Source organism: Aphelocoma coerulescens, chromosome 23 (assembly GCF_041296385.1).
Source record: "Aphelocoma coerulescens isolate FSJ_1873_10779 chromosome 23, UR_Acoe_1.0, whole genome shotgun sequence".
NCBI lineage: Eukaryota > Metazoa > Chordata > Aves > Passeriformes > Corvidae > Aphelocoma > Aphelocoma coerulescens.
The window spans coordinates 4,942,128-5,056,420 of record NC_091036.1 but is presented as its reverse complement, the minus strand read 5'-3'; the positions used below and the strand labels follow the sequence as shown (position 1 = coordinate 5,056,420).

The 114,293-nt window shown below is 49.6% G+C and overlaps 4 protein-coding genes across 6 annotated transcripts; 2 read left to right on the top strand and 2 right to left on the bottom strand.

Moving 5' to 3' along the window:
- Positions 1-7,930: 7,930 nt before the first annotated feature.
- KIAA0319L (KIAA0319 like) lies at positions 7,931-41,375 on the bottom strand. 2 transcript variants are annotated; one of them, XM_068994468.1, is made up of 21 exons: positions 41,066-41,375; positions 39,866-40,032; positions 35,314-35,966; positions 30,078-30,363; positions 27,935-28,036; positions 27,017-27,114; positions 25,783-25,870; positions 24,675-24,767; positions 23,984-24,116; positions 22,871-23,099; positions 22,003-22,126; positions 21,331-21,463; positions 20,332-20,480; positions 19,877-20,028; positions 19,564-19,702; positions 19,078-19,237; positions 16,983-17,125; positions 15,905-16,027; positions 15,309-15,399; positions 11,582-11,673; positions 7,931-9,641 (listed from the first exon to the last, which is right to left on the bottom strand). In XM_068994468.1, exons 2-21 carry the CDS (start codon positions 40,005-40,007, stop codon positions 9,454-9,456), a joined length of 3,318 nt encoding a protein of 1,105 aa, XP_068850569.1. In that variant the 5' UTR covers positions 40,008-40,032; positions 41,066-41,375; the 3' UTR covers positions 7,931-9,453. The 2 variants fall into 2 exon arrangements, with proteins under 2 accessions (XP_068850569.1, XP_068850570.1); XM_068994469.1 differs by lacking the exon at positions 41,066-41,375 and adding an exon at positions 40,679-41,031.
- Positions 41,376-41,729: 354 nt separating this feature from the next.
- On the top strand, positions 41,730-46,145 carry NCDN (neurochondrin). Its single transcript, XM_068994360.1, has 6 exons — positions 41,730-41,888; positions 42,262-43,248; positions 43,393-43,619; positions 43,794-44,018; positions 44,239-44,381; positions 44,679-46,145. Exons 1-6 carry the CDS (start codon positions 41,787-41,789, stop codon positions 45,143-45,145), a joined length of 2,151 nt encoding a protein of 716 aa, XP_068850461.1. The 5' UTR covers positions 41,730-41,786; the 3' UTR covers positions 45,146-46,145.
- A 5,208-nt stretch (positions 46,146-51,353) lies between these two features.
- TFAP2E (transcription factor AP-2 epsilon) lies at positions 51,354-72,621 on the top strand. 2 transcript variants are annotated; one of them, XM_069035974.1, is made up of 8 exons: positions 51,354-51,473; positions 51,582-52,028; positions 52,338-52,389; positions 65,386-65,604; positions 68,060-68,288; positions 68,507-68,625; positions 71,632-71,773; positions 72,332-72,621. In XM_069035974.1, the coding sequence occupies exons 1-8, from the start codon at positions 51,447-51,449 to the stop codon at positions 72,618-72,620; spliced, it is 1,524 nt and encodes a 507-aa protein (XP_068892075.1). In that variant the 5' UTR covers positions 51,354-51,446; the 3' UTR covers position 72,621. The 2 variants fall into 2 exon arrangements, with proteins under 2 accessions (XP_068892075.1, XP_068892076.1); XM_069035975.1 differs by lacking the exon at positions 65,386-65,604.
- A 12,496-nt stretch (positions 72,622-85,117) lies between these two features.
- On the bottom strand, positions 85,118-96,722 carry PSMB2 (proteasome 20S subunit beta 2). The gene is made up of 6 exons (XM_069036080.1): positions 96,584-96,722; positions 93,526-93,648; positions 92,963-93,033; positions 87,904-88,066; positions 86,216-86,265; positions 85,118-85,351 (listed from the first exon to the last, which is right to left on the bottom strand). Exons 1-6 carry the CDS (start codon positions 96,672-96,674, stop codon positions 85,244-85,246), a joined length of 606 nt encoding a protein of 201 aa, XP_068892181.1. The 5' UTR covers positions 96,675-96,722; the 3' UTR covers positions 85,118-85,243.
- Between the last annotated feature and the right edge of the window lie 17,571 nt (positions 96,723-114,293).

Here is a 114,293-nt window from a genome sequence, read left to right as displayed (position 1 = left end):
GGAGGCGCCGTCTGGACCGTGCTGGTGATGGAGGCTCCCGGTGTGGGGGTCCCAGCCCAAAAATACATACTTCTTAACATTCCATAAGGCCGGCCGGCTCCATATGGGCATATGAAGAAGTATGTAGGGTTGGGAGGGAGAGGCGGGCGGCGCGGGGCTGGGGGCGTGGGGCACGGGGCTGTCCCTCTCCCGGCCGTGTCCCCCAGCTCCAGTGAGATCCTGGAAGGAGCCGTGGTGAAACCCGAGACCGGGCAGGGGCTGTGGGGAGCATCTCCTACCCAACCCCAGTCCCATCTTCGGCCTCTGCCTGGCGCAGCGCAGGTGGAGGCACTGCCCATCTGGCCCCCTGTGCCCGCAGCCACCCCGTGTTTGGAGGACAAGACAGAGCCGTGGCCAGCCTGTGTGCCCTGGACCCAGAGTCCCCAGGCAGCTGGAGGGTGCTCAGGCTGGTGTTTGGGTGGTGGCTGCCCTGTGTGGGTGATGGGATGCTCCAGGATGCAGCCAAAGCTCAGCGGTTTGGGCTGTGGGGGCACCTGGGGAGCTGCACCTGCAAGGAGATGGGGGCAGAGCCAAGGGCCCACATGGGCCAGCACGGATGGATGGCAGAGGTGGGCACCTGTGCTTGGAGCCACTTCCACAGGAGGAATCCCCCTCGGCCCTGGCTCTCGGCTTGGCAGGAGAACCCCCCCACTCCTCCTGCTGCTGCTGCTGCACTGGGTCAGGATGCACCAACTCACTCCCCTGCCACCCTCCCACCCCCAGGACATTCCACACCCCAAATCCCCCTGTCTGTGGGCCTGAGCAGTGGGTCCTGGTCAATGCAGCTGGGCCAGCTCGGGGGGCACCAATCTCCCACACTCCCATGCCTCTGCTCACCTCGTTTGCAGGGCCAGGAGAAGGACACAGGGCTCTGGGCCCTTCCCAACCCCTCCCCACACAGCAGCTGTGGACAGGGAAGGCTGGAGATGCCTTTGCCCATGGGAGGGGTGGTTAAGCTGAGAGCTCTAGGGCTTCAGACCCCAACAGGGCTGCAGGGGGCTCCCCGGCCCCAGCACAGCTTGGCCATGGCAGGGTGACAGAGGGGATGAGTGTCACCACAACCCAAATATGCCTTAACCCCAGTGACCTTCCCACCCCTAAATCTGCAGCTGGAGTGGGACAATGGCAGGTACAGGGAGTGTCCCTGAGTTCCCAGGGCTGCTCCCTCCCGGACAGGGGAGTGAGGGGTGCGTGGGGGGCCTGGCTGTGGGCAAGAGGGACATGGGGCTGGCTGGACATGGTGTGGCCGTGACTCAGCGCCGGGAGCCGTGGCCACACACGCTGCAGCTCCCTGCAAGGAGCCACTGGGTGCCAAGTACAGCCTCATGTCACCAGCCCTGCTCGTAGCACCCACAGGCAGCAGAGTCGCTGCTCGGTTGGCCCCTGAGACACCAAAGCTTTCCATGGGGCACAGCATGACACAGCCATGGTCCCCCCAGGATGCTCTGCCAGCACCCCAGGAGCTCCTTCATGGGTGGTCCCGATGATCTGGCCCTGAGGATCCCAGACACGGCTCCCAGGACCCAAGACAAGTCCCCAGCACAGCAGCAGTGGTGGGGCAGAGCATGTCTGGCTGGACCAGCACCCCTGTCCCACCCCAAATCAAACTGAGTGCGTGTCCTGAGGCCAGACGCTGCAGGGATGCACCCACTTAAGCCCTGGCGCTCTGCCGGTCCTGCAGTGCCGTGTGATGATGCTGCCGGGAGGATTTGCTGTAGCACTGCCGGTGTCCCAGGGTCTGGCAGGGCTGCCAGGGTTCAGTGGGAGTCAAAAGCTCGTGGCTGCACCCACCCTGAAACCACAAAGCCAGGGCACAGCGTCAGGGCTCTCACATCGCAGCCGAGTTCATCTCCAGTCACCTCGGCTGACCTTGGACAGCCTCCCAGGACTGGGTGTTAGAGATACCCCAGCCCGAGGGGCCCATCCAGCCCCATCCCATGGCATGGTTCCCACAGCTCTCAGCCGGGCTCCCCCAGTGACCTTGGAGGGCTGCACCCAGCTCCACGGGATGCTCCCTGCATCCGGGGCACCTCGTGTCCCCCAACTCCAGCCCAGGCCACCCCTGCCTCCTCCCACCACCCCTCCTTGCCCCCGCCGTGTTCCACAGACCGGCTCTACCCCACCGCTCTCTCTGTGCCCAGACATTCCCAGTCATCACCACCAACCCCTCTGCAGCCCTGGGCGTGCCCCCACCACTGCAGGCATCCCTGAGTCCTCCCCAGCCCCAGCGCTGCCTTTGGCAGCTGCAGACCCCGAGCTGAAACCCACCAGGGAGCTGTGGCCTGGGGCAGCCCCTCTTCCACGAATTCTCCGTGCCCGCAGATCGGCTGTGAGTCCCCGGCCAGGGCAGCCCCCCGTGTTCTCCGCCTGCCCCGAGAGCAGCTCCCTGCCCGAGCAGGGTCGTTTGTGGGCACCAGGGGCAGACGACTTTGCAGGAGGAGGTGGAGGAGTCGGGGGGCTGCCGGGGCCGGCCGAAGTGGCACCCACAGGCACCCAACAACCCCAGCCTGGCTATAAAAGGAAGAGCCTTTTTCTTCCCGGCTCCGCCAGCGCCGCGTCCCCGGCCGAGCTCTGCAGCCGCTGCCCCGCAGGGACCTTTCCAAGTTTTCCCACCCAGCGCTGCCCCCCCAGCCGGCTTCCCCCGGCTCATCCATCCCCGGCAAACCCAATGCAGCAGCTGCCGAGTGGCTTATAAAATACCAAGAGGCCCAGCAAGGAGGAGGGAGGTGGATGCAAGGGGAGGGCTGGCACACGAAGCCTGGGGGAGCCCCCCGGCTCCCATTCTGCCGCTCCTTCGCCCGCGGCATTGCCCATGTCTGGGCTGTGGGCGCATTGCCCTGGTGCACCCGGCCATGGTGATCAGCACTTCCCTCCGTGCAAGTCCAAAATGCGATGCCGAGGTGCCCAGGAGTTGGGTTTCCTTTCCCACCCCATCCCACAGGCATGGGTGTCCTCACTTTGCGTGGCCGAGGGCACCTCGGCTCCCTGGAGAGGGGGTGACCGGCCCCGGTGCAGGGGGACACCCGCAGGCAGAAGGGCCGGGTGCTGCCCGCAGAGCCGGACACTCACCCCCAGGGCCCCCCTGCCGCCGGGACCTGCGGGGGGGCCCCATTGTCCCCCCAGACACACAGAGAGTTGCTGCTGCCCCCCACTCCTCCGTCTCCACCCGGGCTGGCCCCAAGCAGGGGGGGCTGCGGTGACCCCCACCCCAGGGTGTCCCCTCCCTGCCCACGCCGAGCCGGAGCCCAGCAGCAGCAGCAGCAGCAGCAGCAGCAGCAGCAGCATCCCCGGCCCCGGAGGGCTCAGCACCGGCCGGGCTCGCTGAAGGTTAAACGTGGGCGGCGGGGAAAGCCCCGCTGCCCCCCGCAGATCCCGCACCTCCCGCCCGCAAGGCCACTCACGGTCCTGGAGGTGACACCGGCCGCAGCAGGCTGGGCTGGCGGCAGCGAGCTGCGCTGACAGCCGGCACGAGCACGCTGCTTCCCCGCTCGCCTTGACTTTGCCACAGGACTCCTCCGGCTCGTCCGCAGGAGCTTGCAGCATCCTCCGGTTCAGCGGGAGAAGTTCCTCGCCAGGGAGGGAGGGAGGAGGGAGGGATTTAAGGCAGACCCTGGGATGCAACATCTCCGGGTGCAGTTGAAGACCCCTCGCTCTCTGGGCACCCCGAAGCTCCTTCCGAGCTCGCCCCATCCCGAGCTCGGTGTCCCGGCACATGTGCCCAGTTCTGGGGATGCTGCGTGGGTGATCTCTGCTGAGAAACCCTCTCCCTCCCGGACCGAGGCAGCCAGGGCTGCCACCAGCACGCAGACGGCCGGCCAGCTCTGCCACCTGCCCCACGTCCCCCAGGTGCCCGGCGGGGGTCTCAGAGCCATGTCGTGGGGGGAGCCGGCACGCACCGCCGGGCCCAGCAGCAGCCCGAGGCAGATCGAGGGCAAAGCAGAGCTCGTGGAGTGTACAGAAGGGTAAAACCTGTACAGAAGGGTGAAACCTGTAAAAACTCCTTCAGCCGCAGGAGATCCCCATGGCCAGGGGGACCCCGTGGGGATGGGGATCCCTGGGTTGCCCCAGGCCACCCGGTTGGGGTGTCCCCAACACCCACAGGGCAGTTGTTTCAGCATCCCCAGCCGCCAAGTCCGGGGGTACAGGGCTGCTCTGCCCACCCGGAGCCCCGCCGGTCCTACCTGCAGAGAGCTGGCGGGGCGTGGGGAACCCCCTACGCGGGGCGTGGAGGACCCCCTACCCGGGGCAGGATGCTGGGAGACACCTTAGCGTGGTTCCCAAAGGGAAAAGCCAGGACCAGCAGCGTGGCATCCCTCCCGCGGCGGTCCCGGCGGCTCCCTGCCTGCCACGACACCCTCCCCACCCCGGGTGCTCTCTGTTTGCCTGCTATTTTTGGCAGCCTCCTAAGAGCTCCTCTCAGGCTATTAATAATGAGAGTGAGAAATTCGTTTGGCCTCTCCTATATAAGGAAAGGTAGAGGCTCAGAGGCAGCTAAATATACTGGCGCGTGCGGGAGCGAGCGGGGAGCCCTTGGCACCGCATGTGGAAAAGAGATTGTTTGAACAATGGAAAGACGGACTCACTCGGTGCCTGGGGCCCCGCGTGGACCGACGGGCGGACGGAGGGATGGACGGAGGGTGACGGTGCCCGCGGGCCTCCACCGCAGCACCCGCATTGCCCCCGATGCCCCTCGGGGCTCTGCCTCAGCAGAAGGAGCGGCGGGAGAGGGGAGGCAGGAGCAGGGATGCTCCGCAAACTCCCGTCCCGAGCCAGCCACGCTCACCCCAAAATGCCTGTAACAACCCCCACCGGGCCAGCAGCGACGCGGGAAGTGACGCTGCGTCTGCGCCCGGTCAGGAGGGTCGTGCGGGGTGCTGGTGGCGGGGAGCAGGTGGGCTGTGGTGGCGTGACCAGTTCCCAGTGGGACATGGCCAGCACAGGGTCAGTCCTCCAGCTGAGCCCCCTGCAAGTCCCGGCCTCTCTCAGAGCAGCGACCAACGCTCCTGCCCGGCTCTGGAACAGCCCCAGGGGCAGCTCCCGCAGCCGGGGGCACTGCAGGGTGCCAGCGGTGCCCAGCTCGCAAGGAGCCACCAGCAGTGTGCCCACACCCTCGGCGCAGGGATGGTTCAAGGAGCACATCGCCACTGTAACTGTGTCCCCCCGTGGCTACGGGGGACCCGGGCGAGGTGCGGGAGCTCCTGTCAGTGCCGTGGACAAGGGAGAGCCCGGCTGGAAGAAGGAAAGCAGCAGCAATCCAGGGAATCCTAATGACAGGAAGGCGCTGGGGAGCAGCGCCAAATCCACACGGTCGGAGCAAGGACAGCACATGCAGCAGAATGAGTACAAAGAGAGGAAAAACCGTGCTCCCCTGGCTCCAGGAAGAGCCTTTTGTTTTTTTAACTCCTCCTAGTCCCGGGTGCTGCTTAGGGAGGCACAAGTGGTGTAGCTGCGACTCCAACCCCGATCTCCCCGGCTCCGTCACGGTCCGACAGGCGCCTGGTCTTGGCCTCGGCCGCGGTGCCTGCGGCCAAATCCCTGCACCCCCTTCCCCCAGGGACCGCGGGGCTTCCCCAGGCTGCTGAACCACCAAAACACCGCGACAGCCGCGTGGGCAGAGTCCTCGAGCTGCTGCCTTGGCCACTGTCACAGCTGCCTCAGTTTCTTGCGAGCCTGGAGCTGCTCTGAGGCTCCAGCCCAGGCCGTGATCCCCCCCGGGGATGTGACACAGACCAAAAGGTGCTGGAGGCAGGAGCAGCTCTTTGCCCTCAGGGCAGTGAGAAGCCCCCATCTCCTCTTCCGGTGCTGCCCCGGGGCTGGTGCAAGTTCTCCCCACCCACCAAGCCGAGCCCGCAGCTGGGGAGCTCAGGAGATTCGGCTTCCTTTGTCCTTAGGTGACATTGAAGGAAGTGAACTCAGAGGGCTCTAGCAAGTTCTCCCCACCCACCACGTGAGCTGTTCACGGACAGAAGGGCAGCTCTGAAGGTGAATCTCCTCCCTTCTCTGAAAAATCTGTGTCCCAAAGTGCCATCGGGTCCCTCCTGGCTGCCGTGGTGCTAAAGTGTGTTCTCTACACAACCAGCCCCAGCAAGAGCTCCGTGGCCACAGTCATCTCCTTCAAGGACTCCACTAATCAATACACGTTCTGCTGCTGCACGAGGAGGTGCTGCTATCCAGGTGTGGGGCAGCTCGAGCCCTGACACTGCTGCTATTTTGCTTTCCTGTGAAATCAAGTCTTTGATGAGAACTGTCCCACAGCTGAGACTGGAGAAAGAAGCAATTGGGCAGCAACAAAACATCTTCCCTGTTTATTTGAAAGAAACATTTTGTTTTTAAAAAATAACTTTTAGTCTTGACCCAAGTAACACTGGAATTCATCAAACATCATTAACCAAAGTGCAGACAGGTTGAGCAGCCCCAGCTATGCAGCAGGATGAGGAAAAGAGTCAAGAGCAAACTATTTCAAAAGTAGAATTTGCCTCAAACATCTTCACCAGCACTTGAATATGTTAAAGAAAACAAAACTGAGTGAAGGTGCTGTTTCATCTGACAGATGTCTCAGCCTTTAACTTCCACACGTGGGCAACTTGTAGCCAGTGCCTCTAATTGTGAAATCATAAAGCATAGCAATGCAGAAACCTTCCCGAGCAAGGTCACGCTCAAGGCGCTTGGGTAACAAACCAGCAGTGAAATTAGTGACCCTGGGGGAGGAGGAGAGTGGGGAAAGGGCTTCCAAAATCCCAGGGAGGCGCTGTGCACACACCTGGGGAGGGCTGTGCTCCTGGGGCACTACAGCAGACAGTCCACCCTGCTCCTGCGTCGGGCCAGAAGTTCCCACCTTCAGCCTTGGAGGTGTCCTCGCCTCCATCAGCCTCACACATCCTTGTGCCCCCCAAAGCTGGGGTGCAGGGCTGTCTGTCCCCATTCCTGAAGGCTTGGTGGCACTGAGGGTTAACACGTGGAGGGGGAAGAGGCTGCACAGCCAGGGAATATTAATGGGAGCTAGGAATCTAACGGGAGCTTGTGCTGTGCTGTCCAAACCTGCACTCAGTGATAGCAAGGGACTATGAGCCACGGGGCACAGGGGGAAGGCCACAGCCCTCCCCAAAGCCCAGCCTTGGGTTGGGGTGCAGCCCCTCAATACAGCACCCCCACTCGAAGGGCTGTGACCCCACAGTGAAACACAGGGATGAAGGAAACAACCGCAGCTGAACAAAGGTGTTGGAGGTAACAGCTGCAGAGATTTTCATTCCCTCTCCCGTAACAATCAGCCAGGCTTGCTGGAAAGCCCACCCTGTGGCTGCTGAGAGGGGCACTGACCAATGCCCAATGGCTGAGCCCCCATCTGCTGCTGGGGGCCCTCCCTGGGATGCGCAGGAGCAAGGGGCTCAAAAAGCACATGCCCCAAGGACCAGAATCAGGGAGAGCTCCACAGCTCCCCTCTCCCAGCATGAAATACTCCCAGGTGCAGCCTCAGGACCACACCTGGTCAATTCCTGCAGCTCCAAACCCTCCTATTCCCAGAGTTTGTTCACTTAGATCCAAATGAAGGGACATGCAGAGGGTGGTGTCACCCAAGAGTTAAGTGTGTGGCCATGGGACAGCCAGCGCTGGGCTGTGCCCTCTGAGGAGCATCCCGGGGTCAGCCCTCCCTGTGTGTGGCCCTGGGCGGGTTTGGAGGGAAGAAGCCATGGGGAGAGCGGGTGCAGGAGCCTCCAGGAATGGGAAGCCTGAGCCAAGCCCCAGCTCTGTGCCAGACAGCCCAGGCAGAGGGTGGCCCGTGCTGTGACGCCAGCAAATGCCGTGGCCTCAGCACTGGGAGAGCTGCAGGCTCCAGTGCTGGGCCTGAGGAACAGCTGATTGCCCAAAAAATAAACTCAGCAGCAGCCAGGACTACATTCAGTGAGGGAATGTCCCCTCACTTTCAATAGTGTTTAATCTTCATCTAGCTCAACACAAATCAGTAGTGCAGCAATATAAATACAACTGAGGAACTTAAAGCCTTTTGGCTTTCATAGCTCAAAAAGAAGAAAAAAATAGCCAATGAAACAAGTTTCCAGTTTTTAAATTAAACACAAAGAAAGGCAATGAACTGCCCACCCATCCCCAGAGGAGCAGTGGCATCCTTCATGCCAGCACGAGGCTGAATCTGCCCGAGGACAGGGTGCAACTCACACAGCAGCACAGTGAGATAAGGGAGTGGGAATCGGAAAGGACCCCTGTGCCTGCCCTTGGGCTCAGGCAGCAGGGACAGTGACACGCTGTGCCACATGCTGCTAGCACTGCCCATTGCCCTTGGGTACCCAGAGTTCCCTTTTCCACCACGTGTGCTCCTCACACTGCAATAGGAGCACACAGGGCTCTGCAGCCACAACAGCACAAGGCCAGTGAGCTGCCAGCCTGAGGGAGCAGTCAGCTGGGGACTGCAGAGACCGATCCCCATCGCCTGGGATGTGCAAATTTTAAGGGGAAAAAAACCCAAACCAAAAAACCACAGTACATAGTGTTCCATAACTGAGATATGGTTAATGTCCAGCCTCACGGACGGCCTAGTGACCAACAGAAGGTGCTGGGGCCACAGAACATGTCACAGCTTTGGAATGAAGCCAGACGTTGGACACAGGTACCAAAGGTGGGTGTGTGTCCCCAGCTCTGGTACCCAGCAGGACTTTGCTGCAGGAGGGGGTCTCCCAGCCTGGGCAGTAACCAGAGGTCAGCTTTTCACATGTGAACAGGCACCAAGTCCCCAACACTCCCCATGAGAGCGGCCTGACAGCGATTTAGAACAGCCACAAACCCCTCTCCTACCTGCAAACTGGGGGAGTGTGATCAGAGTGTTTACATTCCCCCTCCTCTACACTCCAACAGCAGCCAAGTGCATGTGAAAGGACAAGTCTACATTAAAATAGTGCTTAAATCATTAGGGAAGGTGGGAGTAAAGGAGAAGAAAGTTGTTGGACAGCACAAGTAGCCTGTGGTAGGCTACAGGAGCCTGAAGGGAGCTCAGAGCACAGTTCAAGGACTTGACCTTCCTTCTCCAAGGAGCTCCAAGGCAAGTGAGCTGGCAGTCCACAGGTGTTCCCTCCACTGCAGTCTGAGGTGGCTTAGGAGGGTCCTGCACATTCACAGTTGCTCCAAGTGGTTCTGTCCTGCCCTCTTCAGATGCCAGCTCTGTCCTTTTCCGACTCTTCTCCCGGGGTTCACAGTTGCCTTCTCCTCCCTTTGATTTCCCTTGAAGTTCAAATTCAAGTACAACCAGTTTTAACCGAATGAAAAGAAACCCACAAAACCAAAGTTATTTTCTGTGAAACTAGTTAGCAGCGTTGTCCTAGTCAAAGTGGCCTCCAAAGGCCCTGGTATGACAGGGACGGGAGTGGCCTTCCCTGCTGAGCTCCAGTCAAGGCTGCCTGAGGGGAGCTATAGGATTTCCTCCCTCTGGTTCTTGGGTTTGAGTGTCACTTGTCCGTTGCGCAAGGAGCCGTTCTGGCTGCGGAGCAGTTTCCCTTTTTCCCGGTCAGGCCACGTGAAGATGGCTTCATCACTGTCCAGCTCGGACTCGGAGTGCATCAGGCTCGTGTTGAGGACCTGGGTTTTCTGCCTGCCACCTTGAAGGAGAAACATTCCCAGGTTAGAAATGCTTTTAACACCAATGAACCACCTCACCTTACTCCATCCCCTCTAAGTCTCCTTTTCTGATCACGTCTAAGAGGCAGCAGAATCTGACTTTCCTCTGTGTGTTTCTTATTCCCTCTGATGCTGAAGCTAAAGTCATCCTGTCTCAGACACTCTGGCATGTCACAGGTCACCACAACACTCCAAGACAGCACAAAGCACAACAAGCAGGCAGGAAGGCAATGATGTGACCAGAAGGGGCTGTGAGTACACATGGGAGCTGTGTCTCCCTGACCTTGCTCGGGGCATTGCCTAGAAAACGCTCCGAGGGCTCACGACCAGAGCAAGAGAGTATGCAGGTGTGTGAGGGAAGATCTCTGCCATCTCACTACCCTCTCTGCTGCTCCTGCCTGCAAGGGGAGAGAGATAAATTAGCAGGATGATTTTAGATTAATGCACAAGGACAGGAGAAAGACATTTACTGATATTGTCAGCAGAGGAAATATTTAAATTTAGCTTTTCCTTAATGGAGAAATGCAACATTTCCTCTGTTAGCAGAAAGCTCCCTGGACATAGCTAGCAGGGAAAAAGCCTTTAGTCAGCAGCCAGCCTTGGAAGCAGCAAGATGAGTTTAGTTACCAGAGAGCAAATGGTGAGGCACATTTAGTACATCTATTGCACAGTGGGCTCGGAGGTGACAGATGGTCAGATTAAAGAAGAGTTGGGTGCTGAGGGAGGGAAACACACCCGGGTTTCCTTCAAGAGTATCTGTGTTTGAGCAGTTGGGACAGCCTGCTCCTCGGAGGAACAGCTGATCAGTCTGTCACTACAATGCCCTCCATGCTGCTCTTGGGCACTGCTCACTTTGCTGGAACACCATTAAATGGGATAACACTGGGATGAGCAGTTATTTTCCGCTAGCAAACAAGGATCAGGGGCTCTTTTCCACGCACAGTTAGCATATCCCCTTCTCTGAACAAAACCAGAACACACTCTGATATGAAACACACATTTCAGCAGCTGTAGAGCTCCCTGGCACTCAGCAGAGTCATATTTGGCACATTCTTTCCAACATTTCCCTCTTTTCCTGGTCAGTCAGCAGGTGACCACAGCTTGGTTCAGGTATCAGATAAAAACATTCCAGCCTGAAATAACTCCCTGATCTTCACAAAGCACCTGACAAGAACTCTCAGGACGGCAATGCAGGCAGGAAAATCCTGGCTAAGAACACTGAAGACAAATCCTGCCTTTCTGGAATGGGCCAACGGACCTGTAGTCACATGGAGCACTGAGGAATTCATGGATCTCCCTCCTAAATGCACTTGCTTACTGGAAAACTAGAGGATGAGGTAAATGTGAAATTTTCACAGCCTGATGCTCACAAGAGCAAGAATAAGTAAGTTGATGAACCAGTTGTTTGTGGTGGGTGAGTAGCAGAGCAGAAATAAACCTCCATCTCTCCAGTATACAAGTATTTTCAGGTTATTTTCAGGTGTCCATTGGCTTAGTATAACATTTATTGCCACTGAATTACTGCTTTGCTGTAGAGAATGACAAAAGAATTGCATATTGGCAAGAAAGGAACTACCAGAACCAGGGGAAAACTTTAGAGCAGGAGAAGTTACAGTCAAGACCCAATTTTGGGCTTCCTGGGTCAGGCTGCTCTGCACAGCTTGAGGCATCCACTTCCTACTTCTGTGATACCAAGTGGAGACATCAGGACCAGGCCAGTTTCAGCCCCAATTTCCAAATCTAAGACTTAGATGACTTCACTAAATACCTCATATACAGATCTAAGACAAGCTCTTAGATCTTCTGAGACCCCTGTGTCAGCCCCTACATGACATTTGTTTCACTGGGATTTTAAGTCCACAGTGGAAGAGTCCTCAGTCAGCACTCTGGAAGTGCTGAGCTCTTCCCTCTCTTGTTTTACCTGCTTTGGGATTTGGTTTTAACTCCAGGCTTTCTTGATCCGTTGCATCCAAAATCTTGTATTTGCTTTTTCTTTTGGATTTTCCTTTCCGTCTAAAGGGGAAGAAAAGGAATTAAGAGACAGTCTGCCAACTTTTGGGTGAGGGAAGCTATGCAGACAATCAATGTGATGGATAAGCAAGCTTCGTTTATTAGCAATACAGAGGCACTTATATAGCATTGAATACAAGCTTATCAATTCTTTAATTAGTTTAAGTTTATAAAGGTGCATTCTTACTTCTACATAATTGGGTTAGATAAAAACTACATTTGGCAAGCTTTATGTTTTGTCTTGAGAGATCATAGTCTTTCCTCCCTTCTCATGGTCAGCACATCTTATCAGAACAGCACTGTACCTCCTAAAAAACTCCCTTTTTGTTCCCAGGCTTGTTTCTCACACAGGCACTTTCTCATGGAGGTTTTTTCTCATGCAGGCCTTTGCTTGCAGGCTTTTGCTTGTACAGTTATTGATTTGTTCCCTTTATCAGTGATCCATGTCCCTGATCCTCTAACCATTCTCCAACAATTCCCCCTTTTTCTTTTTGTACAAGCAATACTTGATTGGCTACAGATGTAGTAACTTTGTATATCATCTTTTGCAAGCATTGGCACAGGCAAGGTAAGCACACTATTGTTAATAATATTACTAGTCCCACAGTAATCAAATGCTGCACGAGTGAAACCAGCCATGGTCCCAAACCTAGTGACTTCAACCATCCTTCCAAGCCGAGACCATTTCCTTTCTGTAATTGTGTGGTTAATTGATGTAACTCATTTATCTGCTTGTGAATCAGGACAGAAAGATTCATACAGCACATACCTTAGAACTCTTCACAGCTGTGGCTGTGAGCTAATAGTAAAAAATCAATGGCTACTTAATTTTGTAATATTGTATGTCTAACACTAGTAACATCTACACTTAACTAATCAAGCATTTGTGAAGTTATGTTTAACTTATCCCTTTCTCAGCAAGCAAGTTTATGCCAAATAGCATAAGCCCTGGCTGCTAAAGCACCAGGTAAAAACATAGATGCTAGCCAAATTGACTGCCTTGACTTGATCTAAATGGGCAGACAGCTGATTGAAAATGTCCACTAATTCTCCTGTCTCAAGACAGTCAAAAAACAATTTTTCACTCTACTTCTGTGTTTGGTGTTATACCCAAAAATTTATGCAATTCTCCTTCTTAGTTTTGTCTTTGGAGAGGGTTCCCTGACACCCACCCCAAGTCACTAGCAACCACCCAGGGCAGCTGTTACATTCGCCCCAGAGTCTCGCTATTTCTCCTGCTACGGAGAGTGGTGGATCTGGCAAGTCCTCAGCTCCTTCACTCAGCCACGTCTGCAGCCTCTCCCAAGGCTTCTCGGGACAGAGGTCCCAGAGTCCACCTGTTATGGTAGTGGCATCACTTTCCTCAGGAGCTGATGCTGACTGTGCCTTCTCACTTCGGGGTCCTGTAGTACGGCACCACTTGCTGGGCACCCCTCTGGTCAGTGCTGCAGCAATGACTTGTCCCTGTTGTTGCAGGACATTCTGCAGTGTTGCAGTAAAAGCAGCTGTTTGAGATGACTGTTTTGCACAGGTAGCATGTACAAGCATCTCATCTACACCTGCTCCTTGGGGCAGCATGGCAAGAATTGTCTTAGTTTGCCTATTAGCATTTTCAAATGCAAGTATTTGGAACATTTGCTCTTGGAGCTCTTCAGAGAGCTCAGTTGCATCCTTTAAGGCTGCTGACAACAAGGCTTTGTGGGCAAAAGTCTGTGACAACTGATGAATGACTACGGGCATGGTCAGCTGTGTTACTGTCGCCCTGTAAGCTCTGCTCCCAGTTAGCATGTCAGCTTGGAGTGCATACAGTGGGTCTTATGTGTCACTTTGATGTTTGCTAGCTTCTTCTTGTGCTAGCTGCTTCCACGTTCGTTCCCAGAGCAGGAACTGTGAAGGGGTTAACAACAACTGTGCGATGGTGATGCAATCATTCGGACACAGAACATCTGCTGTAAAGATAGACTGCAAAATGCTTCGTGTAGGTAAGTTAGCAAGCTTTTTGATTACTTCTTGTATCATTTCTTGGTGCTTCTCCCTCTCCCGGGGCCGACTCCCGGTAGCCCTGGCTGGCTCTGGCTTTGCAGGCGACGAAACCGCAGAAGCCGCTTTGCAGCCGGACGTTCTGCTGTTCGGCGGGGGGGGGTTGCTCTCTGCCACTTTTGGCTGGGAGTTAGGACCTCTGGGCTGATCTGCCGCTTTCAGCCGGGCACCAGGACTGCCTGTGTCTCCTTGGCCTGCCCGCGCCCCGCCCCCTGGGTCGGGCGGCTCTGTTTCTGCGTTTGTGGCCATTCCTCCCTCAGACATTGGAAGGATAACATCCTGCCCTGCTGAGTTCAGCAGCTCCTGCGGTGCTGCTGTGCTTTTAATCGGTTTTCTCGTGGCCAGCCTGAAGAACCGTGCTACCCTGGACTCCGCTCCGGTCTCTGGCCGCCGCTCCGTAAGACCCCTGTCTGTTCCTTTCTCGGAGCTGCTACAGCCAGCGCTGCCACTCTCTGTTTTCATCTCTGCGAGAGTGCCAGTTACTGCTCTCCAGATTAAACCGACAGCTTTTGCTTCTTTAGCTTTCTTTTTGAATGATCTTGGATCAGCTAGTTCCTTATAAAGGTTTACTTCTTAACTCCCCGCTTTTCTAAAAAGCGTAAAAATAAATCAAGGGCCACCTCTGTTTCCATATCTGCGTCCTACCGCATCTGCGTCTTACCGCAATCCCTGTCGACAGGATTTGTGCAGCCTTTTCCCAGGTTTGCCCTTATCAGCTGATATGGCAGACCCCTCTGTAGGTCAGTCCAGGCACGGATCAGATGCTTGCCTGCAGCTGCTGATCTTTTGCCCCCCGATTGCTGCTATATTGGTGCCATGTCGGTCTCCTACCTTAGTCAGAAAACGAAGTCCCAGTCCCTGTTCGGGCGCCAAATGCCAACTTTCGGGTGGGGGAAGCTATGCAGACAATCAATGTGATGGATAAGCATTGAATACAAGCTTATCAATTCTTTAATTAGTTTAAGCTTGCAAAGGCGCATTCTTACTTCTACATAATTGGGTTAGATAAAAACTACATTTGGCAAGCTTTATGTTTTGTCTTGAGAGATCAAAGTTTTCCTCCCTTCTCATGGTCAGCACATTTTTATCAGAACAGCACTGTACCTCCTAAAAAACTCCCTTTTTGTTCCCAGGCTTGTTTCTCACACAGGTACTTTCTCATGGAGGTTTTTTCTCATGCAGGCCTTTGCTTGCAGGCTTTTGCTTGTACAGTTATTGATTTGTTCCCTTTATCAATGATCCATGTCCCTGATCCTCTAACCATTCTCCAACAACAGTCCATTTCCAAAAGAGCCAGAAGAAAAACAACTCTGATCTTCAAAGCTAAAGCACTTGCTATTTAGGATTATGTTCATGTTACAAAGTGAAACATTAAAATGTTGCTAAGTTGCACATTTATAGGTTAATTCAAATTTTGCTTCTTAACATAACCCAGAGTTCCATGACTTCAACATTTCACTTGAAACACTTAAGTGAGAAAACCCAACATCCCAGGGCTCAGCAGATGACCTGCTGGGATGATGGGTTTGAATCTTTAACCTCCTACTGCACTTGGCTGTGAAGCCTGGATACAGTGGGGGTTGTGGTCTCAGTCCCACCTCTTGCAGCAGCAGATCACCATCCACGACAAGAATCCGAGGGCAACCACGATGATGAAAGATGCAATGATCACATACAGCACACTCCACTCTGCAAGCAAAACCCCAGAGATAAACACGTTTTGGCACCTCATACGGTTGTCAGTGCACATTTTAGGGGACTGTTCTTGGGAAAGAAAAGGCAAGGCCTGGCCCTTTGCAGAATTAAGGCTGGCATTCCCCACTGGCAGCACCACCAGAACCCCTTGGGAAGCTCGAGATCCAGTGTGTGGATTCACTGGGCAGTTTTCACTGTGTGCTGGTTTACAAAATTGGCTTTCATGTGGCAGGAAAGCCTCTGTACGGACATGACAGAAGAGAGCTGTGATTTATACACCCAGAATGGACTCAACTCTTAATGGGCGTTCACTGGGAGGGTCTGGAGTCGCTCCCCTATCAAACATCACCTGCCCAGAAGGTGAGACAAAGAATTGTGTCCTTGTGTCAGCATCTCATCAGAGCACCTGGCAGACAGCAGGTGCCTGGCACTGTGCCCACCCTGGGTTTCAAACACGGGTTTCTCTGCAAAAGTGCCCACCCCAGGGGGGTTCACATACCGCAGTTGCTTTCGCCATCCCCCATCTGGACCCTGAGGAAGTTCTCCATCCAGAACGGGTCACACACACAGCGCTTGGTGAAGGAGTCACAGCGCCCGTGCTCAGAGCAGTTCAGCTGACAGGCTGGGGGCCAAAACCAGCAAGGTGAACTAAATGACTCACAGGTGAGGCAAAAATGGGACAAAATAGTTCAATACAGCCAACCCCTCCTGCAGGCTCTGACCTGAATGTGGCCCTTCTGTAGCTACTCATGGCTCAGCTGTAATCACAAGAGGTGAGAAGTGCAAACGTAAGCACCCGGGCCTCATGCCAAACTGAAACATCCCACTTCACCAGCAACATACATTTTGCCTAATAAATCCTCATTTTGATCTACAAGTTATGGAATTTGTATATTTGTCAAGTAAATGTGTTTAAACAAAGTTTTGATTTTCAAATTCAAACCCTGCCTGTGAGATAGACAAAGAAACAAACAGATCCTTTGGAGGGACCAAACAGAACTGAAAAACAGCTTCTGAAGGCCACAAAATGGTAAAATCAGGAAGTAATGAAAAGAATGACTTTACACAATTCTAGTTTCAAATCTCTAACTGATCAGCAAATGATCCTCAAAGGATGGATCTCATAAAAGAAAAACAGTGCTAATGCAAAGTTGTAGAATAATGATAGAAGGGAAACATTTCCTGCAGACTGATGTTTGTGCTGCACAGGAAACCAGTGGGCTCACAGCTACCAAGACATGCAGTTTATTGTTTTCAGGATGACACTCATTTCAGGGGCTGTAGTCCATTAACACTGTACTTTAGTTTCATAAGTATCAATCTGCTTTTGGTTTTGTGAACTCTTCACAGCAACACTGCAAGTAATTATTTATAAGAAGTTAAATAGTGAATAGACAGAATTAATTGGTAAATAAGTGATTAGTGACTTAATTTTCTGTTTCCCATTTATTAACATGAAAGCTCCTGCAGTGAGTGTAAGTGTGTGGGCATGTGGGTGTTCTTAGTACCCTTATTCCATCAGGCACCTGAAAAGAAGGGAAAAGATGTTAAATCTGTCCCAAGAGACTCTCACTTACTGACTGTGTTAATCTCCAGTGCCCGGAAGATGAGGAAGTCCGACTGTTGTTTCCGCAGTTCGTTCTTCAGTGTCCAGGCCACCTCTCGTCCTTTGAATATCTGATGGGGAGGCTGGTTCTGGACAAAGAACACCATCTTTGTGCTGGAAGAAAGACAAGAATTATTATCTGCTGCTTCTCCAAACATCAGGTAGAGAGCCACACTCTCCAGTCTGTCATTAGAGGGATTTACTCAGAATCCCAAATTTATTTGAAGACCAGACTTCTGGCTCTGTTCGGAAGCAAAAAAATATCTGCTGTAGGGCAGATCTGGCCCTACAGCAGAAAACCCTTCAGGATATCTGATCCATTCATGTTTTCCAAGCTAGGGCTGCACTGTTCTTGAGTTTGCACATCAAGCAGATCTTTGAATGTTCATGCTAAGCATCAAATCCCCAAACATTAAGGTCCTGCTGTTTTCATATTCTCCTCCCTTCTTCCCTGTGGGATCCTCAGACTTTACTACACCTGGAACTTGGGGGTCCATTTAGCTGCTCAGCACAGAGCTCCAGCATCAGACAGCGGAGGTTTCCAGTCTTTTGCAGAGTTTAGTTGGAATGCACCAAGTGCTATAGCCAGAAAACAGCCCAGGTGTGAAGGATTCTGTATTCTGCAGCTTTTACTGCATTAACTTTATGACAATAGAACTTGTTCCTCATGGCTTGCTCACCTTGCAGAGCCCTGTGGATCCTTTAGACTCACAAGAGGATGCATGAATGTTTGGGATTTATTATCACTAGCGAATTTATCAGTCAATGGGATATTAGTGAAACCCTCAGAGTATGTGAAAAAGAACAAACCAGCAGGCAGAGGAAAAAGCTCTTTTTTAAACAGCACAAGTTACTTTGATAGTGGAGGCAAAAACGGGATCTTAAAGCCATCTGTCAGGGAACAATCTCTGCTCCTTTATAACACTTCCCACTCTTTTGTCTGCTTGAACATATAAACAGATGAAGCATTAATGACAAGAATCCCTTACTTGCCTTACTCAGGGGCGACTGGCTTGCTCACGGCAGAGACAGAGAGCTAATGTTACAACAGAAAGTGCTGGCTCCTCTGTTCTCAGCTCTCCAGGTCTGCATGGACAATGAATTCTGATTTTCCTGCTACAGCAGGCCATGTGGACATGAAGGAATCGATACATCACAGCACCCAGGGAAGTGTAAAGTAACAGCAGATTTATTGCTGACTTGCTGCAGGACTTTAAGCATGTCCCTTAAATATTCTTCAGTGCTTTAGGTACTTTGAAACTACTCCCCTTTTAATAAAAACTAAGTGCAATATTGCACTTATTTCAAGAGATGGCCACTCATGGCTTGTTGCCACTCTCCAGGCAGGCAACACCACCCTGACCTACAGCCCTGCTCAGCAGCCAACTTCCATGTGGTTAGGAGAAATGCAGTTTTCTGTAAGCCAACTAGCAATCAAAATTAAGCTCTTCTATCTCTTCAAAGAGAAATCACATTGTCTTTCAACATTTTTTGCACATTAAGCTGAAGCAGTTGTGTAGGCAATAAAGCTAATGCAGAACTAATGGAAGGTGTCCCTGCCTGTGGCTGTGTGGTTGGAATTGGATGATCCTTAAGGTCCCTTCCAACCCAAACCAGTCAGTGATTCTATAAACTAACAATTTGTCATGAAGGTGAGGAGGATTGTTACACACCACCTCTGGTGTGTCACAAGTGTTTCACCAAACTCCTGCACCAAGCCCCATTATTTCTCCAGTTACAAATCACAGAACATCCCTTCAGATAGTCTCCCCAATTTTCAAAAAACAAACCAAGCTTTGTTCTTATTTTACAGGTTTGAGGTGAAAAGACATTAGCAGCAGCACTTTTCAAGGACAATGCACCATCTCCAGAGGTAAAAGATACTCAAGACCTGCCGGAAAGATACTCAAGACCTGCTTGGCAACTCTGATCAGAGCAGGAATATCAATGTTAAGCAACAACTCCACATGTTCTGATGGTCCAATCTGCTTTCCAAGAGAAAAGAGGCCTTGATTTTCCAAACCCTCAAGCAATTCCCCCCGTGTACCCTCCCAGATTAATCCCACCTTTGTTCAGTGTATGGCTGGATCTTTTGCACGGTGATGTCTGAATCGAGGACCCCCAGCAGCACCCCTATCTGCCGGATGAACATCCCCTTCTGCCGCTCCGTCAGCTGGCTCACATTCACATCCAGAATTATCTCCACCAGGTTATTTTTCCTAGGATCTAGGGAGAATGTAGATAGTACAGATCTTTAGAGTTTCTATTTAGCAGCCTGGGTACAAGGCAGGTTTTTAGTATCTCTCCAGGATGCTTCTGATTTGAACACAGCACCAGAGAATGGCACTGAAGGAAGGGATGCAAGAATGACTTTCAGCGGTAACAGAAGCAATGAGAGTCAGCCCTCAAAAACCACAGGAAAACACAACCACATCCCCCAAAACTTTCAATGTTTACAGCTCTAAACTGGACTAGATGACACATTTTAATCCCAGTATACTGTATCTAGAGGGCTGTAGGCAAATGTGGTACAGCACAAAGCCCAGACTCACCAGGTTTGACCTCCACTGTGGTCCTTTCCACATCACTCTCTCCTTTGGCATCTGTTACTCTGAGGTGAAATGTGTAGGTCCCTTCTACCAGATTGGACAGGAGGAGGACAGGATGATGGTCTGAATTATTTAAGACTTCCTGGAAGGCAGAACAAAGTAAGTATCGGGAAACAAAGAATCAAAGTAGCACAATGTATCATCATATTCCATGATATGACAAGGTAACAGCCCAACAAGGAGCTTTGTATTTCCTCAGGAGCTGTCAACACTACCTTGCACTGATTTTTGTGATGCTTTACAAAAGAAAGCTCACCCCAGCTGCAGGGCTCCCCTCGTCTCGGGTCCACAAGTAGCTGACAATCCCCTTATCATCAGAGGATTTTGATCCGTCCAACTCCGCTGTGTTTGTGGGCAAGGTGATGACAACGTTACCAGCAATCTTTGCAACGGGCGGCTTGTTTATCTCTAAATAAACAGAGAGGAAGCACTTGGAGAAAGATCTTGTGTTGCCCAATCAAAAATCACTGCATTAGATCTCCAGTGTACTCCAGAAATCCCTGTGTAACCCCAGGGAAGAGAAGGGAAATACTGCAGGATTAAGCTGAAGATACTGCTCTTCCAGAAAAGGGCAAACCGCAAGGCTGCTTCAGTGCTCCCCACATTGTATCCCTGTGTTCCTTACTTTTACTGTGTCTCTGAACACAGGTTTTGCTGAACTGCTCAGAGATAACCTGTGACTTGAGCAGCTCTGCTCATGGCTGGATGTACCTTCCTTGACGATGACGTTGACGGAGCTTTGGCTCTGCAGGTTCCTCTCATCTTTCACTGTCAGAGTGAACTCGTATGTCCCAACCTGGAGGCCTGTGACAGTGGCAGTGCTGCTGTTGGCATTCTCCAGCTTCACACCATCTGGACCCCTAACCAAGACACAAGGAATTTGTTCAGTTTTTGATCTTTTTCAGGGGTTCTGATCAGTTTAAACTTTGCATAGAGCACTGGAGGCAGCCTCACTCCAAACAGGAGCCTGGAAATAAGAGTCCATGACAAAAAGCAAAATCAGGTTCTCCAGTTACAGCAAGATAATCTAAAGGGTAAGTGCAGCATCCAGAACAAAAAGCATTATTTCTGGCTGTTTAATGTTTTGGTTAATTTCAAACCAGAGGAACACTGATAACGGCATTTAGGTGGTGTTTACAAATAGTGGTTCTTTCAGCAAATTGGCTTGTGAACTGCACAATGAGCCAATTTTGTAAGAAAAAGGTGCAAGGCAAAAACAGTCCTTCATTTCTAGGGCTTTGCACAGACTTTGCATTAGCAAACAGAAAAAAGCTAGTGCAAGTTGCTCATAGGCTTTTTCCTGAATTCCCTAAAGCATTTCAGGGAATTCAGAGTCGGAAGAGAACTCTGCCTCATTTAAACAAACTGCAAAAGCATGGAGTTAGGAGGCCCTGCTGTTGTTTGATTACAAGGGTCAGTCTCTCCATGAGACTGAGACCAAGACCAAGCTCCACTGCTGTGAACGGAAACACTGCTGAGCCACACCATGCTCAGAGTGGGAGTCAGGCCTAGAGATGAAGGTAAAGCTATTTCGCATGCTCAAACAAAACTCCACCTCTCTCCAATCAAACATAAATCCTTGTCTTATTCAGGTCATTGAAAGCTTGTCAGGCCCAATGTGACCATGCCTGAACACAAGGGAGGTGTGGGGGTGTGACTTGTTTAAAATGAAAGATTTGGTACCACAAGAATGTGGAAGGTGATACACACCGTGTTTTCTCCCAAAGAAAGAAGACTATCTTCTGGTCATCCGAGCTCTTGCTGCCATCTAGAGTGGTGCTGTCCACAGGAAGAGTCAATTCTTTATCTGGACCAGCATCTGCTTTTGGGGGCTTGTTGTTCTCTGGAAAAGAATGTAGGACTTTGCATACACATGCCATAAAGGTGGGAAACCCCACCATTAAGATTTTCTCCATGATCCCCAGTATATCTCCTGCCCTCTACCTTGTACTCAGATAAAGTGAGGTTAAAAGCAGTTAAGAATTCCAACGAGCATTTCATTCACACATCTGCACTAAAATGAGACTGTAAACCAGGAGTTCTGATTTTTGCTCTCATTTTCTAAGTACTGCTCCACTTTTCCTGCTCCTGTCCCAGGACCCAGCACTGTGGGCAGACACAGATGTTTGGAAATACAATCCTGCCTTTATTGTAGGAAAACATTGATTAGGTTACATTGTGTAAAGTACGAGAACGGCCTAGAAAGCCAATATTCCTACAAGCTTTCTTTTGCTCATTTATCAGTAATATACCAGCCCAGAATGGTCCTGAATCAGAGCAGCTTTTCTGAAAGTCACCATAAGATCTAGAGGCTGCTGGCAGATTGCTGCTCACCTCCAACCCCTGGAAGGGAAGCAGCAATAGCAGGTAAAGGCAGCTTACCTGGCTGGACTATCACAGTGACCTCTGCAGTGGACTGGTGCCCAGCAGAATCAGTCACTATGAGCTGGTAGGTGTAATCACCTTCCTGCATTGCAGAAAGCTGCAAGACTGGTGTCCTCACGCCCTGTGAGAAAAGATATTCATGGATTAAAAACAATCCTCATGCAGATGATGATGGACCAGAAGACTCTGATTCTAAAGTAACTACTACCAGCACATTCTAGGGGGTTATTACGAACTCCAGCTACAGAAGCACGAGTCTGTGCCACTTCAGCATGCAAAGCTCTTGCAGCTAAATTTATGCACACTACAAGGACATTGTTGTGGGACATAACAAGAGTAATGCCATACAAGCAGACCTTTTGGGATTCAGTAGTTCCCAGCTCCAGCAAAACCTCTGGGGAGCCCTGTGCAAATCCCACACATAGTGAACCTGATTCATGGACTTTCTTATTCTATAAATTTGACAGTAGTAATAATCTTTAAAAGAAAAATGATGACACAGAAACAAGTTCCAATATTTACTGTTTAGGACTGAGGAGAGTCTGGCCAGTATTGGCAAAATTTAGACTCCAGGATTCAACTCAAAAATTCCCACCTCTCTCAATCCCCCTTCTTCATCAGGATTTAAAACTGCATTGCTCAAGAAAGGAACAGGATGCCAGTGGCAAGGCTGGTGCACCTGCTCAGCCACTAAACAAATACCAGCTTCACAAGCATTTAATTTTGAGCACGTACTTAATCACCACACGTTTGCTCTGTAGGATTCTAGGAGACATTTGCTAACAGTCCATTAAAACTGGTTTGATTACAGATAAAAACCCAGCTAGTAAGCAATCCAGGTGGAACACTGGAGACATGCACTGACCTGCATCTCCATCACCTTCCCTTTGCTGTTAGGGCTGAGCAGCCACTCATAGCTGACGATGCTGTGGTCGTCCGTGCTCTGGTTGCCGTAGAGCGTGATGGAGTTCTGGGGTAGGGTGATCACCTGGTTTGGGCCAGCATTGGCCACTGGAGGATAATCCACTGCCTTGTTCACAGTCAGGTTGGCAGTGGTAGAGTTGCTGGCACCATCTGAGTCCACGACTGTTAGACTGAAGAGGGAAAAAATAAGTGAAAGCAGTGAAGAGTGACGGTGATCAGAGCTGAATACAGCCTTTTCTGAATAGAAACTTCCCCCAAATGTCCAATTATCAGCCTCAAAGTGATGCAAGAAATTCAACAGTCACATCCATCTCCCACTTGAAATCTAACAAGCAGTTCCAAGGTGAAACACAGAAGTACATGACTAACCCACAAGTGGCATGGACACAGCACATCTCCTCAGGTAGGCTGGTACCACAAAACACATCTGCTTTTTGCTAAACCTGGATCTGAATACGGATCTGAGTAGTTCAGATGCCAACTGCTTAACAAGAAAGCAGTGTTCAGTTAGAGGTACTCCAGTTTGTTTTACTTTAAATAGATCTGCTGATGCAATGATGGACATCACACCAAAATACAGGCCAAAGGAAAAACACAGGACAAATACAAAAGTAAAATCAGCTCCTGCCTATTGCCCAGGTTGTGCATCAAACCATTACGCCTCATTCACTTATCTGGGACAAACACATTGCATTTAAGAGCTGGATTTGAAGACTGCATTTCTTCTCAGCTTTTACCCAAAGAGTTTTAGATGTGACATTTTGAGAGACATTTTGTAGCACTGACAGACCATTTGTTCCCTTCAGCCATCCTCTTAACCAGGGCTACAAGTCAAGAATAAGAAGCAGCTGGATAGCTTATCTCTCCTGAAGTGCAAAGCTACAAAAAGTGTAGCTTTGAAAGTGTAGGAGTGGAGAGAGAGAGAGAACATCACAAAATGGAGTTCTCTCCATGTTTTGTGCTGTTTTTTTTAAACCAGATTAACATTTCAGGAATCCCATACATTTCACTCTTAAGGGATGAGAACTGATGGGCTCCCCTAGGTGTGACCTACCTGAATGTGTAATTCCCAGGTACCAGGTTGGTCAGTGTCAGTATGGCAGTATCACTGGAAACCTTCTCCTCTCGCAGGGGACCCTTCAGCTCCTCCCAGTGGTAACTGATAATTTTATCATCATCAGTGCTTTCTGTTTCAGTAACAGGGGAAAAAACACACATACAAGGAGCTGGAAAATGCTGCTTCACAGATTTCCGATGGTCAGTCCCTATTTCTGCCCTGGGCTTAGCAGGCAAAGGTATTTTTGGTCCAAGACCAGAGTCTCTCTTATGCTCAGACACCCAAAATGTAACAAATCAGTGCTAGTTGGGGCTAAGACAACCTGAATTTATTTAAAGGAACTCCTGAAAAGCTCTAGTGCAGGCCAGGGTCACTGAAGGTGACACATTCGAAGTTTAACAAAGAGCCCAGTACTTTTGACTGACAGTAATTATTTTTTGATTCTAAGCAGCAACCTCCAGAGCTTTTCCTTTTTTAGGAGATTGGCTCAGGCCAGTGCCCTTCAAAAGGGAACACAGAGAGGTGCTGTTGTGTGTGTTCCCCTCTCCTGGCCAGAGAGACTAATTCTTTTCACTGAATTGTGTTTGACAGTGTCACTGTTTCTCTTAAACTTTATGCAAAGGGCCAGTCCAGGACCAAACACAAACCAGCCCTGCTGGATGCTGCACTTAAACCTGCAGGTACTTACGGCTGCCGTCGATAAGAGTGGAAATGGTTGGCAGGGAGATTTCCTGGAACTGTGGGGACACGATGGCAACAGGAGGCTGATTCACCCGGGGCTCTGCAACAACAACCCAGCTGTTACCATGACACTACAGGCAGGCCACGACAGAAAGCTCTGGCCAAGGAACTGCAAAACTATCAGCAACAGTGATTTGTGTCTGCAGCACGTTCTACACCAGCTTGGGGAATCAAGGCTACCAAAAGGGGGTTCAAACAGTGTGGAGGTGAAATGCCAGCACACCAGTGCTCTGGGAAGGCTGCACTGCATCAGTTTTCCCCTACTGGGTCCAGCACCTACAGCTTCTTGCCACAGTGTGGCTGCTGCTCTGAAAAGTGAAGGATTTTGGTGCATGCTGCCAGCTGCAAAGTCACTGCTTATAAGGAAATGATCAGCCACGGCACCCAGAAGACCAGCCACACTCTTGCTAATTTAGGGAGTTTGAGAGCCCTTCTTTGCCCACAAAGGCTGTACAAGAAGTCTTACTGAAAACTGCAAAATGAAGGGATTTTATTGAAACCTGTGGTTGCCTCTTTACACAGGCCATCTAAAAAGTGAGGCAGTCAGCACAAGCTGCTGTATCTCCACCAGCTCATCTGCAAACCACGTTTTACAATAAGGAATGAGATTTGACTCAACCTGCCTGTGGTTGGGAATGATATTCCTTACTGGACAGGGAAGAAACGAACCTCCAAAGGAGCTTCAAAGCTCTGTCTTCTCTTCAGTTTTTGCTCCTGCTGCTATAAGCTTTTTGTCAGACTGCAGCTAGTTTTTATGGAAGCAGTGGCCTTTCAGGGTGAGGTGTTTGCTGAGCACTTCTCTATCAGGATTCCAGCTCTTTTATCAAGTGGTTGGCTTGATACAGTACAGCAAAAATAGCTGTGTGTTAGCAATAGCTTCCTATCTCAGGAAATTATTTAATACATACATATATATGTGTATATATACACACACACTGCAAGTTCACAGCACAATGAATTAGCACCACACTAAACCAGGGTCTAGTCAAATAACCAAACCCCATGCTTTGTCAGAGATGGGTGAAGTCAAGGAAAGATCCAATCCCACCACTCACTTGGATTCACTGTTACATTCACATATCCCTCTCCGTGCGCGTTTTCCCCATCAACGATGACTTTGAACTCATACAGGCCAACAGTAAGCTGGAAACAAACACAAAGGATTATTTGCCTACAGGTTGGTGGCACCTTGTCAGGACCTATTGGAAGGTCAAGTTCCTGTGCTTTGGCACAGGAGCACTCAAGCAATTGTGCTTCAGCCCCTGCATACACAGCAAAGGATGGTTTCCAGGCCAAAATGGTATTATACATATTTTAGTTTACAATGGCTATACAGAAACCAAAGACTCGTATTTCTCTCTGCCACGGGATTGTCAGTCAAGCTTTATTTTCCAGCAACAAAAGGCAAACAGAAGAGAGATAACAGAGATTAGTTCAGGTTGTCTGGCCACAGGAATCTGTACTAGCAGATTGCATTTGAGGTGAGAAAGGCGACATGTAAGAAGAAAATCTCTTCTTGCATGTTTTTATACATGAAAGTGTTTCTTCTCTTCCTTCTAGGTGACATGAGCCAGGCAGTCACCCCTTGACCATTCACTGTTGAGCCAAAATGAGAGGGTGAAGGATCAGGTGCTGGATAACAATCTTGATACCCAAAAGACTGAAACCCTCACAGAGAACTGCACACTCCTTTCAAAAGGCTTGGCTCTGCATGATATCCTTACTTAAGCCTGTAGATTTTTTCTGAGTGCAGTAGAATCCAGAATGCTCAGAGGAATGTCTCAAGTACAGAACTGTATATTCACAGTACTTAGAGTCATTTCCTTGTTAAGAATCCCCATGTGCAGGAACTGGCAACCCTTGCCCTGTTAGAGCTTGTCTAAGAGCAGCAGCCAGGGACATGATGTATTGCAGGGCTCTCATTAATGGATGCAGCAAGTCCCTCTTCCAGTGGGCAGTACAGGGCTCAGACCTAACCAGACCACCACACTGTTCCAGCACTATTCCCACCCCTTGTTACTGTTAAATTGTGCCACTTGTGTGCCTTGTCACACTGCTTGTAGGCAGCTTGTACCTCCTGAAATCAATTTCTTGTTTCCCTCGTGCCAGATCAATCTCCTTTTTCTAAGAGCCTCAGAAGTGGGCTCACAGTCAAATGTTGGCTGCCTGCCCATCATGCAATTTCCTATTCATCCTGAAATCCCATACAAGTGTTTCCTGGCTGCCAGAGTCCCCATCTTCTCCACTTGGCATTTAACACAACAGGATAAGAAGCAGCAAAAGCTTTACCTTAGACAACTTCAGGGTCTGGGAGTGCTTCCCTGCCATTTCTCCACTGTAGTCTTTTGGATGAGTAATCAATTCCCACTCATAGGAATATGTGGTTCCTTAAAAAAAAAGAAAATGTCCAGATGTTTGTTTTCAAAGCCTGTCTTTCTCCCATGCTAAAGAACTGCAAAGGTATTAAACATTTACAAGGCACATTCTGCTGCACTGTGAAAAAAGGAGACAGCTTGGGCTGCGGCTTTTTGGGAATATACCCAGGAAAAGAGACAATCTGTGCTTCTAAACTCATTTAGTCTGAAATCAAAACCCATCTTTCAGCCTCTAAGGCAATAAAGAGCTCTGGAACAATCACAGCTCCAGGACAATAAGAGAGAAAAGCCTTATCCTCAGATCCTGCAGACACAGGAATGCCAACTTTTGAACAGGAATGAATCAATCCCTGCTGCTGCACAACATGGAACACACCTGCCTCTGCAGCTCCCACTGCCACAGTGGACAGAGTTAACATAAGAACTTTAAAAATACCTGCCAACAATTAGCATGATGAAATGAGGAGTGTGTAGCATCTGTCCCTCAGCAGGCAAATACCCCAATTCAGATTTCGATCACTTGCTAATACAGCTCAGTACCTATCAGCAAGTATCAAGAATAGATGCTGAAAATCCACTTCTTCCTCACACACCACCCTGAGAATGCACCACCTCCCAAATCCACTGGCTTTGTACCATTTTCCATTTTTTTGTGTCTCATTATTTTCTCTAAGAGGCAGCATGAGGTAATAGCTGAGTATGAAAAATTTCCACAGGAAAGCGCTCTCTAACAAAAGACATTTTCAAGACTGCCCTTATTTCATGCCATACATAATGACTGTTTGCCTTTTCACATCCCAAGCCCTTAGCAGAATTCCCAGGGAAGCCTTACGAGGTGGTGGTTCAGGAAGCACAAATGCGTTCAGCTGAACTTCGTTCTTCGGCAGGGTCACTTCAACGCTGTCTCCAGCAGAAACCACCAGCTCCTTCATAGCTGAAAGGGACAAACACAGAATTGGAAGAGGAACAGGAAAAAAAAATTATGTACATAAATCCACCTTGGTTTCAGTTTATGGAATAAACCCCAGCTACAAATGATGTATTTTGTAAACATCTTGTCCCTCAACAGACCTTCTGTTTCAGGTTTCGCTCTCCTTGTTAATGCAGAAGCACTAATGGGGTTTACAAAATTTAGACAAGGCCAGAATTGCTCAGTCACCTCTCTCTTTGCAGATACTGTGTTGAAATGTGGCCCTTTCACACAGCATAGGGGAGTCTCTTCACCCAGGCCCAGCAGGATGGGAAGGGTTCTACTTGACAGCTTTTTGGCAGAGAGCTCAGCTGCAGGCTCATGGCACAGCAAGACAAACACTGCTACTTCCAAACTGCAATTCCAGAGCTTCACAAATACATAAAGAATCCACTGAATTTCTTTTTTGAAAAACTGCTTGAGGGCTAAGAGAATTTTTTTAAACCTGCATAGCTGCCACACTGGGTATGGAAGCTCAAAATACAAATCTGGTCCTTTTATTTATATTTTCTTTTCCACCCCCACTCAAGAATTTTCTTGCCATTCCATTTCAAATAAACTGACAGGTTTTAAAGATTGCAGGGTAACCTTGAAAACTATGGCCAGGGACACATTTTCTTCTGCTTTTTATTAGCATTAAGATAACCAGAAAGCTGAACATATTTCTTAAGAACACCTCTCAGCCTCCTCATCCCCCTCTTCCCATTTACTTTATGTTTGTCTTTTTATTATTGGACCTGGGAATTATGCATAGAAAATATGCTTTCTTTAGTTTGACCCTGTCAAAGACAATGTTTCAGAGGCATGCACAAAAAATCCAAGTTAAAAATGATGGGAAAAAAGGACCTTAAACATTTAGCTATTTTTCCACCTTTATTATCTATTATTTATCTATCTTCCAATTTTAATAGCTACTGGAATTAACCACCTTTTTTCCCCTCTCAAATACTCCATCAGTCTTTCACCTGCAAAGAATTCCAAGGCAAAAAGTAATCAGATCTCATTAGGAAATAATAAAAACAAAACCCAGCCAAACAGACCAAGACCTTGGAAAAACTCGGTAACTTGGAAAAACTACCCTTTACATCATCTTTGCATTGGTTAGCAAAACCAGGAGGCCCTGGCTATGTCAGTCTTCCCAGACAAGCCAATGAAGATGTTTAAAGTATATTTTCCAGTTTTAGCTGTGGTAAGCCCTTAAAAAAAAAAAAAAACAACCCACATTAACTTGTCAGCACAAGCAGCCAATGAGCTTCCTGCCAAAAACATCTCTGGATGCAGTGCTTCCCTTACACTTTCCATTTGTTCCCTTGTAAGGGAAAGCAACCCTAAATTCAGAAGAAATTCAGCTGTGAATACTTCAGCACACTGGATTAACTGAATTCTGAGACACCACACGAGCAGTACACACCATTCCCTGTGCGTAGCCACCCCTGCAGGGAGAGCTGCCAGCCTGGGTGAGGGAACAAAGCTGCCAAAGGGCATTTTGGCCTTTATGCATTTTCAACAGTCTGTTTTAGGAAATACCAGTGTGAACAGAAACATCACCATGCTGCAAAGCAAAGCATGGGCTAACAGCCAAGTACACTGTTCTCCACGGCTGAACTGTGCAGCGACACTTCAGGGACAGAAAATAATCAGTTACACCCTCTTTTGAGCAGACATTAAGATTTCTGCTCAATTTGATAGATAGCAGCGTGCCAAGGCTACTGGAAAAATGCTTCCCGGGCCTCTGCCCCGCATCACATCTCAGCCCTCACTTTGGGAATTAACATATCCCCATTACTTTCCAGCTGTCCTCAGATGCAACAGTCACATGCAGATTTATGATGCCCAAGTCCCATTCCCAAGACCTCAGGAGTCACTAGGGTCTGTCAGCATGTGTGCTGACACAGAAACCTCGCTGTTTTCTCCAAGGTACCATAATAATCTCCTATTTTTCCACACTGTGTGGCTGGAAGAAGCCCGAACAGGTGATGCTTGCTGGAGCCCTGCGTGTCCTCACCTGGTGTGGTGGCAGCAGTGCTTGGGGCTGCAGCAGTGCTGGTCTGGGCTGTAGGAACACTGCCATTTGTGGGAACACCACTGGGCACAGAAGTTGCCACCTGCTCCTTCACTGTGCTTTTCACCGGCACGGGGCTGGCTGTGGGCAATGCCTTGGAGGAGTGAGGATGGGCATCATCGGGCAGCCCAGGCTTCTCAGTCTTCCCTGGAGCTGTCAAGCCCTGTGCCACAGGACTGGAGAACGTAGCCAGCACTGATGCTTCTGGTGCAGATGTTCCTGTGTGGATCTGTAAAGGAAAAAGTTGTCTGAGTTTGATCTGAACACTGAAATGCCAGTTTTAAGTTGTCCTTCTCCAGTTAGGGAGGCTGAAAACCCCCTGGTTTGTTTTCCCAGAAGCAGGATTTTTTTTCTGCTTCCTCTTCTCTCTTCTGAAGTGTTTCTCCATGTTCTTCCTTCACAGCAGACAGGCCATTTTTACCCCAGCAGAACACCAATTAACACCAGATTTAGCTACAGCATTTAAGTACCGAGGCTGTTGATGTGGCAAATATAAGAGAAGATCCAGGCTCAAAACTGCAGTGAGTGGAGCTAAAAGAACATAAAAGTGGGATAAGACAGACCCTAAAAACAGGGACAACAAACTGGGGTTCATTTACTTTGTCTGTGATTTCCTTTTCCTGAATCCATTCAGTCAGCACGAAGCAGGAAGACTGCACTGGCATTTTTATGTAATAACTAAATTGTTGCAGCAAGAGGAAATTTATTTTGGAATCACTCTTCAAAGCAAGGTGAGCTGACACACACAGCTCCCTACATGCCTGCCCCAGGAGATGCTGCTGGGGCAGGGAGCAGAGCTGCAGGGCACAAAGTTTGCTCACATCCACACAGGATGAGCCACTTGATTGAAAATAATCAGAGTGGTAGGAACAATTTCCTTTCTTTCATCAGAAGATTCCTTTTACCTAGCCCCATTCCAGTTCCTAGCCTGCCAGGCCATACTCCTGACAATTTACCCTCCACGATGAGGTCCATGTGTGTAGCACATTTTTTTTTTAGCTAACTCTATTTTGAGAACAGCTGCTAAATATTTTAAATGGAGCAATTTACCATCTTTGACTTGGAAAGCGCTTTGGAGCTGAATTTCCCACCACTATTCCCCATTAGAGGAATGATTAAAAGCTCATACTGGAGGAAAGATACTCAAGCTTTTAGACCACACTGTTGGCATTCAATCCAGGAAACAGGAACTGGGAAAACACTCCAGACCACGGTGGACAACATCCTTGTCAGTAAATGGTCTGGGCTTTAGAAAACACTACATGTTGGTTGTAAAAATAAAGCTGTGCTGCCCACACTGAACAACCAGCCAAGCCAGCAGCAACAGTGAAGGCATTGAAGGCTTCTCTGCAAGGTTTTTGTTTCAGCCTTGGGCAAATCATTTCATCTCACCATAGCTCACTTTTGCTCACAGAATGTAAAACAATTGTTTGGTTAATATCTGAGCTTTATGGACCAAAGAATCAAGCACTATTTGTTGGTGTTACAGACATAAGCCATCTTCCTTTATTTGGTTACTTGCTAATGGGCTTACTTAATCAGATCTATGGATTCTTTGGAATCCATTCAGGAAAAATCTGGCATGCTGCTCTTCCATCAGTGGCCTCAGGACAGCTGGATGTCCCAAGCTGTATCATCTTCCACGCACTGACAACTGCAAAGGGTACGGACTCCCTTTTCTCGAGATAAAGTTTGAAATGCTGGCAGGAGAAAGAGGGGAACAGCCAGGCAGGAACTCAAGTGAGACAGACTCTTTAGGAAAGGCACAGGAGCAGAATGTTTCCATGACTTCCTACCACTATGGGAAACCACCTGTTGCTTTTCAAGAATCAGCCCAGAAGGGTCACAAGAACACAGGAGATCCACATTCACCCGCTGGCCACAGCAGAGTCCCCACTTTGCTTGGTAATATTTTCAGTGAGCTGAATACTTTCTTGACTCACTTTTAATTCCCAAAAAAACCCCACTTTACAGTTAAGAGAGATCCTCTTCCTTCCAAAAGTCTTCAGGATGAATTGACAGCCAAATGTCTGTGGAGAGCTCGAATTAGATAAGCTTTGCCTGGGGCAACATAACAGTTAAAATTCCTCTAATGCTTGCAAGCTGAGACATCTCTTATCTTTGCTCCATAACTCTGAATTCTTTAAAGCAAAGAACAGATTATTTCATTCTTGGGGATAAATGACAAGGAGACTAGAAGTTTGCCAGCTGTCCTATCTTATTAGCTGAGAAAACAGAGAGAAGTGACACATTGGCCTGAGTCAACACAGAAGCCTCAGACAATTTTGATTTCCACCCCTAAATGCCTTTGGCCTGAGACAAATAACCCAATGTCCTTGTCTGAGAGTCCCATGTCTGTTAGAGGGCCTAGAGCAGCCCTGTGCATCAGAATCCACACTGAGCTCAAGTTACTTGAGAGAAAAATATCTCTCTCCTGGAATTCTCTTTTATTTTTAAATTTAAATAGACCTGGTCTGAATTTACAAAATGGGCTCTTTTCAGCTTAGATGGTGTCCTTGCTGTCAGCAGTAAGTGCCACATCTGTGAAGACTCTTAAGACACTAAAATGTGGGTAATGTCACAAACCATTACAGAGTTAGTGCTGGTGGTAGAGACATCTCCTTGTTCCTTGTGGATGAAAAGCACCCAGCACTTGCAGGAAGTGTGACAGCAAGAGCCAAACAGTGGGCTTGATGTGAGGGCAGGAATGAGTTCTCTGGCTCCTGTTGCAACACTCCTGCTCCAGCCTTTCCCAGTCTGCCTGCAGAGCTGCTGCAGTGCTGCAGCAGCCCTGTTCATCAGCAGTGCTGCACTTAAATGCTTCTCCTGACTGGCTATTAAATGTGCTGCTATATTTTAAAATTGACAATGAATTCTACAGCGAGACAAAAAAACTGGTGCCTGGAAAATGTCACTCACTTTAATGAAAAAGTACTAATCTCCCTTCCTTGGTGAAGGGCTGATGAGCAGGATGCACTGTGGTTTATCCTGGTTCCATAGCATGGATACAGTAAAACCAGAAATTAATGCTCACTGCACAGTAGCAAATGCCATTGCAGATGGCTGTGGAGCCACCAGAACTGCAAGAGGAAAACTGCCACAGAGGCAATGTTTTCCCAAAACTGTCACTTTCCTTTTCTCTGACCCTGCAAGAGCAAAAGAAAAGATTTGCCTTCCACACATCCAATGCTCAGCAGCAGAGGAGAAAAAGCACTTTGATTTCCAATGTCCTTTCCTACTTCAGGTGTTTGATGCTCTCAGGTATGAAGAGCCAGTACGACCCCCATCTTCCAACCCCTCCTAAAGAACACTATTAAACAAGCCATGTGTTCCATGGATTGGGCCAAATGTAGCCCAGGTGAAACTCTACTGATTTCAGCACGTGTGTAACTTTATTTTGGTCCATAACCAACCCAACTTGGAATAGCTCCCTCCTGGAAGGTCTGGCCATGTCCCAAGAACACAGCCTCCAATGTTGTATCCTTGGCTCACATTGAACTGCTCTTGGATTTGAAGTGCAAGGACAGCTGCAGAGCTGGCTTTGCATTTTGCAGGTGAAGTTGGATGGTTCAATAATCCCATAATTAGCCCAGGTGGATATTTTAATTCTTCCTTCTTCTCAAAAACTCCATCCTAAAAATGTGACTGCCAGGAATTCCATCACGGCACTGTATTTTAGCAAGAAGTTTTTATTTTGATGAACTTGCACTTCGTTAAGAGTCATGGACTTTCTTATCAGCAAAAATCATCAAGGAGAGTAAAAATCCTTCCCCAGCACACATCCAACAGTTCACATTAATGACAATGGGAGCACTTCCTAAAGATGGGAAATCCCGGATGTTCAGAAGCTGATTAATCAGTGTAATTTAATATTTGCAACCAGTTTACTAGACACAGCCCGGACAGTAATAGCAGGATAACGTGGAAAGGGAACAAGCAGGGAGATGTAAAAGCTGTTTACCAAGAGCAAGAGAAGACATTCAAGAGTGGCTGCGAAGACATCTCCTCACATGTGTGACAGCTGAGAGAATGGGGTCACCGAGCTCAGCTCAACTGCTAGGAGGAGGAAAGAACAGGGAGGGTGGAAATGCTGCAGCATTGCAGGGGAGAGAGAAGGCTGAGCTTGAGTCAGCCCCAAATGCTGGGGGGGTTCTGGAAAATCAAACATTTGTCAAGTTTTAGTGCCTGGTTTCACACACGTCACCCTGGCTGCCCCGGGAGCTCTCGGCAGCGTCCCTTGGCTGCTCGCCACATCCTGCTCCAGGGTGGTGGCTCAGGCAGTCACAGCCCTACCTGCAACCAGGATTTGAATACACAAGGAGAAAAATTCAGTCATTTCCAGAACCAGGAGCACCAGTTTTGTACAGTGCCAAATCCCTGAAACATGGCAAAAGCTATTTCAGGAACAGTTTCGCAAAGCAGAATTATATTTCACCATCACGAGTGCACAAGCATTTCTGAGATAAGGCTCAAAAATTATTTGCAGATGTAAAAATACAAACATCACTTAACAATTCAAATGTGCCAAATTCTCTGTAACATCAAGATTTACCGGCTTAACACTGTATGTGTTTGGAGTAGAGTCTAAACTGATTTCATTCACCCAGTGCCAAGGTAAGCTTTGGTGGATTTGAGAAACTGGAGCACTCTTCAAAAAGAGAACATTTGGCATTAAGATGCCAACTCAAGCAAGCAGATTGACATCGAAGTACACTGTGAGCTCTATGCATGACTCTATAAAATAATGTAATTAACTGCCTTGATTCAGCATTTCAATGAAAACAGCTTATTTTATTGTGTGGATCTAAAAAGGTACTTCTACAGGTAATAGTTTTCAGCTCCCAGACAATTCCCACTGACATATCACCTTTCCTTCTCATCTGGCATGCACACTGTGTGATTATACAGAGGATAAGCATTATCATGGACTCCATCCTGCCTCACCTTCCCACTTAAAGATAGTTTATCACAGCTAAGAAAAGGAGGGAAAAACCTACCCCAAAACCCAAACAAAACCCCAAACCACTGGCCTTGCCTTGTTGATAGGAGGCTGCAAACTGGTAACCTGAAAAGGTATCCCATCACGTGGGCAATTCCAAGTCAAAATCTACCTAAATCCAGACTGAGGAGGAGGACAGCTGTCCCAGACAGCCCCACCCCAGCCCCAGCAACCACTTACCTGGGGCAAGTCACCGTCGGCATCCTGTGACCTGTTCACATTACTGCTCTTAGGAGGGAGTGGGCTTCTGGGGTTCTGTTCTCTTGGATTCTGTCCGTTTTTCAGCAAGTCTTGCTTTTGATTTTCTTTCTCAGGAGCAGCTCTGTCTGCCACTAAGTGCCTCAGGACCTGATCCTTCAAGCGCTTGGCTTCGCTGCGGCTGCTTCTGGAGCTCTCTGCCAGATCCCTTCTCAGGAGCTGCACTCTGTTACCTGCCAGCCTCTGCTTCAGGAATGATCTCCGCAGTCTTTTTTTCCTCTGGACAGGGATGTCCCAGTCCAACCACTTGTGACTCCAAATCTTCATGCCACCTTCCATATGAAAGTTTAGCAAGTGCTCTGTGCTTTTTGATTTCTTTAAAAACACCAAAACAGAATCCGAAAAGCCAGTCTTGTTGGCCTGACACATGCCAGGCACAGTGCAGTTCACCTGGATGCACATATTTTCCAAGAACCAAAAGGCATCACAGGTGGGGCGTTGGCAGCAAGTGGTCTGACAGGAGCTCAGAGTATGGAACCCTTCCAGAAGCTGCAAATGGTGACCTACCCACGATCTCAAACGGCTGCCAAGCAGGATCTTCCCCAGCTCGCATTTAGATCCATTCCAGTTTGCATCTGGGAAAGAGGAGGAAAGACAGACAATTCTCAATCCTTTAAAGCACTGGATAATAGATTTTATCACTATTGTCAAGATGAATTTGGGGCACAGGAGTAATGCAGGAGGGAGGATATAGAAAAGTAAATGTGACTTCTCAGAATCTCTACCTGGCCTCAGTATCCAGTACTTACACAAGACTTTAAGGAACAATCTGCTCCTCCTACCTAAGCCACCACCACCCTTTCCAACAGGCATGGAGCTAAAGCCATGTACAGCAGCAGAAGTGAAGACAAAAATATTCCTATTTCAGAGGAGCCCATAATGCCCAGACTGAGCAGCGAGCCCAAGGTCACAGAGCAAGTTCAGAGCCAGAAACCGAATCCCAAAACCCCAAGTGCAGTTCCTTACTCTAACCCATAATGGCCTTGCCTCTCTGCCCATAGTCTGCCTAGAAGAAAAACACTGCAAACAGTGACACTGGCTTGGTGCAAGCCAGTACAGAGGCATTTTTGACTCCTCCATGCTGATATTTGACATCAGTTGCTTATTCTGACTGAATTTGCTCCACTTGGGAAGTTGTTAACGGCTTCTAGAAAAAGGGTCTGCAAGGAAAAGCCTTGGTACCCACCCTGCCATAGTGTTTTTCATTAAAAACCCTCAAACATTTGACATAATTTCTGTTAAGAGTCAAGTCACTTCAGGTCTCAGCTCTGCAGTAAAGCAGCAACTGCTTTGCACACGGGTTTTTTTTTTTCTTAGCATGAAAATTTTGAGTGCTTGCAGGGATCAATGGATTAAAGGCTTCCAAAATTCAGAGCTCTGCAGATTAAGGACTCCCTAAAAATAGCCTAATGACCTATGGGACTGTTACACTGGGCTGTGTTCAGCATCCCAGTGATAACAGGTCATTGGAAGATTACTTTACAAACAGTGTTGCTGGACTGGGAGTTGTGCAGCTGGAGAATATGCTCCAGATCTGGCTCCCTCCCTGTCAAGAATGGAGTTCTTGAACACAACACAAATGGGAAATATTTTTCTCCATTAAAATAAAGTCTGAATTTAAATTACAATATCCTGATCAAGAATGAACTTGAGATTAGTGACCATGTCATGGGGAACAAAGCTCCCTGAGGATGTCTGAACCCACCACGGTGCAGAAGGGGGAGAAGCTCCTCACTTGAGCAATGAAGTGTAAAAGAAACTCTACAAATGTTCAACAGCAAGAGAAGCTGACATCAGCACCTTTAAAATCCTCAGCACCCTTGTCACACCTCATCAACACACAGCACTTCCTTGGAGAGAGAGAGCAGACAGGGAATCTGTGTGCCCAGGGCAACAGCCAACCTCATCACACCTGAAATGCCTGGAGAGCCAGTCCCTGACACCACTGTCACAGTCACAGGCAGGGACAAGCACCTGGCACCAACCTGATGGGTCTGGAATTAGAACAGAGCATGGAACGTGTGTACACACCATACCCACGTGTATGCACACACACTCTCTCCAGACTTGGAAAAACAGTAACAAATGGAAGAATTACACCATTCCTGTGAATTTCAACAGGATCTTATCCACTCAGACTTACGTTTTGCCTATAAAACTCCCTTTCTGTTAAAGGTGAATCACTGTCCCTAATATATCCTGTGGATGAGGGAAATATGCTGCTTCCCACATTCCTAAAATCCTTCCTCCTCCTCCTCAACCACTGCTCATGCATCCCTCCTCATATGTCAGCTCCGGCTCACACATACCACTCAAATTAAGGCTTGATATAGAAGCAGTGAAATTCAGCAGCACTTTCTAGTACCAGGTTTAGAACTGAGGCACACACAGAATGGGAGAAGACATTTAAGAGAAAAATCTTCCCAGGGAAGATATCCCTTGTGACAAATCACTTCATAACACAAGTATTATATTTATTCATCTCAAATGTAAAGCCTGACTCCCCAGAAGCATCTCCTCAGCATATCAGAGCCATGACTTAGCCCTGATGACACAACACTACCATGCTGAGAGCATTCTGCTTCTCTTTTAACACACTGCTAAAACAAGATTTGACGAATATTTTGGCCACATTTCATTTCTAGAACTCTACTAATGCCCACCCAGGACATGTTTATTTGAAATTAGATGGTATGTTTTTCTGAATTGCTGTACACAGACAGCTTAAAACTCAGATAATTCTCAGGAATGACAGAAGTGAACAGGCAACTCCCAGCACGCCAGCCTAGCATTCCAGATCTGAATTTTCCACAGAGACATACTGATTTTCACTTTCCATTTTCAAGTTCCATGGCCTTTGGTGAGCATCAAACATTCAAACAGCTCTAAGTGCCCCGGGAGAAAAGAGAGTCTACACTTGTATTTCATCTGTGGAAAGCAGGAACATTCCTGAGGATGGGCTGCCCCCTAAGATCAGCACCACACAAGTCACAAGACACCTGCACAGTGGGTGTGCTTAGTCACTTTTCCATATTGTTTTTGTCACGTCAGTGGAGAAAACTGCTCTTCCCAGGAACTCAGGAGTTCCTGTCCCAGGGATGCAGCTCACAGCTTTGCTGAGCAGCAGGGGAATGGAACACACAGGAACAGCTTCTATTAATAACCTCAGGTTCACAGACTTGCCCAGGCAGTTAATCCTGCCTGATAGCAGATTAATGATTAAAGACTTGACTCTGTGGACCTCTTAAACCTGCCACACGTCAGTCAGTTATGTCAACACAGTCCCCCTTGCGTAAGTCCACATGACCACGCTCATTTCTAGGCAGCCATAACTCCTCCTCAGCTTCACAAACTCCACTGCCTGAGTGACACAAACAAGCCCAAAATAACAAAAACTCTGCAATGGAAAAAGTGTCTACATCAGGGTAACTATGCCCCTATAATTATATTTATTTCTGCACACGCAACAACCTTAATTTAACGGAATTTTCACTCATTTAATGGTTAGACTTGATGATCTCAGACTTGCACCATTCCAGCCTTAACAACTCTGTGATTCCTGGCTTTAACTCTTCCAAGCAGAGCAACCCTTAAACAACCAACACTGTCTAGAACACCCTCTAGGAGTCTCATAGGAGCTCTAACTCTAAACTTCCAAGAAATTATTAAAGCCAGGAAATGCATGCAGGAAGCCCAGTTGACAAGGAAACGCACCATTCAAACATGCAACCCCCTTTGCTAGGACCAGGAATACAAACATGTCTTTTCAGGGTCTAAATTAGCTGATTAAGGTCACACAGCTCATTAGCTTAATCAAATTTGCCACTGGGAACTGTCTAGGAAGGGCCAGTAACACAACGGGGACGCTGCAGCTGCCTGAAGAACACGTCCACGTAACTCGGAAACAAAGCAAACCAGCCCCTTCCCAAACCAAACACCACACAATGCATCAGAGGAAAACTTCCATCCAAACCACTAACTTGGTTATTTACTTGAGCAGGAGGTTGGTTACTCAAGTTTGAACAGGAAATAAAAAAAACAAACATAACCACTGCCTGTAGGCAAATAAAAGACTTCTGACACACTGCTCTCGGGGAGAGTGTTAAACATCTTAGGGCTAAAAAACATTCCTGCCTTTCCAAGTTGCTTTCCTTAAATTAGATTATTTTTCAGATTATCACTTGTTCATTTTGTCAAGAATTAAGGTCAGAAAAAGCTCTCTCTGAGATACAAGCTTTTGAGAGCTCATTTAGTAACTGCTAAGGGTGGTGTTTTGTTTAGTTTAAAAAAAAAACAATGGCTTTGGGTTGTTAGTTTAAAAAAATCAATTAAAAAGGAAACCAATAAAAAACATAACCCCACAATGTCTACCAGCAAATCATTTCACTTTTCTCTCAGAGTATTTTAAACAAGTAAGAGGGATAAATACCATAAAAAACCATACACACAGTCCCAGAGAGAACAGAAGAATCACCTGCAGAGGAGCACAAGGCACACAGACAAGTGCACAGGTAGAACAGCTGCAGAATTCCCAGCTCCCTCGCAGCTTTTCCCAGGCAGTGTCGTGACAGGAACTGGGTGCTGATGCTGGACTTGGCTTCCAACCTCTTCTCCATGGCCTTTGTGGGCAGCAGCGGGGTTCTAGAAACACGCAGGGTATGAAACACAAAACATCCCATGGCAATTGAAATGTTCCTGCACAGATCCAGTGAGAGTGCAAAGTGAACAGAGCACTTGTGGAGGAAAAGGAATGGCTTATCTGCATTAGTCCAGCTGTTGCTAAGGAACTATCAATGTCTGATACCAAAATGAAATCTGTAGTGGCACAGCTCTCAGTGCTGAGTGGAGAGGGCCTGTCCCTTGTGGTTTCCTCCTCCAGACCCCATTTTTCATCTGCTATCACAGTGGCTGTCCACTGGATTCCAAACAGGCATTTGGGAAATTTCAGTTTCAAGTATGCCTGAGGATTGGACACCCAGGCAGCAGCGCGAGGATAACACAGGCACTGACAACCCCTGCACATCTGCCCGGCGATGTCACCGCAGGCACGTCCGTGCTGGCTGGTGCCAGCCAGAAACAGAGACACGAGAGCACAGCAACGCTGGGAAACCGGGAGCTAACGCCCTGGTTTGCTTCTTGTTTTGCTCCACAGGGCAGGGATCACCAAACTTCTCTGTCTTTCTAACGCCAAAGGCTATTTAATAGCCTCACATACTAATTAAATGTAAATTATCTCTAGGTGATGCGGTACGAGAACATTAATTATTTCACAGGTAATAAATAATACCTATTTTAAGGCAGCAATGAAGCATCATTAGGCACTAAACGGCATTAAATCTGCCGGTTCTGAAGAATCCAAAGGGAATGCTGTTACAGGGAACGCTGTTACAGCCAGATCCACCAGCGCTCCTCAAGCACTCCGAGCTTGTTACACCTCGAGGAATTGCATTCAACCGTCCGCAGCAGAGCAGGAACAGACATGGGAGGAAAACTTCACGGGGGGAGACGTAAACCCGCGCCCGCTCAGCCAACAGGTCCTTGAGGAAACTTTCCGCGGCCCCAGACCCCCGGTCCCCGCACCTGCCCGGCCGGAGCCCCCCGGCACGGAGCCGCCGGGGCCGGGCCCGGGCCCCGCGAGAAGCGGCGGCGCCCCGTGCCGCCGGCGGGTACGTACCAGGGGCGCATGGCGAAGCGAGGCGGCTCCTCGGCGAGCTCAGGCGGGCACCGAGCGCCGGGCACGGCCAGGGCTCCAGCGCGGTGGGCCCGGGGGCACCGCGGCCTCCTGCCCCGCGGCCATGGCGGCGCCCGCGCACGCTCACCCGGAAGCTGAACCGCCGCCTCCCGGTACCAGAGCTGGGTCCGGCCGTGCGGGCAGTGCCAGGGCTGCAGAGCCGCGGGTCCCCGCCGCTCGCTCCCCCGCCGCTCCCGGTCGCAGCGGGCGGGGCGGGCGCGGAGGCCGCGCAGCCACAGGTGATTTGCCCACAGTTCCGCGCGGAGGCGGCGGCTTCGGGCACCGCCCAACAAGGCGGCACGCGGTTGGCCGGCGGCGCGGAGGGGGAGCGCGGATTGGCTGGGGGGGCCGGCGGCGCGCGCCCGCGGGCGGGGCGCCGTGAGGGAAGGGACTGGAACGGCGGGGGACGGGCTGAGGGAAGCGGCTGGAACGGCGGGGGACGGGCTGAGGGAAGCGGCTGGAACGGCGGGGGACGGGCTGAGGGAAGCGGCTGGAACGGCGGGGGACGGGGCTGAAGGAAGCGGCTGGAACGGCGGGGGACGGGCTGAGGGAAGCGGCTGGAACGGGGGGGACGGGGCTGAAGGAAGCGGCTGGAACGGGGGGGACGGGGCTGCGGGAAGGGTGCCGGTGTTGCCCTCTAGTCCTTTGGCCGCGCTTCCCGACCATGGCCTCGGACTCCGGGGACAGGCACGCCACGCTGAAGCGGTGCCTCGCTGTACTCAGAGACGCGAGGAACGACAGCGAGCAGTTCGCAGCGCTGCTCCTGGTAAGGAACCGCGGAATCGCCTCAGGAGTGGGTAGGGGGGAGGCCAAGCACCCCGCTGGACACCGGAGTGCTCGGGGGACGCGGGGAGGTGGGGACTGGGAGCTCGGAGCAAGCTGCTTCAGATCCTTGGGGTTCCCTTCAGCGAAGCAAGGGAGCCTGGCCTTGAGCTGGGTGTGCGGATGGTCAGTCAGTGCTGCCACAGTCTTGGAACACCGTGGTAAACCTCTGGATTAGTACTCGGACCAAGTGCCAGCTCAGTGGGTACTTCCCTGCACTAGTTAAAGTTGTTTTGGCTTCTGATTTGCCTGTTGCATCCGGTACGTGTACCAAATCTTTTTGCTATGCTCACACTCACTCCTGTTTTGCCTCGCAGGTGACCAAAGCAGTCAGAGCCGGAGAGGTGGACGCCAAGATCCGTCGCCAGATCTTCGATGCGATCGGATTCACATTCCCGACCCGCCTGTTGACCTCCCGGCAGCCCCCAGCCGACTGCCCCCCTAACACCTTCCGTGCCCTCGGCCTCACCCTGCTGGCCTGTTTCTGCACCGACCCAGAGCTAGCTGGGCACTCCCAGATCCTGAACAAAATCCCGACCTTCAATGACATCCTGCTTTCCCCTTGCGACCCAGATAGCACATCCATGGTTGATGACGTGTACCAGTGCCTCAGTGCTGTCCTGGCCACGGCCAGAGGCCCCAGGGAGTTGGTGACCAAAGGGACAGTGTCTGCTCTGTGCCAGGCCTACCTGAATGGCGGTCACGGCTCTGAGCGTGCCCTCACACTGCTTGTGGGGCTGTTGGCCATAGCAGAGGCCAAGTGCTGGCAGAGAGATGCCCCACAGCTCCTGGCTGTGCTCAGCAAGCTCTCTGGTGACTTTCTCAAGGCTGAAGACATGACCAAATTTGAGCTGTGTGAGCTTCTGCCTCACTTCATCCCCCTGTCACCTCCTCTGACAGAGAACTCGCAGGGCTCCAAGTGCATCTGCAGACTTTACAAGGGGCTGGCTGACATTTTGGGCAGCAAACTCAGCCAGTCGCAGCGGGACCCCGCTCTGAAGCTCGCAGCCAGCCTCGTGCAGGCCTGTGGGGCTGAGTGGATCCCAGCAGGGAGTGCTGGCAGCAAGTTCCTGGCCCTGCTGGTGAACTTGGCTTGTGTGGAGGTCCGCCTGACCCTGGAGGAGCCAGATCCTGTGGAGGTGGAGGGGAAGAAAGAAGTGGTGACAGCCTGCTATGTCCTTATGGAGATGGGGATCCAGGAGTGCCTGAGGGAAGAGAACCCTCTGCTAGAAAATGTGCAGAAAATGCAGCTCATGAGGGTTATGGAGGAGGCATTTGGAGCTGTAATATTCTACTTGAGACAGGTAATGCAGGGCTTTTAACAAAGAGCAGGTTTTGGGGGTGTCTCTCTGTGGAGCAAACTCTGCCTCTTGGCCCACTGTGGTTTCCAGACCTGTGGTAGTTGATGTACAGTGACAATAACGTGTCACTTTGCTTTCTTCATGCAGGTTAAACAGGAGGAACTGCAAGATCCTTTCATCTTTGCCTCTATTCGAGTCCTTGGAGCTTGGATGGCAGAAGAGACATCCTCTCTCAAGCAGGAAATCTGTGACCTCTTGCCTTTCCTTGTTAAGTATGCCAGGAAGCTTTTCAAGGAGGGCAGCCCAGCTGTGAGTCTTCCCCAGGCAGAGCTGGTCAGCACCGAGGGCTCTGCCTTACCCCAGGATGCTCTAAGGTGAGCATTTTAAGCACAAATTTGTTGCATTTTAGCACAAACCTGCTCAAATATTTTTTCTATTTTCATTCTCCCTGCAGTACTAGTTCCATGGGGCTTTTTCCCCCAAGATGGATGAAAATGTAGGGCTTAGACCCATTCTACCTCATGCTCCCAGTTTCTTTCCCCTTCTAGATTTCTGCTACCTGGCTTTTGCCATTTGACAGCAGAGGACAGGCCCCGGGACATCCTCATCTCCGAAGGGGCACCAGCACTGCTGTGTGAGTACTTCCTGCAGCAGTGGGAGGTTCTGACCTCCGAGTCCTCGGCCCCAGCGCCCCCGACGAGCACTGAAATGAGTCTCCAGACCACGTGTGGGGTTTTCCTTAACCTGGTTGTGACTGCTCCAGACCTGGTCAGGTAACAGAACTGTGGGAGCTGGCTCTGCGGTTGGCAGTGGGAAGAAAGTGTGCCTTGTGCATCGAGCTTGAGAATCTGTTAACACACTACACTGAAAAGGGATGTCCCTTTTTCAACCCAAATTTCATCACATTTTTGGTGCTGTGTTTAACCTTGACATTCTCAGGTGCTTCTGGCTCTGCTCAAGAAATGTGTCAAATAGGGTTTATTTTCTCTCTAGGCGAGACAAAACCTTTTCTTCCTTGATGGATGTGTTGCTGAAATCTCTTCCACTTCTGCTGCCCCAGAAGCATCGCCTGGTTCTGGCAGCAAACGTTGCCACTCTGGGCCTGATGATGGCCAGGATCCTCGCAGGGTCAGCAGGTAAAGGAAGCTCCCATTGGCAAAGCCCACACTGTGCTGTGTGGGCAGAGACCAGGAGCTGGGAAGCTGGGCTGGAGAAAGCAAATAGAAGGGAAACTGCTCCAGTATGTCATTGAAAAAGTGATAAACCAAAAATCTGCAGGAGCAAGGAATACACGGACCATTCAGCGGGCTGATGTGCTGGGATGAGGAGACTTCCAGGGCAGGATGATGTTGTCCTGCTCCACACAGACCCACCACAGGCCATTCTTTGAGCGAGTGAACTGTATTGTGTCATTCATTTCCTTTTTCTTCCAGCCCTTCAGGGAACACAGTCTGCCAAAGAGTTTTTTGGAGCTGCCATTCTCTTCCTCTCCCAGGCCCACGCAGCCCAGGCAGACCCCAGCGGCGATGGCCTGGCCGTGGCTGTGTCACCCCCCTACGTGAGTGCCTGGGATGACATCCGTGAGCTCTGGTTCCTGGGAATGCAGGCCTTGGCCGGCTGCATCCCGCTTTTCCCCTGGCTGCCGGGTGCCGCTCTCCAGGCGCGCTGGCTGGAGGGGCTCTCGCGGTTGCTGTCCTGCGTCGCTCCAGCCTCCGTGGATTTTGAGCTCGTCACCGCTTTCCAGGCCGTGCTCGTGGAGCTGGCCAGAGCCAGCGAGCAGTGCAGGGGTGTGATCCTGTCCCACCGTGGCACGGAATGGGCCAATCTGTATGGCATGGCAGCTCTGGAACAGTGTCTGGCTGAGCAGGGAGGAGCCAGCAGCACTCCAGGTGGGAAATGAAACCAGACACCTGCACAACGTCTGTTCAGCACTTCTGCTGTGCCCTTTGGTGCCAGGTGGGCTCAAAAAAAACCCCATTTAAATGACCAAACGTTACAAAACTGGAGTGATGCAGCAGAGCCCAGTGTGATCAGCACTGTCCACGTCAATGTGCAGAACTGCTGCTGCCTTGGAACATTTCCCCACGCCCCTGCTCGACCTGTTGTGAGGATTTCTCTGTAAAAACAGCCTGTTTTGTTATTAAAGACATTTTGTTGCTTTGTTTTTCAAACTTCCCCGTGCTGGGATTTCTTTCTGCCCAGGGCCCTGACGGGATGCTTGCTTCTCCTGTTAATATGGTCACAGTTTTGTCACAGTAAGCCCTGCAGGTTTTCACCTTATTTTCTGTCAGTCTTGCACGTATTAGTAAATAACTTGGCACTACACATAGAACCCTGAAAAAGGCAGGAATGGGAAAATCTTTATTATTTACTGATAGCATTGGGAATAACTCCTCGTGACTTGATGCTGTGCTGCAGGATGATCCTCCTGTTCACATCCACCTCTGGTACCATCGTCCCAAGTTCATACCTAGAAAACCTTCCCAGCACCCCTTGCTTTGCCTGTTTTGCCCAGCACAAAACACCAGCACAAAGTACATCCATGGGATTTTCTATTTGCTCCCTCTCACTGCCGGGATGGGATGTACAGGCAGTTTTCCACTCTTGCAAGGTGAAGGATTCAGTCTGCCTTGGCTCCCGTTAGGATGTGAAAACCAAAATGAGTGAATTTCCCCTTTCTGACTCCCCAGAGACCGAGGAACACTTTGCTTTACAGAAGAGAAAGGCCACATGTACCGTGGAGTAAATCACTTGTAGCACTGGCTTTACAGCCTGGTCTTCCAGCTCTCGGGTACCCCGTTATCCCGAGGATGTTTCCCAGAAGGAGCAGTTGCACAGGGTGGCTGCCGAGGCAGGCTTCATCCGAGCGGAGCTCCCTGCTCCTGCTTTTCCACCAGGTGTCAGCCGAGGAGTTCTCTGGGAGCTGCTGCCTCGCCGGGACCGGCTCTGCTGCCAGCCCAGGGCACTGATCAGAACTCATTGGAGAGGGCTGTGGAATTGTCTGATGAAGGGAAAATCAAGCACGAAGCTGCCTCACAAGGAGGGCTGGCTCTGGCTGTATTCCTGCTTTACACCGTGGTTTTGGCTCGCTGCTTTATTAGAGCGAATGCCTTACACAACTGAAGAGGAGGCTGTTGCTCAGGGAGAGTATCTTTAGATCTTTCCAGCTCAGCCCTGAGCAGTCGGTGCAAGTTGGAACAAAGGCAGGTGCTCCCAGCAGAGCGGCGTGAGCCAAACAGGCAAATGAGCCTCCTGGCCTTGGAAAAGAGAAGAACTCTGGAGCTGAGCTGGGAGAGGCTCCTCAGCCTGCCAGGAACACATCCCTGCACCGCAGGGAAACACCAGCAGGAAAAGTTAGGAATACAATGCCGGGTCAGAAAAAACACCCAAACCCTCAAATCCTTTACCTTCAAGTGTTTCCAGTCCTGTACACTCTTCTGCCTCTGGTCAAGGGTGTGGGCTTCCCATTAATGACATCCACTAATTAGCGCTAATGAGAGATAGGACCTGTATCACCAGGAGGATGCTTTGCTATTCCCAGCGCGGTGCTGGGCTCACTGTGGGCAGCTGATCTGGTTTGGCTGTGGTTCATCCCCATGGGCAGCGGTTGGAGCTCCCACAACACCTGACCAGAGATCCTGCCTGGTTCCAACAGTTCCACAGTTCCAACACTAGCACAGTCCTAACCCAGAGGTCTTTGGTTGCTGGTCTTTAATTCCCTGAGAGGCTACCTGGGAGCAAACCAAGAGCCTGGGAAGTCCTCCAGTTTTATCCTGCCCCACATCTTAGGGAGTGGGGTTTGGCCACCAGCAGGTGCCTGGAGAGGAGCACCTGCGCCTCATTCTCACACCCTTCAATGGAAAGTCACATTAGCTGTGAGCAGGACCATCCGTGCCCTGCCAGAGATGGAGCCTCCCTGAGACCCTGATATCTTGTTTCTTTGCATGAAACAAAACATGCTCCTCATGAGCTTCTCACTGCTCCTGAGCTGACAAAGGAAGGGGTGAGAGTCCCACCTTGCTCTGGGATGTTACCAGGCTGAATGCTAGTGGAGATGGCAGAGCTCCTTAAGGAATATCACTGCTCTCTTGTCCCAGGACACTTTGCAAACATTCTCGGACAGAGCACCCCCAAAAGGACTGTTTTGCCTCCCTGAGACTGAGTGCTACCAACAGTGAGCACTGCACATTCAGGAGGGGAGGGCACTGGAGCTGTTGGAGGCCTCCTGCCACGTGGGCATCTCTGTTAGCTCCACGCATGCCAGTCCACAGGCCCCAGCACGCCCAGCTGGCTCAGCCCACACGAGGGAGATGGTGCCCCAGCAACCTGGCCAAGGCTTCAAAGGCTGCAGAGTGTCCTCAGCCACCCCAAGCTTTGCAAGCCCAACCACAGGTTCTGCCCCTGGCGGTTGGCATCTGTGGGCACCAATGGTCTGGTGCCAGAGAGGTGGATGTGGCATCATCTCTCTGCCAGTGTTTGAGATCCCAGCATGGAGTGGGATTGCAGCCAGCAACACCCAGAGCAAACTGTGCTTCATCTCCCAGTGCATTTCCAACACCAGGACAAGATCTCCAGGAGCAAGATGATCGTTCACTGTGCTCCGACAAGATGGACAAGGCCCCAGAGGAGCAGATCCACATTCTGTTTCTCTTTGACAGCTTAAATGTCATAATGCCATTGCAAACCTGACCATGGCATCCATTATCTTACAGCATTTATTCATCTCAACCCAAAAGCACTGGCAATAAAACTAAATATTTCATAAAGTTGTTACTTGGCTGCTGTGCTGCCAGAACCCAACGTAGCCCCCTTCCTCCTGCCATGAGATGTAGGAGGGGTGGTGAGGGTGGAGGTCTGAGCAGCAGGGGGCTGCCGCATTCCCTGCCCACCCCTCAGCAGGGTCCCTGATCTCCCCAAAGCCCTGCCTGGCTCTCCAGACCCATAGCAAGGAGATTCCTTCCCCACCTGGATTTCTGGGAAGGGGATGTGGGAATTAATAGGGGCAGGCTGTATTTCCCTGAGGTGTTGATGGGAGCTGAGCCTCTGGAGAAGAACTGGTTCATCTTTGACTAGGGAAGAGCTCTGCTCACATACCTGAGTCTCGGTGCTCTCATTGCCCTGCTCCACTGCATGTTTGTTGCTGACCCCCAGGAGCAGAGGTTGCTGCCTCAAGCCCCTCACATGCTCCTGGCAGTGCCGATGCAAACATTGATCTCCTGGGAAGGAGCTCTGGGACCTTTGTTACAAAACCAGTTTTTCAGAGATTTCTGGCTTGGGTCCATGTGCAACAAGTGGTCCCTGGGGTGGAGACCTTGCCCAGACTCACAGTGAATGCTCCCTGTAGCTGGGGGGCGAGGGGGCAGCTCTTGTGTTGAGGACCTCAGCAGAACCACGTCACTGTTAGGAAACACAAAGGATGTATGGCAGAGCAAAACACAAGCACAGCTGGAAGTGTGGTCCTTCAGCAGGGATGCTAAAGAACAGGTAATGGGGAGCTGTGCCTGAGCCTCCTGCGCTCAGGTGACCCCAGCAATTGTCCTGGCCAGGTTGAACCAGTAACAAAACCAGGCAGCTGCTGGGAGAGTGTGTTGGCAGCCGCCTGTATGACAGTCCTGGGCCCTGCCTGGGACCTCGGGAGAGCAGGTAAAAGTGAGTAATTGTTCATCAGCAGCACTGGTGACTTAATGCGTGCCTTCTGTCCCTGAGAGGCCCAGGGGTTTGGTTTGCCCTCATCATCAGGCAGGCACTGTACAGAGGGTCTGGGGAAGTGAAGAACTCAGGCAGGTCTTGGACGTCTTGCAAGGACAATTCTGGTGCTCGTAGGGCTCTGAGGGTGCTGCTGGGCAGGACCCCAGAGCTGCGAAGGTGCTGATTGTGCTTCCAGAGAAGGTGAGAGAAGGTGGCAGAGCAGGGTAGCTGCTGGGGGTTTCCCACAGCCCAGAGTCTGTTGCAAGGTCCCTTTTCTCCTTCCTGAGCACTGCTGTGTTGTGCTGGGGAGGGCAACAGCCCCCAGCAGCCCTACAGTCCCCAGCTCCAGGCTGCGCTGGCCCACTGCCCCAGCCTAATGTGTTCCCATGACCCCAGTTTGCCCACCATGTTCCGTGAGGGGCAGAGGACAGCTCGGCATTCTGTATTTCCTTCCTTTTGTCTGTCAGTGTTGCAGGTTTCCTCTGCTCTGTCTCATTTTTGGGTGGAAACGCAGCTTCACTCCCAGTTGCTGCCAGGGACCATCCTCCTGCTCTCCTGCAGTTCTGTACAGGCCGACTCACAACCCTTCCTGCCTGGATTTTGCACAGTTTCACCTCTTTCAGATGAATGACGACTCGACATTATATGGACTAGACGAGCGAGGGACATTAAGAATGAACTGGAACATAACTGCAAAATACAGCATGTCCAATCCAATTTTTCCTAGCAAATGAAATGGATCTGGTGGAAAATAAATACAGAACTTCCAGGAGCAGCGTCCTTGAAGCGCTTTTGAGTGGGATGAAGAGATTTGAATGGATCAACCCTCTATACCTCTGCATATCCCTCCTCCCACCCTTAAATGCCATATTTAACAGAAATAAATTAGAATAAACGATCAGCCCTTGCCTCCTAAAGACAGGTGGCAGGGTAATATTAAAAGAAATGAATAAAAATTCATTTAATGAGCATTGTTAATTAAACCTGGAAATCAAAGAGGTCTGAGTTGTGGGAATTCAGAGGAAAAATGAAAATGAAGGGAGCTGTAGCTCGGGGCGGGAAGAGTGGAATTAAATTAACTGCAGTGTGGGGCTGTGTTTGTTGATGTCGATCACACAGCACGGCATGTTACAGCTGGGGGTGAAGGGTTTGTGCTCTGCTCCACGCAAAACACGCGCTGCCAATGGATCGTCCCGCCCAGCGATGGGCGGCCGGCACCCTGCGGGTGGCACGGTGAGACCGCGGGGATCCGCGGTGACACGCCACCCCACAGCCCGGCCACGGCGCCCGTGGGCCGCGGGGAGCCGTGACCGTGGTGTCCGGGTGCCGCGAGTGTGTGTCGGGGTGGGAGAGCGGGCCAGTGTGTGCGTGTGCCCGTGTGGATGGGCATCCCCGCTCCGCCGGGGGACCGTGGGGCCACGCCTGCGTGCCCGTGATATGGGGGCGGCGGGGAGGGGGGATGTCATTGGGGTAACCCAGTGCCTCTGGCGGGGCCTTCTCGTCTGCCCGGTTCGCCCCGCTGGTGTCCGGTGCCCGGTGCCCGGTGCCGAGCTCAGGGACCCGGTGTTGCGGGCCCGCCTCGTCTTGCCCCGGAGGGAGGGCCCAAACCAAGAGTGAGGGAGGGAGGGAGAGGCGGAGGGAGGGATGGAGAGGCGGAGGGAAGGATGCAGGAGGGCGGGGAGGCAGGCATGCTGACCGTCGGTGCTCCCCGTTTTTCCCTGGCTCTGTTGCACCCAGCGCTCACCCTCGCGTCCGCCCCTTCGGGCAGGGAGTCAGGCCCGGAGCACCCCCAGACACATCTTTCTGTCCCCAGTCCGGGCTGCAGCTCCCCGCTCCCCGTCGGGGAGGAGGGTGAAGCGCCCCGGGAGGAGCCCCGAGCTCTCCCGGCAGGACCGGTCCGAGCCCCGCTCCCGCCGCCGTCGCAGGAGGTCGCAGCTGCCGCCGGGGCCCTCGCTGCGCTCCCGTAGGGGCCCCGCACCCGGCTCGGGCTAATAAAGTGAAACCGTAGAGCATCGCCCCGCAGCCCATCCGCACCCTTGGGCTCTCCCGACCCTCGGGGTTTGCTCCCCGGTGCGGCCCGGGGCGATCCGCGACAGGACTCTCAGGCAGCGCAGCCCGAGGCGGGGGCACCCCAGGTGGCACCGGGGGGAGGGTGTGCGGTACCGTGCGACAGGGGAGCGGGGCCGCCCGACGGCGCGGGGGTAGCACCAGCCACGCTCCCAGGGGGCTGCGGGTGCCCCTCGCCCCCCGCCCCGGCCGCCTCCCGCCGCGCCCGCTGTCGGGAACCGTCGGGGCCCCGCGGGAGCGGGCGGCGCGTCCCCGTCCCCGCGCCCTGACGCGCGCTCCCGGGGCGGCGGGCGCGCCCCCGCCGCTATAACTGGCGTGCATGGAGTCGGGGCCGGCGCAGAGGAGCGGGCGGGCGATGGGAGACGCCGCTCCGGCGGGATAGAGGGGCGGAGACGGGGGCGCCCCCGGGGCCCGGCCCGCCCGGGGCTTGCCACGGGCCCGCACCGATGCTTGTGCACAGCTACCCGGGCATGGTGAGTGCGGGACGAGCACGGGCGGGACGGGACGGGACGGGACGGGGGGTCGGGGGCTAGGGCCGGGAGTCCGTGCCCGCCTCACCGCCGCTGTTTTCGCCGCCGCAGGACCGCGCCGAGGGGCTGCCCGGGGCGCCGGCCGGGGCCCGCCTGCCGCAGCTGCCATCGCTCAACCAGGCGCCCTACGGCTCGGCGCCGCCGCTCTGCCACACGCCCGCCGCCGACTTCCAGCCGCCCTACTTCCCCCCTCCGTACCCGCAGCCGCCGTTGCCCTACCCGCAGGGCCAGGAGCCCGCTTACCCGCACCTGGCGGACCCGTACGCGGCGCTCAGCCCTCTGCACCAGCACCAGCAGCCGGCCTGGCCCCCGCAGCGCGGCCGGCAGGACGAGCCGGGGCTGCTCTCTCAGACCCACCGCGCCCTGGGGCTCGACCCCCGCCGCGAGTACCCCGCCGTGCCCCGCCTGCTCCACGGGCTGCCCGACGGCGGCCACGGCCTCGCCGACGGCCCGCTGGGCCTCCACGGCCTCGGCCACCACGGCCTCGAGGACATCCAGGTACGGGGGGACGGCGGGAGCGCCGGGAGGGTGCCCGGGGTGGGTTGGTTGCGCGGCGACGGGGACAGATCCCGATGCCTGTGAGACCGGGGACTCCCGGCCGGGAAGAGTCGTGCCCCACGGTGTCCGTACCCCTGGGCAGGCAGAAACACGGGGCAGGGGATTCCCGTTACTGGGGCTCTCTCTCGTGCCCTCAGAATTCCTTCTGGCCGGGGGCAGCGGGTGGATCGGGCCGCGGCAGCGCTGTCCCCGCGCCGCGAGCAGCCGGTGCCAGGAGCCGGCTGACGGCTCTTTCCTCGGTGCTTTCAGGCCGTGGACGACGGCGGGATGAACCTGCTCGATCAGTCCGTGATCAAGAAAGGTAAGAGCGCGGCGGCTCAGCCGGGAAGCGGCACCGGACCGGGCCCCACTCCTGCCTTCGGGGCTCCCCAGCGTCGGGTCCCCCCGCGTCCGCCCTCCCGCGGGGCCGTCCCCCGCCCGTCGGGAAGGGTTCGCTGCTGTCCCCGGCGAGACTTAAACGAAAGCGGCGGGTCCCGGCGGGCCAGCGCGCCCACCCGCCCCCGGCCTGCTGCTCTCCCTCGGGCGGTACCGCGGCCGCCGCTCCTTCCCGGTACCGAAGGCCCCGGACTGGCGAACTCTGCTGTCGGGGAGCGCCGGGGCCCACCCCGCCGGCGGCCGCGTACGGTTTGCGTGGAAAGCCCGGAGATGCCGCGGCAGCTCCCGGTGCTCCCGGCCCCGCCGCCCCCGGTCGGAGCCCCGCGCTCGGCGGCGGGGGAGGCAGCGCGGGCCGCGAACAGCTTCACACCGCCCAGGGCCGCGGCGGATCGGGCCCGTTCGGCGGGACTGGTACCGAGGGGAAGGACGCTTTTAACAGAGACGGAGAGGTGCCGCGGCTTTGGGGCCGGTGCTGCCCGTCCTTGCAGCCGGGAGCGTCCCGCGGCCCCCCGGGCGGCTCGTCCCCCTCCTCGGCAAAACGCGGGTCTGCGGAGACCCCCCTCTGCCGCTCCAGAAACGGGGCTTCGCTCCGGGACTGGAGGGGAGGAACAGCCTTCCCCGCCGGCGCGGGGAACGGGGCTGCGGGCAGAGGTCCCCGCACGGCTCCCGGGGTCTCCCGCGCCCGGTTCTGCCCCCGGGCTGGCTGGCCCCCCCACATCCCAGTGAGCCGGTGGGTAGAACAGCTCAACTCCCTAAAACATTTCTGTACTAAACCTTCCGCCGGGGCGTTGGGAGAGCGAGAAGGGGGGTCCGGGAGCGTTCGGTGCGGTGCTCGGAGCGATCCCTACTATGGAACCTTCCAGCACTGCTCTTGGCTTCTCCCCGCGATTTTTTACAGAAATATGATGGGAAGGACACGCTAAACCTCCGACCCCCGGTGTGAATGAACCGCAGCCACCGGTGCGGGTCGGTAACGTGGGCCAGTAGGTGCCACAGCCCCGCAGTGCCGGTGCTGGTCCCGGCCGTAGCCGATCCCCGGTAACTGCACGAAAAATCTCCCGATCGTGCGGTTGTCCCCCAGCTGCCACTGGGCGTTTCACGGGGGGAGCGGCGCTCCTGGTGCTCCCTAGAAAAGGCTGTTCTAGGAACACGCGGCTGCCAGCGGGACATTAATGACCCGCGTTAATTGAGCTTTAATCAGAATGCTGGAGAGGCGTTTCATTAGACACTCGGGGGTGAGGAATGGTTGCAGGAAGCTGAGGGATGCTTGGGCCGGGCAGGAGCACCCCGGAACCCTCGAGAAACACCCCGCAGTGGGAATGTTTGTCTGGAAGTTCGGTTGGCGTTACAGTGGTTCTTTGAGGTTTTCCCCTTCCTTTTTCCAAACGCGCCATAAGTTAGAATTTTTCCTCTTCTGTCGGGAGGATTTGTCGTTGTTTAGTGTCTGGTTTTTGCCTGCACATTCTCTAGTCCTCTAGTCTTGAAAAGAAAAAAAAAGAAAAAAAAAAGAAAAAAAAAGAAAGGAAAAGTAAAATTAAAATATCTCTGGCTGAAGGTGGGAATGGTGCAAAGAGGTCGACCGCAGCCCCTGTGCCCACGGACACTTGCTCTTCCCACGCCCGTTCTCGTTTGGTTTTTTTAAAATTTTTTTAATGTTAATATATTTTTTCCTTACCTGTTTTGGCCTTCTTTTTTATTATTTCAATTTTTTTCTATTATTATTCCTGTGTTTGGAGCGCGAAGCTCCGAGTTTGCTGGAGAAATCGATAAATCCGAAGCCAGGAGCGTGTTTGTGGGGGGAATTGGGCAGCCCCACTGGGAGCGGCGGGACGGAGCCACCGGGGGTTTCTTGAAGCGGCGGCAGCAGCGGGGGCTCTGTCCCGGCACCGCTCCGTCATCTCACCCCGCTGTCGGGGCTCGGGAGAACGGGGACCGGAGCCGATGGCCACGCTCCCCTTTCCCTGCCCCTGGAAGCTCCCAAACGGGCGAGTTCAGCTCAAAAGAAATCTGAGGAATTATGGAAGCTGCAGCCGGGAATCCCGGATCAAACGCCTCTGCCCTCCACTCGGCCCGGGGAATAAATTCCTTTACATTCGGCTTTATTTAATTTTTAAGAATATATAAATGTGGTGGTTCTCACTCCGCTGTCTCTGTCAGGTTTGAGCTGTGTTCGGAGCCTCAGCGGGGCCAGAGCCGAGCCCGGGCCCCCGAAGGCGAATGACACCCCAGGAAAAATAAAATTAAATTAAAACGGTCTGAGGCAGCTCCCGGAGGGTCCCGAGCAGAAAGTGCCCGAGGAGGCGGCTGGGCAGCAGGGCTCGAGGACCCCCTCTCTGAAGGGAGGGAGAGTAAACCCTAAAAGGCACAGTTTTGTCCTAAATCGCACCGAGATCCCAAATACCGATTAATCCTGAAATTCCTGACGGAATGGCTGTCGGACAGAAACCTGATAGAAACCTGTGCGTGTGAAAACAGATATCTCTCGCCTAATTAGTTGCCGAGATACTGTTGTCCCGGTTCAACAAAATACTAATCACCTACCCCAAATCCCCAGATCTCCCTTTTAACTCCCGCCCTTGGAGCCGCATTTAGTCCCCGGTCAGGAAGAGCTCGGAACGGGAGGGAAGAGCCCGCAGCCCCGCGCTGTCCTCGCAGCCTCTCCCCTCCCGTATCCCGGGATTTCGGGGCCATCCCCACGGTAGGGGGGTCATTGCCGATGTCCCCCCGCACTGACGGGCCCCGCCGCGGGCGCGGGGCTGCGCTGCCCGGCGCGGGGAAGATGCTGCCCGGAGCCTCGGAGCGCTGTGTGGGAGCATCCCTGGCTGCGTGTGTGTTTTCCCTCCTTTTCCTTCTTAAATAAACTTCCATGGTTCCAGCAGTTAATGTAATTCCAGGGATTTTGTGGGGATCTCTGAGACGCGGTGCACTGACACCCTCTCCCCGCGGAGTGTTTCCTCGAGCCTGCAGCGCCCCGGCCCCTTGGCTGCAGGTAACCCCGAATTTAGCAAGTGGAGAGGAAAAGGGGGGATTCGCCCCAAAAAGTGTTCAGGGAACCGCCCCGGGACCCCCAGCCTGCAGTCCCGGCGGTGGCTGCGCGGTGCTCGCATCGCGGCGGGGGACGCCGGGTCCCGGCGGCGGGGGCAGCCCAGGGAGGCAGATCCCGGCTGGAAACAGGCGCTCAAATATCCATTTCCACCGTTTGCCCTCGGGACTGGTTCCGGTTCGTTATCCCCGTGGTGATCCCTAGGGCTGGAGGCGCCGGGTGATGCGGGGTACCGGGAGACCCCCGGTGAGGGGGTCCAGTTTGGTTGCGGGGTGCAGTGTGTGAGCTGGGATTTCACTTGGAGCAGGGAGAGATGTGATAGCTCTGAAAAACGGAGGATGGGTTTTCCCCCCGTGCTGTTGTGATAAATGGGGCGATAGATTTGGTGTGGGAATTAAATGGATAAAATCCTGGATAGGGCAGCAGAGCATTTATGAATACCTCGAACTCCCGTTTGTTCGTTATCCCTTTTTTTTCAAAAGTATTTCAGAAATTGTTTACTGTGTCTTTCTTTTGTTGTTGTTTTGTTTGTGGTTGGGGTTTTTATTACTATTATTATTATTATTATTATTATTATTATTATTATTAATTTTACTTTTCCTTCCAAGCATTTATGTAAGACCAGGAAGATATTAGACTGGGAAACATTGAAATTAGCTCGAAAAAGTTTAGCTGGGGCTCTGGCTGCTTTAGTCTACAGCAGCTCAGGCATTTTCTGCTCCATTTTCCTGATGCCCTGCTGTTTAGATGCCCAGGTCAGCTATCGAGGTCGGGCTGTGAGACCCCCCCCCCAGACATAAAACTGGGGACTCGGCAAGCCCCGAGCTCCTGGTGCAGGGTGCGACCTTCTGGTTATGAAATCAAGCATTAGCTCGTTGTGCTCAGTAGCAAAAAATCCTGCAGCTTGGTTGTAAAATAAGGAGGGGTTTTATTGCTTTCACATCCTTTTGGGATCAGCAGAAAGCTTCTGAGAGAGCCTTTTTATTACAAAGAAAAATAGAAATCTCTTTTCCTGGCACCTGGGGACACGCTGGGGTGCGGGAGCAGCCCCGGGTCCTGCCGGCGGTGGGCCGGGGTGAGCTGGGGCCCTGTGGCAGCGGGAGCAGGGTGAGCCACAGGGGCCCGTGCACCCGCTCGCGGGCACAAGTTTTGGCTGTGGCATTTTACAGCCTGGAGTAGAGACAGAGCAGGGTGTGACCAGCATGGGCTCACACTGGCACCCAGGCGCACACAGCGCACGTCCCCGGGCTCTGCGGTGAGGCACTGGGACCTGGTCCTGCCACTGTGCCTTGTGTTTGTGGATGTGGCTCTTGCCACTGTCCCTCGTGTTTGTGGATCTGGTGCTGCCACTGTCCCTCGTGTTTGTGGATCTGGCTGCTGCCGCCCTCCCTCATGTTTGTGACTTGTTCCAATTTCCATCTGAGGCTTTTGAGCCGCTCCGAGTGGCAGTGCTAGCGTTTCTGCTCAGGAATGTGGACCTGTTTGGCTGGATACTGGACAGACAGATGGAAAGCTGTGCCTCAGAGCCCACAGTCAGGAGTACTGCAAGAAGTAGCTGTCACTACTAAGGAATGCGGCAGAGGAGGGAGATTAAGACCGAGATCCTTAGATCCACTCGCCACCGCACGCAAGCTCCAGGTTTTGAAGCCAAGTCTCCCTGTGTGCTTCTCAAGCTGGTGGGACTGGTGGGACTGGAGCACTGGCATGGTGGCAGTGGTGCCATTTCTCCTTTGTTTTGGTTCAAGGAGGAATTGACCTGTAAGAAATGTAAGAAGCCATATGCGGCAGGGAAAAAAAAATCCTGAAAGAATGGTAGATTAGATAAACATCATTTCCTGTGACGAGCAAGGTAATAAATGAGGTCATCCTGTAAAACACCTGGGGCTGCAAAGACACAGCTTTTATAGGACTGTCCAGGGCCATGGGTGGAGGTACTTGGCTTCCAGTCAGCTGCAGGGTGCTGGGTTTGCCGGGGAGCCCTCCCAGCTCTCTGCAGCTTCATTTGCGGCGGTAGTTTGCCTGAGTAGGAAAAGGGGCTCACTCAGGACAAGCCGGGTCTTGATTGGAAGTTTTGCTGCCTTAGCGCTGCTCATGAATGCTTTAAAGTTTTGACAAGCCCTCGCACACACCGGGAGAGAGAGCAGCGTTCCTCAAAACACAGTCACACCTCCCGATCCCGGCGCTTCCCCCTCGCGCGCACACGCTGCGCGGCAGGAACACCTACTAATCAAACAGAGAAACTTAAAAGAAAGTTTTCACTCTGAACTGCATCCAGATCACCATTCCTCCATTAAAATTATATTTTTAATGTCCTATAATTGCACCAGGATAAGCCCAGGTGTGTGTTCATGTGAGATAACACACGCGGCTACTGGTGAAGACGCTGGGCTTTGTCTCAACCTCCCTGGTGCCTCCCAGGCATGTGTTATCTCCAAGTTTCATGTACCTTGTCATGACTTACTGTTTAATTAGATGTTTTTAAATGAATTTTTTTCTTTGTTAGAAATAAAGAGCAACTCTTAAAGGGTAGGTTCAGAAAAGCCAGCTTGGGTTGTTTTTTGGCATGTGGCTTGAGCCAAAGCAGCAGCACCTCTGCTCTGGGAGGTGGACCCCAGGTGAGGCTTCTCCATGGACAGCACCGAGCGAGCACCACGGACATTCTGGGCCAGCTCTGGTGCACCTTTCCCTCCATTTTGGGTGTTGTGAGGTATTTTTGCAGTTTGGTGGCCACTGTCACATCACCACCCTGGCTCCCACAGGGGCTACGTCATCCATAGGTGGACTGGCAGTGGGGCAGCCTTGGCCAGGTGACACCTGTGGTGTTTGTCCCTGCAAAGGAAGAGGTGCCAAGATCTTAATTTGTGAGACAGCATGGGTACCTGCCTCACTGGGGTCCCACAGGACACCCACCCATGGCAGCATAGACACAGGCAAGACCTATAGGGACCCACAGATGTCCCTCCAGCCCAGGGCCACACCAAACCTGCAGCAGAACAGAGGCAAACACAGACTATTCCTCCCAGTTTAATAATATTCCAAGATACATGATCTCAGAAAAAAAATGTTTGCAATCTCTCTTAATTATTTGAAGAGCCTAAATGAGGTTCTCTGAAGTCCTAGACTAGCACTCTAACCACTAAACCATCCCACCCTTTCCTGTGTGATCCAGGGAATTACTCACTCTTGCTGTCCTTCCATTTGTTTGTTTATTTTAATTCTTAATGGAGGAACTAATTAGCAAATGTGGATGTGATGCTTGGAGCTGCTGCATGCTCAGCTCTCATCTCCCTGCCCTGTCCCCAGCCCAGCTCCGTCGTGCCCAGGTATTGCCTTCCCTTTGCTGAGAAGTGGTGTGGTTTGGTGGGAAAGGGCAGAGAAGCACCTGGGAGTGAGAGGGAATTGCTAGAAACGAGCCCAAGGTACCCAAAGCAATTAAACAACCCCAAAACACAGCATGGAAGGAGCTTGGGGCTTGGAGCAGGACGAGGGGAGCTGGGAGCAGGTTCACCTTCGCAGCTTAAAAATCCATCACAGCGTCTGCCATGCGTGCTTGGGATTCCAGCCGGGCTGAGTCTCCCCACCCTCTATCTCAGGCATTTATCTGGCATCAGTCACCAGAGTGCCTAGGCGCCAGGGAGAGAGGGATTGGGTCAGGCCCTGTTCCCTCTGGACTGGTCAGACAGGTCCCAGGGAGCAAGTGGTGTCCCCAGGGCTCCCTGGGAGCCCCAAAGTGGCCACATGCATGGGAGAAAGCAGAGCCACCATCCCAGGGCTGGAGAGGTGTGAGCAGAGGATCTGACCGAGGGTGCTCAGGGAGGTTTCAAGCACAAGATCCCAGTTAGCAAAAGACGGGGCAGCCATTGAAAAACCATCTTCAGAGAGTTTGTCCCACCAACACACTGGTGTCAGCAACCCAGGGCATCTGAGCAAGGGAAAAGAAAAGACGTTTTGCTGCGACAGAGGGTGAGCAGTGCCTGTCCCCAGAGCAATCCCGGGACAAGCCAGCAGCTCCGGAGGAGCCGCTGAGCCGAGAGATTCACGGTGCTGCGGTCAGACCCAGACTGAAACCCCTCCAGCTCAGCGGGCTGGCAGCGAGCTCAGTATGAAGGGAAGAATTTTTTTCTATTATTATTCATGTCTAATCTTTGCTGAAGGGTCTTTTGCCCTTCCACAACCTGAATACATTTAACAAATTGACAGGAGCATCGCAGTGGCTTCCACAGGATCGGCCGCCGCTCACCGCGACTTCGCAGCTTTGTTCTCCCCATTTAGCTTATGGGGATCCCAGCCACACAAATTCGGGTGCATCTATAGGGAATACAGGGAAAACCTCTCAAGCGTGTTCTTGTAAAATGGATTAAACTGTTTAAACACATAAAGATCCCATTTGCCCGGGCGCCAAAGTGTTTGTGCTTCTAAAAGAATAAACTTGGGGTGGTTGAGGCTACAGGCAGAGCGATGCAGTGTGCGAGGCCGGGAGCACTCGCTGCAGCACAGGCAGGGGTGGCATTAGATGGGAAACTTCCCTTGGTGTCAGCAGGAGTAATGTGGGTTCCCAATTCCTCTGGCTTAAATCCTTGGGCCCTCCAGCCTCTCGTTTCTAAACCTGCTTGGTTTGTGTTGTGAAACATGAATTCTATACGGGCAGAATTTGAACTGAGTTTTAAATAATTATTCAGTAATTGAACTGAAATTTAAATAGTTAATTTTCTAATGTAGATATGAAAGGGCATAGCTGCAGATTCAGAAAAAGTAATTTAGAATCAGGGGGAGGGAAATAATATGAATTACCAGACTAATCCGACTTTCTCCAATGAAGTCTCTGCATCAGGGCAGCTTCCAACCAACAGCACAGGAAATAGCTCCAAACACTTTGTCACTCAAAAAGCAGAACCCAAATAATTTTCATTCATTCCCTTCAAAGGTTCAGACACCTGAGGTTTACGATTTAAAGGGACATTTTAATCACTGATATTTCGTGCCTTCCAGTGAGATGATTCTGCGGTTACTGCTCAGGCTGTGACATCAGGGTTCTGCAGACAGCAGAATCCACTCCATGAAATGAAGCATGGAAAGGAAATATATGGGAACTCACCACAAATTAATTGTGAGCAGTTTCCAAAAAACTGACAAACTTTTCATATACTCAGCATATTTGAGGCCGAGTCATTCCTAAATGGTAAAGCAGGAAAATGCATTAGCTGAAATTATCAATTGCATCAAGCACTTACTAATCCCCTTCCCAAGTCCTGCAGGAGCACAGGGGGCTGAGTAAATTCTAATATTATATCAGCTGGCCATTCCTATCAAAGCACAATGTACTCAGCAGGGACCATCCATAACCAAGCCATTGTACCCACTGATTTGGGGGAGTCTGAACCTTCCTGTCCCATCGAGACATCCCAAAGCTCCCTAGGAGACACCTGCAGTGATGCATGGTTGGGACTTCACTGGGTCAAACAGAGGCATAGAATGAAAAATGGAATTAATATCACATGGGAACTTCGTATTTCTTTCCCAACCTGATGAATGGATTTGCATGGGAAACAAATGTTAAATATGGGAGCTTTGCATAGGCATGGGACCTCTCCTGATTAGCTTTCTCATGGGAATAGTTTGAAGTTGTATCCCTGCTCTCCTCTGAGGGTCCGAGATTCATTTCCCTATCAGGACTCAGCAATCTCAAAAACCCGCAGATAAAACCAGGATTCTTTCCATCCTTCCATTTGAAAAGGCCGATGGTGGTGGTTCCTAGAGAGGCTCTTTGACACGGGGACTTGGTTCAGGTTGTGCATTCGAGATAAAGAGAATACCTGTATAATCCCCTCTGGGAAGAGGGGATAATTACAGAGTGCGCGTTTGAAATACAGCTGATGGCTCTGACCTCCTTCTCTGGACCATCAATAAATACCTCTCTGCTGAAACACCAGGAAATTGGAGCAGCTGAACTCTGCAGCACCTCCGCCCTGAAAAAGGGCTTTTAAAGGCATGGCGGGAGCAGCTGGCCCTGGCTCACACCCACATCCAGATATTTCTATATATGTATCTCCATCTTATAATTTACATCAGAGACATTCAAACTAAGGTTAGATGAGCTCACCGACAGCTCTTCCTGGAAGACAACAGCAATCCCTCACCTCTCTGCAGCACTTTCATCAGGGGCTGCACACAACCATCCATCGGCCCGAGCTTCCCACCGCTGCCGGCCCGGAGCGGGGCAGAGCAGCAGGACCCCCGTCTAGGGAACAACCCGGCGGGTTTGGGGCTGTCAGCGCTGCACCTGCAGAGCCATGGAAGCAGAACCTGGGCACCTGCAGCGGGTTTGGAGGGTGCAGGTGTCCCCTTGCCGGGCAGCGCGGCTCAGGTCTCTGCCCCGCAGCGATGCCCGAGGCAGCAGAGCTGACCGGGGCACGGCCCTGGAGAGGGATGAGGGCTGAGAGGCTTTGCGGGGGGCTGGAGACAGCGCTGTTGTGCCTGAAGATGAGTGATTGCTTTGTCCCAGGTTGTCTCCTAAGGCGATTCACTGGTACCTCTTTAAAATGCAACCTCAACAGTAGCACACTCCCACTTTTAAAGGGATGTCGCAATAAAAGCTCCGATATCCAGGGATTCCGCCTTACCGAGGAAGAGAATTTACCTGTGATGTATCTGGGGAGAGAAGAAAACAGACCTGTAAGACGGGCAGCGATTTGCATGTTCCCTCTGGACTTGTTTTTCCCCTCACAGCAGCCCGAGCTCCAGCTGGAAATGGAACAGAACAAATAACACCACGATAACGAAATCAATTCCCAAGGACCACAAATTTTCCTGCTTACAAATCATTTTGCAAGCAGGCAGCACATTTCTCCTATGGAAATGAGTCGGTACTTCGTATTTTTCTCTTTTTGTAGGCAGTTTCTTTTCCCTTAGACCCAAAAGTCGATGGTTTGCTGCCAGCCCCCGAGCACGGACACCGGCTCCCGCAGCTCCCGGCAATCCCCGCACCGAAGACTGAGCCCGGCTGCAGATGCACCTTTTTCGCCGAATATTTACATATCAAAGTATCCATTTCCAGGAATCACAATGGTAATTTCAGCCACAGTTTTGGCGAACAAAGATGAGGAAGGAGAAGGAATGCAGGAGCTAAGGGGTGGAACATCCTCAACCCGGACCATGCGGGAGAGTTGAGGATGAGGAAGCAGAGGCGCAGGGCTGCGGATCGGTTCGTGCTGGATTTCGCTGGGGAAAAGCAGGAAATTCTCCAAGGTTTTCTAGGTAAAAGCCTTTGAAGAATGGGTTTGTTTTGCTCCTTCTTTTTACCTCGAACTTTAAAGGCAAGGGATACACCTCTGCAGGCCAGAACAGAAGTGGCAGAAACTTTGTGCTTTCTTTTGGGACACTTAGAAGGCCTGAGGCTCCTCACTCCATTCACAGGATTCACAGCCGAGCAATCCATTCAGCCGTGTTTTTATCTTTCTCCCAGCTGTCTCCTGAAAAACCCTCAGGGAGACAAGGCTGTGACAATCCCATCCCACCTGCAGCATCGCTGGAGGTATCGGGACCTCCTGTTGTTCATGGGAATTGCCTTTCCATTGCCTGTCTGCTTCAAGGGGCATCATCACATCCTGTGCTCAGGCGCTGGAACAGCTCCTCCTGGGTACATTCAACACCCAAGGACTTCTCACCTGGAGAAATCTCTCACCAGAGATTTATTGGCAAGTTTTAATTGGCTATCACAGCATCCCTCCCAGGTAGACATTATTATATTATTATCTGCAATTTGTTGCTGGAGACAGTCAAGCCCAAACTGGGATAGTGACTTGTCCTGTGTCATAACACAATTCCATGCTGGCTGGACCAGACACAAGGAGATAACCCCAGGCAGAGCAGGGTGTTCTCCAGCTCAGGGAAGTCAAGGCACGAAGCCTTTGGTGTTTTTGGCCACCAGGACTTTGTTTGAAATCACTCTCTCTCTGCATCAGGATTTTTTGAGCCACAGCAAATGGAGTTGTGTGAGTTCCATCATCTGACAGTTACACCAGGGTATGTTTAAAAGACAAACCAGAGCTGACTCAACACAAAAAGGCACCGCGGATGGGCGATCACAAACCTCGTGGCTCACAGCAAAGATGAAGCCAAGTGTACCTGCTGCAAGCACAGGGGCAAATGACTCGCATGGGAATTTGGATCTCTCCACTGCTGCTCACACACACCTGGAATACGATGGATTGCAAGTGGCAATCAAACTGCCCTTGAGGTGAGGTTCAAGGCAGCAGTGAGAGGCTGAGTCTGATGGAAACACTTCCTGTGAGGTGTACAGAAGAAATGAGGATCATTTCCCTTCCCACACTCAGCAAGATGCTGCCGTACGCCTGTTACTGCCACGCTGCCATTCTACCACAGCACCACGAGCCAAGATGATGTGGTGACTAACAGCTCAATTTCACAGCTTCCTACAGAAAATCCAGAGCTATAAAAACAGAGGCTGTACGTAATCAGCCAGCAGCACAGCACTTCCCAACATTTGGGCAATAGCTGAAGGCTGGATTGCTCAGAAAGGCATTCCCACAGACTGGAATTGCACACACACAGATTATGCCCACGTACCTGAGCTTTGGTAAATCATTTAACTTGCTCTGTGCTTCAATTTTCCCCAGCTGCACTGAGGAGTTGGCTTGAGTCAGGAGTGAGTTAATGGTGGCTGGTGCTGTACCAGCACCAGGCTGAGGGTCAGCAACGCGTGAAGCCCTTTGAGGTCTGCCAGCATAACCTTATTCCAAAATCTGTTTTCCCTTTCAGATCTGAGCCCTCTGACCTTGCCACTGCTTGCCTGTGTCCAGCCCACCTGCGGCATCCCCAGGGCAGGTCAAAATGCTTCACAGGGGTTTAAGTGAAATCTGCAGCCAAGCTCACCTGGATTTTCTGATTTAGAAGTAGCAGGATTAATCTGAATAAACAACACTTCCACAGGAAAAGTCCTCTCAGGAATGCCAGGCAGTTTAAGAAAAGAGCAAAAAAACTTTAGGGGGACCTAGTGAAGCAACCAAGACTCAATAAATAATAACTGATAAATAGTAAGAATGGATAACAAAGAGAAGAGGACCTTGCACTCCTCGGAAGTGCTCTGAGCAGTTGCTAAAGGTCTGAGGTCTCCTTCTTCCCTTTTCTTTGGCTGACTCAACCCAAACTCCCACTTGTGCCCTGCCATTTATAGCTTCCTGGGGTGGGCTGGGGTGACCCAGGGGTACCCCGTCCCACTCATCAGGCTGGGCTGGAGGGGCACTTGGTTGGGCACCAGCATCCAGCCCTTCCCTCATCAGCCTTTGTAGCGTGTTGTTCTGTCACTGTGTGCACGAGCATCTCTGGGATGTGTTTCTGCTGACAAGCCCATCCTCCATGGCCAGGAGTGGGACCTGAGCCTGCCCAAGCCCCTGCCAGGGGGACGAGCAGAGGGAGAGCCGGGTCACTGTGGGAAAGGTGATGTCCTACTCCCATGCCACAAACGGGTGTCTCTATGGCTGATCCTGGAGGGCCTCAGGAGGGGTGACGAGTGCAGTGACGTGAGGTGACATTTCCATCCCCAGCTGCAAAGCACCACACGCGTCTCAGGTCCTTGCTGTGCCCGGCTGCTCCTTCGCTCGGGCACAGTGACACTGCAGCCCCCACTCACGCTGGGGCTGTTCAGTGCCTCAAACCTCGACGTGCAGACCCCATCTCCGCTCCAGAGGGTCGTTTCTCTGCGCCGTAGCCGGGATGAGCCCTCGGCACAAGGCTGTGGGAGCGGCACCGAGCACTTCCCAGCTGGGCTGGGAAGGGCGCAGGGGGTCGGCGCCGGGGCGTTGGGCTGTCGGCCGCGTGCTGGGCGCCCGCACCGCTCTCATGCTTCCTTCTTGTCTGCAGGCTGGCTCAGGTGCTCCGATCACCTGCTGCTTGCGGGAACAGGAAAGCAGCAACTGAAGATCGAGGGGGACTTTTGGTTTACTCAGATGACAAGAGACAATTTTGGTTCCCCAAAAGCCAAGGAAACAAAGCTGTCAGGCTTTAATGGTAGCTTGTCTCCCTCCTGCAGCATGTTTATGGGCAAACAAGCTGCAGATCAGACCAGGCAAACAGCAGCAGGTGAGGCTCAATAACACTAATTCATGATTAATGGCAAATGTGGCTTTGTTTATTCTTGTTGTATTGAGGCAACGCTGTCTAATGGATGAAGCACTGCTACAGGACTCCGGGCTCAGTTCCCAGCGCTGCCGCCCACTCCATCCCTCCCTCGCACCCCGTGTGTCCCGTGAGGGCACGAGCTCTGTGTGACACAGGTGCCCTGTCCTACACCTGCACGTGCCCAAAGTGGCGGGGCTGTGGCCTTGGCTGAGGCCTTGAGGCAGAAGAGCAAGGCCAATATCCACACTCAGTGCCGGTGCCCGCCTGTTTGCTTGTGGCACAGGGCTGGGCTGACCCCGCTGTGCTGGGCTTTACCCTTCACAGCAGTCAGCTCCGGGGCACAGCTTTCCAGGGCTTTGTTTCTGACAGTAGCATCATTCCTAAAACCTCCAGTATGTGTTTCCCAAGTGTTGTGTCTCCATGCTGCACATCAACATCATCCCTGCCTCCCTGTCACTGCCTGTGGGACAGCTGGCAAATACAGAGCTGTATCCAACCCTTCTCCAGCCCAGTTTTCCATAGGCTCCGGTGTTAAGTCACACTGGTGCCAGCTGGGTTTGCCTCCTCCCCAGATGCTGTGTCCCATGGATGTGTGGTGAGGCACGATCCCTCTCCCTGCATGGCTCTGCTGTCCCCCGGGTGTGCGCAGGTCCCCGGCCACGCATGCGGCTTGAACGCAGCCACGGCATGATCGCAGGCATGCACAGATGTATCCAAATATAATCCAGGTTACAGAGTGTATCACTTATGCACAGCTCTTCACACGATACTACAAGCAACACCTGCTCCCCAGGGGGGTCTGGTTTGGGGCTGGCCTTTCTGCAGCAGAACCCCGTCGCTGGGACCCTGCAGGGCCGCACGCCTCAGCAGCGCTGCACGGGTATTTGCAAACCACGCTCTGACTTTTGATTTTAAGGGATCCCCTAGAGACTAACCTAACCTGTTCTGGGACGGTGGAAGAAAGCTTTGAAGTTGCTCCTTCCTGGAAATAGTTCTGGTTTCCTACATCTCATGGGGATGTTCCTGTGTTTTTTCTGCCCTGGACCAACCTCAGTCATGGCAAACACTGACTGCAGCTGCCGGCTCCAGCAGGGCACTGGTGCATCCTGCCCTTTGCTCCCTGACTTTGTGCAAGTTTTGTGCTGAGAAGAAACTCCACGTCCCTCAGCTCCTTTCCATTCATCCCTTAGTCTTAAAACATGAGTCATTTTTATGTAGCATGTGCTGATTTTTATTGCCATGCTAGCGAGTCGTTGAGCTGGATTTACAATACGCCGATTGTAAGCACCCCCTCGTAGGTCCAGTCCATGTACCCTCCCTGATTAATCCTGGGGCTTCTGTTTCATTTTGGGCATGCGTATTTCCTTCATAAACCATGGCATTTGCTGCTGTGTTACTTGCAGGAACCACCTGACTGTGGAACAGTCATTCCTGGAACCACAAAGAATGCCAGGGCTGAAATGATCTTTGGATTCTTTCAAAACCTGCTTTTTTTCCGCTGAGTTAAATTGGTTATTAATTTCAGAGCATAAAAGCCAAAGAGATTTGGCACAAATATCAGCCACAGTTTTAACTTATAAACCTTTATTGCGTCTAAGAACGTTTCTTATGGAATGACAAATGGGAAAACAGCCCCTTTGCCCTGGTGTGATGCCGTAGGCCCAATGTGACGCTGCAGTCACCAGTGCCTACCTAACCTTGTGTTAATTGACTTTTGCCCATTAAGCAAAGGGAAGTTTGTGCTGGATTAATTGGGTTTGATCTTCTCAAGCTTCCTTTAAGCCAGGGATGATGAAAGTTTAGGGTTGTGGCTTGTTGTGGGGCTAATCCCAGAGCTGAAGGCAAAGAAACTCTTTCCCCCGGTTCCTGTGGGCACATAGTGGAAGCACAGCTCTTGGCCAGCCCAGCAGCTCCCAGGTTTGGGGCAGGGAATGGAGGCTCAGGTGGTTGGTCCTGCCTGGTGGGACGCAGTGTGTGCTGGCACAGGGCTGGGCTGCAGCTGCAATCCCGGGAGGGGATTGGCATCCTGGCCAGCGGGACCAGCCACGTTTTGCCTGGCCACCCACCTCCATGGAGCACCCAGAGGGGACAGGGAGGGCAGCTGGTCACAGGTCCAGCCAGCGACGCTGTGGACAATCCTCAGCCTTCCAGAAGACCAGCCCAAACCTCGGCTTTAATTACAGCTGGGCTGGGAGGTGTGGGAACGCACCCAGGTGAGGGCAGCGCCCAGGCCTCTTCCTTTCCTTTAACCTTTATTTAGTTTAGTTTCATCACCCCACCTTGCTTCTCTCATTGAGGAAAATAAGGAACTAATGAGACATCCTGTGCTGCTGTCTGGGGGGAGCTGGAGAGCTGCCTGGAGAGTCTGGGTCTCTCAGCCACAGTCTCCTCTTTTCTCCCTCTTCCTTGTCTCCAGTGCCCATTCCCTCGAAGGCCAACGGCACCACCATCTCCACTCTCTCCATGAACAAAGATGGTCTGATCGGAGGGGTCACGAATCCAAACGAGGTTTTCTGCTCCGTGCCCGGCCGCCTCTCTCTTCTCAGCTCCACCTCCAAGTACAAGGTGACGGTCGGGGAGGTGCAGAGGAGGCTCTCGCCCCCCGAGTGTCTCAACGCCTCTCTCCTCGGCGGGGTCCTCCGCAGGTAAGCTGCCCCAAGAGCCCCAAGATCTGTGTTCAGCACCAGCTCTTACCTCTCTGATAAAAAGAGATGAGAAATTCTGGTGTGTGGTACATTAAGGAACAGTATTTTTATTGCTTTTTCTTCTTTCCTTTCAAACCTCAAAGCTTAAACTAGGACTGTGGTTATTTTAACGTGAATTACATGGAAATTTATTTTCCCTCTTCATTTTCTCTTTTCAGAGCCAAATCAAAAAATGGGGGTCGGTGTTTAAGGGAAAGGCTAGAGAAAATTGGACTAAATCTACCTGCAGGAAGGCGCAAAGCTGCCAATGTCACCCTGCTGACATCCCTTGTGGAAGGTAAGAGTCTCTCCCTGCTTCCGTGGAGGGTGGAGTGCCAAAACTTCCATCCCTTTCATTTCCAGCTTTCCACAAAACAGAACTCTTAAAGTATGGAGTGGTCACCACCGAATGAGCATGGGAATGTCCCCATGTAAGTCTCCACACCGATTCAAGAATGTGTCCTTTTAAATGAACATACCCTTGGGAAGGCAGTGGGCAGAACACAAATGAAACCAAGACAGCAGAAGTCCAAGAAAATGTCCCAGCACGGTGGCCCTGTCTGTGGTAGGAAGTTTGAACTGCATGATCTTTAAGGTCTCTTTCAACCCAAACCATTCTAGAACCTATGATTCTATGTCTGTTTTCCAAAACCCGGCCATTTAGGTTGGATCAGATGCAGCCCATGGAAAAGGCTGCCCCATGGATGCTGAGTGGAGCTGTGAGCATCCTGCTGGCTGGAGCTCAGGGTATCTATCCCTCATTTCTATGAGCTGGTTGTAATAGTTGGGTCACAGAGACCAAACACAAAAAAAGCTTGAATAAAGCTGCCAAGAATTTCACAGCTGCTCTGCAGCCCCATGTGCCCACCTAGGGCACAGCTCGGGTGCTTTCGACCATGCCTCCCTCAGGCAGCATCCCAAGCTCAGGTCTTGTTGCCTGTAAGAAGGAAATGCCCCATATCCAAGTCCTTCCCTCCTCCAGGAAATGAGTGAGACACCAAGGAGATGTCAAACTGCTCCGAGGTTTTGCACATGGAGCTCAGGTTTGTAGCAGCCACCCTCAGAGCTATGGAAAAGGTGCTGCCCTGGCAGGCAGAGCCCTGCCCAGACTTGTGAGTTGTCCCTGCCTAACTCGGTTACTTCCTCCTCTCCTACTTCTCTCCACCATGGAAATGATGATGTTGCCTCCGCTTCCTCAGAGAAAAGCACACGGGGATGCAAACAAATGGAATGACAGCTCTGCCTCCCTCTGAGCTCAGGAATCCATTGTGTCCGTGCCCGTCTCGGTGCAGGCAGCTGCCTTCAGATCCTGAATAGAAAATCATCTCCATTGTCACCAGCAAATTAAATGACCCGCTTCATTAGGCGGAGGTTGTTACCGAGGGCAGTTGGTTCCCGCTGAATGAAAGGCTGATTTCCATGAAAAGAAAAGAAAGAAAAGAATGAAGGAAAGAAAGGAAGGAAGAAATGTACAGTTTGATTTCAAGTGGCTGCTGATGTTTTGGTTCCTACTTCCCAGCTCATAGTAAATAGGAGTGGTGCCATGTGTGTTTGATGGATATAATTTCCTCCTGCATGGAAGTGTGATGGAACCAGGGGAAGGTTCCATCCCACCCAGAGGAAGGTGCTGCTGCACTGCCATCACCCAGCACACACAAACTGGCTTGTGCCTCTCTGCCCCAATCACACTCTTTCCTGAACATTTGCTGTCTCGTGTCTCGGCTTAATTTGTTTTCTCCCCTCTGCCTTCCTCATGTCTAATTATTTAAAAGACACAATGAATAGGGTTTTGAGTGCTAATGGAATATTTTTTCTTACACTGACCCACAGCCACTCATACAGATGGGGAGGATGTTCCTGGAGAACCCAGGGAGCATCAGGTAGAAACAGCTCCCTTGGGAATCATACACCAAGCACTTATCCTCTCTTGGGCAGCTGCTCCATGTGAGCAGCTCCAGCCTGGACCCAGGGGAGCAGCAGGGCTGTATTTCCACTCCAGAAACATCCTTAAGCTCTTGGAAGGAGGTGTGCCCTCAGACAGGCTCTTGCTGACCCCCTGCCCACCATGGCCCTCTGTGCACTCTCCTGCAGCCTCTACTCCTCAGGATGTGGCTCAATGTGGTTTTAACACCAAAGCCAGAGTGCCCTGTCCCCCTGACACCTCTCTAATCCAGCATCCAAATTGCCTTTAAAAAAACATTAAAATGTACAGCCACTCACACACTCATGGAAGAAATAAATCCTGGCTCCAGCCCTGGCTCTGACCATGAGGTCACTCAGCTCTTTTTTATTATCCTGGTAAGAGTTTTCCAGCAGTTGCTCCTTTCTAACTGTTTTTTTAACACACAAGCATCTGCAGTTCTGATTCTTTAGGTTTACCTTATTTGCTCTTTCTTTGGAGGAGGAGATGAAGTGGAAACTATTGTTGTCATGTGGGAAGCAGAGACACTTCCTTGTAACAGGGCTCCACAGACAGAGCTCTGGGAGCCAGGCAGGCTGGGATGGGATCTGGGTTAATGCTATTAGGATGGATGGTCTAATACATGTGAGCAGCAGGGGGGCAAGGCAAATTAGCTCTGCCTGCCCGACTGGGATTTCGGGTGTTGGGCATGATCAATTGCCATCAGCTCTGATTATTTCCATGGGGACGCCTGGAGATGGATCAATTCCATCAATGGGTGGGTATTTCCACAGGGTGATGGATACGCAGCCTGCACGTCCAGCCCGAGGGCCCCCGGGAGCTGTGGGGGATGTAACCCCCTTCCTCCTGCCCCTTCCTCCTGCCCTGGTCACGGGGCTGAGGTCACTCTTTGACCCTCCAGTCTCCCTTTCAATCTCTTCTCAATTTGGGGAGGCCAAGCAGGAAATTTGGGAAGAAGTAGGGAAAGGTGCAGCAGGGAATGTTCCCAAGAAAGAAATGCCTCTGCTATTCTTCCTTTTGGAGCAGGTGTCCAGAGTCACACCTCACCCTGCTCCAAGGCCAGTACTGTCTTCATGCTCCTGTAAAAAGCAGTAAAGGCAGGACCCATCTGCTCTTTAGAGCTGGCACTGGCTCATTTGGCCCACACAGACTAACTGCCTTACGGATGAGAATAAGAAACTCAGCGGTGTTTCTGCAGCAAGAGATGAAGGTGGGGAGAGCTCTTGGGTGGCCACTGAGACAGGGAAGGGCCCCAGTCCTACCAGAAGCGAGCCCCAACAGTGAGATGGCTGAAGCTGCTACAGAAGTTCCCAGTTCCCAGCTCCCAGTTCCCTTTCACACTGGTGTTGGCACAGTGCTGATGTTCCTCTGTCCTGCTCACAGGTGAAGCCATTCACCTGGCTCGGGACTTTGGCTACGTCTGTGAAACGGAGTTCCCAGCCAAGGCGGCGGCAGAGTACCTGTGCCGGCAGCACTCCGACCCCACGGAGCTCCACACCAGGAAAAACATGCTTCTGGCTACCAAGTGAGTACAGAGGGTAACGAGCCACTAGCATGCTTGGTATCACCAGCCTGGGAGGGCAGCGTTAATCCCTGAAGTTTACTCTTCCATGGGGAAGGGATGGGCTACAGGAAGATGTCCAGCAAGGGGAATGGCCTGCATGGATTGAAGGGTTTGCTCCTGCATGGGAGAGGGTAACCCAGCCCCGGGGAGCATTTTGGTACTGCCTCATGTACCCCTTCAAAGCAGGAGCAGCAGCAGTGGCTCCAGTTCAGCGCCCAGGGGCTTTCCTCAGGCAGAAGCCAAAACCTCCCAGTGGGGAGGTGGCTGTTAGGGCAGGGAACAGGAAAAAGAACCGCCAAACGCACCCAGAGAAGTTGTGGATGCCCCATCCCTAAAAGTATTTAATGCCAGGTTGGATGAAGCTCTGAGAAACTTGATCTAGGAAGCTGTCCACACCAGAGGGGTTGGAACTGGATGATCTTTTAGGTCCCTTCCAACCCAAACTGTTCTATGATTCTATGATTCTGTGCCTTGCAGCTCTCCATGTGCATTGTTAGTGACCAAACCGCTCTCTTTCAGGCAAATTTGCAAGGAATTTGCAGACCTGATAGCCCAGGACCGCTCTCCGCTGGGGAACAGCCGCCCCTCTCTCATCCTTGAGCCCGGAGTCCAGAGCTGTTTGACTCATTTCAGCCTGATAACCCATGGCTTCGGGGGCCCGGCCATCTGCGCCGCCCTCACCGCCTTCCAGAACTACCTGGTGGAGTCCCTCAAAGGGCTGGATAAAATATTCATGAACAGCACAGGGAATGGGCACACGACCGGCGACTCCAAAGCGTCAGACAAAGAGGTGAAGCATCGGAAATAACAGCGCTTTCTGGTGGGAGCTTCCCCCGGGCACCAGAGATGGCTCCAGGGGGAGAGATGACCCAGTGCACTGTTTTTTGAACTGCCGAGTTTGAACGTGTGAGGAAACTCATAAAGCAAACAAAGAAAAGACAGGAAAAAAAAGAAGATTTAAACAATTTAAGAAGAAAACAGTGCTAATGAACGTAGTGAGATTGAGAGAAGCCAGGCTGATGGCTTTGGGGTTTTGCCTTTTGTTTTTTTGTAACGTGGATGCAGGAAGCCAAGTCATGTGCAATTTGATTTTATTTTGCTTTTTTAAAAACCCATCGTGAAATCCTGACATGCTCCAGGAGTTTGTTCCAACTGAAAAACTGAGAGGAAAGAGCAAAAGCCTCATCAGTGCAAGACGCAGAGCAGGAGCAGCCGAGTGCAGGGGGATGGAGCGCTGGCTCTACCTGGATTTATCTGCTGGTTTTGAGGCAAACACACAGGAAACCTTCCCCTTTCCCCACCCACAGCCCAGTCCTGACGCCAGGCCAAGGAAAATTGCTGGCAGAACTGCTGTGGATTTAAAGCAGGTCCAGGCTTTGTTTACAGCTTCAAACTGAGACTCACTGTGGATTTTCCCGTGGGCTGAGGAGCCCCAAGCCACAGCACGAGGGAGGAACAACCGCAGCCGATGGGTCCCAGGGCAGGATCGAGGGGAGCCCTCCTGACTGCTGCCCTCCCGGCTGGGGACAAGGCAGGTGAAGTTAAACCCAGGACTACATAAAACTCCACAACCTACAGATAACAGCACACAAGTTTCTAAAATTAGTAATAATAATGAATAAAGCACAAGGAGCAGAACTTGAACCAGGCCAAACTGAACTGTTCTAAATCTGTATATATTTATTTATGTGTAATTAAAATCTGAAAGTTTTAAAATGTCCAGTGCAAGTTATTTATATCAAATTGAGTTGGGTTTTTTGTTTTGCCTTTTTGTTTGTTTGTTTCTTTCTTTCTTTGTTTTGGGTTGGGTTTTTTTCTTTTGAAAGATGAAAATCTTTGGATTTTCTGCCATTTGAAATGGGAATGAAGTTTCGGATCCACCAAACTGTAGCATGGACAAGCTAGGCTGTGATGATGATAACTCTAGAAGTTCTGCAGGATTTTGTACTTGCTGTTGTTTCTCTTAATGCTGCAATAGATGTACAACACCCACACCACAATGTCATTCTCATTCTCTTAATAAACCTCTTTTTATTTGAAGAAAGCACCTCCATCGTCTTTGTGAGAAGGATCCTTCGCCTCTGTGGTTGTATCTTAAACCAGATTCTATAGATTAATTAGATGGAAATTATATAAAATTGCATAGATTGAAGAAAGAATTCTCAAGTTTCATGGCTGGGGGTTGAGTGATGCCACAAGCAGAGCTCAGGGGGTGACAGGAGCTGGTGTTCCTGCCCGGTGTCGCCAGCCCTCATGCTGAGCCAGCTGGCGCCAGTAGAGATGAATGAGTTTGCTGATGTTTCAGAACTACTCAGGGTAGTCAAATCTAAACCTGTCTGTGAAGAGCTGCAGAAGGACCTCATGGTGTCAGTGATAAAACAGAAGATAAAACAACCCCACTGATCTCCAGGCAATGAAGCTCCGAATTAGTTGTGTTTGTGGCATCAGCACAAGCAGAACTCCGCACCAGCACCTCGTACTCCCAGAGCTTAGAAATAAACATGGTGGGAATGGTTAGAAAAAGGATTACAAAGCAAAAAACAGATTATGCTTCATGACATCCATGTGCTTGCCCTGTATTGCCTACAGATCTGGCCAGTCTAGCTGGTAAATCCATGGGCAACTCAGGTGGGAGCAACTGCCCAGTAAGGCAGGACCAAGGGCTGGAGCTGCAGGAGGAAGCAGATGAGTAGCATGTGACAGAAGTGTAGAAAACAATAGGATAAAAGAACACAAACAGGGTAAGATGACACCAAAACAAGAGACAGGACACCCATGAAATGGTCAGGAAGCAGGTTTAAATAAGTCTGACCTGGCTCAGGTAAGAAGCTGCAACATTTCATGGGAACAGATGTAAAAATGGCTTTTGACACAACGGAAGAGGGTGATTTTAGGGAGCCTCCTTGCTGTCTTCCCTACACATCCATTGCTCCTCACAGCCAGAGGCTGAGCAGCTGGAATGGGACTGAGCCATGGCAGCACTCCCCACATTGGACCCTTCTCAGAATCGCACCCCACAGGTTTCTCTGGAGGTGCAGAACAGGCCAATAGTAATAGAGGGAAAACCCCAAACAGTCCCAAAAGAGACCACAGGAGGTTTGAAACACAAGCCTCCGTTTCAGGAAAGTGTGAAAGGAAATACTGAATGTCCTAATATAATCTGTGGGGATGGCTCAGTGTCAGAAACTTGCATCTAAATATTCCCTTCAAAGCTTAGGGAGGCATTTAAATTGGGAATCGGATTGGAAACGTCCTTTGGTATGAGGTTTGTGAAACCAAAGACCTAAATGACGGGCTCTGCAGGTCTGGTTTTGCTCTGGACCTTCCCAAAGGAAGAGCCAAGAAACAAGGAGGAGTCAGGGAGAAGAATGGAAATACTACAGACACATCAGAGGCTTGTTTACACTTCAAAGCCAGTTTGGATAATGCAGGGTGTGAGCCAAAAGCACAAAAACTATTCCTATTTAAAATTATTCCAAAGTAGGAGCGCCCTGTTCTGCATCAGCATAATCCACATTTAAATGGATTATGATAAAGGAGAGTAAGGTGCTTTTGTGCTACAATACAGGTTTCCCTACATGGGGTTATTTAGGATAACTATCCTGAAATAATTCCATTTGCAGACATCCTCTGGTGCACGGTATCAGAGCAGAGCAAGCGATGCTCTGACACAGGATGAAAGTGTGTGTGCGCACACTGTAATATCCAGGCATGAAATATCATTTCCTAATTTAATCACATTATGCAAACCTGGCTTGGTTGGGGCACTTTGAATATCAAGGAATTCTTAGACACAGCACGGATGAGCAACGCAGACAGAGAATCAGGATCTGCCTCCAGTAATTACACACCACATCCATGGGGTGGAAAATACCTCCCTCCTCATTTTCCTTTTTGGGTACCTGCAAGTCTTTGAAATGTTTTATGAGGAACAGTCTGGTGCCCGAAAGGCCAGGACACCTCCAATGACCTGTGAGTGGGAGGAAGTTGCATGGTTTGGATTCACTTGTTGATTCCACCTCAGATGCTCAAGATGAGCAATGGACATGTTCACATAGGAGCAACTTTCTCAAAGCATCAAGACTTCCCAAAATTTTGTACACCCTCATTCCTGCAGGCCCACAGAGACACTCTGGGAGGTTCAGGGGTCATGCCAGGCCAATACTTGTCTGTACCAGAGTCCCCTCCCAGCTCACTGTCAAACAAGGCCATCCCCTGATGTGTCCTCTCCCTTTCCATCCTAAGAGAAAAAAAAAACATTTTACACAATTCCGGGCTCAACCCTGGTATAAATTCCCACACTGATTACAAATCTCATCGTGGGAAAATACATAAGATTGTGTTAAAGAGTAAAAATAGATCCAGGCTCAGGGTTTCTATGCTTGTTACAGAACATGCTGGAATTTCAATCCTAAAGGGAAAATGAAACAAAAAAAAAAAAAATCTTTTTTGAATGAATGACAAATCCAGGGAAACCACACATCAATCCTTGACAAGTGAAAAAGCAAAAGAACATTAAGAAAAACCTCTTCAATCCCTAAGAGTCAGCTGTCCCAAGGGCAAACCAAGGGGAACATGGAGCTGTGACTGTGCTGCATCATTAACGCCAGGGAGCAGAGGCTGTGTTGGAATTCCACATGGCTTTGGACAGACTAAATAATTACCTTTAAACAGGCACCTTAAAAGCAACAGGGTAATAACAGCTCTCGGTGTGAAACAACCCAATAACCAGAGTTTGCTGACCTGTAGTTAATGCATTCCTTCCTATAGGACAGCCCATTAAATTCCCAACTTTACATGTGGAATCCAAGGAGCCCCATGGCCTGTGAGCAAGGGAAGCTTTTCCTGGTGGTGCAATTGAATCAAAACACCAACACTGCAAGTGTTTTCAAGTCAGGCAGTAAAATAAAAGTTATTTGCGAGGGTGAAATGATGTTCCCGAGATTATTGATGCAGACCCTGCGCTCCCTGTCCAGGTGTAGGATGTGGAGCCTTCATTATCCAAACAGGGCTGGTAGAAAGAGTCTGACCCAGGCATCACCCAGAATGTGGCCATGCTGAGCCACAAGGTATCACTTTGGTCTTCCTGCCTCACCTCCTTTATATGGAAAAGAATTCTCACTGTGGCCACCTGAGCATTTCCAATAGGATACCATAAATAGCAACAGTAATTCCAAACACTGAACAACCACCCAAGCTTTGTTCCCATGATTGTGGTGCTGAAGCATCCCAGAACCTTTCCAAGGCAGGAAGAATGATGGCAGTGAAGTTCTGGATGGTTCTTCTGTATGTTTTCATCCTGACACCTTCAGATGCTTCTGATTTGATTATTTTCAGCAGAGAAAAGGCTAAAATCCCCGAGATCCAGAAGGATTTCTCATCAGGATAGTTTTGTTTTAGTAGCCAAGGTTATAGCCAAAGAAAATGTTAAATGGAGAAAATTGAGCTTTTCTGGGGGCATGAAATGAGTTCAGAGAAAGATCAATTTATTGTTCCAAGCCAAGAAGTTCTGCAGCACCTCAAGATGTGTCTGGATGCTGCAGCTTCCCACCTGACAATGGCTCTGCTGTGCAGAAGTACTTTGGATTCCTCTTGAGTTTTTCCACTGTACAGAGCCTTAAATTCAGTAAAAAATCCCCAAGAGGCAGCGTTTTCTTGGTGTGACTGAATGACTTGCACCCAGTGAAAAACAACAACTGGTCCATCATCTTCCTCCATCCCAAAATTCCACGTGTTCTCTGTGATTCTCTTTATTATCTCACAGAACAGAGAAGTTTCAGCTAACTCTGCAATGGCATCTTGGATTTCTTTATCCTTAAACACATGCTATAAGTAAATCACATTCTTCCTATTGGACACTCAAGGTCCTCCAGTCAAAGTTCTCCTCAGTCACAGACCTGATCAAAGTGGATCCACGGATTCTTTCACTGGATGAGATTCAGAACATCAGCAGCTGAAATGCTGAGTGCTTTTATTCAGGAGAGTTCCATCACGTGTTGAAGATCTCATTGGCAGCTACATGGAATTCTAACCAGATTCCTGTGCAGATTGGATTTTCCAGGGATGTTGCTTTTCCAGAGATTTTTTTTTTCCTCAGCATGCAGCAAATATTTTCAAAAAAGGAGCATTTCCTATGAAAATATTTTATCCAGTCCAAATATGTCTGTGTTTCAGGAGGATTACGTTTATGTTCCCACAGTTCCTTGTTGTGCCATCAAATACCAAATCCTCCTTGTGTAAGACCCTGTGCTGAAACAATTTACCAGAAATTTCTATTTCAGTAGACAAGCTTACAAAGGAAACAGTTACCTTCACCTCACTGAAAACAGATGTGACATAATGAGCTGAAGGGACTTGAGGAGTTTAGGAAACAGTTGGGATTCAAACCCAGATAAATCAACTCCATAATTACAAAAAAGACCCAAATCTCATCTGTTTCAAAGATATAATCTAAAAGTTTATAGTTTTATTTTCAAAGATAAAAAAGTCTCTTCTTTAAGAATCCCTCTTCTACTTCACTACCTGCAAAAGCATTCCAGCAGGGAGGCAGGACACATAGGATGCAGGCACTGCTGAGGAGGAGAAGGCTGGTGGAAAGGCCAGTTTGCTCAGCTCAGACCATGAAAACAACCTTTCTTACACCCTCTTGGTAATGTGCTGCTGTTTTGCCTCTTAAATGGACCCTGGCACCACAGGGAAGTGTTTCAGCCCAGGCCTCCCACTCCTGACCCATTTTCATTTCATTTCCTCTCCCAGCCCTGTCATATGGCAGAAGCACATTATATATTATATATTACAGATTATGGCTTTTGGAGTTTCCTGCTAATTTGGTCATCACAGGGATCCTCCAGGAACACACAGTAATCACCATGAGAGATGAGAGCAGTCCTGTAGCACAGACAACCCTGACTTGGCCCTGTTTAGTTCAGTTTCTCTTTGTGAGGAAGACAGGGTTTGGCACCAAACATCTCCAAAAAATCTTCTCCAGAGTTCTCCAGAGCCAAAACAGGCACAGGGCATCCACAATCCATCCCTGCCTTGTCAGGCCACTGGGCAAAGGGAAGGTTTCAGACAAACTGAAGCATTCAGCTCTCCCCAGGAAAGTGAGCAAGGCCCAAGAGATGGGAAAACCCTATGGAGCATCTTTCAGAACATTTGGTATATGGATCATTTAGAGAATACAAAGGTCTTACCTGGTAAAGTAGAAAACTTAGATGAAATGCTAAAAAAATTAAGGAATGTTCCTGTTTTAAAGTATTCCTGAAAAAGAGTTGTCAGTGCCTTTGAACCTGCTGAGCCAAGGAATAATTCAGCAAATCCTGTGATGAAAAATAGCTCCGTTCAGCTCAGCTTGGGGCAAAAATGTTTTCTATTAATTCCATGTGTTAATAAGCTTTTTCACAGCTTTTGAACATAAAGAACCTTTTGCTTTAGTACCCTGTAAATTTTGGAGCCAACATGGAAACCAAAACCAAAACTGCAACCATGTGGCTTCACAGCTCCTAAACACATCAGGAGGGGTCAACCTCAAATCCTTTCCTGGCTTATGTAAACATGGGACATGGAGCTCACACAACCAGCCTTCCCCTGGTTCATCACAGCACAGGCCATCGACCTCAAGGCAAAAGCCAACATGAAAAACCTTGGAATATGAGATGTGCCCAAGCAAAGCCCCCAGTGTGATGCTCTGGGCAGGTTTCTCATGTGCACTGAGTGAACACTCTAAGACAAATTAAATTAAAACCTTGTTTTAATTGTTTTCTTCTTGAAGGTGCTCACTAAGAACTATGTGAATTTAAGGGTGATTACCAAAAAAGAAAAAAGAAAAGAGAAACAGATTTGAACCGTACTATTTTAAGTCAGAGAAAATAAGGAATAAGTAAACCCTGGAAATCCTTTCATATCCCAAAATTAGCCTTGCCCAGTAACAAAAGTTTCAAAGATACAAGAAACCACTGTTCAAAAAAAGGAAAACCACCAAATGAGCTGACAGCTTTGGAAATGTTTTCCTAATTCCCATGTCAGACTCTGGCTGTGTACTTGAAAGTTTCTGATTCCCATATAATCCAACTGGGGACATTTTAATTACACAGACAAGTGCATTTTCTGCTCCAGCCAGGCCCATAATGCCACCCTTGAGCCACAGCCTCAGCACACTGCAGGCTTGTTGGGAGGGAGCAAATGAATGGGTTGTGATATCCCACATTCCAAACCAGCCATTGCAGACTTTTTCTGATTTTTTTCCTTCAGCAAATATTGCTGTGGGATCACAGAAAGTTCTTTGAAAACAGTACCACATGGTGCTGCTGATAAAATCCTGTGAGCATCCTCACTTCGAGCACACAGCAGTGAACGTCCAGAGCAGCTTTGCAAGGGAGAACTAAATTATCCTAAAAACCCTGAAGATTTACCTTAACTTCACATCCCTGCTTGTCAGGGCATGGAGGAACTAGGAGAGGATGGATTTCAGCTGATCTTTTTGGGGTTTTGGCAAGTCACTGGCAGGATAATTACCTGTTTCATGGCACAACTGTCCAACATTGTGAAAAATAAAATACACGTCTTCCAAGGGAAGAAACAACCTTGTACATCCCACCTGTACTGCTCTGGTCCTCTCTCCATGAGTTCTGTGACCACCAGATGATCTGCAAGGCAGGAAGAGGACAAACCAGTTTGGGAGAAGGTGGCAGCGTGCAAGATCACTGCCCTCTGCTGAATCCAGAGATGGGGAGACACACAGGTGTTCCCCACAAACCAAAAGCTCTGGGAGCAGGGAATGGCATCTGCTGCATTCCCAGTGCAACATTTAGCAAGAGGAGATCAAGCACCACTGAACCCCAAGGGTGTTTTGGTGGTACTGTAGCAGGATATTGTCAATAATCCCCAAAATATTGGGATTAGACACAAAAAATGATTGAATTTCCTTTGTCTGCTGTAAATTAACTCGAGATCCACAATTTTCCTGTTTGTGCATAAACATATGAAATATTTAACATCTACTGAGCAAAAGGTAATTTACCAAACAAAACATACCCAACCAAGAAATCACTTCAGAGGATTCAGTGATTAGGTTGGCTCCACCTTGTAGGACTGTCTTAGAGTTGATTTATATTTATATGATCAAAAATTATACCACACTTGCTGGCATCCAGATAGACCCATATATTGATTTTCTCTCTATAGATTTGATCAGCAGAAGTTAGTTTCTCACAAATCTTATTAACTTCACTGTATTACACAGGCAAAAAAGATCATCCTGGCAGTTCTGAAACAGATCCTTTTAGACACCCTCTCCCCATGCCCCAACAGCAAAGGGTTTTCTCTGCCTTCCACAGCTGTCTCGAGTTAAACTACATGAATCAGCTTATTGGATAACGACCTAATTGCACATTAGCACAGAAACAAAACACTTAAACTGTCACTTTACATTTGCAAGACAACTAACTTATTTTTTAATATAGTCCTCAGCCAGTCAGAGATCTAAACCAACATAGTCAAGGGCATGGAAAATAGACAAGTTGTGTGTATTAACTCCACCATTTACATTTTGCTGCTTTTTTTTTTTTTTTAAATCTGTTAAAACAACTGATGTCTGTTTAGCTTGATCAGTGAAAATTTCCTGCACTAAATTACTGTTGATGGCTGATAACAACACATGGAAACTCTATGTAAGGTTAAACCTTTAAAGAATTAAAAATGGCTCGAAGGATAAACTTTTTACAAGTAGGATAAATTTGGTTTTCCTTAAATACATCCAGTGCTTCACAGGTAGCCAAGTTAGAGGTTTTTTCTTCCTTAAATACCAAGTTATTTAATAGAAAAGGAATATTCTCTCCTGCTTCACATGGGAAAATGGACTCAACCAAATCCTATGAGCATAATCCCTAATGTCAGGCCTGGCATGGGCTAATGCCTCTTGGAGGAACCTACTGTCGAAACTAGAGACAAGAGCAAAGGAAAACACATCCTTGGGAGAGCTCAGCCTGATCTCTCCCCTCTGCTTCTGCATCTTGACTCCGAGAAGTGACAGCTCCATTTGGTGACAAAGTTTCTGCCAGCGACTGATCACCACGAACAGAAGTCAAACTCAGGGACTGCCTAGAATATGCTGTAGGATTGATCAAACACGATTTCTAGATTTTTTGGTTATTATTATTATTGTTACTGGGCAGTCTCCCCAATTTCTACTGAGGACACTCAGGTTTGCACTGAAACCCAGTCCCTGGCTGAGGCCGTTCACCTGCCTGGGGCTGGAGCATGTCTTGGTTTAACAGAACAGGGCCACAGACTTCTTGAAGAAATGCTGGGGAAATGTTGGTGAATCAGCCTGAGGGGCTCCCCCTCACCAGCAGCTCCCCATAAAAGTGAATACAGCAGGATGGGAGACAGTTTCACCTTCCAAGCATTTCAGTTTTTGATCGATGTCCCTGCTTGGCTGTCATTTTACTCAAGACAACTTTTGAATCATGGAGTCACTTTTAGGCTGCAGAACTGTCCTGGCACTGTTACAAATTTGTGTGAGACCAATTCCACAAGGCAGTTGAGCCCTGATGGCTCCTCTGGGCCAATGCTTCTGGTCACAGGGAGGTCTACCCCAAAACACAGATTTTCTTCCACGGAAAGGTGTAATTAACACCAAGAAAAAGCCCTGTGAGCGCTGCACCTACGCTCACATTCCTCTTCCAGCAAAGCACTCCCAACCCAATGTGGCCTAAGGCACAGAAAATCTGTAAACTGATCTTGGAGCTAACTCCAAGCTCTGGAGAGATGAGCTGGTGATGATCTACTCCCCAGGAAAAGACCATCCTTAAACAGGAAACTTAACACGAGAAAAAGGGCCTTGTTAACTCTTTGGGCCCTGAGGCTTTGAGAGTAAAACATATGGTCAGAATTACCAGCCAAGGCAAGGCAGAACAGCTCACTGTGGCCACAGTGCCCCAGGAACATGGTACCTTGACTACTACATTCATTTCTCATAATATGAACCACAAAAATTAGTACAAAGCAGTATTTTCTTGCAGTGATTTCTTATGAAAGAGAGGCCTGTCATGACAAATACAAATAGAGAGGTGAATTCTTTCTTAAAGGGATTCCTGGATTCTAGGCACGATATGGTTTTCAAAAGCTTCAGGGCTAAACTTGAAGCAGGTAAGAAGTTCTCTACTCTTTCATTAACTTAAATATTGATTTTTCAAAAAGATTCCATGTACTACTGTCAAAAATGAAAACTGGCTTCTGAATTGAAATATCAGCACTGTAGACACTTTAAAACTTAAGTTATACAGCAAAAGTATCACACTTTTCCTTAAAAAGTATAAATTCTTGGAAAGTCCTCAAAAAATCTGCTTTGCTAGAGGCTATAGTCCAATCTCATCGTGGGCCAGTTCTTTTGTTCTTGGTTTGGAATCAAGGGCTATATTTATTCATTCCTCAAGGTTGCCGCTCCATTGGCTTCAGATGCAACCCCTTGGATCTTCCCTTCCATGGGGGATTCAGATCCTGGGCCCTGCCCTTGGGCAAAACATATGTTCCACTCCAACCTGGATCCAATCAGAGAATAATTGTTTTATGTTTATTAATCACCTGCATGCAAATAGGTGCCAATAAAAACTCCAGGCAGATTCTCTGCCAGGCTCACATCATCCAAGAGCTCCACACCCCAGTTTGGTGTCTGAACAATGAATCCCTCCAATGAAGAGGCATCGCTGCTTTGATATGCAGTGACAAAAATATCACATCAGCTCAGCCCCTCTGCAGTGATGAGTTTGAAACGAGACAAGAAACCTGCAAAAACATTCAACATCAGTGGTAAAATAAATTAGAGATGCTGCATTAAGCTAAACAAGTACATTAATGCAACACGAAGGGGTGAGATTTCAGTGGCGGAACGACAAAGCTCCGACTCTGCTCCTGTTAAATGTGACCTGCCAATAGGAAATTGTCAGGCTGGGGACCACTGAGTGTAAAAGTTTAAAAGGTTTTCAAGAGATAAAGTGAGTTTTAGCAAAATGTTTCAGAGTTCTGTGCCATTGGCCTTAAATAAAAGCCATTGCAGTCATTGCAGCCATTACAGCAAAAGCAGCTGTAATTAAACTCATTCTGGGAAGAATTAAACTATAAAGCCTGATGGGACTCCAGGGAAGAATTAGATTTAAGTAAGAGGCAGGGTGAGTTAAGGCACTGGAGCTGCAAATTTCTTCTGTGTCATTAAGCAAGTCTCAGTCTTATCCAGTTCTCATCCACTCCAGAAGACAGGAATATTTCAAGACTGACAACTTTTTCTGGGAAGGAACAAACATTCTCAAACACACCACTGAGGTAAGACCAAAAAGAGAAATTAACAGCTAAGTCTGTCACTCATCTTTTCCAGCTGAGAACTTGGGTGTTATGCCACAAAACACAACTATCAGTCTGCACACAATCCTGTACGCATCTACCCTGTTTCCAAGATTCTTTTTCTGAGCTTATTCAAACATAAAATAAGCACCCAGAGCAATTTTAATGCCAATTCAAGTAAGGAAGGAGTCACACCAAAAACTGTTCTCAGAAGAATCACTTCTGGGCAGACCACAAGTATCAGCCACATGATAATTATCTGGGGCTGTTCCATGAATGGGGGTTTTATAGGTAAGCAGCATCTTGAGCCTAGATGGATCATCAGAGATTATTCTCAAGGAAACAAAGCTCTAGCTAGCTGAGAGTAATTCAAAGATTTATGAGGAATGCTCCAGTTTAATTTCTCACTGAACTGCTTTCATGTACTTCTAAACGTATAGACATCAATTAAGAAAAATCACACAACTGATATATTAGTTTCTATTTAAAATGCTATTTAAATCCACTGTGCCAGCAGAATGCTCTTTCCCAGTAACAGAACCATTGCCAGGTGAGTTAAAAGTGCATTTTAAAATCCATTCTACTTGAAAACCTTTGTATCAATCTAATTCAAGTGAAAAAAAACTCTATCAAAAGCAAATTAAGTCTTTGAAAACCTGATTATTACTTTATGCAGCAAAGAACGGCAACATTTTTGAAAAAATAAAGTAAATGCCCTATGTTTGGCACAGAACACTTGTCTGGGGTTTGCTGAGCTTTAGTGATGAGAGGGGATGATGCACAATGTCATCTAGAAAATACAGTTTTCCTCCAAATAAGAAATTTGGAGAGCAGTAAAATCTCAGAAGAGGAAAGACAAATAACCTGAATGTACCCTCATGAAGTGTAAATCAGGTTTCACCTTCACTGTGGAACAATTTACCCAAATCCTCTCAGGAAGGATCAGTAGAATAAAAAGATAAAACTGGCTATATAAATGTCAGGCTTTATTCAAGCTCCCACCGTGGTACATTACTTGTGTGCTTCGAATGAATAGAAAAAAAAAACCCAAGAGAGAACAAAACAAGAAGACTGCTGAAGAAAGATCTTGGGGGGTTAGGACTCCACTTTGGCAAGGGGTATATTGTCCACTTCGTGGATGCCCTCCTTGTCAATGAACCGGGCGTTGAAGGAGGTCAGGTTGAGGATGAAGCGTTTCTGAAGCTGTTCAGCAAAGACAAAAAGAAGAAATGAGATTCACCCAAAGCTCAAGTAAAAGAGGAGAGTATACTTTACATTTCCATCCTGGTTCTAGTGACCTGAAATATTAGGAACTAGAGTGGGTTTTTTCACTGCTCACAAGTGAATTAGTGGGAGTTTGTTCTCTGCTGTAAGATGATCCACATTAGGCAAGCCTCGAGTAGAGGTGCAAAATAGCCAGGCCTGTTAACAAGGAAGACATTTAAGCAGGAAGACTAGAGTGGGCTATAATTTTGGACACAAAGAGTACATATCACAAAGCTACTTCAAACAGGACCTCTACAGAGCACTTCTTCCTGATGTTACATTCAAATCAATCTCTTAAAGACAAGGATAAAGACTATTTTCCTACAATAAAAGCCTTGGTGTCTGAAATGTCTGGAGTCTTATGTTTACACTTAAATTGGTCATGAACTTTAAGGTCAAGGCTTTACCTCAGGTATCACTTCACAAGCTGGAAAATAATTAGTATATACTTCTAAGAGTGCTTAAGTGTAATACAAGTGACAAGGATGCTGCAGTAAGTTCAGAAGAAACATAAGAGGAAAAAGTCTGGATCAATATTATGCTAAGCACGCAAAAAGCAGAAGTAAAGCAAAGTGATTAAGCTCCAAGTTTACGTTCTGGAGGATGTGAACCGTGCAAAGGCAATGCAACTGCCCGTAAATCCTTTTCCTCAGTAGCTATTCCACATCTGGCCAGTGCATTTATTACCCTTCTGGCAAAGGCAGCAAGAAACGCGACAAGAGGAACAGGAAAGTATCAGAGAATGAATGCAAACAAACATTCCTTTCTCAGGAGCATCAGGGCCTGAGCTCTGCAACTCACCTCCTCTAGACATTTTTTTAAGAGTTCCACAGCTTCCTCACGTGTGATACCTGAAAGGGAAAACATCCACAGATTGATTTCATTAGAGGCCATCTCTCTCCACAAAAACTTTTATTAAATTTAAACAACTTTTCAGCTGAGCACCAAAACCTCTCCTTCCCAGCTCACAGAAAACACTTTCCAGATGTCCCAAGGACGCCCTGCACCGCAGTGCTCACGCCGCAACAAGCCATTGAGAATCGATTTGTTACAGGGAATGGGAAGCATGACGGAATTCTGCCTCCCATGGCCAGGGCCTGGCTCAGAGAAGCCCAGCCACCTCCTTCTCCTACAGTTTATTACAGCTCTAAATCAGCTCCAGCTGCCCCAGCCGGCTGCGAGTCTGGGGCAGGAGGTGGAGATGGGTTCAGAGTGATGTTCCTGCTGGGTATGAGCTCAATAAAGGGCAAGGCACGTGTGGGATGCTCCTGCTATTCTCACACTTCAAGATAAAATCCAGCACTCTATAGGGGTGACAAGCCATGACAATGAAATTCATTCTTTTTCTCTGTTCCACAAGGAATGGTGAAAATGGAACAATAGATTGTTAAGGGACATGACTAGAAAACAAACGGGGTCTGTGGATCTAAAACTTCTTTCTAGGCTTTGTTCCAGACCTGCATCCACTGCTCAGGCAAAAGTTAAATAAAAATGATCAGTTTATAGCTACATTTCTTGTAGGAGGTGGATGAAAGGATTTCTAATCTCAGAGCAGAGATAACAACTTAAACTCAGCTTTGCACACAGGAGTCAAGTAGTTTTGTAGCTAAAGCCAAAGATGTCAGATTAACAATATTCCGTGCTTTGCACATTTCCTTATCTACAGTGGGGATGGGGCCATGTTTATTCCTTGGCAGTGGATTGTGATTCTAAAACTAAAAGTTTAGACAAGTACAAACACGTACAAGAGTTATGATGAGCAGCTGCCATGTGCACAGAACGGTGAATCAGTCTAAAACCTCTCTGTTGCCCAGAGAGGCTGTGGCTGGTCCCATCCCTGGAAATGTCCAAGGCCAGGTTGGAAGGGGCTTGGAGCACCCTGGGATAGTGGAAGGTGTCCCTGCCCATGACAGAGGGTGAAATGAGATGAGCTTTAAGGTTCCTTCCAAACCATTCCATACTCTGTGATTTATCATCACCACTTCAGAGTGCTGGGGATGATCTTGCTAGGAATATCTTTTCACTTGACTGTTTTTAATTTATCACACATAAAGCCAATCCAAGATATGGAGCAATAGGATCTGGGACTGGCCTCTGAATATTGATACTCTGGGAAAATGTACATGTCAGAGCCCAACTGACAAGCAAGAAGATAAAGCTGTCAAACTGTTCTTTATCAAAAGCAGACTACCAGCTGCTAATGGTCCAGGAAAGTCTAATCATGTTTTAGAATAACTGAAACTTCCTTTATTCTCAGTCTGCTACGCCGCAAACAGGAAAAAAAACTAAAGAGTTGACTAGTTTTCCATTACCATGCTAGCAAAACCAAAGGCAACCTTTAGAGCTCCATTTATCCAACAAAAAGTCAGGTTCCAATCTGTAGCACCACAGTAATGCCACCTGATTCAGCAAATGTCAGTCTCACTGGTTAATAAATTCAAGGCCTACACTGAAGCAGGAGAATTTTCCTGTCCATTGGATCCACACACCTGGCTTGTAATAGCGGTCAAGGATGCTGAGGGTAAGGAATGCTCCATATCCGTGTGCTGCGAAAGGAGCCTTAGCCAGAGCTGCCAGGTAATCCATGTAGTACAGGGCAGGACCCTCGTGGTCGTCGTAGCCAGCCAGGAGAAGGTTCACATGGTAAGGGGTCTGCCAACAGAAATAATGTTTTTGTCAGAGCACTCACACCAAATCTCTGAATCCTGATTGCCCGCGCACCAGGGAACAGCAACAGAGCAGTTACCCAATTCCTTATCCTAAAATGCTGCATCAATCCTGTCTGCAGCACGTCGTGGGTCTCAAGCTAAAAGTGATCAGATCTTCTGCTAACATGGACTGCACAAGCAAATAAAAACATAAAGCTCTTATTCTCCTGAAAACCAGTGTGTTTGGGGTTTTTTTACAGCTTTCACAGCACACTCCAACTTTAAAAAACCTGAATGCAGTTTTCATGCCAGATTCTTTCATCTCAACATAAAACTTGTGGATTTTTACTGCTGACACGTGAGCACAACGTGAACATTTTGCAGTTTCTAAGAACTCTTTGTTCATTTAACCTGCTCTTTGCTCTCTTCCCAGTCCCCCTCCCGGTGAGCACGGCCCGTCTAAGCACATATGAAAGCTCTCACACAGTGCAGACAGTTACACACAGTGTCCTGTTCACTGGCAATTTGGTTTTTATTGCATGTACCAAGTTTAATCTTTAATATTTGGCAGTTTATTTCATGTTCCAGGTTTAGTGTTCCACCATCATGAATAAATCAGACATCCCTTCTTCTCCTACATCCTTCCAAGATCTGTACTTTGTAAGACCATGAAACACATGTGCACTGTATTATTTTTAAATGTAGGCTCAGAAAAAATTTGGGTATTGTATGTATTTTTAAAAGCAGCTTTTATATACTTCCAGTATTTCCATATCTACATAATGTTTCTTATTAAATTAATTGTACTAACAGGATATCTCCAAACTGCTGGAAAGCCTGCATCAACAAAGCAACAAAATAAGAAAAAAAAAATGATGATGCAACTACCAGATTAAAAAAGCAAACAAAATTTCACCCTAGAGCCAAAACATTAACTGCATCATAGGAAAAGTTCATTTTGATACTCAGTACAGTAAATTTCCACACACATACACACAAAAAAAATCACAGGCCACTATATTTTTACTTTCAGACAGTATGAAAGAATAAAATAGGCTACATTTATATATAAAGCATCACTTTAAACTGTGTGATTTAATCTTCAAAGCATCCAAGAATATTTGGAAAGAAGTTACCATGCAGCTGTATTCGTTTAATTAGGCTGTATTTCATCATTTATTTATTCTGAAACATCACACAAGTTGATATTTAAGAGCCATGACACAAGATCACTCAAATTATTGTGTGACTTGGAATTACCAACATTGGCATATGCGAGATACTCAACCATAAATAAATGGTGTTATACAGACTTAAACCCATCTGTAAACTGATTTTCAGTTTTAAGTTCTCCTGCTAATGGTGTCTGAGACTTCTTAAAACTCAAATGTAAATAATTATCCCCCGTGCCTTATTATTCACGAAAGGCAGGATTTAAACACTAGCAAATACACATAATCTATTTATTACTTCCATGATTATAAATGAAATTTGCACCGTAACACCTCGATGCTGGGACTGGAATTTCTTGTACCTCCCAATCCTTTTGTCCATTCCAAAGGCAGTCTTGCTTGGCTTCTGTAACTCAGTCCATGCCAACAGTTCTCAACTCTTTACAAGGCTGGTGTGGTTAAAGGGCCATCAAATGAGTGATGACTGACACTCCAGGACATTCTTTTTTAACCCAAACTTTCCTTCCTACAGAAGCATCATTTCTCATCCCGAGTAGTTTTGCACTTGGTGCTGTTTGATTTAAAATAACGACAGCAATTAGGAGATGTGTGAAATTCTCCAGAACTTATAGCTGAAGAGCACAGTTGTGCTGAACAGCCCAATCCCAGCTCAGCAGCGGGAGGGTGGTGGTGACACAGCCTTGTGACATCTGGCGGAAGCCAAAGTCACAGTGAGGGGGAAAAGGTGGGAGCGAGGAAGCTTCCTGCCAAGTGTGGACATGGAGAGAGGAGCTAAAAGCTGCTTCTGGAACCCAGCCAGACTCTGTCACCTATAATTAAACAGCATCACAACCAGAGACTGAACTACATCACCTCTGGAGGGCAGGGGGTTGTTTTTCCTATTCCTACACACACAACCTTAGCAGTAAGTTCAATGTACTAAACCCTGCACTGGATTCAGCAGGTGAACCAGGTGAGGTGCTGGAATGGGTAATAACAGAATCCTGGAATGGTTTGGGTTGGAAGGGACCATAAAGCTCATCCCATGAGCAGGACACCTTCCACTATCCCAGGTTGCTCCAAGCCCTGTCCAACCTGGCCTTGGACACTTCCAGGGATGGGACAGCCACAGCCTCTCTGGGCAACCTGTGCCAGGGCCTCACCACCCTCACAGTGAACAATTTCTTCCTAATATCCAATCTAACCCTGCTCCTTCAGCTTAAGGCCATTCACCCCTGTCCTGTCACTACATACTACAGCACCACTCACCTCCATGAAAGCCAAAGCACCTTCCAGGTTTGCCTCAATCACAACATATAAACGGAAATCACAAAGATTCTTTTCAGAACCTGCTGTGGAGCAGGAATCTTGTGTTTTAAAAAGAGAAATGTCATGAAAAACCACATGGTGACTATCAAGTAGAAGCAAAGAGCACAGTGATGTAATGGCCTTAAGCTACAAGCCTGTTACTACACTTGATACCTTCCACCAGAAGAACAACTTCAAGGCACTGCCTTATGAGCCATCCCCAAGATATCAAGAACTTGGACTACAGGAGTCAGGAGAATCCTAAATGAAATCAAACTGGATAACAGGGAGGAACCCAGATGGTGATGAACAATGCAGAACAAGCTCTATTTTGGTCTCAGCCACAACAGGAGTCTAATGCCTGAGAAAGTCCTGCTGCAGTTTAACCTTCCCTTTCACACACCTTCTGGCCTCTTCTAACAGCTTCGCAGTGAGTGCCAACAAAGCAACAAACTATCTTTTCCCCACCAAACTTTTTACTTCTCAACTATTTTTCCACTCCTAACACGAGGCACTGGCATGTTTTGCCTTTAAATTTTTATTTTCATCATCCACATGTTTACATTAGTAGCCTCCAGGACTCCCTTATGCAATTTCAGTAGATACCAAGCATTAGTGTTAATCCTTCTGGTATCCACCATATTATGATGAAAATGTAACAAAATTCACAGGAAAAAAAACCCATTCTGATGGCAAGGCTTGTACTGTCAAATTCTAAATGCCACAAACAAACCACTAAGTGCTATGGTTAGAGGAAAAGGGTTCTGCCTGCAGAGTGGAGATCAGTGTAGTGTGACAGCAGTGTCAGAGAGCGCCGCGCGCCCCGGGGCGTTGCCATCTGCACCAGAGCAGCGTTTTGTCTCCGGTAAATAAACACATCTGCCTCTGCCAGTGTCCTCCCCACTGTGCTGCCCATCTGGAGCAGGTGAGCTGGAAGACAGGAATAGGCTCAGGAAGGAGTAGAGCCAAAGGGAGTCTCAGGCCTCAAGGGACGTGGCACAGAGGAAGACAAAGGTGCCACATCAGTGCTGCTTCCTGATGGGCAGGTTTACCAAAAAGCCTGTTAAAGGTACTTTAACTGATACGTAACAAATAGCTGCCTCTGCTGAAAGGGGACAGGACACTCAGTCTCATCTGTGCAGGTCAGATGTCCCTGAGAAGAGCCATCAGCACCAGGGCCAGGCCCCAACAGCGTCACCTCTTCACATCAGCCTCGAGAACTGCACAGGAATGCACAAAACACACACAGACCTTCCAAATCACACCTCAATACAAGCTAAAGCAAACAGCATCACTGCCAGCCATCACCTATCAGCCGTGTAGTTGGATGAAACCATTTAAACCAGAACAGTAGTGTGGAATCACAGAATATCCTGAGCTGGAAGGGACCCACTAGGAAAAAATGCTACCTGCAGCTGTGAGCCACATCAGAAAGGAGAACAATAACCTCTAGGTGTTCCTGTGGATGAGTTCTGGAAGAATTCGCAGTCTACACATGTGTAGCTCTCAACAATACAGCTCTGAGGTTAATACTGGCCTTTATTTGCTACTGTAAAACCTGATTTCAGGCCTGGTAAGTGCACTGCTAGAACAGCAACACAATTTAGCCCACACTCTATCCCTGAAAGAGCTGATGAACTTCATTCTCAACATCCCCTTTCCTCCTGTTTTCTTTCATATAGCACATTAACATTCTTCTCAATGAAATTCTTCCTAACCTTGGATCATTAAAGGTTTGTTTGCCCCTTCACAGCAGCCTTTCATACTGTGAAAATAATCACCCTGGGAAACATCAGTAATTGCAGTTCAGTAACTTGAAAACACACCCCCAACTTGGATGTGGTATTTACCGAAAGCCTCATGTTGCTGTTTACAAAAGGCACTTGTTTTCCTAAGTACATCAAACAGCTTTGCTCTATGAAATCATTTTCCAAGAAGATTAAACGGATTTGGTGTATTTGCATGAAAACCCACAACCTTATCTCAATGTTCAAGAAGTTTAATTCACTTCACGTCTGCAGTGTGTGACAAAGTGTTTATAGGGCCCATGGCTGGAATTTTAAGTCTACGGTTGTACGAGTTATTGATAAGTGATGTGATAAGTTTTTTAAATTCACAAACACTTCTATTTTACTAAGACATTTAGTTCAGCAACATGAACTCACAGAATCTCAGAATCACTGATGTTGGAGAAGACCTCCAAGATCATCGAGTCCAACCTGTGACCCATCAACCCCTTGTTACCCACACCAGAGCACTGAGTGCCACGTTCAGTTGTTCCTTGACCCCACTATGTCCCTGAGCAGCCAGTTCCAAATTTATCACTAAAGACAGCAGCTCCCATCTTTTTCAGACTTCATTATTTGAGGATGGAAATGTTCCCTGGAAGCCTTTGCCAAAATCTCTCAGCTGATACTCACCCGACTCCGGAGATAGTCTGCGAGGTTTCGCCGGGTGAAGTTTGCAGCTGCAGTGGGAGACAATTCATAACCTGGAGAAGAAATGTGACTATTTATTTGATAACAACCCCAATCCATGTTCATATTTCACCTCCTGCCTTCCCATTTCTATTTTGAAATAACAAAATGTTTTTTAGTGACAAAATGTTGTGCCTTTTGTCTAATTCTGGCTTCAAAAAATTAAAATATTAAGGACGTGTAGCTTGACTTTTTTGTCCAATATACCAGAAGAACTGGTAACAGCTGGCATGCAATCGACATATTAAGAGAATAATAAGTCTGTTAGTGAAATATTTATGTCATTTATATTGCAAAGAAGTTTGCTGGGATTTGGATAAATCTTCTAATATACTGTACAATCCACCCCCTATTTCTACATCCTGCCTGAATTATCACCTTTGCTGGACACTAAAAATGCAGAAATCTTTACAGAAGATTTGAGGACAGCACTTTCCACCAACATTCACCTGGAAACCAGCCTTAGCTCTGCTCCCAACCCCCAGTGCCTGTCCTGCCTCACTCACCATTTCTCATTTTGTAGAGCTGAACATTTTTCTGGATGTATTCTGCAAACTGCACCGTGTCTCCAGGCTCCCCCACACACAGCAGTAAGATCTTTTCACTCATCTTAAACATTTTGTCATGGTCTAGGCAAAGAAAAATAACATTGAGAGCCATGGTCATGAGGAAGAATAACTTATTTTGCCAATATCCTGACGCATCAGGACTTTATAAAAGCAAGAAAAGGATTTGAATAACTGCATCATGACCTCGAGCACCAGTAAAAAGCCCTTCTGAGCAAACACTGACATTTGGTGTCTCACAGCTGGTGACAGAGAAAACAAGAGTTGTTAAAGAGAAACAAAGCCCTTCAGGAAGGGAGGCATTCCAGAAATATGTAGTATTTCCTACCTTAGAAACAAGGTAGGAAAGAATAAAGCTTCACACACAATTTTGTGTTCAAAGCATAAGGGATCAGGAATAAGAACATTGCTCAGTGACTATTTAACTTTATTCAAATATTCAGCAACAGAAACAAGTAATTTAATATAAAGCTGAAATATCAACATATTGAGCAACAGCAATCTCAGGAAATCCAGAAACTAATTCCATGTCAAGTGACTCCCTTTTCCTTATATTCCCTTTTCCCTTATTCCCAGCCTCAAAAATCAGAAGCTTATGTGAACAAGGCTGTTCCAGAAACATTTTTTTGCCTGTAATTTTTTGTGAAAAAAAAACCAAAATAAACAACCAAAAAGAAAGAAAATTAAAGTAACAATTATAAATTGTAAAGAAGCCCACTTATAAACAGGAAATTAAGGAACAGTAATCTACATTTTTAGTCATAACTGCAGTTTAAAACAGAAAAAGTTTGTGCGTGTTTGAGGGGATTTTGATGCCTTTTCCTGGTCTTAAAATCAAGAGTCACACACGGTTAGAAGGGGAAAAGGGATTTTACCTTGGGATTTATTTTAAGGATCCTTAGGTGCACACGTCCAGGTCATATGCATCGAGATGTACCCTGCCGAGTCTCTGTGTCTGCCTCCCCCCCAACATCGGGTATATCATTACAGGTTTTACTAATTAGCAGATCTATCAAAGACTCCCCAATGAGAGGCTCAAGTGAGCCCCCCTCCCCAAGGAACCTTCCCCTGGATGGTTCTATCTGAGTTTACAGAATGTGTTCTGGAGAGCACCTTGAGCTCTGGGGCACACTGATCCCTGGCTACGAAGCTTCTAAAAATGTTGAGTCTCTCAGCTTGACAAACAAGTCCAAGAATGGAGGCAAAAAGCACTAGGAACACAGAAGTTGTAAAAAGGTATAACAGGGGTATAAAAGAAAAGGCAAAAATCTTCATGGCATCATTTAAGTTCTTGTGAAGACAGCGCTGAAGACAATCCTGTGCTCACAGTCTCCTCTCATCAGAGCAAGTATCTGGCACTTGGATATCCCAGACAGACACTGAGCAGCTGTTGGAGTGAAGGAAAAATCCCTTCTCTCCACAGAGAGCAGGTCATGGACAAACACCAAACCTCCAGCTCTGAGCTTCCCCTCCAGCTCAGTAAATGCTGCTGAACAATCTCTGCTGCAAGACAGGCATGAAGTGTCACCATCCTCTAAAACAATGTCAGAAGTTATCACAGCACAGGAGCTGCTGTCTGGAGCTCAGGGAAAGCCACTGGCACTGCTCAGCCCTTGCAATCCCAGACTGCTTTGGGTTGCAAGGGACCTTACAGCTCATCCCCTGCCACGGGCAGGGACACTTCCACTGTCCCAGGGTGCTCCAAGCCCCGTCCAACCTGGCCTTGGACACTGCCAGGGATCCAGGGGCAGCCACAGCTTCTCTAGGCACCCTGTGCCAGGGCCTCCCCACCCTCCCAGGGAACAATTCCTTCCCAGTATTCCATCTCTCCCCGCCCTGTGGCAGTGGGAAGCCATTCCCTCTGTCCTGTCACTCCAGGACCTTCTAAATAGTCCCTCTCCATCTTTCCTGCAGGCTCCCTTCAGGTACTGGGAGGGGCAATTAGGTGACCCCAAAACTCCTCCAGGCTGAAATGAATTTACAAATTAATATTCTAAATAAATACCTGAAATTCATGGGCTGCTCTCCCCCAGCAAAAGCAACTAAATCCTATGTTCAAAGTACATTTTCCTTAAAGTTTATGAACAAACCTACTTGGAAACAACATTAACTTAGAAAACGTTATTTAAAGTGATTCAATTTTTATTTTGTAAGTGCCACCAGCTTTCACAGCCTCTAACACTGCTCCAATTGGCTGTCACAGCCTTGAAGTGAAACACTGGAGGTAAATGTTTTATATGGATTTATTTATATTCATTTGCATGGATTTATCAATCCTCTATTCTACAATTTTTTTAAAAAAGAGCTTCTAAATCACAGTCTTTAGAACAGAACAAGCTTCAGTCTAGGTCATTGCAACAGCAGGAAGAAAAATTGACTTTAGAGAATTCCAGAGACTTGGTGACGCCCTACATGTTTTACCACACAAAGAAACCAAAGCCATACTTCAGTCTGGCTCCTGCGCCCCGTGCTATGATTTTCACTGCTACTTTTACTTCCCATAATCCCTTTTTCCCCCATGAATTACGTTTTACCAGTGAATTAGGCATAGGCGAGCACCTCCTGTCACATCGCTATCCCTGTGCGGTTTTTCAACACTTCTACATCGCGGCGCAGAGCGAGGTTTGGGGTCACAAGCTAACGCTCACCTGAACAGGTAAATTAAGCTAACAACCCAACACAGAGCGGTCACACGCGGTCAGGACGGGGGACTTTACCCGGAGCAAGTGGCGATTTAAGCCCCGCGTTGGCTCCGCGATCCAAAGGCCGCCCGGCATTTCCAGAGGCCGCCCGGCACTTCCTACAGCAACCACACCTCCCCTGAAGGGCCCGGCAGCGCTTAAACCGAGAAACCCCCTCCCCTGTGAACAGCCTCCCCTCAGCCCCAGCGGCGGGCCCGCAGCACCCCAACCGCGCACACCGCCATCAGCCCGGGGCCCCGGGACACCCTACCGGGCCAGGGCTTAGCACAGGGCCCCGGAGCCCCCAAGGGTCTCACCGTGCTTCATCTGGACGATGCTGCTGGCCGCCACGGTGTCCGCGGCCACCAGGACGTAGTCGGGGCCCTGGATGCCGATCAGGTACTCCATGGCCGTGACACAGCGCGGCCCGGCCCGCCCCGCCGCGCCTGCGCGTCCGCGCGCGCAGATGACGTCACCGCTCGCGAGAGCCGCCGCCCGCGCGGGGCTGCGGAGCCCTGAGGGAAGCGGGGGCGGGGATCTGAGGGGGTCGAGTTCCATCTCTTTGGAATCACGGGGAAAGGGCCCCAGAGACACGGGGTGACTTAATGAGGTACTGAGGTTGGAAAAGACCTCCGAGGTCCCCCTCAGCCTAGCGCCATCCCCATGCCCCCCACTAAACCGTGTCCCCAAGTGCTGCGTCCATGTAAGGTTTTCACGGAATCATCACGGTTGGATTTAAGATTATTCAGTCCATCAACCAGCATTGCCGTTGGAACATCACCCAGCGCCTCTTGGACACCTCCAGGGACAGTGACTCCACCACCTCCCTGGGCAGCCCCTTCCAATATCTGATCATGTGAACAGTGAAAATTTTTCTAATACCCAATGTGAATCTTCCCTGTCTCAGCTTGAGGCCATTTGCTCTTTTTCTTCACTGAGCTGACTCTCTCCATAGCAGGAGAGACGGCCCCACCTCACCCACTCTCCTGTCAGGGAGTTACGGAGAGCCAAAGGTCCCCCCTGAGCCCCCTTTTCTCCAGGCTGAGCCCCCCCAGCTGCCTCAGCCATTCCTGGTGCTCCAGACTCTGCCCCAGCTCCGTTCCCTTCTCTGGACACACTCCAGCCCCTCAATGTCTCTCCTGTCATGAAGGGCCCAGAACTGCCCCAGGATCCGACGTGCAGCCCCAGCAGTGCCAGCACAGGGGGATGGTCAGTACACGTGTGCCCCAAAACCAGCTGAAGTTGGTTCCCCACAGCCAAAGGGACAATCCCAAGCCTGGCTCACCCATTGAGCCAATATAGGATTTTTTTCCCAGATCTTAAGATGACCCTGTGGATTTTCCTATCAGTTGATGGCTTCAAAGCTCTTCCATGAGCTCAGGTAGAGACCTTGGGTGGCATCTGTGGTTCATCACCTGGGTGGACGTGGGTTCTAGCAGCTGCTGAGCAGCGAATGTTATTCTCTATTTATTTTCTCCCCAGTCTCAATCTACTTAAATTTCCCAGGACAAAAAAGTGCCTTCTTGCACAGAAATCCTGGAATGGATTGAGCTGGAAGAGATCTTAAAGATCACCCAGTCCCACTCCCTGTCATGGGCAGAGACACCTTCCCCTAGACCAGGTTGCTCCAAGCCTCTTCCAGCCTGATCTTGGACACTTCCACCCAGAGGCTTGCAGGTGTGCCTGTAATGTGAATAATTAACAACTAGAGGGGAAAAAAAAAAAAAGACAAACCACTCTGTGATTGCCTGGACACTGTTTCACTGAGGTGACTCCAACTGGCCCTTGTTTTATGCCCCTGCCTGAGCGCCATCAAGATTCAATGATTCTATGATTAACGTGTTCTCTGACTGCAGCTCCACAAATCCAGCCTCATGCTGAGAAAAGGAGCCACCAAAGCATCCAAAATCTGTGGGCTTGAGGCAGCCCCAGGAGAGAAAATTCAGGATGCTCCAGCATACGGCAAGCACCCAGTCATTGGGAGAACTGAACATAACCTTTGTGTGGTCTAAAAAATACTAAACATGCCAAAAAGCAACAGCAGATTGTCTCCAGGAAACAGTATAAATGTGTGCAAGCAGCAAATTCACCATTTTGACTGTTTTCCAATGCCCTGTAGCTACACTTGTTCAATTGAGTGCTGCGTGTGTAAATCAAACTATGGTGTTTTCTTCTACTGAAGGATTTTCTGTGTGGATCCAACCTGAAGTTTTGCATTTTCCCCCTGTAGATCTCCACACGTATTCCACATGTACAACCAGCCCTTCTCACTCAGTGTTATTTTTTGAGACCTTTTTAAGAGAAGGTTAATGAAAAATCCACAACTACCATCCCGGTTGATTTTTTTGGGGCCCTGGGGTACTATTAAGCGTGGAAGTTGTTACTGAATTTTCTTGACAGATTGGATTTCCTTGTTTAGGAACACATGTGCAGCCAGTGCACACCTACCTCTTCCTGGGCTAAAGGTGCTCCTCATGCAAGTCCATGACACTAGCAGGACAGTTCTGCCAGCAGAAAGCAGGGAATATTTTCCACCATTAAAGGGAAATTGTCCAGGCTGCAGCATGTCTTAAAATTGAATGTGCCTTTGCCTGTTTTATTTTCAAGACAAACACTGCAGTTATGTGTATTCATGTGTTGCTTGCTCCATGACCTCCATGTGGATGTTCCAAAAGCTGTGAGTAGCCTGGCTACTGGCATCCCTCTCTCTCCTGTGAGAGCAGGAGAACACCTTTTACAGACAGGGAACACAGCGCCCTAAATGTGGCAGAGGAGGAGGAAAACTCTGCATGTTCTACCTCTGTCTCCCAGTCTGGTGATCCCAATGTCCTGTTGCCCTTCCAGAAGGGCTATGCCGAGCCCTCCTGGGTGCATTGCAGCTGCCTTGGGCTGGGAAATGCTGTCCTGAGGGATCTGGGCTCAGCTTTCTGCTCAGTCCCCATCTCATACGAGCAGCTTGGGGCTGTGGTGTGACCCAGGATGGCAGGATGGGAGGGATTTGTCATTCCAGGGATCGTCTGAGCAGTGCTTGCACCAGCCTTTGTCCTTTGTTGTCTCTCAATATGGTATTAGTAAAGATGATGTTACAGTTACTGGAATGCCTGGACAAAGTTTCCTGCAGGAGATCCTGCTTTCCAGAGAAGAAAGGAATCTGCATGTTCTTGCTCTTTCAAGTGCAGGAAATGAAGGTGCAGAGAGGAGAAATGATTTAGGAGATCACAGGGCAGGGTGACGGAGTGGATGGGAATAGAAATGTCTTGATTCACTGAGCTTCTCTCCAGCTGCCGGAGCGTGCGGTTCGGATCACCAACCCCAAAATGAACCCTGCAAGGCTTACACAGGGCTTTGTTCCTAATCTCCCTGTCTGGGCTCCACAGAGCTCCTGGAACTGACTTTCTGTGGGCCTAACCATGGTGTCTTTTAACAGATTCCCCTCAGGGATGGGCAGGGACAAGCCTTACCTTGTTCCTCCCATGCCCAGGCTGTGGCAACCCTGGTGCCAAGTCTGGCTCTGTCCTTCCTACCACGATGCCTTGGAGTCCCTGGAGAGCAGCTCTTGCTGAAGTTTTAGTGAGCAAAGCTACAGCATCTCTTTCACATTTGTTTTGACAGTGTTAGACACCACCTGGATGGAGGTGTTTGTCAGTGGGATTTAAATCCTGAGCCTGGCTCTCCTGGCATGCAGAGCAGGCTGTCAGCATCCCCCTTCAGTGCTTGCTTTCAGGGGCACAGCAGCGTTGCAGAGGGATTGTTCTGACCTTGAGATGCTCCCCCTCCAGACATTTCCCAGGCTAACATCAGTGTGGAGGGACTGTCCTCCATGCCCACTACCACCAAAACTCCTTCCAGGAGTCCTCATTCATGGCAAACTTGTCAGGGAATGTCAGTGCCCGGTACCATGAATCCTACAGGCACCCCTCTGCCTCCCAGAGCTGCTGTGCTCCTCACTCCCAGGCCCACTGCAGAGTGTTTCCTCTCCACCTGTGATGGCAAGAATGGGGCATCCATCAGAGTGTGCAGGTGAAAATAGATTGTAACCTGCCCTGCCATCAGCTGATTAACATTTGTGTCTCTGGCAGGATTGATCTTGGAGGTGAGAAGGTTCCAGAGTCCAGCTGGGGCCCTGCTCCTCAGCTGGATGCTCCTTCCCTGTGCTTCTGCCATGGTCACCATTGTCTGCTTGGGGTGGAGAAGAGGACTATCCACTGTGAGCAGCTGGGATGACCCAGGATAGGGTGTTAATTCTCAGTTTTCCCATTTCTCCCTCCCCAGCAGTGCAGGGCATCTTCCCACTGTAGTAACTTTGGGTTCCCTCTCCCAGTCTGATTTGTCACTCAGACCTCAGTAAGGTGGGGATGCCACAGGCACTGCAGGCTCCGTTATACAAACTCAGGGTGGTGACCCCAAAATGATGTCCAGCTTTGAGTGGTGTGTGACTCATAACTGCACATAACAGCAGGATGATCCATTTCATGATTGTTGCTAATTATAAAATCAAACCATATAAGTAAAAGATGCTTCAAATCAACGAATAGGTTTTTTCTTCCATGTGGAGGCACAAATCAAGTAATCTAAATATTTAGCCAGAGGTTTCTGCAGTGTTATGGGGGATTTATTGACAGCCACATCTAGTCAAAGCTCCCCCCAGCTCCTCTAGCTCTGAATTGAATTCCTGCTGGTCACTGAATTATTTCTTTTCTTACTATTTCCTGTGCTTTAAAAGTGGGGAAAGTGCAATCAAATTATCGTCATGCTCATTTGGTTAATCACCCATTTAGTTACTTATTCAGTTCATTAACAAGACGCTGGCTAGTATCAGTGTGGAGGAAATTCGGAGAGGCAGGCAGTTAGGAGGCAGGATATAGGAGAAATAGGCCATTACTCCAGCCCAGTGAATGGCAATTTCTGTCCCTCTTGTCTGCTACGTCACTTCAGTGCACAGTTTGTTCTGGATTTAAAAAAGCAGCCAGCAAACACGAAGAAAGCATTCTGCTGCAGATCACTGTTGTTTGTTAGGTTCCATTTAGGTTCAATCCAAAGCTCTGCAGAAGACCAAACCACCTATTTTAGGACTCTTTCTTTTTTCGGTTGAGAAAAATGTGCTGCTCCACAGGTCATAAGATGCCTGTAATTATGACCCCGAATGGATAGAAATGTTGCTTCTTGAGACAAATTCTATCTGACAGTTTTTACAGTACGTTCGTTCAGAGCAAAATGCCCTGTCCCCTGTCACCCGGATTGAAATTATTAAGGAAGACAGACATTTCACTGACAACTCTAGCCTCAGGGGGGAAAATATTCCTTCTGTTCCCCTCTGAAGGTCAGAGCTCACATAATGCAAAACACTTAGAACACGCGCGTATACATGCTCACGCACATGCGAATGAAACTTTCTCTTCAGCAGAGCTCTGCATGGATTTGATGGAAAACAGGAACCCATTGTGCAGGCAATTCAGGGAGTTTGGGCCAAAAGAGACGGGCCTCGAATTTCTTCAGTGTCAATTCTCATTGTCTTGTAAATAATCTCTTTCTCCTCTGCATGTAAATAACATCAGGAGATGGTCATGTGTACTCATATGTTCATACTTCCCCTCACATGATACGTGCCCAGACGTGGCACATCACTCACTGGCAACTCCTCCAACAATGTGGGATCTGTGGGATAGTCACACTTCCCTGGTATCTGTTTATTCTTTCAAAACGTTTCATACCTTCTTTTCCATCCTGTTAAAAGCCCATTTGCAACCTGTATGTCCCATTTCTCACTTAAGCTGCATTTCCAGCTGTCATTTGGCCCAGTCTGTCACCCAGCAGTGTCCCCGTGCTGGGGATGTGCAGGTCCTCTCTGTCAGAACACCGACTCTGGCTGCTCCAGAGCTTTTTCATGCTGAAGGAAGGGCAAAGCCTGGCCCTTCAGTGCCTCCCCAGCCCCGGCTGGACGTGTGAACACAGTGGTGCAGCCGCAGATGAGCTGTCAGTCACCGTGTTCTGCCTGTGGATCACCAACCTCACTTAATCTAGGGCTGAAAATTGGACCTGAGCCAAGGTGACTGGAGGTGAGAAACCAGCCCACAGCTCATTAACCTCTTCCCATCACACAAAGGCTCTGTCTTCCCCAACTTCCCAGCGATTTGGATGGCATCAGGCTCGTGCCGGGTCCCTGCTGACCACACACGTGTCCTGGTGTCATTTGCACCGAGTTTCCCTGGCAGGACCCAGCTCCCAAGCACTGACCCTGCTTTTCCAGCCTGTCCTAGAAACACTTTCCAGGGTGTTAATGGGCAGCTGGTTTGCAGCTGCCCTCCCAGCATCCCAGGATTGAGCCCTTCACAGATGCGGGTCCACGCATCTTCCAGAAGCCCCTGGATTAATGTCACCACCTGCCTGTGGACCTGGAGGTCCTGTGGACCTGCCCAGACCAGCTCATTCCCATGGCAAGGATGTTCTCAAGTGCACACTGGTACCAGTGGCAGAGTAGGAAACAGAGCTGGGAAGCCTTTGTGCTGCATTTACTCACAGAAAAAGGGTGGAAATCCCAAATCCTGCTCTGTACTGCCTATTCCATGCATCCCATCCCACTCTGCTCCTGCCAGGTGGGAACACAGCCCTGTTCTGCCCCAACTCCTGCCCCTGTCCTGGCTGCCTTTCCTAGGGGGACACCAGCTCCTGCACAGCATCTTGCCTCAGATCTGCAAGAATCTCCAAACTTTTCTTTCTTCTTTCTCTCACTCCCTCTTTTTCTAAGTTTAATTCCGAACAGCCGGCTGCGTTCAGCCTGACTGGTTTGTTATGGCTTATAATTTGTGTTAGGATTAATTAACTAATTACCGACAAATGTCCGTTGGCAAGATTCTGCTTCTGCTTGTCAACTTGAAGTATTTAATTATTTTAATCATTTACTTTCATCTTCAGAATTTATGCTCTTCCAAGAGCGTTTCTAGGCATCTTTTAATTATTATTCTGATTTTTTTTCAGAGGGGTGGCAACCTGGGGGGAGAGAGCTGGGGGATGGGATCAGTCCTCATTAACTATTTCAGTGAGGAAATTTCCTTGGAAAGCCATCCCCGATTTTCAGACACTGGTGCATGGAAGGGACAGTCTGGAATGCAGGTGTGTGGGAATGCACAGAGAGGGATGGGCTGGGCTGTCACTTCCCAGTAAGAGTCTTCCCTTTACCCAGAGGATTTCAGGGATGCAGACTGGGGATGCCATGGTTCCTGTTCCTTGGTCTAGGGGTCAAACAGGTATTGGATGCTTCATCCAACAAGAATAACCCCTAAATCCAAGGGAGTGCTCAGGACACCCTAAAAGGCACAGAAGAGTCTCTGCAGGATGAAAATCCAAGTGGAGTCACAGCCACTGTGCCAGCAGGTAAATAAAACAGGATCATAGGAAAGCATCCATTTATACAGGTTTTTCATCTTAAAAAGATCATTAATTGCTGAAAACCCACAAACTGAATCCTGCTTTGAGCATCCCATGGGTTTGAACATGGGAAGCAGGAGCAGATTTGGGCTGTGGGCACGGATGGGGATCCCATCCTGGGGCTGTGGGCATGCATGGGAATCCCAGACCCTGGACATGCTGCCAGCAGTGGAACAGGAGGGCAGCAGGGAACAGGGACAGTGGAGAATCCAGTCAAGGGCAACTTTTTTTAACGGGAAATTCCATGTGGGTGCCACAGGCAAGATCCCACCTGAGCACACTCTGAATGAAAAGTCAATTTGCTTAGAGAAACACTGGACCACCTGAAAATATATTGTATAAACAATTCAATGTATGCATTTAATTCCTCGCTTCCAAACACACTGGCCTTGCTGTTCCTTCCCAGTTTTGATCTCCAGGTGGGGCAGGGCACCACAATGATGTGAAGATGATGCATTTTTGATTTGCACCTGCTCACACAGAATGATCTCAGACTCTGAGTGTCTTCCCTCTTTTTACTTCACACACTGGAGCTACAGGACTTGTGTGGGATTAAAATACAAGAAAAAGAAGTGTAAGGAGCTGATAAAGGACAGTGAAACTCGGAGTCATTCACTGATACTTTCCAGCAGACTTCCAGGCTTTTTTTTTCCCTGCCAAATACTTTATGCTGCCAAGAAACCAAATGCCGAGAGGCTTGTAAAATCTTCCCGTGGTCGGCACTACCCAGGCAGGCACAGCCCCACATCCTCCAGTGGGGCACACATACCCTGCTGACTTCAGCAGGAGTCTCTCCAGGAAAGACTAATGAAGGATTCAGCCCCAAGAATATTTCTTTCTTGAGACAAATGAATCCCTTGGACCGAAGCGCTGAGGAGAGTGTGCTATTTAAAAGGTTTCTTGAGGGTACATAATTATATTGAAAATAATTAGGGGCAAGGCAGCAGTATTATTACTGCTTATCATTTCACTGTAAACTTAATCCAGACTGATCTTTGAGAAGGCATTGGGAATGCAGAGGATGGACCTTTCTTAGACAAGATGGGTCGGTAATGTTGCTGGTTTTGGGCTGACATGGGAGACAAGAGTTTCTCCTTAGGAGTCACCTATTGAGACAGCAGCTTTGTCCAGAAGGGAATGGAGGACCCAGGAAGGCTGGAGCATGGCCCCGAAGTCTGTGGAGTCTGGATTTCCCTGTTGGTCATTTGGTCCTTTGGAAAAACATGTTCCAGAACCTGGCAGCCTTTAAGGTGACATCCCAGACCCTTTCCCAAGACACATCAGCTCCTGGGGTGTGATTTGAGAGGTGAGTGGAGGCTCCCAAGGAGCCCAGGGAAGGAGCATTGCCCTTGTGAGCACTCATGGAGAGATCTAAACGAGATTGTCTTAATTAACTTCAGAATCCTGTTAATTAGAAGCCTCTCTGCATTAAAAATTGCTCCAGAGACCAGACCAAGTCATGGCTACACATGAAGGCAGAGGAAGAGGCAGGTCAGGCATGGATGGATCACATTCAGGACCTTTGGGGCAGAGGCTCCCAAATGTCAGGGTTAGAAATCCAGCTGGGCCCCCAAGACTGCTCAGGAGGCCCAGCAGAAAATGCCAGGGCAGTTCACGGCATGGCAGGAGCAGAGCAGGACTTTTTGGGGAGGCTAAGACCTGCTGTGGGACCTTGGGAGAGAGGAGATGTGACCAAAGCCCCAGGAGAGCTGGGCTGCAGGGTCTGGGAGAGCCTGCAGCCAGGGAAACTGAGGCATGGGGGGAGCACAGGGTCAGGGAAAGATGCTGTAAAGCTGTGAACAGCTCCTGGGGTGGGCTGTATGTTCCCCAAGAAATCATCCCTGTGGAGAGCAAAGGGTGTTGGAGGGCTCTTCAGCAGAAGGGGAACAGCTCTGGGGTCACAGAGGAGCAGGAGCCGGGCTGGGGCTGAGGGTATGGACGGGTCCTTGTGGGAAGGAGAGCCTTGTCCTATTGAAGGCTGACAGAATGAACTTCAGTTTATGCCCCTGGCAGTTTTTTACAGCTCAGCTATTCCATTTAGGGGTTGGGAGCCAGTGGAAGGAAGCTCGGATCGCTTCACTGACCAGCCATAACATCCAGCCAGTACATTAACTGCCCTGCTGCCCTGATCTGATGTGGTTTTACAGACAATAGCTACTGGCTATTTAGGCAATGTATAAATTAACATATTCTGCACAAACTAGGAGCATATTTAAATTAAAGGAAAGTGCCCTTTATTTGTCAATCATCCAACATCCACATTTTTACATTCCTTTAAAAAGACAATTTCAGCCATCTTAATCCTACCTCAAACTGTTCATCTTCATGAGGGGAAAATGTTGTTTGATTGCTCGAGTGTTGCTCTGCCCCCCTTCCCCTGCCTCTTTCCTTTAATTAAAACAATCCCAATCTGCTCTCCTGGAATTTCTTTCCCAGATTGGCTCAGTAACTTGTGACCTTCATTTCTGCCCAGGCTGGAATCTGCTGGCACGAAGGGTCAGAGATGAGGAGATAACAGAGTCACCCCACAGGGAGTCATCAGAACATGGGTGCACAGAAGTATTTGGGATGTTGCAGCAACGAACTTTGTCTGTTGCTGTTTCAATATTGATGCCTGACATGGCAGTAAAGGAGAAATGGGCACTGGGTATGTGTTGGATATGACAAAATCATTCTCAAAGGGCAAAAAAAATGACCTGAGTGATATTTTCCAAACTGTAGCAGCCTGAGTCATTCAACTCTCAAGTGCCATTTCCAGTAATTTTAAGACCTACATGATGCCGGTGAAAAACATTTCCAAGAATCTCAGGGTTCCTTGGAGCTCTTACAGCTCTTGCAGATGTGAATTGCCACAGCTCAGCAAATTATCAAAGGGCTTTTGCCTTGACAGCAGCTGTTGGCAGTGAAGCACCTTTTCCTGCTTGATGGTCTGATCAGGCACCAGCGAGATCTGGTGGCTCTTAGCAGCACAATTCTGTTCGAATGTTTGAATATTTGTACTCTATTTTTCTGTCTTTCTATCTTTTCTGTCAGAAGACATAGTTAAAGAAGTAAAATGCAAAATAACTCTGTTCTGAAACCTTCCTGCCCCTTCCCAGCTTCTGCCCCGCTCCTATGGCATAGTGCTGAGAGAAGGGAAATAAATTGCAAAAACGGGAAATATTGCTAAGAAATGCCCATTTGGCAAAGTCTGTCTCTCTCTGCCTGTCAGCCAGATGCCGACACCTCTCTCTTCCCAGCAAACCAGCGCCAGTGTGTTTATTTAAGACCCAAATCAGCATCGATCAGGGTCTGTCAGTCACTCTCCCGGAATAAAGCGCCGGGGCTGCGCCGGGGTCTGGAGTGCGGACGGTAATGGACACACGCTCCAATGAGCTTGCAGCCATCCCACTACATGCCTCGAGGCTGGAATTCTTTTATTATTATTATTATTCAGCAAATAAACATTTTATTTGTTAAGAAACTGTATTTAAGGTGCTGAAATGAAGCTTTCTTTAGCACGGAGGGGGCCTTTCCTGTAACCCTCAGCTATGGAGGGGGTTTGGAGAACCTGGCTGGGTGCTGAGCCCGGAGTGTGGGGCAGCCTCAGCTCATCCTGCAGTGGTCCCAAGGGATGAGGAGGAGGAGAGCTGCTCCAGTAGGCAGCATGGATCCTACACAGTCTGAAAGCATTGTGGTGCTGGCTGGAATCAGGCTGTGAATAACGTCTGAGAGGTGTGAACACTGCAGCGTGCAGGAGCCTCCAAATTATAACAACACGCCAAGGGAAAACCACCCCAACAGCCTTCAAAATGGAGTTGCCTCCTCCCTGCTCCCCTCCTCCTCCCACCTGCCCTTCATTTTTCCTCATGCATGGAAGGTATTAATTACCCAATGTCCTTTAATGGCTCGCAGGAAGTGCCCTGCAGCAATCCCGGTGCGGAGCGAGCTTTGCCCAGTGCGTGGCCAAGGAAGAGGAGCACGGTGTGACGCTGCTGGGGCACGAGGTGTTTCCTGTGGCCCTGTGGAAGGGACCCCATTTTTCTGAGCCCTCTGAGCAGCTCTTTTATCTCTGGTGTCCAGCTAAAGCAGCTCCTGTGCCCTTGGGGTGGCTGTGCAGGGTTTGTTAACCTCTGGGACAGGCAAACCGTGACCTCTCTCCTCCTGGGAATGCGCACAGCCGCTCGTTCCTGCTCACTGACATTTGCTGCTGCTAAGCTGTGCCCAGCCTGGCTGAACTGTGCCTAGCCTGGCTGAACTGTGCCTAACCTTGCTGAGCTATGCCTAACCCTGTTAACCTCTGGGGAGAAGCCAGAGGAGCATGGCCAGGTAACCCACCCCACTATGGGAGAGCAGACAGGGACACATTCCACCTGCATCCCCTAGGAAGGTGTCCATCCGGCAGCACAATGCAGTGTTGAGATCAGCAAGTGCTGGGCTCCAGGACTCCCCCTTTCTCCTCCCACCTCTGTGCTCCAGCTGTCAGAGGAGGAGTTTGGGCACCAGGCTTGTGTCTGGCATGAGGAACTCATCAGTACCCTCCTCCTGCTTGCAGGGACTGCAGGATCCTCCTACAAAACTGTGTTTGTACCAGCAATTTTAATAAAGGATTTGGAAAATGAGCATCTGGAGCAGCAGGGCACAGGGAATTTTTAACCCCAGCAACCTTTGCCTCAGCACCGAAACCTGGGATGCCACTCCCTGGGGAGGCCCTGAGCTTGAATCTGGGCTGTCTCCTGCTCCCAGATCCTGCTTTCATTGCACCAGCCTAAAACCAACAGCAAAGCACTCATCAGACTGATCTACAAAGCGGTTGATACGGGGCAGTTCCAAGGCTGTCCGAGGCTGCATGAGGCAGGAGCCAAGTCTCAGTCTCAGCCCTAGGAATCCTGAAATATGCTGGCCCTTGACAGACAGTGCTGGGAAGCTCTGGGAGAAGAGGTGATAAAAACCCCTCTCCCTAGAACAGACATAAATTCACAGACTATTTCGTAGCCAACGACGAACCACTGATTTTGCTCTGCCCCGCCCTTTCCCACTGCCGGCTTCACCCCTGCTTTCAGCACCGGGAAAACTGAGCACCATCCCTGCAAAGCCGAGTGAGTGCCTGGTGCCCGCCGGTGTGGGACCTGCCAAGGCAGCAGGGCTGAGCGAGGGGAGCGCGGAGCGGAGCAGCGGCGCACGGGAGCAGAAGGGCATTAATCACCTCGCTGTGATTAGGGGCTCAGTGAGCACAGGCTGCCTCGGGGCCTTTCTGCTCCCTCCGAGTGCCCCAGTTTGCCGCACTCTCTGACAGATGCAGCCCGGCCGCGCGCACCAGCCCCGGTGACTCCAGCTCCTGCCCACCCCCTGCCAGTGTTGCTGGAGGTTGCATTGCCAGGATGGAAACAGCCATTTCTTAATTGCTTTTAACAGCTTTGCTGCGCTGGAGATCAGTAAAAGCCGAGTGTGCCTCCCACTGTACTCCAGCTCCCGGCTGTGAGTCACCTTTGTGGCTGGAATTGGAGTCTCCATTCCTTGTGGAGAAATGAGGTGGTGGCAAGAACTGGATGGCCAAGGGTTGTCTGGGAGCTGAAGCCCAGGAGAGGCCATCAGGAACATATCAGGGCAGTGGATCTGCTGGAGGAGATGGGTGAAAAGCAGGAACAAAGGAGACATAATGCTCCACCAAGGGAGAGTGTGGCCTGGGCCAGGTCATGCTGGGGAACAGCACCCACCTCACCAAATCAAGTGTCAGGAGATGCAGAGATGGTTTTTCCCCATCTAGAAATACACAACTTTATTCACTCAGAGCCATCCTTTCATTGCACGGAGATGGATGTGGCCTCACACGTTATTTTAACTTCACGGCTCTCCCATCCGTACATAAAACAGCCCAGGGAGCCGGAGTTGATTCATCTGTTTGCCACAGAAGATGGATCAGTTAGCAAATTATTTTATTGACCCGCAGCGCTGCTCAAGGTCATTTGTTTCAGTGGACAAGCAGCATGCCTGGCATGCAAACGGGGCCGAGAGGAAACCTCCATATGCGATCAGCATATCCCAGCCCCTGGCCACATTGTGGAACCCTCGGCATCAGGCTGGAGCCCTCACAGCCCGGCTGTGCTCGTTGGATAAGCTCAGCATTTGGGCTCTGATGCTGCAGCTTGCTCAGCTGTCTCCAGGCTTTTAGCCCTGGCTGCTGCTCGGAAAGAAAATCCATCCTTCTTTACCAGAATGTGGCTTTGGAATCTTTTTGCTCTGTTCTTAAAGGGCAACAAAAACAGTTTGTGATGAGGAAGGGAAGAAATGGAATTAGGTAGCTCAGTCCTCATCCAGACATAGCCCAGGTCTGTAGATTGTAAGGATGAGACATGCACTGAAAACCACACTGCAGAAAATCCAGGCTCTTCCCAGGCTGTCGATCTTCTCCCAATATCAGGCAGCAAGAAAAACGTAGAATTTCTTACAAAAATGGGGGTGCCTCTGCAGGGAGCAGGTTTGGTGAGCATCCCTCTTGCCCCACAGCCTTGTGATGTCCCACCAAGTGCAGAGACCCCTGGCTGCCCCAGCACATCTCCCCCTTGGTGTCCTGCTGCCATCCACTGCACCAGAGCATCTCCACTTCCCGCTGTCCTCCCTGAGCTTCCCGTTGAGCTGGGGCTTTGCTAACCTTCATTGACTTGCCTAAACATTTATTAATTGATTGCTGCAGGGTTACCACAGGCTTCTGCTCGCATTCAGGGGAGATGGGATGTCCATGGAGTATCCTCACATGAACTCCCGCCGTACCTCCGGCTCCGCGTGCTCCATTCTGCATCTGCTGCTCTTGCTGCTGGAGCGGCTTTTAACCAAAGACATATGGGGCCCATTAACACGGTTTTGCTTGTTTGCAGAGTCTGGTTTTGGGAAGAACTGGCTGATTTCGGCTCATAGTTAAAAATCTCAAGGCTAGATGATGCAGGAGTAGAGCTGGAGCCAGTCCTGCAGCTGGATTCATCAAGCTCAGGATGAATGCAGGTGAAATCTGCAATGGACACAGACCAGATTAATTATATCAAAGCCATGGATGTCTCCTTTTGCCCAGCTTAATGCTGAGTCCTGCAACCTGCGTGGATGGAGGGGAACTGGGAGGAATGCCCAGGCTACAGGGATGTGCAAGGAAACAATCCTGATCCAAAGTACTTAAGAACACCTCTGTCCTGCACCTCTGCCTCAAGAAATGGATCTAAAGTAAAAGCTGGGCTTTCTCCATCTGTTGCCCCACCCTAGTCTTCACACTTTTTTTTAACTTTACGAATGTGCCAGATTTAAAAAAAGAGAAGGAAAACCAAAAAGGGAAAGTAGCACATCCCTTTGTGCAAGGCTTTCTTCCAGTGCCTGTTAAGTTCCTGTACATGCTGACAGTTTTACAATTTACATGACAGCTGGCTTGCTTGGAGGAGATCTCTGTTAATTAAAATAACACAAAGGGAAAGAAGCGAAATCGTGTCAGCGGATAATTAATTCGGAGCAGGGCACCAGGCTGCGCGCCGATCCCGCTAACAAAACTCTGCAGGAATTCGCATCTTTACAGTCCCAGTCCTGCTGAGCCTCCTGGAGCCACTCACTGTTCGGCCCCGTTCTCCACACCAGGCTGTCCCCTTCCCTCAGGACACACTGCCCTGCCCTGGGTGCAAGCACTGCATCCCAGAGAGAGCTGGGATTTGGACACGTGCTTTCCTGAGGTGTTGAGTCCAGCCCCAGTCCTTCTGCCATCCTCCTCATTGCCGGGGCTCTGCCTCTACCAAAGGGATCCTTCCTGCTCCTGCCCCTTTGTCCTGAGCCCACGGGCAAAGGCCATGGAGAGCATCTCATCCCCACCACCTTCACTGCTCGGTGCTGGGGCTTCCAGGGCTGGGAGCAGTCGGCAGGTACCCGGCCAGGGGCCAGCACAGCTGAGGCCAAATCCTTCCTGGCTGCAGCCGGCCGGGTTATCTCTCTCCTCCAGCCCCAGTCAGCATCAGAAGCTGATCCAGAGGCAGCTGCTGGAGATGGGCTCTGTCCCTCTTGGCCAAGCAGCAAATCTGTGGCGAGATGAGCCATCGGTGCCTCCCTGTCAGGATGGAACTTATGGGACAGGCAAGAAATGGGTGCATGAGGGTGAACCCTGGGAGGATTTGGGGAGCCAGGGGGGCCTGGGGAGCAGGGAAGCTGTTCCTGCATGGAGTAACAGGATTTAGTGGGACTGAGGACAGTGGAGTGAGCCAAGCCCTTGGCTGCCGGCCGCAGCCCTGGGGCGCTGGCTGGATGAGGCTGTGCTGTCACTGTGCTCATCTCCCTCTGTGCCACCCTAGTGCCAGCGGTGGCACCTGACAGTGCCCCAGCGCTCCCTGTCCACGAGCAGGGACAGTGGGTGCCCCCAACACCCTCTCCAAAACCAGCCACTCAGCACCTCACCAGCGGACTTGTGCTTCGTTAACGATTCTGCAGCTCGCTCTCACTGCCTTAGTGTGCTGATCAGGCGGGCTCAGAGATGGGGAACAGGAAAAAAACACGGAAAGAAAAGAGAAAGAGCAGCCCAGGGCTCCAAAGCAGCTGAGGTGTCAAAGACAGAGATTTAATGAATGTGCCTGCGGTTCACCTGAACAGATGAGCACAAGCTAGAAGGAGAGAAGGAAGAAAATGGAAAAAAGGAAGGATCATTTTTCAGATTGGCAGCTCCCCTCCCAGACATCTTTTAACAAGAGAGGAAAAAAAAAAGTCTTTAAAGGGCCAGCCAGCTGCTTCCCTGTGCCATGGCAGAGACCTGGGTGCTCTGCACCCATTGCAGGGGTTGGGCTGGGTTGAGGCTGTGACTCCCTCCATGTCCCCTTGGGGACCAGAAGCTGCCTGGGTGCTGTAGGACCTCGGTGCTCCAGGACTATGGCAGAGAGAAGGATAGGGAGCAACTGCTGGAAAGGGGTGAGAGGAGGCAAACCTGCCGGCTCATCCATCCCTGCAGCAGCCCCATGGAAAGGCAGCAGTGTCTGCCTGCAGAGCCCATCTGTGCCCTGAACATGGCAATAAATGGGGGTTTGGCAAGGGCCAGCCCAGGACAGTGGCTCTCCTGTGTCCAGAGCACCCAGCACACCTGGGCATCCCTTGGCCCCCAACATTCCATGACTGGAGTTCCCTCTGCTCCTTTGCTTCTTTGGGAAGTTGCACAGGGAGCCTGGGCAAGCCTCAATTCTGGAGTTTCTTTGCAGTTTTCCAAAAGAGAGACATTTTTTTTCCAGTGCAGCTCCTTTTCTGCAACCATTCTGCATAAACCAATTCTCTGTGTCCAAGCAGTTGACCATCAGTTTATCCAATGTTTCTCTTTCAAATGTCTAGTGGGAGCAATATTAATAAAATATTGTATTTATATAATAAATATTAATACAATTTTATTTAATACAATTGTACCAAGTGCAATGTGTGATGTGTCCCAAGCCAGCAGCTTCCCTCTGCTCCTTCATGTGAGGACCCACACTACGGTTCTCATTCAGACATCACTGCTGAGCTACATGGGCCTGTGGGAGCAGGGACAGGGCTACTCCAAAAATAAAACCAGCAAGCCCAGAATGTCCCCATTACGCTCCTGTCCCTCCCAGCTGGGTGCTGGGACCTCTGGGTCCCCCCCAGCCCGTCCCCCACTCCAGCACTCTGCCGAGCGCTGCACACGGCTGCCGCAATTAGGGCGATCTGGGTTTCTTCGTAGCTGCAGGACAACGTTTTTGAAGGCAGGACTTTGATCTTATTTCCTAAGAGTTTCTCTTTCCCTTCCTTTTCATGTGTGTTTTCCCTGGGTTTTGTCTCATTACTCAGGTGAAGGCTGATGTTCCCCACGGCAGCCGTGCCAGAGCCGCGGTCCCCGTTTGCCCCCCGCTGTGGGGACCCGCGGGCTCAGGGACGGGGCATCCTCACGTCCTGGAGCAAGTTTGTCCATGGGCCTCTCCTGGGCAGAGGCTGCCAATTACGCTCAGCACGCCGAGCTCTGTCACATCGGGTTCTTGTCAGGGAAAACACGGTGCTGGGGTCCTCCTTCTCCCCGTTTTTTGTCTGTGGTTGCTTTTTTCTTGATAGTTCTAATGATTTTGCAAAGGACCCCTAATGGTGGAGATGAGGGCACTGCCCACATGCTGCTCTGGGGAGTCTGGGACTGTCACCCCTGGGCAGGAAAAGATGGGGACAGGGACAGCCCTGCAGCCTGGGGAAGTGCCACCAAAGTCCAGGCAGCCACGGGGGAGCTGTCAGTCTCTCAAGATGTGCTGTTGGGTCAGGCTTGAATACTAAAGTCATCCTGGATAAATAAATAAGTAAATCTTGTCCCCTCAACATCAGCATTTCTTCTTAAAACAGGCCCAGCCTTCTTCAAGCCGTAATCCTGCCCAACACCAATCTCTGATTAAAACTCCAGTGCTGAGTGAGTTGAAATTCTCAGCACCTCAGGGCCATTTTATTATTATCATTATTTTTTTTACCCATTAAAACCTGTTTTCTCTAAATTAAATAAAATAGGGGCAGAGATAACAAAACTCATTGCTTTTTCATATATATATATAAAAGAAAGAAACATTTTGCATTAAAAAAAAAGTTAATAAATGGCCGAGCCCCAACAGATGGGGGTGTGTGTGGAATTTG

Bases quoted from the DNA above. Each gene is read 5' to 3' on its own strand.
- KIAA0319L (XM_068994468.1), bottom strand. From the start codon at position 40,007: ATGGAGAAGAGGTTGGAAGCCAAGTCCAGCATCAGCACCCAGTTCCTG. The intron at 20,029-20,331 runs GTACATCCAGCC...CTGTTTATTTAG, and splicing joins CAACGTCATCGTCAAGGAAG to AGATAAACAAGCCGCCCGTT. The intron at 19,703-19,876 runs GTGAGCTTTCTT...TCTGCCTTCCAG, and splicing joins AGGGGAGCCCTGCAGCTGGG to GAAGTCTTAAATAATTCAGA.
- NCDN (XM_068994360.1), top strand. From the start codon at position 41,787: ATGGCCTCGGACTCCGGGGACAGGCACGCCACGCTGAAGCGGTGCCTC. The intron at 43,620-43,793 runs GTGAGCATTTTA...TTCCCCTTCTAG, and splicing joins TTACCCCAGGATGCTCTAAG to ATTTCTGCTACCTGGCTTTT. The intron at 44,019-44,238 runs GTAACAGAACTG...TTTTCTCTCTAG, and splicing joins ACTGCTCCAGACCTGGTCAG to GCGAGACAAAACCTTTTCTT.
- TFAP2E (XM_069035974.1), top strand. From the start codon at position 51,447: ATGCTTGTGCACAGCTACCCGGGCATG. The intron at 65,605-68,059 runs GTGAGGCTCAAT...CCTTGTCTCCAG, and splicing joins GACCAGGCAAACAGCAGCAG to TGCCCATTCCCTCGAAGGCC. The intron at 68,626-71,631 runs GTAAGAGTCTCT...TCCTGCTCACAG, and splicing joins GCTGACATCCCTTGTGGAAG to GTGAAGCCATTCACCTGGCT.
- PSMB2 (XM_069036080.1), bottom strand. From the start codon at position 96,674: ATGGAGTACCTGATCGGCATCCAGGGCCCCGACTACGTCCTGGTGGCC. The intron at 93,649-96,583 runs GTGAGACCCTTG...TTCTTTGCCTAG, and splicing joins CATCGTCCAGATGAAGCACG to ACCATGACAAAATGTTTAAG. The intron at 93,034-93,525 runs GTGAGTGAGGCA...TTTCTTCTCCAG, and splicing joins GCTCTACAAAATGAGAAATG to GTTATGAATTGTCTCCCACT.